Source organism: Brachionichthys hirsutus, chromosome 3, assembly GCF_040956055.1.
Source record: "Brachionichthys hirsutus isolate HB-005 chromosome 3, CSIRO-AGI_Bhir_v1, whole genome shotgun sequence".
Classification (NCBI taxonomy): Eukaryota; Metazoa; Chordata; class Actinopteri; order Lophiiformes; family Brachionichthyidae; genus Brachionichthys; species Brachionichthys hirsutus.
The window spans coordinates 4,031,752-4,172,321 of NC_090899.1; the positions used below are offsets into that span (position 1 = coordinate 4,031,752).

Below are 140,570 nucleotides of genomic sequence, written 5' to 3' on the forward strand. Positions count from 1 at the left end.
ATTTGATTACCACTAGAAGTGACAGAGTCGGAAGATGGGAAGATGACATCCTCTCTACAGTGCAATATCACAGTCGCTGTAAATGCCCAGGACGCCTCTCATATAGAGAGTGCTGCGTTTGCTGCTCTATCTGGACACCTCTCTCTTCAATGCACACACACGGACTCACCTGAACACCTGTTGTGGATCAGCTTTAACAGCCCTTAATGGTGAATTGTGGTGTGAGGACAGGCACGCCTAGAGTGAACTGTGCCACAACCAGTTTCCTTTCAGCGGTGATATATCTCTAGAACGTTACTGCAATCGACTTGATGTTCTGTTCTGCAACACTTCACTCCCCCCTGTACTCCACCACAGACAGCAAAAGAGAAGGGGCGGTGATATTTCACAACAAGCTCTTTGGCAGACAGACAACCTTTCCTCTCGAAATTTGTGAACCTCGCTTCCTGCGCGCCCCGGTGCAGCGCCGGAAACAGATGGTTCCCGGAATGTCCTGAAGCAGAGCTCTGAAGAGCTGCTGGTAGCCCGAGAGGCGCGTGAAGGAGGGAGGGGCTCCGCTCTGTTTTCCTGCTCAATTAAGACACTTAATAATAGCTAAATATAATTACGCTGTCATTCTGCAGAGCTCTGCTGCAGCACTTAAAGTAAGTTTCACTGTTATTTTACCCAGTCAAGTATACCAGGGGCGTCGCTAGACATAAAGGCTCTACTGGGGCCCCTTTAACTCAAATCACAACATGCTGCACGTATGAAACTTGATATAGGAATCCACTTTGCTTGGCATGCTATTACTGCTACTGCCATGCTGCTGAGACCAAAACAACTAGCAGGGATGGCAAGAAAAATAGAGCTGAGAATCAAGTTAATTCACTGGATTGTCCATACTGAATGATAATAATCAATGAAAAAATAAATCCGGGGTCGAGATGAAACGTTCGACAAGTCAAGCATTTCAACTAAAGTATAAATATATCATCTAAAATTAGTCCCAGGAGATATAGACAGCCGTTTATAGGTATTCGCGTTAAACTGGTTGCAGCGTCGGTCAGAGAGGGATTCAGCACCAAGGACAGCGAACACGCGTCATCAGCCGAGGGCGGCGGGTTCAGCACCTTGGACAGGGAAGAGTGCTGCAGCGGCCGCGCTGCGACCGCGGGGACGATGTTAAAAACCACGTCAATATGATGCCATAAATATTAAGTATTTCCCGAGGTATTCTCCTAAACTATATACTCCTAAACTATATACTACTGTCAGAGACGACGTTTTTTTTAAATCCTTTATAACTCTGGAGTATTTATTATTTGTCTGCGGTTTCTTGTACTTCAATGCTCAGTCCTGGCTCCACCACTGCATATACAAATGAACCAGAAATATTTAAGGGTCAACTCTAAAATTAACCCGATTAGTAAAAATCAACACAACAGCTCAACCCAAACCCTGCTTTTAAATGGACTGCGAGCATCGTTTCCAATTAAACTGCTGTAATCCGCAGCTCATCCTTGTTTTACGCCCCACTTGTCCAACACCTGATACTTTGATCCAGACATGGCGGCATCTGACGATCCGGTCCTTTGTTATAGAGCAAGCCGGGGCTAATCTCAGTGACCCGGCGCAACCTTGACCCCCCCCCCCCCCCCCCCCCCCCGGCCTTGTGGGCTTGGTTCAACGCCGCCCCGGACACACAACACTTCCCGGGGAGTGAGCGAGAGAACCCCTTGATCGTTTCATCAAACGCGTCCCTGCTGAGCGAGCATGTGCGCGCCGCCGACCGCCTTACTCATCCCAGCAAGCGGGGATAAGAGGGAAGTCGATGCAACAGCGGCAGCGCAGTCAGTGATCCATAAACAAGAGCCCAATAGGCGAGTGGGTAATGAGGGACTTCATTTGAACTTTATGTAAACACCGAGGAGCCACATGGCCGTTTGCTTCAACCTTGATGGATGGACAGCGTGAAATAAACGGATATTAGTCCGCGCGTTCTGTGAAAACGACAAAGATTAATATCAGGTTGTCTCCTCAATGCAAAAACTGCATATAAGCCATTCGATTTAAAGACAGGTACTTTTACTCTGAGTCCAAAGCAATAAAATACACACAAACACTTAAACTCAAACAGAGAGAGAAAGAGAGGGGGGAGCGAGAAGCACACCCCCCCCCCCCCCCCCTTCTCCTCCTTCCCTCTATCTCTCGTTTTCACCCCCTCCCTCAACACCCCCTTCCTCCCTCTCTTTCTCTCGGCAAGGAGGCGCGACTCGCAGGGCCGCACATAGCTGATCAATATTCGATTTAGTTGCTAATTTAGGGCCTTTCTATAGCTGTCATCCCGTGATGTATGAGTCCTAACCCGAGGTCGCCGCGGAAAAGAAGAAGAAGGGGAAAAAAGAAGGGAGGAAAAAAAAAATCAAACACCAGTCAACTTTTCACTTAACAATAGAGCGACTTGAATATTATTTATGGGCGAAAGACCCACTTTATGGGTGAATTGCTCCGATCGCTGGTGCGGGATGATGAAGCGCCTTGTATAAGCAACATGCCACACATGCAGGCTCTGACGCCGGCGCAAGCAGACATCCAAGCAGGGAGGAAACATGGAAACACAACCGGGAAGCATCTACGCGTAAAAGCCGCGCAAAGAGGGGAAGTATTAATATCAACAGACGTCAATATCTCGGTCTCTTGGAGTTCACAATGCAATTTGAACGCACACATTTGATTAATGACGTTTATAGGATAAAGAGCCCCCCCCCCCCCCCCCCCCTCCCACACGCGTGCACACGGGCGACTTTAGGATGGCACGCAAGATATCCTATTTGTCATGCGGACTAATATTATGTATTATGGGCCTAATTGTTTTTGCACGTTGCTTTACGCACACGCACACGCACACACACACACAGGCGCCCATCAAATCTGAACGCACGCGGCTTTATTTTGCCACTTAATGTCTTCCCGATCGATCACTGTTCTAAGGATGTTATCAATAATTTGAAAGCTTGATTAACTTCAACGTTTCCATAACAATTCTACCACGTTTATCCTCCGCTCTCAATTTTTAATTAATGCCTGCTTAATTAGTTCGAGATCGTTTGCGAGTGAGATACTTTATTTTAGGAGGAGGAGGGGGGAGGAAATTAACATAAAATTCTCTGCTGATAAATTGATACATTATGAGGAAAAAAAATGTTGTAGGAATTTCTAGGCGGAACGAGTCATAAACAGACATCCATCAACGAGACAGCTTGAGACATGTATAATTCTTTGGCAGGATTTTTTTTTTTATTATTTAATGACTACACTATTATAATTTCTCCAAGTAATGAGGGTGCTTTCTTTGTGCCTCAATCATCCATTCACAAAGAGGCCGATTTACACATTTGCAGCATGAACAGGAAACCAATTTCCCGAGGTGACAAAGTATTTTAAGGACCAGTCATCCTTGCAGCTACATCTACGCCATTGCAGGTCTCTTTGAAACAGGATAATAATAAAAAAAAACATCTGTAATGTAGATCTTATCCAGTAAGTAATCCATTGAAATCGTGGACTGAAATTTCTGCATATGGAAAATGATCCTTAAATGCAAGTATAGGCTGCCATGTAAACCATTGACAGAATAAAAGGCATTTTAATTACAGTGATTAGTTAAGGAATCAATGAGCTGGCACCATGAGCAGCAACGCTCACAGGGAGCCCTGAGATCAGCTAATGGAGCCATAGCACACGGAAGTATGTTTTTTACGCTCCTGCTTTAACTGCAGCTATATCTGTTATACGAGAAGTGTGTGTGTGTGGGGGGGGGGTCACAAAACAACTAATAGATTCTTCATCAAGAAAAGATGAATATCATATTCATTTTAGCTGCCTGTCATTATTTATTTGACTAAAAGTTTAAGCAGCAGTTTATTCTACAGAAGCTAGATTCTCTTGGAATCTTTATGCAGGCCCTACATCACTGATCTCGTGTGTTTAGGAGTGTCTTTGCATATAAACTAAGATAAAGGGAGTGGGGAGTGTGTGTGTGTGTGTGTGTATTGGCTGCTGCCAGCTGCCATGCAGCCTCCAGGTTGTTTGGTGAAAGTGAGAGTGTGATTTCCCCAGACCCTGGTCTCTGGGGGCCGCTGGCTCCCCCCCTTGCCATCTCCCCAGAAACCCAACGGTTAAACGGACAGGTCACTGACACACACACACACACACACACACACACATACAACTGCTGCTTGGTCCCTACATGGGCCCCCACTGCCATATAAAGGCCACGTTTCCCTGACAAGTCACAGGGAATCTCTCACCTCAGTGTATGCTCAATAATCAGATCAAACCTGGAATTTCCATCATTAGAAATATCGCAGGCGGCGAATGCAAAGGAAACAATCTCATGAATAATAGCATGCTTCACCAATGAGAGCTGTAATTGTAAATCTGATTCTACCTCTCAACCACGAGCTGTAATGAACACCCAGCATTGTTGAAATGACTCAAATGAAATTGATGCTGATTCACCAAGCATGAATGACAGCTCATATGAAGATGTTAGCGGGGAATGAGATATGATGGGAGTGTGTGTGTGTGTGTGTGTCTGCGTGTGTGGATGGTGGCGGGGCTTGAATGGGGTGTTTAACAATGGTATTAATAATCTCCATGATCTATGAGCTAGTCTGGTGTCATTCAGCCATTAGAGAGACGGTCTCTCATGTGTTCTCCACACCTCGTTTCCTCCCCCTCGCCCATGTCGGCCCCCAAAATAATTGTGCGTTAATGGGTGAGGAGGAGGGGTGTGAGGGTTGGGCATGAAGCGGAGGATTAGAGCCCGGGGAAGGGGGGGTAGAAGGATTAAAAGGGGGAAATGGGTCACTGTTAACAGAGGAGATGATTAGGTGTGATGACTGACCCTTCCAAGTGTTGTAGGCAATATGTGGTCACAATCAGGGCATCCATAGCATGCGAGAATGGAATGAAATGATGCAAAACAAACAAAAAATAAAAGGAAAGAGACCTCCAAGACAAGAAAGATGTGAATGTGTGATAACGAGAGAGTAAGAGGTAATAGTTTAGTCGGTATTCCTGTGAGAAGGGGTGACCTTAAGATAGGTGAGATACCCCAAAACCATTTACAGGTCCTAATCTGGGTGGAATGAGCCGTGAGAGGAAGGAACTAAAGTACACTGACTAACAGGTCTCCCCTGACCCCTCTCCAACTCCCACTCTCCCTCCTCTACTTTTCCTCTCTCTCTCGTTTCCTGTCTCCTTCCAACCCCGCTTTCCACCAATTCCATCTGCAAAACAAAGTTGTCTGTCTGGCATTGACGGGGGGGGGCTGGAGGCTGTCAGTGGGGAAAGGTGGGAGTCACGGAGTCACCCTCGGCCACCCGAAAGAGGTGAGAAAACGAATGAGGGCACGAGAGAGGGAGAGAGAGAGAGAGAGAGAGCGCAAGGAAAGAGGGGGAGTGAGGAGATTGAAGCGTTTCTAATTTAAATAAACCCTTTGGCAGACTGAAACTGGCAGTGAGCTTCCCCTTTGCTCACAAGGAACAGCGAGAGAAGAAAGGAAAAGGGGGAAAATGAGGAAGGGCAAAAGGAAAGGAGAATATAGATACAGAGACGTCTCCATGCCGGCTTGTTTATCCGCATGGGAGAGTTAGGGGATGGGGAGAGGATGGGGGATGGGGAGAGGATGGGGGGGGGGGGGGGGTATAGAGAGTGAAGTGGAATAAGAGGGTGGAGAAAGAGATGGGACACAAATACAGCAATGAGAGTAAACACTGACAAAGTCGCAGGGGTTAAGAAAGGGTAGAATAGGAAAGAGCTGTGAAAGTTGGGTAATAGAATATTCTGTGTGAATAGATATAGGTGTAATCCATCTATTGGGAAGAGTTCCTCCATCCTCCCCCTGTGGAATAAACACACACACACACAAAGAGAGAGCGAGAGAGAGAGAGAAAGTAGAACAAGGTCTCACAGCAGTGGATCCGATCAGTCTCATCTCATCAAAACTTGCCCGAAGTTTTTTGGATGGATCCCAGATCCAATCTGCTTGAGCAGCCACCGTCTTCTCCGTCACACTGTCTCCCCCTGTCTGTCCCTTTGGCTCGTCACAGCGGCAGCCTGCTCTCCAGGCTACACGGTGCTAATGGGCAACCATGGAGAGAGGAGCTGCAGCAATACAGGCTGTAATCTAAAAGACTCACTGCCCCACGCCGGAGGATGACCGGTTTCTCTGCTGGTTGTTCTAAGAGGTGACAACAGAGATTCAGAGAGAAGTTCAAGCCACAAATCAAAACACAGTCAGGGCTGATTTATATTTTAAATAAATGGGGCGCCAAAGTAATAGAAAAGTAGTTAAAGGGATAAAAGACACTTTGTCTGTTGTCTGAAGGTCAACGGTATTTTAAGAGGCCTACCGTGTCTGATGAGGGAAGCTCACGTGCATATAGACGGGTTATTACAGGTGTATAACCGAGTCAACGACATAATCAGTGCTTTCCATGTCTGTCAACTATAAAAAAAACAAAAAAAACAAATGCGACTACAGCGTCTCTGGAAGTCTGGATTAAAGGTGCGTAAAGGCGCAACTCGCGTGTTGTGCAAGCCCACAGGTAGCCTATGGGATGGATGGAGAGCGTGGGGACAGAAGGAGAGAGGGAGGCGTTGGGGGGGGGGTGTGGGGGTCCTCACGACCCCCTCTTTCAAACATACACACCGCGAACTGGCTCCGGCTTCGCTGGAGTGGAGAACCATAAATCTTCATATAGCGGCTGTTTTGATTAATGCAGCCGAGTCGAGCTAGGGGGCTGGACCTATCCCATTACGGCCTAATGGAAGATGGAGCGGCGCTGTCTCCACCACTAGGCCCCTGTCATTTGTTCCACTTTGCAGTCCATTTGGCCGAGAGACTACAAGCCACTCCATCAAAAATATTTTCAGAGTTAATTTCCGCCCGCTTAATTCGCCTTGATTCGGATTGCGTATCGAATGGCAGGATCGATTTTCGCCTGGCGTCTAAATTAAATAAAAGAGAGGGGGTATACTTTAAGTCTGCGTTTTCTTTCTTTTCTCTTTTCCATCCATTCTCCCACCTCTTTTCTAGACATCCTTTACCGTGGGCCAGCTCATTCGTATTTTTACGATGCATCTCATTTCCTCCTTTTTCTCAGATTTTGATAGAGAGGAGGAGGAGGTGGAGGAGGAGCGTAGACAGATATGATTGTAGTCACCGATGAAGGAAAACCTACTGAAACAGAAGCATTATGGACATGTCATATGTTTCAAAAAGACAGATTAAAAGAATCGGAGGTGAGGGGAACATTTATTATGACGTATAAGAAATAAAGAAAAAATAAATCTACAGCTTCACTAGACATCCTAAAACATACGTTTGGATAGGATGGAGTGCAAAGGAATAGACAGGAAAATGGGGTAAATTAGGGGCATCGGGGTATTGGGGTGGGGGGCTGAAAAATAATAGAAGGGGGGGAAAGTACCAAAAAAGAAATGAAAAGAGGCAAAAAGCACGGTGACAAATTGGTTGAGTGTGTCGCAAATTCCCTTTTAGATTTAAAGCCGTGTGTAGCCTATCGTCATATCTTTCCAGAGTAATTTATTTTCTCATTTCTCTCTCTCCCCCCATCACTACCCCCCCCCCCCCCCCCGTGTGTGTGTGTGTGTGTGAATGTCTCTGGTAGTCACATGGACAGAGTGGGAGGGGAAAAGTCAATAAAAGTCTCTGGCGACAACTGTTTCCCCTTTGCTCTCTTGTCTCCTTCTTACGTTATCTTTCCTGATTTCCTTTCCATTTGTTTATGCACTGAAGCTGCTTTGCTGCTCCTGATTTCCTCTTCCATCTGCTGTTTCCTGTTTCAGATCCCCTCTCATATTATAGGACTACGAGCTATATACCCACGCCTCTCCAGAGAGGCGTATTGATTTTATTCTCCCTCTAACAGCAAGCCCCAATGCTTTGAAATTACAAAATCAGGAAGCTGTAGGATCCATCTCTTGTATCCTGCTCAAAAATGTTTCGATAGACGTCGGAAAGTTCTCAGCGGCTTACAAGGTGGAGATGAAGGCCAGCGAGCTTTGCCACGCAGACATGAAGCCACTTGTCCATTGATCAAATCAACAAAGGAATTAAAATGTAATCTATTTGATTTTACTACCTTCTGCCAAATCTATGAGTTTTTCTACAGCCGTAATAGAAGCATTAAAACAGCGAAGGCGGGTGAATGTGGGGAATCATATGGGAACTGGTTGAGAAATAATCCTGAAATCCAGGATTTCTGCTTTAATAAACCATGGAGATCGCTTGATTGATTGATTCTCCTTGATTTATGGTAAACTCTCAGTACATAGAATAGCTTTAAAGATCAAATCATTACAATTTAAGTGCATTGCAATATTAATAAGACAAAAATGTTCAAACAGTGATGGATCTCAGATCCGTTCCGAAAATATAATAACTATATAACAATTCCAATACGGTGACTGATGACACTCCTGTGACTGTGATAGTATGAGACTATTAAAAGCCGACATTTTCATATCAATTATTTCATTTTCCAACAAAACTGTCCTAAAATTGTACTTTAATAAATGCGCTTACAACATCGTAATAACACATCTGAGTAAAAGCTATTTCCTCATAGATACATGCAGCAGTTCACGGTTCAAGCGACCGTCGAGCCGGGGGGCGGTTGATAAAATTGAAGGGTCTCTATGCTGTGGGTATCCTTTGGGGGGGGGGTTACGCTTCCACAGCAAACAGGACTGATTGCCGACCCACCCAGCAATATGACTTGTTCACTCAGCCCCTCCAATATCAGTGTTTCTATTTGAGTCACCACATCTGTTATTGTCTGATTCTTGAGAAAAAAGTGGCTGAGCAGTGGATAATGAAATCAAAGCCCAACACACACGGTCAAGAAGCCCCTGGTAAGAAACACGGTGTCAATATTAATCTCTTTGACAGAAAGTCGAAATATGGCATCTGTCACACATCATCTTCCCTCTCTCCCGTCTTTGTGTGGAGTGGAAAGAGATGGAGAGGAGGTGGTTTTGGTGGAAGTGAAGAAGGGGGAAGTTGTTGGAAATTGAAGACATAGACTGGAAAGAGCAAAGGACTCTGGGATTTTCTTGATATATTTTTGTTGTTTTTGTCTCCTTGAATATTTGGGACTCTCAAACTTTTACTGAAAAGAAATGTCATGAATCCCTTGTAAAAGAGAACCAGACGTAAGCAGTGTTTCAACATGTATCAGATATGTGACTCGCCAATAAATAAGGTATGCAGCAGTGTAAAAAATACAGTTAGAGATGTGGCTGAGCTCTTCAACTGAGACCAGAGAAGGCTAAAATGATTTGGCTGCCACAGGGGTGAGCCTATAATCAATACGCAGTAACTACTGTTCGTTTCCCTGTAATCAAATGTATCTTCTGCGTCGCTGTCGGCTGCAGTGGGCGACCACAAAGTCGAAACAAGACGAGTACAGTCGGAAGAAACTAGTAGCGTGGTGATACTCGATTATTCTATTATCAAATATGAATTCATGCATTTAAATATATTTCCAGTATATATCATATTTTCCCTCTGCACCATGGAGCACTACTTTTGTAGAAATATATTAAATTAATCCCCTGCCTTTCTTGGACTGTGCTGTACGCAATGAAATGGATGGAAAACTCAACATCGAGGTGTACAGAAAACCCACTCACACCGACCAATATCTATTCCCACCACTCACTGCAGCACAAGTTAGGGGTCAGAAGAACCCTGAACCACCGGGCCCACAAATATCCCCACCAGAGGGGAAGGAAAGGCCAAAGAGCAGAAACACATCCAGAATGCTCTGAAGACATGTGGCTGTACAAACTGGGCGACAACAAAAAACGACCAGGAACAAACAGAAACCCGTTGTCGTCCCCTACATTGCCGGTGTTTCTGAGAAATTCAAGAGAATTTTCAGTAAACACAAGATTCCCATACACTTCAAACCTGGCAACACAATGAGACAGATCCTGGTCCACCCGAAAGACAAAACACCCGGAAACAAACAGAGCGGAGGGGGATTTAGACGCCATCTATCAGCAACATACAATGCAGTATTGATCTCCATCCCCAAAATCCACAGTTGCCAAACAAGAGGTGCCAAATGTTTGGCAATGTTGTAGGTGACCGAGTTGATGCTGCTGACGATGGGTCTGAGTGGGGTACCTTCCTTGAAGATTTTGACATTAGCATTCATAAAGGAGATGCTAACAAGACGTATAGACATCTACAATATCTGTTTCACCTCGTGCCTAAATACCAGTAAACTGTAACATTTATAAAAAGTAAAAACTAAAAAACCTGAAATGGAGCATGACCATGATCCAAGCGCTTGCTCTCCAGAGGATGGATTCAAGGTCAAAGTGTGAAAAGCAACAAGTCTGAGTGAGACATGAGACTGCAGGGCAGCAGAGCTAATGTTGCTCCACTAATACCTTGCTTAAAGGCAGCGATCACAACACAACGTCTCTTGACGGTGAGATATAAAGTGTCCTCCGATATTCCATCAGTTTTCCTATACTTGAGGTTTCTCCTCCCAATACACATCCGCTATCCTTTATCTATCCTTCAATCATCCACAACTCTCCCCCTTTTCATCCTGCTATCTCTTTCTCCCACTCACTTCACCCAGAACATTTTCCTCTCTTTCATCCTCCTTCCGTCTCGCTTCCTTTTCCTCCCGCCAGGTCCTCTCTGTCTTTTGGACATTTTTCTTAGTCCTTTTTTTTTTTTGCTTCCCTCCTCCCTGCCTCTCCCGCCTCCCTCTTTCCCTCCTGTGATGAATGAGTCTGTCTACCGGGTGCAGTTCATATTTACTGAGCAGGGGAGCGCACACTGTCAGTCTCTCTCGCCCTCCACAGCTCTATCCCTCCACTAAAGAGACAGAGAGAGCAAGAGGTTACAGCCGGATGAAAGGAGGAGGGAGGCCGTGGTCAAAAGATCCACTCAAGAAGTCACCACGATAGCAGCCGGCTTGGTGGAGAACACATTCGTTTCTCCGTGTTAGCACTAGAGGTGGTTACTTCTTGACCAACCTGTCAATGTGGTGATACTAATAGGGAATAAGCAGCGTCTTAGCAGCCCTTTGTGTGTTTTTCAGCAGCCCACTCTCAGCGTTCACTAGAACACACTCGAATGGCGTTTTTTTTCTCTCTCGCCTTCCTTTGTGTGAGCCATGCTTTTAGGCACATTTTGACTTGAGAGGGAGCGAATGCAAGCTACCGATACCAGCCGAAGCTTACCAAAGGCCCACGAAATACCCAGTTTCATCTACGCCCACACACACCAGTGCGTTTGCGGGGAGTCAAACGGTGTGTTTTGACCTGCGCGTTGACCCGTTCATGAATAAGAGGAGTGGATGTAGGCCTGCAAGAGCCCAAAGGGACAGGCCGAGAGCGGCTGCAAAGCCCCTCCAGAGCCACCGTCTCTTCCCACACAGTGACCTCTGAGGCCAGCCAACGCCAAACCCACCGTAGCGCGACGACACCAGTGACACCCAGCGCCAACGCACGCAATGTGTTCCTCTGCCAAATTGACAAAATAGAGACAGTAAATACAAGGAAAATTGGACGGCTCAAATTACATCACAAAAAGAAGATCCCCTCAACTGGACTTTTATAAGATTCAATATGGGGTAATTTGATTTCGATACTGCGGCCCAAAGTGCAACCAGCTGCCTGTCAAAGAGGGGGAGATTGAAAATGTTATTTATTTTTTGCAATTTGGTTTTGGGACAAGGGAGGGAAAATAAATGTGCTTTTTTTGATTTTATTTACTAGATGATTTGCAGCGGATTCAAAGTCATAATATTACACCAGATAAACATTCGCATCATGTATCTGAATGTTCAGAATCAAAGGAGGAGACTGAAAGAGAACCAGGGGAGATGTAGGAGCCGGAGAGGAAGAGATTGTAATGCTGACAGGAGTAAAGTAAAGCATCATGCTATAATGATCTGAATATGAGAGAAAATTGGATGTGGGAAAGGAGAAAATTGGATACAGGAAAGACTTCTGAGTAAAGAAAAGCCTGAATGCATCAAATGTGGAAACAATGACCGGTATCGAAACGGATGGAACATACATCGGGCCCCTCACTGCTGTAAAATATCCTTTAGGAGCTCCTAAAAGCCATCGTGGCCAGACAAATGACAGGGTCAGAGGTCTTAGACAGGGAAAACTATCAGCGGGAACAACGCCGTTTGCAACAAAGGATGAGGTATGATGTTGCTGTACAATGAGACATAAAACATATTTTCTGTACGCACTGACCACAGGCCTTTTCCTCAGACAGTTCTAGCAAATTTACCCGAACTTCTGAGCAAGAGACATTTCCTGAGCTCGCTTATTCCCTGAAGTATCCTTTCCACAGCTATCCATTTCCCCCTGGTGCCTCCAGAGAGGAACTACTGCTGTTTAACTCCGGCCTTCCAGGGCCGACTCTCGGGCTGATGTAGGCCACAAACTGCGATGTATCCAGCTACCCCCCCCCCCCCCCAAGCCAGACGATGAGGTACATGCAAACAGCACTGTGAAGGTGGACAGCAGCCCCTTTATTTATAAGGATGCATTCTCTACTTGCCTTGTGTTTGTATGCTGCAGCACTCAACCCCCCCCCCCCCCCCCAACCCTGAATCATATTTGTCCATCTGCCTGCCATGGCATTGGAACGTTCCAAAAATGGCGGCTCTTAAGCAATCTATCTCAATTTTCCAAATCTATTAACTTTCTTTGTGCGGCCCGCCTCTCCTCAAGCTCGATCTTTAAAAACCGTGGCTGTTGAACAATTATGATAACTGCAACAGGGGGGGGATTAGAGAATCCACCCATTCATCTCTCTGCACGGACATGACGCCGCTAAATGAAAAATGGACACGCTTTAAGAAGTATTGATTCCAGCTTTAAACAAAGGTACAGTCAATATTATTTACTCCTAAATATATCTTTGTTATCTGCGCCGGAGCCGTAGCTACTGGTCTGTCCTCGTTATTGCGGACATAAAAATAATAGACCAATTCCCGCTGAATTGGCCCAGACAGGTTTAGTTGCGTCTCTTGTCCTAGTGATGCATATCCTGGGTGTAAACGAAAGCGTGCGGAAGGTTTTACCCTCGATGGCCACCTCACCAGCAGGCAGATATACTGGATAGTCTTATCTAAACAGGGAATAAAATACTGGAGACAAACAATCTCAATACAGTTAGATAATGTGAAACATGAAAAAGGCTGTTCTTCTTTCCATCATTGTTTCTCATGCATGTGTTTTCCTCTAGTTTTGTCTTTGCATCGTTTTAAATTTCTTAGGGTGTTTTTTTTGCAATGTTAATAATAATAATATGAATAGCCTTCCTCTCTTCTCAGAATACATCCAATTACAGTTGTACACGTGCAAACGCAAATTATTTGCAATAGCAGCAAATGCCATAATTAAGCAGATATTGCTTAATTTCTTGTCAATGAATTTGCATAAAGGACATCCAGGAATTTATTATAGCATATATTTGTATACTCATTAGAATATAATGTTTTGCCGGTCCAGACAAAATGTTCTTAGAAGTTAAAAGCAAATACTTTGATGGTTGGACTTGTGAGGCAGACTATTGTTAGCTGTTTAATTTGCTGGTCGACTAATATATTGGATAAATTCTTAAACTAAATGTTGCATCGACAGCGGCAGCATAAATTAGTTTATTGTTTACTGACTTGAGTTCTACGGAACGCCTAAAGGGACATGATCCACTCGCCATTTTAAATGTTTCTGGTGTGAACCAGTGCCAAAGTCACACGACAATATTTTCACGAGAAAGTATTTCTTAATTACTATGTTTCTGCTTGCAACACGCAATGCAATAATGGCGGCATAATTATTATCGTTCCTTATTTGTCCCTTCCGGGTCACCGTAGGGGGTTGCATGATTTTCATTAGCATCGTCAAACATGATTGTGTGTCCAGCTCATGAATGTTGAAACCAATGTGAACCAAAAAATAAAAAGTTATCGGATAGTAGTATGAATAAAATAAGAGAATAATTAAAAAAAAAAAAAAATTCTACATAATTGCAAACGATCCTGTAAACTTCTATCCAGCATGTGGAATCTTTTAATTATTTTTTGAGTCTTCCTGTGGCATCACACAGGAACATCAAACACACGTCCACGCATTTGCCAAATAATTTATTACATTAGAACAAATAATACAGGATTGATCTGTGGACGTTCGCGTTTTTATCAAGTATTAATTAAGCTTCTTATTGATAGTGTTTAGTGAGATCAACTAAGAGCTGATCACACGCGTCAAATCTGACACTGATAGAGCTTTAGAAACTCCCCATGCAGTGAGTCATTTATACTTTCAAGTTAAAACCGACATCCGAGTCAAGAAAGTTCATATAAACAACAATTTTAGTCAAACACATTCAATAAAAACAATTGATAATCAATTTAAATAACAGTAACTTATTTACAACCTAATTTACAGAAACAGGGATTCTGTGTAATAAAAACAGAATTGCAAATCAATAAAACCCCATATGTATAAAATACATTTCAAATGTGAAAACAAACACTTCACTGTATCATACAATATTCATATACCATTTCAAGCAGATAATTACAATTAAAATTATTTTTTTGCAATTTTATGCTGAGAAACATTTTTCTTAACTTACAGCACAGCCTCAGAAAGAATGAGATGCTCATGTCACATTACTCACCTGCTTTTAGCTAGTCTATTGTTTTTTTTTTTGAACTGCAAAATATCTGAGAACCAGAACCATCCGAATAAATGGCAGGAGGGGAGAGCTTGTGTTTATGAGTGTAAATATGTCTGCAAATGAAGAAGTGTGTATGAAGTGCGGGAGAGAGTGCATGTACAATTGGACATGTTAACACTTTTCAATGCCCTGTTGAAAATCAAATTAAATATGTCTCAGTTGTCCAAGGTAGATAACTGAGATGTGTTATTTTGCCATTTCACAACCTTTCCAGTCTTTTGCTTCCACTGCCCCCAAGTTTTTGATCAAATTCAAAATGTGCCTTCATTTTTTCAGAAAAAACGGGCAATTTCTCTATTCCACCTTTTCATACGTTTGTCTTGGTATGCTATTTTCATTTACATGTTGCATTTAACTATTATAAAAATTTTTTTTACAAATGATCACATTCTGTTCCTATTTAAATTTGAGACAGCATCTTACGCTTTTTGAAACAGGGTTGTACTTTTTTTGTTTTTTTAGACAACTCAGCGACATCTAGCCACGTGCCCTGAAAGATGGTGGGAGCGGGCAAACCGGCGGAAGCAGTTGGGGCAGGAATACGGCTTTTCCCCCGTGTGGGTTAACATATGAGTTTTCAGATGACCCGACAAGCGAAAGGTTTTTCCACATTCTTGACACGAGTAGGGACGCAGGTTAGTGTGACTCCTCCTGTGCTTGCCCAGATCACCAGAGGTGGTGTAGCAGCGGTGGCAGTCGGGACATTCAAAGGGCTTTTCTCCAGAGTGTATCCTCTTGTGTTTCACCAGATCACCGGACTGAGTGAAAGTCTTGTCGCATTCAGCACATTTGTACGGTCTCTCACCAGTGTGGGTACGTTGGTGGTTTCGCAGATGTGAAAGCCGAATGAACCGACTCCCGCAGACCGTGCAGTGGTACGGCCTTTCTCCCGTGTGCGTCCGAAGATGGATTTTCAAAGACGCAAAGTCTCCTATTTTCAGGCCACAGTCTCCACACTGGTGAGCTTTCTCGGCGATGTGGGTTTTGGCGTGAACCCTTAGGTTTCTCGGGGTGTTAAATTCCTTACCACACACGTCGCAGTGGAAGGGTCTCTCGCTGGAATGCGTCCTCATGTGGAGAACCAGACTCGACTTGAATCCAAACTCCTTCCCACATTCAGAGCAGGAATATTCTTTCTTGCCAGAGTGCGTGGTTAAATGGCTCTTGAGATGGTGCGCGCGACTAAAGGCCTTCCCGCAGACCTCACATTTGTGCGGTTTCTCCCCCGTGTGTATTTTCATGTGTTGTCGCCAACCGCTACGCTCCACGAACCTCCTGCCGCAATCCTTGCAGACGAACGGACGGTCGCCTGTGTGAGTGCGCATGTGATCTGCCAGGCTTTGAGGTGTGCACAGCTTCTTGCCGCAATCTTTGCACTGCACACCCGTATCCAGACAGACTGGCTTGTCCTCAGGCTCCGTGGTATTTGGTTCATGACACGAATGAGGCCCTTGACCCCAGGTAGCTTTAAAACTCTTCCCGCAGTCTGCGCAGCTGAGATGCCCTCCTCTGGTGACCACAGACATGCTGTGCCACCGCTGACAGTGATTCTTCAGATTCTTCAGGTACTGGAAGCTGCGTGCACAGGTTGGACAGGGGTGGAGCCTGCGGGGAGGGGCGGAAGGGTGGACGTCACGTGCGTGGATCCTCAGGTGCACTTTGGATTGAAACGTGCTGCTGCAGACGGTGCAGGGGTGTTTGGTTATAAGGTTTAGTGTGGGGCTTGAGAGGCATTTTTTCAGCTTGGCAAGATACTGTTTCTGATGGACCCACTTCACGTGCTTCTCCAAGAATTCGATGTCCGTAAAGGAGACATCGCAGTGGGGGCACGGATAGAAATCGGACGGCGACTCTAAGAAGGAGAGGAAGACCCATAGAAACAAAGCACATTTAATTTTCCTTTAAGCATCCCATTATATGGACAATTGCAGATGTACTGATTTTAAGTTAACTGAAAAAAGAAATATGGTAAGTTTAACTGCAACAAATGCTCTTGTGTAGAATTTATATGATATCCAGAGCATTCCCCACAATATCTTCTGACAAGCAGATGCACCAGAGGATAATTATAGTCAGTGATTCAAACACTAAACAATAAATGTTAGGCCCAACTTTGAAAAAATTAAATCTCTACATCAAAATTAGCCGAGTATTCTTTAGCCTGAAGCACCATAATGAGCTCTAGTTTCTAGTTAAATAATCCCACCTCTATAAATAGCAGAGAAAAAGACAAATGGATGAAAACTTCAATTCGATTCCCCTTACATAACCTCAATACGTGTAATAACAACATCATGTAGCATCCTAAATAGTCTAATCTCCAGGCATTGTGATCTTTTAACAAACTGCTGCCCCCTACCTGTGGAGACCTCCTCGCTCTCCTCTTCATCCTCCTCTTTAATCCAAGACTCTGGTTCTTTCTTGGCAGCAGCTTCGGTTGACTCGTATTCTGGCTGATGGTCCGAGTCGCTCTCCCCCTTTACGTTAACCTGTTGGTTCTGCGTGTCCGCCGTGGATGTCTCCGTGTCCGCCGTGGATGTCCCCGTGTCCGCCGTGGATGTCCCGGTCTCAGGTTTAGTGTCTGAGCAGTCCGACAGGTCGCCGCCGTGCTCATCGCCGATCAATTCTAAATGCGGCTCCTCCTTGATTTGGATGTTCAATCCATATTCGTGAATGTAAGCTTCATTAGAGTCTTCTTCGATTTCACATTCGGTCTTAACGATGGCCGCGTCTTGTTCTTCCTCTCCATTTCCGACTGATTTCATCTTCACGTTTTCATCAGCGAGGCTTCGTCTATTTAGAGTCCTGTGCGCCAGAGGGAACATGGAAATGAAAGCGTAGCTAAAACGGGAAATACAAAACAAACACAAATCTCCATTTTGGTCTCCTTTCCTCCTAGCATCAAAGCTAAATTACACCCATGGCGGCATTAGCCTAATAGCAATGCTAACATGGTCAAGCCCACGTTCAGTGCTCTCAGAAATACGAGCATGTCACTGTCGTGAAGAAAACACTCACCGCAGTGCGCGATTCATCCGAAGCTGCTTTCAGAACGTTTGCGTTTCTGAACTGGTCACAATGGAGGGCTGTGGTCACAACACAGGAAGAGCTGCTCACTTCCGGTAGTTCTGACCAATCAGGCCAGCCCACTCGCGGTCATTGGAATACCGTTAAAGGGACAGTAGCTAAAATCAACATTTAATCCAGACATTGTTTTAGAGAAGCAAAAACAAAAACAAAGATTTAACCGTGAATTATTTCTTTAGAAATGTGCTATTTTATCCAGATTGACATTACTATTATTAATTATATTGAAGTTGATGAGATTCTGTCAGAAGCGCAACCTCCCACATAAAGTATATTTACTGACATTGTTGGGTAAAATTCCACAAACTTAAAATCAGGCTATTTAATGGTGCCAAATTATACATAAGTGTATGAGGAAGCAGCATCCAACAGCACTGAAGGTCTGTTACCTGCACCAGACAATTAATGAGAAAGCATTTCTCTTTTCCCAAACAAGCAAATTAGGGGTTTCAGTAAAATACTGGAAAAACTGGAAATATATAGCTCCAAGGGACGATTTGAAAACACAGTGTTTACTTTGCTCCACTATTATTTGCATAATAATGCCAGTACTTGCGGGTGTTTTCTCTGTATCACGTCCTGACTCGTTTAAAATCAACATGCGGCAAGATCAAACACAAGACCAAACATTTATCAAAAAATGTAGTACTTTATTGCAAATAATATAGAATTCATCTGTGGGAAATAAAATCTATTCATGATCCGAAGTCAAGTCTTCTCCAAAACCACTTTAGAGTTGCCATAGCAATCAAAGCCTGGGGTAGTGCTGTACTGACAGTTTCTAATTGTCACACAATCATTACCAACTATACTGTCGCTGAAGACAGCGATCATCACGTTTAATCACACAAGTTTATTTTTATTCCTCTGAAGAAAACTCAACGACATCTAGCCACGTGCCCTGAAAGATGGTGGGAGCGGGAAAACCGGCGGAAGCAGTTGGGACAGGAATACGGCTTTTCCCCCGTGTGGGTTAACATATGAGATTTCAGATGGCCCGACAATCGAAAGGTTTTTCCACATTCTTGACACGAGTAGGGACGCAGGTTAGTGTGACTCCTCCTGTGCTTGCCCAGATCACCGGAGGAGATGTAGCAGCGGTGGCAGTCGGGACATTCAAAGGGCTTTTCTCCAGAGTGTATCCTCTTGTGTTTCACCAGATCACCGGACTGAGTGAAAGTCTTGTCGCATTCAGTACATTTGTACGGTCTCTCACCAGTGTGGGTACGTTGGTGGTTTCGCAGATGTGAAAGCCGAATGAACCGACTCCCGCAGACCGTGCAGGGGAAAGGCCTCTCTCCGGTGTGTGTGGTTAAATGGCTCTTGAGGTGCTGCGGCCCCTTAAAGGCCTTCCCACATACTTGACATTTGTGTGGTTTCTCCCCTGTGTGTATTTTCATGTGTTGCCGCCAGTGGCTACGCTCCTCGAACCTCCTGCAGCAATTCTTGCACACGAGTGGACGGTCACCTGCGTGGGCGTTCATGTGATCCTGCAGGCCGTCGGGTGTGCGTAGCTTCTCGCCACATTCTGGACACTGCACAGCAGGGGGGGCAGAAGGGTGGACTTCACGCACGTGAATCCTGAGTTGTCCTTTGGATCTAAATGTGCTGCTGCAGACGGTGCAGGTGTGTTTCGTAATGAGGCTCAGTGTGCGATTTGAAAAGCATTGTTTCAGCTTTGCAAGATACTGTTTGTGATGGACCCACTTCACGTGCTTCTCCAGGAAGTCGACTTCCGTAAAAGAGGCATTGCAGTGCGGACATGGGAAGAAATCTGACAGTGGCTCTGTGAGGGAGAGGGAGACACACAGAAAGCAAAGTGAATTCGAGCAAATGAAGAAATCGGGATTTAGGTTCTCACTCGTCCCGGTTGAGATAAATCACGAAGAGCAAAAACGAAAAATCAACTGGACTTGTTTAGGTTTGGTTGAGGAAGTTTTCACCGCTAATCCAAGAAGCTTCATCAGTTCTGAATTTAACTTAAAATTCCATGACATGAGAAAAACATCACAATGATGATGGTTCACCTGAAACTAATCTTACACTAAGAGCATAAATTAATTTATAGAAATAATTTGTCTCCTACTGTACTGTGGAGCTTCTACGGTTCATATCTTGCACCTGGGTAGGTTTGTCTTTCATTTATTTTTGCCTCCATCCCCGGTACATTAGTTAGTTGGTTTAAAAAAAGATCCTATATGGCACTGTTGAATAAAGTGATTAAAAAAAAAAATACTGGTAACAATTCCCAAGTATTTTGGGTTTTCCATAATGATTGTCCCTACCTGTGGAGGTGGAGACCTCCTCTGCCTCCTCTTCATCCTCATCTTTAATCCAAGACTCTGATTCTTCCTTAACAGCAGTTGACTCATATTCCGGTTGATGGTCAGAGTAACACTCCTCCTTTACGTTAACCTGTTGGTCCTGAATGTCTGGCGTGGATGTCCCCGTCTGAGGCTTCGTGTCTGAGCAGCTGGACGAATCTCCATTATTCTCCTCACTGATCAGCTGTAAATGTGGTTCCTCCTTGATTGGGATGTCCAAACAATCTTCGTGAATATGAACCTCATGGTACTCATCTCTGAAATCACATTCGGTTTTAATTATAGCCCCATGTTGCGGTCCGCCTCCATGTTCGGCTGGTTTAATCTTCATGTTGTCTCTGTTAGTATGCTGTGGATCAGACAGACATGGGTTAATATTCATAAAGCATGCCAAGAAAAGATTAGCATCGTCAATACCTGGCTTCAATTAACTTACAAGTCTTTTGAGACAAGTGTCAATTCAAGGTCATTCACTGAAGACATATTTGAGATGCATATATATTACTGTGTTCTATAGTTGTTTTAAATAATTATTTGAAATAAATGTATTAACTAAGTTAAATAATATGGCAGCGTACAAGACAATGAGTGGTAAATCATCTACTCGCTGTTATCTGTGTTACATGAAGTCTGGTTTGTAAAGGTTTCGTCAGAGAGAATGTCACGACGCAAGTTGCCATAGTAACTGAGCTTTATGGCACATAAGATGATGAGTTCGCTTTACTGAACAGGATTTTTTTGGCAGCTTTCAAGCTAACCTACGACCACAGCAGCGAGCCTAGCAGCAATGCTAGCACCGTCGCTCCCTTACAGCGGCTCTTGCGCAGCTTTATCATTATTGTTCATATTTCATTTGTCGAAAAATAAATAAATACCTACCGTCAAATACGCCTTTTAATCAAAGCTGCTAACGTTTCTGAAGTGGTTACATGGGGGTGTTTGGCAATAATAACAAGGAAGTGCTTCACTTCCTGTAGTTCTGACCAATCAGCTCAGCCCTCTGCTCATCAGGCGACAGCCCATAATACATTTAAAAGGACAACCGATATTTTTTTGCTAATCAAAAATATATTTTAGTAGTATTTCTACTTAGTTTTACTTACTTAATACTACATCGTTTTATATTTAATACAAAAAACAACGTGAACCATGTTTCAGACTTTATTTCAGCCAATTCAGGACAGATTTCGATGCAGTCTTCTGTTTAACACTGTTCCCTTTTGAAAGCGAGACAAGTATGTACAAAAATAAAGTGTGCTAAAAACATACACAAAGATACAAGACAAAACAGAAAACAGTATTAATGCTTACTCATGGAGGGCTGTTATAAATAGTGACAGTATTCATCTGCAGTTTAGTTTGCTTAAATACACTGGAGTATTCAATCCATGACAAAAATCTCTCACGATTTTTCTCATTTGATAAGAAGCCAGTAGCACCATTCTGAATGTATCCCCAGCAGTCTGCCATCTGAGGCTGGACGTCCACTTTTATAGTGTTTCTTATGAACAACGGGGCTCACTGGCTCCAAGCAGTGCAAAAACGAAAACAAAAAAACATAATCAAAAATCCCACCATTGAATAAGGGATTCAGTCTCATTGCAAATAAAAATGCTTTCAAAAAATCTTTCAAAATACCACTTTCAAATGCAACTTTTTCCATTTCAATAGCGCAATGCTTGTCATACTGTATCCACATTTTTTTTATGATTGGTTAATACAATCATCTAAGCCAGCGAGGCAACTCAAAAACCAACAACACAAACCAAACACAAACATACATTTCATGTCAACAAAATGTAACACAGAATTTCTTCATTTTATGGACGAGTTCTGCTGTATTTTATATTATTTTAGCATCAGGAAATAAACACTTCTGTTGAAAAAAGCTGTCCATCATTATTTACAAAACAATTCATGACAATATCACACGTTAAAGGTAACTGAACTATTAAACACAAGTGTCTTTAAGTGTACTGCAAGCCAGTAGACTCACAGACAAGGCAAGAAGTAAAGGCAGAAAAACAACATACTGTAACAGAGCAGGTCAATGAATATGTAAAAAAAACATACTCAGGCATCTGTGTCACCTGGACATGTTGCCATGGAGCCTGCCACACATCGTGATAATCAGAAGCCACTCATATCGATCATAGAAACCAAGTCACAAGCAATTCGACTTTTTTTTCCTGGACCGAGCTTGACAATCAAAATTTTGCACATTATGCTGAACCAATTTAAGTCTTTTGTTTCAACTGCAGTTTTGATTGTCACTTATTAAAGCACATTGGTTCTGATGCTTTTATTTTGGAATACTTCTGCACTATATAGATGTCACCGAATGTGCTCAAGCCTCTTTAGTGATCACAGACAGGATAACATTGATTGGATGATATGTAGAGCAGTCGTAGTGCATTCTAGAGACAGCTGGCTTGGTCATGTGACGCACTGAAATACAGCATAGCAATACATCATACAATAAAAGACATTTAATAATCCAATATACAGTGTATATACATCTCTGTTCAAAATGCTCACGTTAACACTTTCTTTTGGACTTTATCTTTGCCGTGCAGCTTTATCTTTACATTTTTATTTATTTATTATAGATTTATTTCAGCTCTTTTATCCCTGTCCCAATTCATTTATATACCTTTGCTTCCCTACATAGCCATAGTGGTCAGGTGCTGATGACCTAGCAGCCCCTTGCGCCCTGATCCTGTCCCCGGGTGCCCACCTCCATTGCCATGACCACAGTATTCTTGCAGGTTCTGACGCAAAGTAACCAGTGCAGAACCAAGACAGGCACGATTTGGAGCCAAGACACCCCCGGGCAGTTGGAAGAGGACTGTGGCCACCCCAGCCATGCCGTCATCCGTGGGCTCCAAGGTGATGGGCCCTACCTTAAAGGTCGAATAGGAAAAACCCATGAGCTGAGACAGGAAGGGGTCAGAGCGACAAAAGTGCTGGTAGCCGCTGTACGTGGAAGGGTGGTGGTGGTGCGAGGCTGGCGTGCCAGTGGTGGAACTGGCGTAGTGATGGGTGTTCAAGTAGTGCAGCGGCAGGTGCTGGCCACTGTTGCCCCCTCCCCCCAGGGTGAGGTGATGGTGGTGGTGGGCTATGGGTCCGCTTGCTGGGTCATTTTTGTGGGACACAGCCCCCGCTCTGCCCCTCTGGCCCACCACCACTCCTCCTAACTTGCTTGTGCGAGCATGAGCGAGAGAAACGGCGCTGCCTCCGACCCCTCCGCCCACTGAAGGGAGGTAGATGAGCTGAGGCTCCTCCGGCTCAAGGTATATGGTGAGTTTAGCAAAGGGCCTGGATGCCATTTTGGTCATTTCCTGGATATGGCGCCGCTGCTCCCGACGGAAGTCCAAGAACTGCTTAACCTTCCACAGTAGTACGCAGACAGAGAGGAAGAGGAAAAAGCAGGAGAAAAAAACAGAGAAAAAAACAAAAAGGTCGATGTGGGCTTGGTCCTGACGCAGAAACAGCAGGCCCTGCGACTCTCCCCTCTCGTCAGTTCCCACACCCCTCAGAGCGATGTAGAATCGGCTGGATTTCAGGGAGTGCACCTCGTGGGGGAAAGTTATAACCACACGATCGCGAACACCTCGGACAATCAACACCGTCTGTGGTTTCCACACAGCGATGTAGGAGATGAGTCCTCCAGCCCGCTCCTCTATGATTTCTCTCTCTGCACCCGGGGGCTTTGCTTGCAGTTGCAGTGGGTTGTGGGGGAGAACAGGGCCCGTGAGACTAGAGGATGCATTTGCAATCACCTTTACGGGAGATGGTGGCGAATCCTTGTCCGCACCGGCCGTTGTCCCCCGCGTTGCCGATTCGTCCTCAATCTTGATGGTGTGAATCCCAGTGTACCGGTCCACATCCACGATGAAGGTGTCGTGAGAGTTGGACACGTACACTTCCACCTCACCGAAGGTGACATCAATAGTCACCCGAATGTCAACATTGGTGAACTTTGGCTGTGCGGCGAAAAACACAGTGCGACCTTTCGGTAGGTTGCGAATGGCTGGAACGTGGAAGCAGTTGGTCTGGGACGTGGGGTCGAAGCAGCACTCGGTGTCGACGTTGAACTGGCGGTAGCACTGACGCCCATTTACCGGCGTACCGTTGAAGGAGTCTTTGCACTTCGCACACTAAAGAAAAAAACCCAAAAAACCCACAATCTGAGCAAAATCCGGTAATGAATAGAACAAAATATTACTTTTATCAATTCAAAGAAATTCAATATATTTCTCACCTGTTGCCTGTAGCAGTCTTTCCTGTCACTCTGGGGGCTGCTGAGACAAGAGGAGGTCTCGGTGTTGTTCTGGCAGGGGCAACCTGTGCCATCATGTTCATTACACGTGTCTGCATGGCCGTTACACTGGCACCTGCAAGTAGGTGGAGAAAACCAGACGCTAAAGACAATAATATTTCAGATCGGACTTTTACAGAGTTTGTTACATCGGTAAGCATCTTTACAGATTATTCTTTTTTTCAGTTCAATAAAAATTCAGTTAATTCATAAACACAGGATAATTCACATTTCACTACTTTCTTTGACAAAACAAAATTGCTTTTGTTGGCATGTTGAGTAAAACAATCCAAATTTAGTAGTCAAGCATGATGTTATAATACTGTATATCTCACAGGCCTCTTATTGCATGACCCAAAATGTGACAACATGCAGCTGAATATGTTTTACAAGAACATGAACATTTTATATAAAACATACACTGTAAGTGGTTCAAAACAGGGAATCCATTGGCCACTTACTTCTCACACTTCCCTTGGAGAAGGAAGTAGCCACTGAGGCAGCTCTCACACTTATCCCCAACACTGTTGTTCTGGCAATTGACACAGACAGCATTCTCTTCTGTAGGACCCTCAGACCCTTGGATCTTGTAGAGGGGACAAAAAAAAAACTTCAAGAAATTGCCCGAGATATAAGAGTTACAGCACACTGTTGATGTATTTCCTTTTAAATCAGGATAATGTCACAAAGACAACAGGCACTTACGCTGCTGGGGTCCAGAGGGAAGGGCCGTGGATTTTCCAGGGCCTTTCTGTGTTCCTCTCGTGATAAACACACACCACTGTTTCCCCTGCAAAATTCCCGACATGGACGACAAGTGCCACCCCCCTTGGCGGAGCCCACAAACAGGGGCATACACTTCTCACAGTGCTCGCCCTGGAAAAGATGAAAGTATAGAAATCAATTACCTGTGGATACGGGAACTCTGTGTTAAAACATTTGCATGTATTTTGCTAAAAGCACTTACCATGGTGTTATTGTGGCACTCAAGACAAACATCCGGCTTGCTAACACCGGCACAGTTGCTGTGCTTGTTGCAACTGCACTGAGATGAACAGTTATCGCCCACAAATCCAAAGTGACACTGGCACACTCCCGGGGACACACACGTCCCGTTCACACAGCCTTGTGCACACACTGGTTCACACTGACCAGAGACACTGGACGGTAGAAACACAAGATGAGATTTGACTAAACGTATCCAGTTACTTTGAAAACAAATGCAGATTGTTTGTTTTTTGCTACCCACATGTTGAAGATATAAATGCCGAATCATGATCTTACCTGCTGAGTATGTAACCATGCTTACAGGTGCAGTGGTAGCCCTGGGGCAGGTCATGGCAGTCCTGAGTGCTGTTGCAGTGGTGATGGCCGTTAGCACACTCATCTTCCTCTGGACAGTGGAGGAAGGACCAGCTGCCGTTTCTAGGGGGGCAAACACCTTCACTAACACCTGGAAAACAGAGTTATAAGTATATAAGTTAGAAACACTGAACTGACTCTGTCCTAAAATGCATCAAATGAAAATCATCCTCACCATCGAGCCCTCCTTGCAGGCAGCGTCCAGCTCCATTGCCACCCTGAGCTGCGCACCAACCACACTGAGGCCTGGCAATGCACTGGGAACACTGACTGAGCTGGGAACACTGGGGCGAGCAAGAGTCCCCGCCAGAGAGCAGGCGACCACATTGACCCGCCTCACATCGCAAGGGTACGAAAGAGGGACTCATGCACTAGGAGAGGAAGGAGAGAGAGGTTAGCTGCAAACAGAAAAGCAATCTGTAACGCTCCACCTGGCGAGTCATACCTGTTGGAGAACCATGCTCCACACACAGTGCTGCCAACCCCCGTCAGAACCTCTGGAGCCCAGACAGAGGCTGCAGTTATGGAGACTGTGGCAAGGAGGAGGGCATGGCATTGGCGGGGAAGACTCCACTTGCATGGGGGAGACGTTGAGCAGAGCATAGCTAAAACATGTCCAATCATAGGTGGGGTTCACGCTCAGGATGCGCCTCGTCTCACCTGAAGATTTCACAACACACATTTATTTTAGAGGGAGGAAAAAATGCTCCAAATCTAAAGAATCAAAACTCAAATGAACTCAAAAGTGAGCTGCACAACTGTCTTCTAAGTATTAATTAGTTCATGAGCGACCAGGTGTGGTGAAAACAAGAACATTGCCCGTACCCGTGCGCTTGAATTGGCGCGTCCACATACACTTTCCAGAAGCCGTACACTTGGGGCAGTCAGAAGCCTCACAGCTGGTCTCAGTGCAGTTGCTGGAGAGGAAGATCTCTCTCTGGTTAATACGGCAGTCATGTTCAGATGTGCAGCTAACAGAGCTGCTGATACAGGCACCTTCTGGACAGTTTGTGCACCACTTGCAATGCAGAGAAGGCTGAAACATTTCAAAGAACAGATTTTAGTTGACAGACAGTGACTGTCTCTAGCCGGCCACCATGAGTGAAGAGTTGCAGTATGTCACCTGCAATGGACTGGAGAATGTCTTTGGGTGTCGGGCGAGGCATTCGCTGCACGTCTTCAGTCTGCGACACTGGTCTAGCTGACGAGGGGTTGGGGAGCAGGGAGACTGACCAGTAAGGCAGCCCATTCTGGAAGAGAGGGACAGATGCATTTTATTCAGTAGCTGCACACGAATCATTTATTTAGAGATGTTTGCAACCAATGCGTTACCTCTCAGCACTATCAGAGGAAGCACAGGCTCCCCTACACCACACACAGCTGCCCGTGGTGGTGTTGCAGGCCTCTGGAGAGGGCAGGAGGGCACAGGGGTCGGAGGGCACAGACAATGTTAGGAGCCTGCCGAGAGTGACGCCGTTGAAGCCTCCTGACAGGAAGAGTCGGCCACCCCAGCTTGCCATGGCGAGAGACACTGAGCGATTTACTGGATCTCCTACAGCTGAGGCTGAGGGAAAGAGATTAAAAGAGACAAGGATATGGTATGGTAAATTAGGATATGAACGGGATTTATTCTATAGAATGATGTAACAAAGATCACCTGGTTGTATCCAGGTGTTGCAGCTGGTCTGGTATAAAGACACCGAGTTACTGTAGTCCTCTGCTTCCGTCCTCCCCCCAACAATGACCATGGTGTCTTTGATCAGGGCTGCGGCGTGGAAGAAACGGGAAAGGGGCTGCAGACCGAAGAGATAAAGAATCCACTTTTTTAAGCGCTGTATAAAGATGATATTTGTAGAGTATAAGTTCTTGGTTTGTCGAAATACTAGATGAAGTAAGCCTCTTACCTTATTTCCCTGCGAGGGAACCAATAGAGACCAGGTGAGGTTGGGGTAGTAAAGACTGTAGAGCTCGCCCGAGGGCTCTACCGTCTCGACATGAAAGCGGTAGCCTCCAAAGACATAGATGGCATCCGTCTGCTCGTGGTAGACGGATGTGTGGCCATATAAACCTGATGCAAAAAGGAAAGAAGGCTTAAAAGCATGAAATATGATCCATTTGTTGACATGCTCTCAAAATGTTATTCCGTATTACATTTACGGAGGCTAGCTCTTTATACAAGGGGTCCCATCAACAACTGTATTACACGCATCAAGCAAAAGGTTTCAAAAAACCTGTAGGCGGTGTGCCAGTGTGGGGGGCGATGGTCCAGTTTCCGGAATGAGGGTTGAACTCTAGCAGATGGTGGTTGAAGCCGTTTTCTGCAGAGTAACCACCAATCAAAAGCACCGAGGAGTGCCGGCGTACAGTTAATGTGTGGCCTGCCACCGGGGGCAGCATTGAGCCCTGTCAAAGGCAGAGGGAATATTTAATTTACTAGAAGTAAAAAAGAAAAAAAAAGAAATTTGTATCATCATGACAAATAAATCCCAACCGTGTGTTCTCTCCAGATTAAGCTGCTGAGATTAAGACTCCACGTGTCCATGGCTACACCGTTTTGAGTCACGCCGCCCACAACCAGCATGAAGTTGTGACTGGTTCCAGATCCAGGTTCATGGAGCAGTGAAGAGGCATGGTGATAACGAGGACTAGGAGTCGAGCCCTCTTCCACAGAGCTCGTCAACATCTGAGTCCAACGGCGATCCGATACAGAATACCTAAACCAACAAGAGATCCGATTTGTCTCGATGCACATTAAAAGACGTGCTTCACACATGTACTGTATATAAATATTCACACCAATCACGAGAGTCTCAATTTACACTCACTTACCTGTAGACATTTCCCAGAATGCCTTCTGACAGAGACAGGCCTCCGTACATCCAGAGGTTGCCCTGTGGTCCAGACACCAGAGTGTGTCCCATCCTGTGGAGGAACCGATGAGCCTGGTTCTGTGGAGTAAGAGTGCGTGTGTTTGTGTGAATGTCATGATGTGCGCAGACTGAAACATTTCTTTTGAAGTGTTTGTGGGTTCTGTCCTTACCACTGTCAGCTGAGTGTCCAGCAGGGTTTCCCAGATGAGGCTGTTGGGGTCCCGAGGAACGGAGCAGTCTGAGCCAGCCCAGCTGTCTGAGCATGCACACACTCCCAGAGACTGAGACATCCAAAATAAGTTGGTTCACAAAAGAGGAGCATTTGTTCAGATTGGTAGAATGTGATACTTCATGTTTTTATTCATTTTCATACACGTATAATTCAACAAATACATGAGCCCTGTGCTTAAAGGAAAGTTGTGCAAATGGAAAATCACTTATACACATTTTTAGCTCTTACCACATTACAAGCTCCCCTTCCCTCCGTTACTCCACAATCCTGTGGGCAAATAGGCCGGTCGCAGCGGGGTCCCCCATATCCCCGGGGACACTGGCAGAGCCCCCCTTGGCACCGGGCTCCACCCGGACATACAGAGGACCCTTCTTCTCCCTCGTCGGCGCTCTGCTGACACTGCCGCACCCAGAAAGATGCATTGAACCCTTGGGGTTTGTTCGAGGAGACGTTGGCCTCAAAGTAGACAGAGATCACACCTGGCCATAAGAAAGAATGTATGATGTCATAACACCGAGACGATGTTCAACTGTGGATTTGAACATTCAGTACGTCAAGTCACTGCAGGGAGATATGGGTGATACCTGAAGTGGCCTCCACGGTGATAGGATGAGTCCTTGTGGTGCCACAAAATGCCCCGATGAGGTTGTGATCTGAATGTACAACTCCGTTGCCCAGGAAACGAGGGAGGCCATCAAAGACGTAGACAAAGGAGCTCTGCAAAAGACATATAGAGACAGTAATATACAAACTAATACTGAAAGTGTTTTGATGCTCAAATACAGCCAACAGCTGTTTTGTCTGTATAATCGGGTCTAGTTGTTACTCACTTTACAATATGTATGGGAGTCTGGGTTTAGAGTGAGGGCAACAGGGGGACACAGCTGTCTGGGCAGACAGGGTCCCAGGTTTTCAGTCACTGACAGGACCCAGAGGCAATGAGAAAGTCCTCCTTTCCCCTCTGTGCCACTTCGCCACCCCAAGGAGGAGGACAGAGGCATGGCGGAGGAGGCGGTGGAGGAGAGCAGCACTGAGCGACCCTGGCACTGACGGTAGCACGTGCCATTGTTACTACAACAACAAAAAGGAAATGTGAGGAAAAGATGATGATGAAAACACCTGGAAGCATAAAAATCATTCATAAGACTGTTAAAAAAATATTTTTAGCACTTCATACTCTTATTAATATCTCACTACAGGCAGTCGTTGACTTACGACCTACGTGACATGCAACAGTTTGACTTTACGACAGCGCTGGCCTGTTGCCCGTTTACGACGGGTGGTTATGACATACCGGAAAGTGAGCAAGCGAATTGAGCGTATGACAGTTTCTGCTGTCTCACCCACGATGTCCACCAAGAGAAAATGATCTCTTTCTACTCATCACTTACAGCAGCATGACACAGCATAATATACTTACAATCAAATCGGCTTACGACCAAACCCTCTAACCAATTGTGGTCGTAAGTCGATGACTACCTGTATACCGGTAATCTGCACAGGACAGAGCATAAATAAATGGGACAGCATGCATTACACCCAATATTTCCTTACCTAGGGTCTCCATAGTAACCAGGCAGACAGGACTCGCAATGTGGTCCATGAGTGTTGTGGGTGCAGTAGCACTGGCCCGTCTGGTTGTGACAGAATCCTCGAAGTGGGTCGCCATGGCCATTGCACTCACATGGCACACAGCCGCCGCCACCAGCCAGAGCTGAACCGAAGCCACCTGGACGGCAATGCTCACAGTGGGGCCCTATAGTCCAATCTGAAAGGCACAGGATGAATATGATTGGAAAAAACGTCAATAAAGGACGTTTTGATTCAGGAATTGTTGGGTTTTGCCTCATCGACTGGATTACTTCAGCGTTGCATAAATATAAAAGACGACAGAGAACAAGCCAGTGAAGTAAGCTACATATTAAATGCCTTACCCTGGCATTCGTCACAGATGCCTGGTGCAGTAATGCAGGTGGAATGGAAGTTGCAGCCACAGTCCACATCACATTCTACACCACTGAGAACCAGAGTGGCGGGGTCAGATGTCCAGCCAAGGGAGCATTCACACTCGAACCGTGGGCTGCCACTGCACTGGCCCTCCCGACACTCGTTGTAACACCTGAAAGAGGGAGTTCAGACTTAGAGAAGCAAACCTGGCGACTCAGTGGGAAAAACTGACAGTTGAATTCGTAGAAGGAACACATTTTTAAGGTCGACTCGTACGTCTGGTTGCAGTGCAGAGTGCCATCTCCTGTGTAGCCCCTCTCACAGTGGCACTCGTAGGAGGTGGGAGTGTTGATGCAGGTAGCAAAAGGGTGACAGTTGTGGAGACCCAGCCTGCATTCCTCAACGTCTGGGCAGGTGGGATAGGACCAGACGGCATCTTGCTCTTCGTCATCCAAGTTCTCCAACTCCATCTCCATTTCCATGGGTCGAGGTGGAGCCGAGGTTTGAGGCTCAGGACTGGAGGAGAACAGGACCAGGTCACGCGAGGTTAGAAAGGCATATATAAAAGGTATCTATCCATGCAGGTAAATTTGTAATACTTTCTTATTTGAACAACTGTAGTGTGAAACACAGGTCGGGTAACAAACAGCCCATTTTCAAAGTAACACAATATTCCAAAGTATATATAGCGATAAGAGAAACCAGTTTTCGTGCGAGAAGAAGCCAACAGCTTTCTTCATCAGATCATGAATCTCTTACTTTGCTGCTCGCACTTCAGCCACAGCCACACTGCAGTTATACACCGAGTGGTCATCCATTCCTGCCCAGTCTCCCCTCAGACACCTGAACAAGTGGAGCGGAAAACACAAATTACATTCAAGAAATATCAATAAAAACATAAATATTACCACAGCAGCTATTCTAAAAAAGCATTCACTATTCATTCTTTCTCTGCAGAGTGTACTTGTCAAATCATGGCTATGTTTCCTATACTTACTTTCCGATTGTGGGATTGTTGTAGTCGCCACACCAGCCGCACTGGAACGTCCGTAGACAGTCAGTGCACGCGTTTAAAGCTGAACACTGCTTACACTGGGGAACCGAATGAACACTGGCAAATATGACAAAAAGAAAAAACAAATGTTAGATTACTGACTCAAGTATCATTTAGCTCACAACACATAACAGGATGCAAAGGATCTTCATATTGAGATCACTGAAATAGGAAAGCAGGTGTCTGTGTGTGCAACTGCAGATGGTTATCCCATATACCAACTCTGAGCTACAATTAAGACAATGAAAAATGAACTCATTTTACCTGTCATACCAGTCCCTGCACTCTCCATAGGGGTATTTTGTCAGGTAGGCAGCAAAATAGAAGCAGGCCTGGGCTGATTCGCACCATGCACACTGGCTGGAGTTAGAGAGGCACTCACCACACGTCTTCCTCCTGAACAAAATGAGGAGGGCAATAAGAAACAGTGAGTTCCAGGTTCTTGTTGAAATGCATGATTCGATGATTGCCCATAATAAAATGTATAGTTTTTCATCTCACTGGTTGCAGACTTTAGGACAGCCCCTCGGCTCGCGTATGGATCCATCTAACCTTCCCCGTCGACTGCACTGATAGTCCCCTTTCTTGCTGGAATTTATCTGCCACTCGCAATAAGGATCCTGTGGATCAAAGTTGGCTTTGCATGAGTCAGAAACACAATGTCTCTACATACGGTTATATAATGACAGTCTAATCATCCTTTCTCTTTGTACCTGAGTACAAGCAGAGCAGTCCCTGTACTCTTCACACAAGGTGCAGTGCTGGGCTGCCAACAGCAGATGGCGTTGCCCTTCTCCCTTGCCCTCCCCTGTGTTGACCTCAGGACAAAACTCCAGGTCTGGGGTGTCCCGCAGCAGGCAGCGAGACACCGATGAGCACCAGCCGCATGACTGGTCTGATAGACAGGCCAGGCAGGACATGTATCCTGAGCAGGTACCTGAGCGATATGGCTCCAAGAACAGGAACGAGATCTCCTAGAAGGACATTAGGGGGGGGGGGGGTGATTAGCAAAGGTATCAGACATTAGAATATATTCTGAGTGGAACAATGGTATAGAAATACAGAAGCCAGCTGTTTGAGGGCACATGTGGCATTCAGAAGAGAATGAACCTGAATGAAAGTTATCCAGGAATGTAGGTACCTATATTCAGGACTTCATAATGATTTTCATACACATTCTTGTATGCTTGTGCCCCTGCAACTAGATTGATAAAGCACTGCTGCTTTCATGATAAAACTTGCCGCTTCTTATATTTAGATTTAAATACCGCAATTGTAAAATCTAAAGCACAGGCATCCTTAGTTTTCAGGATGCCGTTTAAAAATCACATCACTAAAATCTGATATCTGAATGTCTCGTGGTTGAGATATTCAAATGAAGGAAATTTATTGTGCAGGAAAATGGCAGGGACAAAAACCTGAAAGGACCATTGTTTACGTCATGTGGAGAAGCACAAGTTTAATCATGCCGTTACTCACACTTCCTCCAGGCAATGTTCTGTTCCAGATCAAGGCCATCTCACTGGTCTGTCCAGAACCCGAATTGTTGAGGTAGCCCTCAGCCTGAACGAGGTAATGGTTGCCCCTGGTCAGATTAGAAAACAGTCTACCCCCATCTGTGCGTGCCAACAGCTTCAACTCCTTCTCCTGCTGGGCTGCCCAACGGCCCACCACTTCCTGCTCCGATGGTTGGAACGTACACAGAAAAGTGCAAAGACAATAAGGAAAAACGTTATATTTAATTTCACTCGATATTGTGTTGCAGTTCTGCGACTGATTTCAATAAAAATCCTTCTCACTGGGCCTTTGAAATCATTTACAGAATTGAAATCACGCACTCGCTCTTACCATTTGGCTGGAGTTCGGCCCTGATGCCATTCGAGCCACAAAGTGGAGCCTCTGAATGCGAGCCCACATTGAGACAGTCTCCGTGTGAACAGGTGCAGGCGGGGGAGCCCCCCACAATGGGTGGATGAAGCCCCTGAACTGTAATTCTACATCCATTTCTGTAGTGGGGCTAAGGATGATGGTGGTGCTGCGGAGGATGGACACCTGACGAAGGAGTAATATAAAGGAAGTTTAACTAGTTAAAGAGGAAATATTCTCTATGAGCTATTTGCAAAACAGACAGAAAAGAGAACAAAAACAGTAAGAAATGAGGTCAAGAGGTATAAAAAGTCAGAAATGAGCAGCAAAACATATAATATTAAAGTGGGATAGCTACTTAGCGTAATAGCAATACTGGAGGAAGGAAGAAGGGATAAGTAGGGAAGTTACATCCACAACTAGTACAGTTAGTACTTGAGATTTGGACTCCGTACCTTGTCAGGCTGGGAGTCGTTGCGGGGGTGCTGGAAGGTGAGCAGGTGCAGTCCCGGGACATAGTTCTCGGTGCGACAGGAGTGGAGGGAGGTTAGGAAAACGGTACGCTCCCCCCACCAGCCGTACGCCCCTGAGATCTGGTCCACATGGCACACACTTCGCTCTGTGAGACCGAGAGGGAGAGGTCAGCAGTTAAAATCTACAGCGGTTTCCTAGAGTGCACTACTGTACTCAAATGAGTCTGATCTGAGACTTCAGTGTGACGCGTGTTCAAAAAAGAGTAAAGGGACATGACCAACACTGAATCATAGGAAGTCTGCAACTGGACAGGCAAGTCAACTCGAGGTCTGATCAACCTGTCCAATCTCAACCGAGTGTAGTCAGGTCACTGTGCTCCATCTCTGAAACACGCCCAGCACGAGTCAAGCCCCTCCCATGTCAACTCCCAGCATCTCTTTTTCAGTCGGAAGCTTATCCCTTCACTTGTGCCATCCTTCCTCCCTCCCTGGGTCTCACCTGACACTGGTAGGCAGGATTCGTTCTGAACACACCAGCCAAATACCCCAGGGGCACGGGCCAGAGAGGCTGGCGTGCCGCTGAACACCAGGCAGGACTGGCAGTCAGACAGGAAGCGAGCCAGGCCCAGGCAGCCAGTGCTTCCACACTGTGAAGACAAACCAGGGGTTTCACATTCTAATTAACAAAATTAAATTAAATGTTTGGGGTGTCTCACAACGTGGAGATGAATATAATAAGCACGAGTCTGGGTAAAGGGAAGTGTTACCGGATTCGTGGGTTGGTACTCTCGACAGCGCCCTTCACACCAGCTGCACTCTGGATTCTTAAGACACATACTTTCGTCAATCGCCTCAGCACAAACAGAATCCTGGTAGGGCAAAGTACACAAACAGATTTTACAACAGTGATTTATTCCTACTTGCTCTTCTTTGATACACTTTTCTTATAGTTTCTCTTATTTGGCCTTTAAATTACCGAACTATGTGACACTCACCCGGTCACCTTGATCACTGCTGACAAACATTGGAACTTTATAAGCCACCAGGTCTCCGCGGGCGACGCCACTGTAACCCCCAGCCACCAGCAGAACTCGCCCGTCCATCACAGCAGCAACATGCGAGTAGCGCCCCCTCACAGCATCCCCACCTTCGAGAACAAGGTTTCGTAAGCGCTGTGGGTGCAGACACACCGAGTAACAACCAGAAATAAGTCCACAGGAACTCACTGAGCGACCACCTCTCCCCAGCAGACACCCATTGGTGACAACCCAGATGATAAAAGAAGATCTCCTCGTCGTAGCACTTCTCCTCTTGGTAGTGGATGTGTACATTACCCCCTGGGACAGATGGGCAGGAACAGAAAATGGCACTTTTGAAGCGCAGCAATTATAAATGGATGGTCTATGCATAAGTTATGTAGATATAATTGTCTGAACGCTCACCGTAGACCACCATGTAGTTTCCAATGACTGTGGCTGAGTGGAAAGCTCTCTCTCGGGGACCTGTTGCTGGAAAACGTGAACGAAAGGATGTCCAAAAGCGCCTGTCCACATGGAACATATCTGTGTTGTTCACCCTCACGCTGAACCTTAAAAAAACAACAACACATGAACTTTATATATATGAAAATGCTGTCAATTTTGCTAAGGAGAATATGCAAATATACCCCAACATCATATACATCCACAAATATAGAGGTTAGTCAAAAAAATATTCAAGGTCATTTTGTCAACTGCTTTTTTTGCTGACTCCACTCCACTGAACTCATCCATGCATACCTGGCAGTGGTAGGCCTGTGTCCTCCGTAGACCAGCAGTGTCCTGGATGGGCTGTGGAACACCATTGAGTGGCCAGCGGTGGCCGGGGGCTTCCCACCAGTTGGATAAACAGTCTCCCACCGTCCAGAGCTATGCAGGCCAAACCGGTACAAAGATGACGAAAACATGTCCTCCTCAGTGCGACCTGAAAATACAAGGAGAAAGAAAAAGGAAGGAGAGATAATATGAGCATGATTTATTTCTCAAAAAGACAAATGTGAGCCAGTATAAAAACAGAAATACTATAGGAAACCCACCCCCAAACACATAAAGTTGTGTGTCTGCAACAGCTGCAGCGTGATTGGCCAGTTTTGGGGCACCATGTGAATTTGAAAATCCAAGCTGTTGCCAGTCATCGTGGAGCGGTCGGTACTTCCACACATCACCGGCCAGGGAGCCATTAGCTAGCTCGCCTCCAAAGATAACCATGTTACCCATCCACTCTACTGCCGTGTGGGAATGACGAGCCGCCTGAGAGAACGGGAGAGGCAAACGGCATAAGAAGAAACTGACAAATAAGAACATGTAAAATAAAATGATGTGCATCTTACACACAGAACGAATGATTCCTGAGAATCACGTTTAAACTTTAGTATGTTACACACTTATGTTATATTTCAAATATATTTATATATATATAAAAACAGGAGGAAGTAAAATATTAGAGGGTGTTTGTGTGTATCCACACGTCACTTACAGGAGAGTAACCATAAGACCTGCTTTCCCATTGATTGGATGTGAAATTATATTTGATCAAGTCACCAAGAGCTCTGTTCAGATCAAACCCTAAGAGTAAAGAAATTATGATTAAACAAGCATCATTCACAAAATGAACCCCAATCATGTAGAAGGGACTTAATTAAAGGAGTGCAACTGAACAAAGACAACAAAACATTTTTTGTAGTCTCACCCACAAAACAAGACTTATTTGATCATTAATTCATATCGCATATGCTTAAAAACAGGAAGTGGAATTGTTGTCACTCTCACCACCAAACAAGTAAACGGCTCCAGTAGAGGACAGGTAAACTCCAGCAGAAGCTGTCCTGGGAGACATGCGGGGGTGTCCTTCACTCACATGCACCCACTGCCCTGCCCCGCTGTCACCATCCAAGCCAAGCTGGCAGCTGCGACCCATGAAGCCTGGGTTACACAGACAGCGCTCTCCTTCCTGAGATGAAACACGGGGAAGAAGAATCCCTTAAGACCAAATAGCTGCCATAATTAGAGCTCATTTGGAAAAAGGACGAGAGATTGTGAATTCTCTAATCCCTCCCCCTCCTCCGCAATACCTTGTCACACTGGCCATTCACAGAACAGGTGTGGGAGCACAGAGGGATTGTACAAGATGTTCCGCCCCAGCCCTGATGGCAGTGGCACTTAAATGTTGAGGAATCACAGCGACCATGACCGCCACACGCTCCGGGACACAAAGAGAAGGTGTAGGTTGCATTGAATCCCAGCAGGTTGTAATTAGCATCACTGAAGAGATGAAGCAGCATCTGGGGGGCGGGGGGGGTGATCAATAACACAACATTTACATTTACTATAGTTATATTGCTTCGCTGTTTCTTTCAATATGAATAATCGGTTACCTTTCCAGATTTTGCTTCAATAGTTTGAGGCAAGGTGTTGCCACTTAGACTGGCTAGAAGAGGGCTCTGGTACGAGTCTCCGTCATATACAAACAAGTAATCATAGGTGCACTCTGTGTCCATGAAGGTGAAATTTAAGACGATGCGGTGATTGTTGCTGGGAGCTGGAAGAAATGAGCACGATGGGGAAATATCAGCGTGACTAACATTGATCTAATTATCGATTTCTGCTGCACAAGACAGCGCACATGTGCTTTGTACCTTTGATAAGCCATTCACAGTTCCCATTCACGGAATAGTTCCCTGGCCCATCTGTGACGTAGCCTGGTGGTCCCCTCAGCACCTGCCTGTGGCCCTTGCAGTCCCCTGCCTGGCATGCAGGTGACTCAGCCAAAAGTAGCAGCGCCAGGATGAAGGAGACAGGGAGGGGGGAGCCCATCGCTGGCACTGCCTGAGTGATGGGGAGCAAAAGACCAAAGAGGATCATTTAATGTGATAATATCAATACAACTTTGCAGCAGAACAGTACAACACGTGTGGCCTGACATTTGTTATACGACAAAACACAACTGAAATGTGCCTTAAACATAAAGAGGCTAGTTTATATCAAATCAGTTACTGTTTGATTGGTGTGGTGATTCCCCTGCCTATTCAATTTAATAAATCACGTCATCTGTCTCATCACACTGCAAGATTGCAGTACAAGTGTGCTTCCCTCCTGCTGTGCATCTTCATGCAATACAAGCTACAAGGTTACATATAATTATAGGTGGCTAAATGACAGCGCTTATCGAGACTTACGCCAGGGTCTGTGAAAAAGTGTTTCTGGTATAGCTAACAACTGTTAGCCCAATGTGCAGAAACATCAACAACAATCTCATGAACATAAAAGCGAAGTTATCTTAATATTTTTGCATCAGTATCGTAGCATTGAAACAGGTGGCAAAACAGGTTTTAATCGCATTACGTACACCGAACCAGCAAAAACGAATAAACCATAAAGTATTATAAACAAGGGTCTATCCGCAGGCTATCACAACAAAGCTAGTTTAAGCTAAGCTAACTACCCGAATGCCGTGGACAAGCAAACACCAATTTGCTAGGTTTTTTTTTACGTTTTGCAAAATGCTACTTACCAGTTCCCGTCTCTTCGGCTTCATGGTTAATTACATTTTCGATTTTCAATTAACACCGGCTATCACACGAGCTAATTTATCATTAGCAAGCGCTCCGGACTGACAGCTAGCTCAACTAGCCAGTGGCAATGGTCTCGAAGCCACCGCAGTGGACGGACAACCAACCCCTAGTCTGCTAGCTTCTTGGCTACCTAGCGGTAAAGGCTTAGCCACATCCAGATGCGCAATCGTCAGCGGCTACACAATCTATCGGGATAAATCACTTATTTTGAGTAATTCATATGTTTTTTTTGTTGATGATAAAACGCAACCACCACGCTAGCAAAAATAAACAAATACTACCAGTTAATGCATAAATGTTTCTAAAAGCTTCGATCCGATTCGTGCGGTTCTACATTCTGGATAGACGCTCCTTGTTTTGTTGTTTATGGCTGGCTAGCGGTGTACGGTGGATGTAAATACAAGAGCACTGTTCCAACACCGCCAACTAGTGGTGGGAAACAGCATCGCAACATCTGGAAATCTGTCTCAAGGTGTTTTACTTTATTGTGATAACTACATAGACAATTATTATTATTAATCATTGATGCAGAAGGATAAACGTTAATATTGGAATAAAAACGATCTACTGGATTGCATTCGTGTGACGCTCCGCGAACAAAATGTGAGATGAATAGACAGATGGGAGGAATGCATCAAACAATTTCTTTATCCCCTTCCCCAGTTTGGTCATGGTAAACAAATGTGTACTCTTCCTGAATTTAATTGATTAAACAAAACAATTCGATTTTTTTGACACTTTAATGAGAAGATGTTCTTATGGCGATGGCATCATTCAGAATGTACACATGCAGATAAAGGATTGGTAGCAGTATATTTTACATAAAGCAAAGCGAAAGCTCATTACATCGTGAAAAATAGACAGTTGTCGAATAAAAATCCCTCCAAAACCAGAAACAGTACAATAAATATTGTTTATCCACATTATTTATGGATCAACAAATTATTCTTAAAATGGTTGATTAATGCACTTTTGTTTTCAAAATATAAACAATATGTTATGAATTAAAATAGCTTTTATAAAAAGGAAGCAAAGAACAACACATATGCCCCAAAAACCGATGAAAAGAAGAACCTTTAATTATTTTATGGATATTTAAATATTTTGTGATTTGTCAATCTCTTGTTCCTTCCAGTGCAGTCATAAATCAAGACAGACCAATTTAATTGACCTCTTTATCAGCACTGGCCACCAGCATCAGCCATGTTGAAAATAAGCATGATGTCATCTTATACTTTCATCAGTGAAGTGGCAAGCGAAGACTGGTCAACCAAGTTTCCTCAAGCTAAGGCACATCTTTAAAAAAAAAAGAAAAGAAAACCCCACTCGTCCTCATTTTCCTGTGCTGGCTGCACAGAGACCTTTTATCATACACCCCGAACATGTCGCCAGTTGGGCCAGTACCTAATGAGACAAACACACTCACATTCTACTGCACCTGTGATGCATATTCACCAACTGTATCACGTTTCATTTCATCTCACTGGCCCGTTCTTCTATTTGATGATCTAAGAATGTATAATTGGGGGGGAGGGGGGGGGGGGGGGTCTTATTCTTACTCTTATGAATGTCCATCCCTATATTGTCAAATCATGAGGTGTGTATAGCAATTTTTTCTGGAGCAAGGATCATTGGGTTAGTGTGGAGCCCCGGGCCAAAAATGGGAAATAACTTCTCCTTAAACGAGTGGCTTAGAGTGACCAGGTGCCGTTTTGTTCCCCCATCATAAAACGAAACCTTTCCTTCATCAACATTTAGCTTGATGCGGATCCTCTCAGGACGCTGCTGCACCTGCAGCTCCGTGCGCTCCGGTGTTAAAGCAGTGTACGCTCCTTTGCTCAGCCCAATGCACCATACGCCACGGTTCGTTGACAGCGTGAACTTCTTTTTACGGGCTACCGACTCTTTGCACACCCCCACGACCCACTTGGGGTTATCACCAACAACGACATCCCATCTGTGTTTCCCAGAGGTGTAACCTTCAGCGCCCAAGACAAAGACGCAGGGATCAAAGCGTTCTGGGTTGTCCGGGGTGGCCAGCCGCTCGGAGTTTTCCTTCACACTGGTCAGGTCACCATTCAACCACAGCCAAGGAGAGGCTGTGTTTGGGTTCAACACCACAGGATCTGCACAAAGCAAGAGAGAAGATGGGAGCAATGTTATATCACAGACATTTGTTGAATATACCGGAAGAGAATTTGAGGTTTAGAGGCTCAAGAATGATGCCTTTTGTAGAAATATTATTGTCTTCCAGACCACGTTTTGTGTCAAAATAGACATCAAACAAATAAAAATACTGCCCTTTCTTTGAACCCCACACCGTCCCCAACCCCCAGATACAGGTACTAGGGGTGCTTAGTAAAAGCGGTATGTACAACCAAAAGCGCTGCACCAAGTCAAGGGTTATACAGACTCGGATACTTTGACACAAATATAAATCAAAATGAACATTTCCCACAAGTTATGAGCAGGCATTCACAACCTATTACAATACATCGCAAAATGCATCTCGGCACTCTATGAAGTATTGCAGTACTGAAAAAAAAAAATCACTGTGATACCCAACTCTAAGAGTTACTCACAATATTCAACATGTGTTTGCAAGTTCTTCCAGATCTGGAAGCTCAAGGCGCCAACATGTTTTCCCATATCCAAAAGAGAGTCGTCAGAGAGGCGAGGTTCTTCATCAGTCCACTGGGCTCTACGGGAAAGATGGCGACATGTTCAGTAAATAATGTAGAAAAGAATAAACAGCAGCAATCAGGATAGTATGTATTTGTGCTCCCCAAATCATGCACATAAAATGAAATGTAATTACTATCACTCTAAGATACAGCGGGTGTTGTAATTACTCACTTTCTTTTTAAACTTTGGAAATTCTAAAAAAAAAAAAAGAGATTCATTGAGATTAATTTCATACCGACTGAAGTCAGAGACAAAAAAAAAAGGTGCAGTTTCGGGGGGGGGCTGCATTCTCTCACCCGTAAGAAGGGCAAATCCTCATCGCCCATCTCTTTCTTCAGCATGTCAATGAGCTTGTTGAGAGCGGCGATGTCCCTGTTTGTGTTTTTAATCAGTTTCTGTACGTCGGCGAGCTTCTCCTCTTCCTCGTCAGACAGGGCTTTTAGCCGCAGAGCTTCCTCTGTGACGAGCACCTTGTGCAGCCTATCGAACTCTGCCTTGATCTGCTTCTCAGCTTCCCCGGCTTGATACTGCACCAAAGCCAAGCCGAGAGTTGACATATTATTATTATTCATGCAGTATAACACCTGTGGATCCGTGCAGCCTATAAAGTATTCTCTGTGTGCACGGAGGGTTCCCGTTAAACCTCACCTTGATGTATTCCGTCGCGTTGCTGAGTTTTTGTGTCATTTTCTTGTAGGACTCCACCTTCTTTTCGAAAATCTCCACTTTAAACGAAAGTTCTTTCTTTACGGTGAAAAATAAGACATGATGCATGATCAATAAAACATGCTTTGTACTAATGACTGATACACAAATATGTAATTAACATATATTAACATGGGGGGGGTACGGGTCATTTGTTTCACCTTACACATCGGTGCCCCCTCTCTCAATGACCACAGCCTGTGAGTGTTGTGTTGCGTGACGCAATCCACGCACACGGCCGCCTCGTCCTTCTCGCAGTAGAGCTCCAGCGGCTTAACGTGCAGCTCGCAGGTGTCCTCGGGCCTCTTGCTCCTCGGGAACCGGGCCGAGTGCTTGAGGAAGGTCTCGCAGGCGCTGCTGAGGGCGCGATTGGTGATGTCATGGCCTTCCTCGAACTCCTCCCGGCACAAGGGACACCTCCGGCTGAACCGCAGGCTGCTTTGTAAACACTCCCGACAGAAAGTGTGGGTGCACGGGAGCAGCACGGGGTCACGGAAGATGGCCCGACACACGGGGCAGGTCAGGTCCTGCTGGAGCGGCATAGGAGCTTCCGGCATCTCCTCGCTCACACTGTCAGCCATGACTTTCCCGGAAACTCTTCTTCACTTTGCTTCGGTGTTGACAAAAGGGACGCGAGGGAACGCTTGCTGCGTGTGATATAATGTTTCACCTATTTACTCACGTACACGATAAAATAAAATAAATTCAAACCCGGATAGACTTGAGAATAGAAACTCCTCAAACTATAAACTTTGATAAAAAACAAACAAACCCAAAGACACCTTCGTGACGCGAATTTACAAATACTATGGTGACGCTATTACCGACCTTACTATGCCTCTAATTGGCCTGGCACGATGATGACGTTCACACGTAGAAAAAGTTCTTTAAATAATAGGTTACGTTGTGACGTCATTGTCCCTTTAAACCAATCAGATATTATGTGGTTTCTTGGCATCACCATAGTAGGTTTATTACATTCTATTCTGTGGCAGACAGACATCATCAGGCTTTATACAACACTGCCCTCTCGTGGATGGGAATGTTATAGCGCTCTGTAGAGACTTATTGCATATAAACAGATATACAGCATAATTACTGTTCAGTAATTAGCTTGATGTGGATCCTACAGCATTGTTCAGTACTGTAAAAACATTGCATGAAGGGAGCCTATTTTTCAATTTTGTCTATTTCACTAAATGTTTTATTTTTAATCAGGAGAGCTATTGTCACCTTCTCTTCTGCTCCGAGCAACAATGAGACAAATTCCCCATGGAATTCAATAAAGCAATGGCTCTTCTTCCTCAGGAAGCTGAAGCGGGCTGGACTCTCCTCTGTGCTGCTTGCAAACATTTACCGGGCCATGATAGAGAGCATCCTGTGTCTCAGTGCGACCGTGTGGTACGGCAGCTGCACGGCGCAGGACAGGAAGGACCTATCCCGGGTGGTGAGGACAGCTCAGGGGATTGTGGGTCACCGTCTGCCTGATTTGGACGAGACTACGTGGGAGACGAGACTACATGTGTGACGAGACCAGTTTTATTTTATGTTATTTGTGCAACATATTCAAACAATACTGTTCATGTATTAAGTTACCCTGGGTATTTTGAAAATGCAATTCATGTATTTTATTTTATAAGTTACAATTGTAGTATTGATTTAAAAAAAAGCTGTCTTAATTGTATATGCACTATATAAGCTGCTGGAGTCTGTACTAAACAATCTGAGAGGAGCAGGCGACCGATGAGCGCCGTGTGCATCGGAGACGAGACTACATGTGTGACAAGAACATTTTTATTTTCTATTATTTGTGCAGAATTGCCAGTGAAAGTGCTTCTAGTGGTCAACGCAGTTTCCAGGCCCTTCCTTCATGCAGTGCAGTACTCAAAGAACACAACGCAGATATCACTAAGGATAACAGATGTGCCCCAAGTCAACATTACACTTCTAACGATGAACAGAACCACACCCGTTACATATGGCTGCATGAAGAATATTTGTAAAGTTTTCATTTTAGCAGGCATTGGCAGACGGCTGGTATAAGACGATGTTCACTTCTGAAGTATAAATGATAATGATGTGGTTCATGACAACCACTGCAGCAAATGCTACACAGGAAATCCACAAGAGTGAAAAGCGTTCTTTCTCTTTGAAAGTTAAGTCCTTCGCATTTATGTACGAAGGACTTTCAATGGAAACAAGACCGCAAGGGCTTTTTTGAAATGCTCCTCTTAGACAGGATGTTTGACTTTATTTGTACTGTAATACATGCTACTGTGTGACTGTACTTGTACTCTAACATTCTATCTAATAAATATATTCATCATCATCAAGTTTCATAAATCAGATGTTGTCGTGTAAGACTGGCCCTCTCTGGGCACGGAGGGGGGGGGGGGGGGGGGGGGGTCATCCTAACATGGAAGTTTGCAAAGAGCAAAGGCTGATGCATCGTGGAGTGTAATGCAAAGGCCTAGAAAACCTTGACCCCAGTAGCCTTTGTCAGAAAGTTGTTACCTCTTAATCCCAATCCCAATTTCACTACTGAAGGATTAAGCATTTTTGTCCCATCATTTAAGTTTTTTTTGGAAGGTGATGCTGTGACGGAATTCCTCGCTCTCATGGAGCTTTAATGAATCTAAATTCTACATCACAAAATAAATAAATCAGTGCGTTACCACCACCACCATCATCATCATCATCATCATCATGAATGAGGCCTCCTATGCATTTAGATCCTAATGGAAGTGGACCACTAAAGATCAACATTACAGGAATGACAGAATGTTTTTTTTTTTTGTATTTGTGTTTATTTTAGTTCCTCAATTTTCAATGGTTTCTCTGTAAAACAATGTCTAAACATAGGAACACACTTGCAACATGTCATATGAAAGCAAGTCTAATTTTATGTAATTTCACTTCCATCAAAATTTTGAAAATAAATCTTTTAAAGATAAAGTGCAAAAAACCAAAATATTAAAAACTCAAACACTTCAACAGCAGGTGATCAAAATGCAGACTTTTTCCTGTTTGTGCTTATTAAGCAAAAAGAAGGCCAGGGGCTCAAAAACCGAACATTCAGCAGTCACACAGATGATGCGTTATTCTTTAATGTTCAAATAAATGGCTTGGATAGAATTTGTGTGGATATGAAAATGAAGTAAATCACTTCAGTCACCACTAAGGCTACTAGCCTAACTGAATCCCACATAAAAATAAAGAAAAAATAAATTGGTGTCTTAATTTATTCGTTTAAAGTCTGCACAATTTCATAGCTCAACCATTCACACAAAAAAACATCTCCTTTATGTTAAAATTAGTTGTTTAAATCATAATTAAATAATCTAGCAAGACATTCTATTAAAGGTCGTGATTATTGTGGCCAGGTGTTTGCTCCTTCATCAGCACCGTTCACTGAAAAAAATAAATAAAAGCCTGCAAAACAGAAGTGGAGAGAAAAGGTGTGAAGAAAACAGGAACATGCTTTCAGTGTTTTGCACTTGAGACCGGGGAAACAGACAGACGCTGCAAAGCCAATGCGACTGCAGGTGTTGCATTTGCATGACGGTGGGCGAGTCTTGAAGCAATACTGAGAAAAATCTAATTTCTTCCGAAAAGATAAATACTAATCTGTTAATCTGCCATGGCTGTCTGATAAATAAATCTGAATTTGAGTTTGCTTCACTATCTTTTCCCAAATGATGAAATCATTCTGTTCGTTGCCTTCTGCAGCTCCCGTTGCAGTTTATCTTGCATGCCCGAGGCCATCAGCATTGTTCAAATGGCGTTGAACACAGTGTTGTCACGCTTTCTTGTCACATAATACACGTCACAATATCAGCAATCAGGAAGAAAATGTTTGCTTTCAGTTACATATTCAGACGGCACTCACTGTGTTCAGTTTTCAGTTTTAATTCAGAGAAATAGTATTCATCTGTATGTTTGGAAAATATAGTGTCATACTGAGGCAAAGTTTGGGTGCTTTTAGCTTAATCCTCGCATCACATTAATGTAAAGTCCCTTTTTTCAAATAAGAGGAGGATTTCAGAAAAAGTCAGGCAAAATCATACCAAGGAATATTTTTGCCATTTTGCCAAAAAAAATTCTGATCTGTACTGTCAGGTGATTTCACCAAATAATATCCTTGCTTTCACCATCAACCTTCATCATCAAAGTTTTAAAATGTTTCTCTGAGAAACAAAAAAAATGAAAACAGAAGTGTGAATGTGGGAATTTTGATCACAATAAAGTAAAAATGACTTTCACAAACGTCCCCCTTGCAGCGCTGCAAGGTTGCGTGCTCCTCATTATCATACTTTTGGTCGTGTCTCTGCTTCCTCTGTGTGGTTGTATAGATGCAGCTGTTTGAAGAATCCAGCTCACTACAGCGCTCACTGCTGTGGCCTTATGAACCTGCTCAGTGAGAAGAATACAATAAGGGGATTTCAATTTGGTAGGTTATTATAGAAATTATTATTTCCTTGCTTTTTTCATCATTTATTATATTTGCCGGTAAGTACGCATTTAAATTCAAATACACATATTGTTATTTTCTAAGTATTTATATTACACCCAAAAAAATACCAAAACACTCACATAATGTATTTATATTGTACACCTGTCTAATTTTTTACTTTATAAACCATTAGTGTGAATGTCATTTTAATTTTTTACATACATTGAATTTTTTTTCATTCTGAAACCTTCAGTTCAAAGTAAGAGACCACGTGTGATAGAATGCAATGTGTGTATGTGTGTGTGTTTTTGTAGCTTGTCAGTGTGCTGCCACATTTCAATGTCATTCTTTAAAAAGGGGCAGAGTTTTCTGAAGAATGAAGAAAAATAAAACATGAAAAATCAGGCGGGTGTCAAATTTATGTGGAAGAACAACAAGCTTTTGTATCATTCACCATCATTATTCATGCAACAGGTGACAGAAGCGCAACAGCGTTTTGATTCATACTTAAAATTAGCTTCTTAATTTGTGTTTCCTCCTGGATATGTGCAACAATTTCCATTCTTCTCACAACAACAAAGCAAGTTAGTACGTATCTACAGAAGTTATGACTAAATAAGAGGGAAGTTATCCCTCAACTAAACAAGGAACTGAGACCACGGTGGCAGGCAGAGATCACTCATCTGTCCCTGTCATATGCATTTCATACCCACTAACCTGTGCAGAGAGAATGGAATGATTGATTGGGACTTTTGTAACCCTGAACAGGATAAGCTGTTAATAAAATAAATGAATGAATTTATTATTTAGATAGATAGATATCTTTTTCTTCTTCTTCTGCAGACTTTCCTGATGGCTGGCAGCGACATCATTACACTGACCAATGAAGACTTATATGGCATCTTTGACAACTACTCCTATGATAACTTCACAAATGACTGTTGTGACAATGGTAACACATGTGACCCAAATACGAATAGGAATTTTGAGGCAGTTTTCATCCCAGTTCTGTACTCAGTGATGTTTATCCTGGGTGTCCTGGGAAACGGACTGCTGCTGGGGGTTCTGCTTCAGAGCTGGAAGAACTGGAGCGTGACTGACCAATTCATCCTCCACCTGGGCGTGGCAGATGTGTTGCTGCTGTTGACGCTGCCCTTTTGGGCAGCACAGGCCGGCCAACAGCAAGGATGGACCTTTGGCACTCCTCTCTGCAAGATCGCAGGAGCTGTTTTTACGGTAAGAGACGTGCCGGGAGGGGGGGGCGAGACGCAGCAGGAGTTTGCATCAAAGTGAATTGTACTGTAATATTTATCTAGTGCTCGCAACGTTTTTCAACTTTTCTTTGTCCGATGTCTTCATACCTTCAGATCAACTTCTACTGCGGGATCTTTCTCCTGGCCTGCATCAGTCTGGAGCGCTACATGTCCATTGTGCACGCGACGCAGATGTACTCACGCAGGAAGCCCCTGTTCGTTCAGCTGAGCTGCTTGGCAGTATGGCTGTTTTCCTTGCTCCTTTCCCTACCCGACTGGATCTTTCTGGAAGCTGTGAAGGACAACAGAAGAGGCACAACAGAGTGCATTCGAAACTACCTAAAGTTCGTCTCTCGGGAGAAGCCCTCGATTACCTCTTACTTAGAAGAAGACAACAAGCTTGCCTTTCAGCCTGTAGATTCCTGGCGTCTGGCATCGCGACTGCTCTACCACATCGTGGGCTTCCTGCTGCCTTCAGCTGTCCTGATCTTCTGCTACTCCTGCATCCTGCAGAGGCTGCGCTGCAGCTCCCAGGGCGTTCAAAAGCAAAAAGCCTTCAGGGTCATCGTGGCTGTGGTGCTGGTCTTTTTTGCCTGCTGGACGCCATACAACATCACACTCATGGTGGACACGCTTCATTCCAACGAAGACGGTGAAAGCTGCGGCGTGAGGTCATCTCTGGAGAAAGCCAAGGCGATCACATCCACCGTGGGTTATCTCCACTGCAGCCTCAATCCCATCCTCTACGCCTTTGTGGGCGTGAAGTTCCGGCGTCAGCTCTTAGACATCCTGAGGGTGATGGGTTGCAAAGTGAAGACCGGCGTCCACTCAACTGTCAGCAGCAGGAGAAGCTCCGTGTGGAGTGAGTCTGCTGAAACCTCCAACTCCATTGCTATCTGAGAGAGATGCCGACGGACAAACCTCACGAACCGACTGCGACGGGATGATGACAAACACGTGTGACTGTACAGCATGTGTCTATATATATCCTGTGTTATATAACAGGCATGTGCACGGGACACACTGCGGTCTCCGCCTCATGCCCATTGGACAAAATAACTGTCCCACTGGGATTTAAGGTCAAAGAGCTTTACTTGTTGGGAGCAGCTTTATTATTATTTTACAGCATAACCATGTAATTTCCATTTTCCACAACCTTTTAAGATGAATCAGGACGACATGCATTTCTGCATTGAGTGTTTTTACTGCAATTCACATAAATTTATATGATATACAATTCCACTGTATATTAGTTTATTAATACATTACGTACTTTGACTTTTGCTCCAAAAAAATACTGACAAACATTTACAATTTGCTCTTTAGATACCCTGTCTATATAAAGCCGTTTTTATTTAAGTGAAACTGTCTAAGTTGAAGTGTATTAAATGCTATGAGGCCCTTCCTGTTTATAAAGGCATTAAGTTTACCCACAAAATCCACATTATTGATGGCCTTGTAATTACGCTGCATGTAACAAGACTCCTTCAGAACACTGTTATCTTTTTTCAGTTCTAACAAGCTAGTGCTAGTGCTTTAGGTCGCCGAACCCTGGGAGAAAAGCACGATCGCGTGAATTAATGTACAGTACGATGGGAAATACACCAAGCACAAGGGTGGAAAAGGTTATCACAAACCAATATAGGTCATTTAGTAAAACAATGACCAAACTCTGGCAGTGAGGAAGGCCATCGAATCACTGATTCTGCAGAAAAAGCTGCCAGGTGGCTTCGGCTGATCAAGTTAATCCTGTGTTCTCCTGCCGATGGGATGAATGCTAATGGATAGGTCACCTTGGTGAAGATGATTGATGATGGCATAACAGAAGCATCCCGTTATGACCACAGGATGTAACCACTAAAGCAGCGTGTAATTAAGTTGTCATGGCTGATTCAATTTCTTTCTGGTACACTGATGAAAGAAGAACATATGCACAGAAATAGCTGTTGCCTTTCAGACGGCACACCGAGAAGAGATCCATCAATCACAATTTAAAAGTATACAAGAGGTCAAGTTGTGCAACATCCCCTTCTTTCATACAAGCAAAAAAAAAACTATTTTGGACATCTTTCATCTGCAGCATTCTCGAAAATGTTTAATGATTATAGATAAATCTGCAAACCACAAGTAGCGGTTTCAGTGGAGATGTCTTACAGCTCTTTGACAGGAAAACGAAACAGTGACAGAAAGCAGCCACACATCTTCACATGCGCGGTTTGAGCAGCCGAGTGTCAACATATGTGCAAAAGAACATTCAGAAATGCCGAAGCTCATCATGGCAGACTTTTGGAAATTGCTCAAAACACACATGATTAACTACAACATCCTGGAACTAACGCGTCTTCCTCTACACTTTACATGACAGGCTGACATCTGGCCGTATGAGGAGGTCAGTGCTGTAAACAATGGCGTTAGTTAGATTCCACTGACAACCCGCGTGCCAACGGTATAAACAGGTTCCTCCAGATTAGGCATCAGCTGGACAGGTCTGGTTACTGTTGCTGAGAGCAAAGCACACAAACGCCCCACAGTCCCATTCAAACACTTCAAGCATTGTGTTTTGGTTTTACTTTAGATCCTAGAGTCAAACTTTTAAACATTTGGATTTTAAATAAAGCTGCAGACCTCGTTTTTGAGGCAAACAGTCCCTCCATGTTTTCCTGCACGTAACAAAGTTGGTGATTACGCCGACAACAGGTTTAGAAGAGTCCATGAACAGTTTGTCTCCATTTCAAACAGGAAACAGGTTTTCAGTGTGATTTATATACACTAATACAACACAATAAAGTTGACGTTTTCCTGCTGCCGCCGCAGTCAAACAGCATTTCTGACCTGGGAATCTTTAGATCAGTTTACAGTAAATAACCGTGCATTTAAAGCAGAAAGAGGAAAGCAAAATTGATTCACACGAGTTTTCAGATTATTTGAAAGCAGGCTTTATTTCAGGCTGCATTAACATGTTTCAGTTTTCATTCAATCAGGCATTCCAGGCAGGTCATAACCTGCACAGAGGGCGAAACCACAGATTTAACGCTCAACACATGCTCTTCAAAATAAGACTGCATGCACTTTCCCTTTGCCCTCTTCTATTTTCCCCACCAACACTCGTTTCCTCCTGCTTTTGTGCTCAAACAGCATTGATCTCATCTCATGAGTAAACATGAGCCATGAAAAGGTCACAGCAGCAAACAGTTTACTTCACTCTTCCTCCTCCGTCTTACTCCGTCACCTGACTGATGACATCACCTCCTATTTATCGTTAAGCAGCCTGGACTCCCACTGCGCAAAACAACGGAGTCAGAAAAAAGCCAATGTCATGTGCCAAGTGGGAAATTCCTTTACTCCCAGGACAATCCTGGAATTCACAGACTCTTTACAGCTTGAGGATAAAATAGAAAGTGAAAGACTTTGCTACTTGTTGTCAGCGATTAAGCCATAAACTATTTTGTACTGTTTAATGGAATACCATTTTAAACACTGATAAGGATAGCAGCTTTACCTGAAAAATATTTAATGGCACAATGTTCCATCCACTACATGTAAAAAGAGGAAAATATTTTGAGTTACATAGTAAAAGTACTAATAGTACGTAATAAGAATAATATATACAGTTGAATAAAAAAACCACTTGGTTTAGAGTGACAAGCTAAAGTGTTTAAAATAAGTACGAGACCTTCCCATTAATGAGGGAGTCATCTTTTATAAATACCTACTTGTCATCTTTACACAGAGTATTGTTCTCTTCCTTTTTGACCCGTGATGTGATTTCACACCAAATTTCCCTCAGAGGTGGAGCCACGTCTGAGTCACAGGGGGGGCTTTTCTGCCATTCATCAGCACTGAGCTGACGGAATCTGATGATCGACGCCTGTCATCTGCTTCAGCTCTTCCCCCTCGCGGCGCCGGTCATGCAGGACGTCCTCGCCTACACCCAGCTCCCACAGCGATCGCTCCGAATCAGCCGCGGCACGTCTCAGAAGACCCAGAATCTGTTTTTTGAAGTTTGCACACAGGCCAAGATAGAGCAGAGGCCTGAGGCAGGCGTGAACGCAGCCCAGAGCAGACGTGACCACGAGAGCTGTTTTAATAGACCCTTCGGAATCTACGGATAAATCATTCGATTCCCCGGGGCGACTCCTGACAGTGTCCGCAAGGAGTGTGATGTTATATGGTACCCAGCAGAGGAAGAAGAGTGCTACCAGGGACAGGTTCACCTTGATGGAGATCACTTTTTGGAGGCTTTTCAGGCCGTGCTGCAGCCGTAGTAGAACGCAGGACCAGCAGATGATGAGGGCGGCTGCAGGCAGCAGGAAGCCCAGCATGTGGTGGAGCAGGCGTGATTTCAGCCGCCAGTCAGTTTGTGACTGGGCGTATTTATGAACACACAGTAGCTTCTCATGTGATGGGTCTTTCCTTGCCCCCATGAAAATCCAGTCGGGGATGGAGAGGATCAGAGAGCAGAGCCAGACCAACAGGCAGCTGATGTGAGCTAAAGCGGGTCTCTTCTGGGAGAACAGCCTTCTGGCATGGGCCATAGACAGGCACCGATCCAGACCGATGCAAAGCAGCAGGAAGATCCCACAGTAGAAGTTGATCTGAAAAAGAAAAGGAAAGCTGGGTAAAGCTCAGTGTAGCTCCAGTCTCAGCTTTATGAATTCACTTTCGCTTCCTCTTTGCGCTTTCCTTTTCCCAGAAGCCTCGTGTTATGAGGGCCTCCGGGTAGTGGAATGAACCTGGACTGCCAAGAGTCACGCTTAAACAGGTTTGAAAATGTGTCCAGAAACAATTTTCCTCACATTTTCATTCCTTTCAATTTCAGGTGTGTCTGTTCTAGATATCGGTTTGAACTCACGTTAAAAGCAGCTCCGGTGATCTTGCAGACGAAACCCTTGAAGCACCACCCGCAAGTCTGAGATGACTGCGCAGCCAAGAAGGGCAGCATCACCAGGAGCAAGACGTCCGCGACGCTCAGGTGGAGGACGAAGATGTCGGATATTGTCCAGAACCGCCTCTTCCAAACCAAAGCAGCCAGGACAAGTCCATTCCCCAGCAGGCCAACAATCAGCACCACCGAGTACAACAACGGGATCAACACCTCACTGTTCTTTGGCTCAAGGTCGTCTTTATATTCGTAGTCACTGTCATAGTCATAGGTGACATTTTGCCGGAAGATTCCATCAAGCACCACATCCATCTTCTTCTGTGGAGACAAAATTGTTAAAATGCTGTGAGAAAGGAGAAATGCTGCAGCCCTTCAGAGAATAGATGGCACAAACGTCAAGCTTTCCTCTCTTCAGGCAGACATGTGAGAGTCTTGAAAAATCTCCTCCTGGGAAACCCAGCTGAAGCTTTATAATCATAATGAAACCCCCCCCCCACACACACAAATCGCATGGTGCAATTTCACTGGATGAGGCAACAGTGACTCAGAAGTGTAGTTCCTCTTGCACAAACACACACACACACACACACACACACACAAACACACACACGCACACGCACAAACACACACACGCACACGCACAAACACACACACGCACAATTTGTGCTGTAAATTCAGATTTTACCCTTGCAATGATCTCTATGATGAGTTTGACTGACCCCATTATTACTGCTGCTGCTGAAACTGAAACATTCTGGATTAAAACTGAGGTGACACGAAACATCACAAATCTTATTTCATGGTGTAAAAGTTCAATCCTGCACACATGAATAATATCAAAGGCAGATCACGGTTATTATCTCCCCTCAGCCGGTTTTGTTTTCACCAGAGTCCATTATTTTATTGGTCGGTCTGAAAACAGGATTATTAAAAAAAGAAATTCTGAATTTTACAATAATATTTAATAAAAATAAATTCCAAAGATCGGGACATTTCAAGCAAACAATCATTTCATGGATTGATTTAAAATGTACAAAATATAATGTTTTTGCATTAAATAAAGTAATTCCAGTGTTCAGGGTCTCCTCTCACTTACTCAAGTCCAAACCGAGTTATTTCATTTTATGGACATTAAACTGCTTTGATTTCCATTAAGACAAAAACACCAAACATTTTTATTATTAATCTAAATAAATCCATCCATAACCCCCAAGTGTAGGAGCTGCTTCATGAGAACGAAAGTGGAAAGTGGAGCACATATAACCGGGTTTTAAACATTCAGTTTAGGCTATCATTTACAAACATTATGTCACGTTGAGAAGATGCAAATTCATTATCTGACTTACCAGAAAGGGTTGCATAAGACAGTTCAGAGCTCTCTGTGGGATATCAACCTGATGGTGACTCGTCCACGCCGGGATCTACAGCTTATTGGAGGATCTCCCGCAGCTGTTGAGCGCCCATGAAGTAAAAAAACAACAAGAACACACACACACACACACACAAAAAAAAAAAACTTTCAGACTCCAAGTTTCGGTCTCACCAAACCTATCATTTAAGCGTCAACGCATCTTTGAAGGCTGAAGACGGACGAAGAAACAATTAATGCGCTTCACCAGCTGGACGCTTCAACGCGGTCACGGTCGTGACGTCATCCACCCAACGTCGAAAGAATGAACGTAATTTCCCTACCGACTTGAATGGTTACGGTCGTCGAATCAACGCTATTCTCAGACATTATCGATACTGCCATATCAGACAAAACATGCAGACAACTCCGTCAAAAAAGCAACAACAACAACACGCGATCGCAATCAATTCTCTTTCAAAGTAAGAGAAGCTGGTGAAATTCAACGCAGCGTCTACGAGTGTGAGCAAACGCAAAGAGGTAAAACAATGCAAAAACAGAAAACCAGATACAAACTAAACCGTCGCTATCATTATGTGCTGCCAAAATCACTTGTTTTTACAAAGTTATACAAAATAGGTGATTTATTGTGAAGGTTGAATTGCCGGACTTCCGTTTAGCCGCTTTTTACGCCTGACTTGACGCTGACAGTCCACAAGGGGTGCAAGCTGGACACAAAGAAGTCAAACAAAGCCCTGCAACGTGGAGCGCGTTCCACGAGGTGGCGCTGTTGTGATAGTTTAACATAACAACGTGTTCCTTTAATTAATATAATGGAAACAACTCTACTTGTAGTTTACACATTATAGACTTTTCGTTAACACGAAAGTAATCATTTTGGCTGTTTATCATTGGATGAAATATTTTTCAGGCCGCATATTATTATCCAACGATAATCACTGAGGTTATGGTGGTGATAGGTTTTCATCAATATCCAGAAGTTTATCTTGAATTAATATCATTGTTTGGGCTCGATACTGAGAAAATCCAACATTAGCGAAGGATCAAGCGCTCACGTGCCTCGTTGGCGCAGTAGGCAGCGCGTCAGTCTCATAATCTGAAGGTCGTGAGTTCGAGCCTCACACGGGGCATGCTTTCACTTTGTTGCGTCGACCGTTGTTGCCGATATAATTTCCCGATGGGATTATTAAAGCATTCTGATTCTGATTATTAAACTGTCATGGAATATTTAGCTTTTAGATGCAAAAATGTGGAAACTGAGCACAATGCTTTTTACATTCCCTGCTGAATTAAATCAAATGACAACCTGAGATTAATATTCAAATAAAACATTGTGCTTTTAATAATTTATTTTAAACATTTATTATAAAAATCGGTGTACATTAAAAGAGTTTTATATATAAAAAACGAATTACAATGCAGTACAGAGTTCAAATTTGAAGCACAGCTGCCAATGAGAAGGAAAGGAAAATGAAACCTACATTTACTTTTTTTTCCTAAGACTTGACCTATGAATCAAAAACATCAAAAACCTTTCTATAAAGGAACAGCATGTGGCTAATTGTATGCTGTAACCTGACTTTAATAATAACATTACCAGATTTTGTTTTAATACACAGAAACAATGAGCAAGAAGATCCATGCTAACAAGATGGAACCAGCACCGGAGGAAGAAATACAAATTTACCTGAAAGCTTTGTGATGAGAACTTTTTTTAAACAGAATTATATTTATTTATTGAATGTCTTTAGTCACACAACCATGCATATAAGATATCTCCCTCCATTCCTGTCTCCCTAAACAGATTCACACTGTGTAGTAGGAGGTGTGTTCACTTTCTGTTGTACTGAGAAATCCATTTTTTCTTTTTGTCGTCCTGTGGCTCCATCCCTGCATCCCCAGCAAGCTTCTCTTTCCCAGCAGCCCATCACACATTTTGGACAGCTCCCTCCGGAACTTCACCCCAATAAATCCGTACAGAAGGGGATTTATGGCACAGTGCATCAGCCCCACGCTTTCAGTGATCAAAGTCCCAATGTCCACCACCCGGCCAAACTGGCAACCTCCGGTCACCACGTCCAGCCTGTAGAGACTGTCGGCCAGCTGGAAGCAGCTGTACGGTGCCCAGCAAATGACAAACACAGACACTAAGGAGACGATGAGGTGGAGAGACCTGCGCTTTTGCCGGCGAGTGGCATTGCAGAGAGACCTGAATATGCGGATGTAGCAGTAGAGCATAATGAGCAAAGGGAACCCGAAACCCAGAACCACACTGACCAGCTGCAGCCCCACCTGCCACTGTGTAGTGTTCTCTGTGAACCACACCTGACACAGAAGGGCTTTATGCTGGCCTATAGTGTTCCCCTCCTCTACCTGTTTAAAGGCAATGTCCACTCCACTCAGGCCCAGACAGCCCACCCAGATGAGGGCACACACAATATGTGCATGGCACGTGGTACGCTTCCATCCAGAGCTGATGGCGTGAACTATGGAGAGGTATCGATCAAAGCTGATGCACGCAAGGAAAAGGATTCCACTGTAGCGGTTCAAGGAGAAGAGAGCACCGGATATCTTACAAGCAGCCAATCCGAACACCCACTGGTGAGCCCACTGCACTGCGAACAGAGGCAGAGTGAAGGCTAGAAGTAGGTCAGAAATGGCCAGGTGAAGGAGGAAGGTATCCATCAGAGAAAAGCCACAGGCTCCTCCTCTCTGAGAGCTCCGGTAGCGTTTGATCACACACAGCACCAGCACGTTTCCCACAAGGGCCAGGAGGAACACCAGACTGTACACAACAGGGGAGTACGTCTGTGCAAAACTGTAGATGTCCTCCTGCATGCATGGGGCTGCATGGCTGCTGCCCAGTTCAGTGGAGTAATTATCATAGTAGTCCTATTGGCAAAAGAGAAAAGGAGAAAAGAGCACACACGTTATAATAAACTTGCTTATGTTCCAGAAGATAATGCCCAGAAAAAGCCTCATAGAAAATAGAAACATCCACTCACATAGTAGTCATCTGTGGTCGGCATCTCTTGGTCCATATTTGTTGCAAACAACAAGGCAGCAGAGCATCTGAAGTGCAGAACACAGACGAACACATTAAATGTCCTTTTTTTTTCTTAGAGGCTGTCTTTTCCCTGATGTCGTATGAAATAGCACCAGAAAGAAGAAGTTCAAATTTAGGAACTGATCCCTTGCAGATATCAGACAGATGCAAACAGACTTTGGAATGGATGAGTGTCATTTTAGGGAAATTGTGACATATATTTTCAAAACATTGCTGCCCTCGTAAAGCTCAGTCAGACGGACTATGATTGACTAGAATTAGTGTTCTGTATGGAAAATATGCTATTTTTGATTGTCTGGACTGTGCACCCGCATCTTCTGCAAAGGTTTTTATCCGAGCGTATGAAATTATTCACAAGGCATATTTTCAAAAATGGAAAAAAAAAAAAATTAGGGAGTTAAATGGTCAAGAAACAGAAAAAGGTTTTATAAAACTATCCCTTACAAACAAAGGAGAAGTGAAAGTGCTTAGCTCAATGCAATTTTATTTAACTCCAGCACTCAACAGTGGATTACCTCTTTGCAACCAAAGAGTTAATCCATGCGTAGTGGATGTTGAATGACATTCAGCAGCTCATGCACACCGATGCTGGTTCAGAGAAGAATGTTCACACACGAGCCATAATGCTCCTTTTTTTTTTGCCAGTTCCACAAAAACAACTAGAGTAAGACAACATGGACAGAATATGATGATCAAAATGTAGATTCAGTGTTATGGTTTTGTTCTCAGCAACACTTATTAATGGATGAGGAACTGAACACTCTTGTGGTTACGTCTATCTTAACCGAGGGTCTTCTGGAACAGTCTGTTGTGCAACATCCCAGAAGTTTTCCTTCCTTCAACCACCATCTACCAAATATATTTACTACATAACATAGAAGCTTGATTTAAACTAACTAAGACAAGACAAGACAATCTTTATCTTTATTGATCTCCTGTGGAAGAATTTGACGCAGCAGGCCAAGTGAATAGGCGGTAGCGAAACATACTGAGAGAAACGTGATAATTAAAAGTGGATACTGATATGGATGGTACGGTGGCGTAGTGATTAGTGCTGTTGGTGAAGCAAGAAGGTACCGCGTTCAAATCCTATCTGTGTGGAGTTTGCATGTTCTCCCCGTGTCTCCGCTCTCCGGTTTCCTCCCGCCTCCAAAAACATGCAATTTAGTTGAATTGATTAAACCAAATTGTCCACAGTGTATGAATGTGTGCGTGCGTGGTTGCTGTCTTTGTCTGGCCTCGCAATCCTTAACATTTCTTTTTTTTTTTTTTATTAAAGATTGCGACAAAGCTGCACACTATGATGGAAAGTGTCAGAATCAAAATAATTTAATCAGTGCTCTCTGGTGGACAAACAAGGGAAGACCTCAAATCTCTGTTCTTCCATTCCTTGCTGCTCTTGCGCCACATACAGTATATACCTTTATCAGTATCTGCTTTATGCGAAGATGGGCCAAAATAAACTTCCCCGATTTATCAGTCCAGATCCAAAAGAAGCTTTTCTATATCAACTATATTATATTTGTTGGCCATTTATCTTCTGATCATTTGCCACATAATGACTAAACTGAAAGCATTTACACAGAATTATGTTTAGTTACCAGAGAGCGTAATATACCTCTTCCTTCTATTCAGTTGTGGCAGAGAATGATGGTACCTCGTAATGTTTCATTCTATTAGTAGTTTACGTTGTACCTATTGTGTTTACCAGTATTCCTTTCTCTGAATACTTTTAGTTTCTCGCCTTACGTGCATATATTCCCCGGTACCAACATCGTTTTTAAAAGGGCATCAACTCATATTTCACTCCCATTTTCCCAATCAGGCTGTTGGACCCACAGTATGTACACATGCCCCACCTGATTCCAAGTAGGCTGATACACAAATATGCTCTGTATGACTGCATTGTTCAGTGCTGATAAAGGCGTCGTTAGGTAACAGCCGCGATACGCCTCAAAACCAAACATCTGGCTTTTTGTCTTTATGAGGTTTTTGCACCAGCCCACATGGGCAAATGAAACTGGGATTCATTGTCTGAATGATGTCACGCTGGATATAAGAACTGCACCCATGCCTTTGCCACCCTGTTTGTGGATTTTACTTGAGTGAGAGTCGACAATCGCAGAGCACCTTTGTAGAGGCGATACACGAACAACAGGAGTGGAAAGCAAGGTGAGATATAAAAATGTCCTGAATAGTTGTATATATATTTAACAATATAATTTGATCCTCTATCATCAATATTTAGATTTATATTTTATTCTACTTGCAGAAATGGAATTCCAGTCAACTGTGGTCAACTCCCAGCCTCAGGTCTCGGTCAGACAGTACACTGTCACAACTGGAAGCTCCGACTGGAGTTCAAATGTGTGTGACTGCTGTGAAGACTGTGGCATCTGTTAGTGGAGTCTTTTTTTTTTAATGCAGATGAGTCGAATGTCTGAAGCTCTGTGAAATGAAGATGACAACATGTCTGTTACCTGCAGGTCTTTGTGCATTCTTTATACCTTGCATCCTGGCCTGTAAAGTGTCTCAGGACAATGGAGAATCCTGCTGTCTGCCCTGCCTTCCCGGTGCCATGATTGCCCTAAGGACCAGCATGCGCAGCAGATATAATATTGGAGTAAGTATGATAAAAATCAAACATTAGATCAAAACCAAATAGATGATTTTGTTCTTAAAACCTGCAATGTTGTAAGTAAACATTTAAAAATTAAATACTGATGTTTGCAACGTCGATGCTTCTTCCCATGCAGGGCTCGGTGTGTAATGACTGGGCGGTCATGGCCTGCCTGCCTCTGTGTGGACTATGCCAGATGGCACGGGAGCAGAGGATTAGAGGATAAGAAGGGGGGGGGGGGGTCATCGAATCAAAAGTTGAAATCACAGAAAAGAGTATGGAACTTTGTCTGTGCACAATCTCTGTAAAGTATTTCACATTCAAATAAAATCATGTGTCTTTTCCAAAGCACCAACAATGAGGAACGACATTTACATGGCCGTTGCCATTATGCAACCAATGCTGCTTTTCATGTTTAAACATTCTTCACTAATGCATAGTATGTATTCAATTAATTTACTGTAATTTATTTTTGCTTGTTTTATTGATGTCCATTCATCATCAGAATTTTAATCAAAACAAAACAGAAACAAGAAAAACAAAAACAAAACAAGATATAACTCTGTCACGTGACGGTCAGACATGTCTGTTTCAGTAACGGAATATAAAAGGGAAAGGATGCGTAGCGACGATCTTCCCCTTCCTCATTAGTGTGTGTTCGAGATATCCATTGTGCGAGACGTACTCTGAAGAGACGAGCTGAGGCAAATGAATGTCAGTGAACAGGTAGGGCTGCGATGCTGAAATAATTACCTGCTATTGTAACAAACTATTAAAATATACCATCAGGTTTTGTAGTTACTGCTATTTATTTCTGATTAGATGAAAGTGTGTAATGGTTACATGAGAGTAAGTCCTCACACGTCAGTTATTTTTAGTCACTTGCATCCTGTAGCTTCCATTACTTATACACGGTTTGCGACATAATATTGTAATGTAGTAATTTAGTCATCTATAGAATATTCCTGTGGTAAACGCAGTGCAGGAAACAAACTGCTCTATTTTTTTCAGACTATATGTCATTTTAACAGCATGGGGTTTGGAAACTAAAGCGTAACATCTGATTAGGGAAGAAAAGGGATATGAAAAAGGAAACCAGTCAAACATGACTGAAGATCACATTTCACTGGAAACACATAAAATACTCAAATGAGGAATATATAATTTAGCATGAAATACTTCCTTTTTTTTCTCCACACCATGTTTTACAACTAGAGTATTTTAGTACTTGGCAACTAATACTAATTAATTAACATGTGATCTATGTGTTGTATCTCTAAAAGGATTTGAAATTGTGACTTCAGCTATACGATGGACGTTAAGCCCTTCTTTTCATCCACAGATTCCTGTGCACAAATGGCAGGTCTGACTTATCGCTTGCTCTCAGTTACAGCTGTTCTCAGTGCTGTTCATCTCATCAGTGGTTACAGCTTTAACAACTGCATCGAAGACTCACTGTCAAAGGGAGAAAGCTTCAAGTGCATCAGGCGAAAAGAGAAGAACCTGTCGGCTATTGTAAGCGATTTGCCGCAATCGACCATTAATCTCACCATCACCATTAATCCTGTGCGGCACATTCCCAATGGAAGCTTTGTTCATCTACCAAACCTTCAAGACATCAGAATTGATCACAATTACTTGAATACCATTGATCACCTTGCTTTCCGAAGCTTGCACCATCTGAAGTCTCTGAATCTGTCATACAACTACATATCGGATCTCAGCCCTTCTCTGTTCAACGACCTGCACAGCCTCGAGTTTCTCTCGCTGACCAACAACAAACTGAAGCAGCTCCCAGAAGGCATTTTCTCCAACGTTCTCAATCTACAAAGTTTAATCATAAGGAAGAATTTTCTGACAAGCTTCTCAGGGATTGTGGCGACTGTGTCACATCTAAAAAACCTGACCACACTGGATCTTTGCTTCAACAATTTGACCTCTCTTAACCATTCAAATGAGTCCCTACCCAATTCCCTCACTAAGTTATTTCTATGTAGAAATGCTCTGTCTACGCTAGGCTGTGAATATTCGTCTCTCAAGTTCATCCAGATTCTTGACCTTTCATACAATTTTAAGCTCCCCACGGCGGCTTTTCATGGAGTTGATCTAAGGCATGTCAACTATCTGCGTTTGCGATCAACAAGTGTCAAGATAGTGGAGTTTTTAAACATCAGCAATGTCAATCCTGGCCATGTTGATTTTTCCGGCACAGGCTTAAAAAATGACACTCTGCTCATAGAACTATGCCGATTGTTAAAGAGAGACTTGAAAAAGTTGAGAGATTTAGATTTGAACAGTAATGGTATCCAGAGCCTCACAAACCAAACACTGTTTTACTGTCCTGAAATCTCTGGGTTCTTGGATCTATCCCAAAACCAGCTGAAGCAAACAAGTTGTCTTGACTTTCTGGAGAACCAGAGAAAAGTAACAGCTGTTACTATAGAGCACAACCACTTCGCCTCCCTTCCATCCTGTAGAGAAAAAGGAGTTACATTCAGCAACCTGAAATTACTGAGCATTCGTTACAACAGGATCTTCTCAGTCAACGCTCATGCTTTTCATCACACACCACAACTTAAAACGCTGAAACTCAACATCAACAGCATTGCTTTTCTTCATCAAGAAGCTCTGAACGGGCTACACGATCTAGAGACGCTCCGTTTGGACAATAACCTCTTAACCGATTTGTTCAAAAGCACCTTTAAAGATCTTTTCAATCTGCAAATCCTTAACCTCCGCAACAATCGTATTTCTGTCATTTTCAATGGGACCTTTCTTAGTCTCGAGAATTTGACTACCCTGGACCTCGGAAACAATAAAATTACTCAGTTTCAGCCATCTGGCTTTGCCGGACTAAAGCTTTTGTCCAAGCTCTATCTGGATGGTAACAATCTGAAAGTGATTGACAGCTCCCTCTGGAGTGTGTTTCAACATACACTAACAGTGCTTGATTTAGCAGGAAATCAGATTCACTTCATCAAAGATATTGCGCTAACACCATTTAAAAATCTTAAAAAGCTCTACGATCTGAAAATGGATGATCAGCGGCCTTATGGCCTCACCGTTTTACCTCGCACTCTATTCCGTGGCCTCTACTCACTTAAATCTCTGTGTCTCACCAACAATAAGATCATTTATCTGGACCCAGGCGTATTCGATGATCTGAGAAGCTTAAATTTCCTCTCAATGGATAACTGCTGTGTTGGGGTGACTCAACTGCAACCAGGAGTCTTTAAAAATCTAAGGAATTTGACCAAACTGGCTCTAGAAAATATGGGAATTCAGAACTTCTCGAAGGCCGTTTTTGGGAATCTTACTAAGTTACACTCCATTCAGCTCAACAACAATGTGATGCAGACCATTCCTGTTGATGCCCTGGAAAGTCTACCTGAACTCCACTATATTGATATACGCAACACTCCTTTAAGCTGCACCTGCATGAACAGATTGCTGAGAAACTGGACGCTGAATAACTTAAATGTTCAGGTTGTCTATCTCTATCAATTTACGTGCCCGCATGACGCAAAAGTCAAGTTTTACAAGTTTGATACAAAAGTATGTTACATCGATCTGGGGGAGTACCTGTTCCTAAGCACATCGCTTGCAGTCTTTCTGTTGACGATTATCCCCTTACTTCATGTCAAACTCTACTGGAAAATCAAGTACGGCTACTATGTGCTCTCCTCCTGGTTTAATGAACAGTGGCGAAGACTCCGGGAAGAGGAGGAAAATTGCAAATATGATGCATTCATTTCTTATAATTCCTCTGATGAACAATGGGTCATGAACCAGTTGATGCCAAACCTAGAGGGAGACGGATCGTCTTTTAAACTTTGTCTCCATCATAGAGACTTTGAGCCGGGCCGCTATATTATCGACAACATCGTCTCTGCTGTGTACAGCAGCCGTAAAACTATTTGTGTGGTCAGCAGGAATTTTCTAAGAAGTGAATGGTGCTCCCTGGAGATCCAAATGGCCAGCTACAGACTGTTCCATGAGCAACGTGATGTTCTCCTGCTTGTGTTTCTGGAGCCAATATCCGAGAGGCAGCTGTCTTCCTACCACCGCATGAGGAAAGTGATGTTAAAGAGGACTTATCTGCAGTGGCCCATCTCAGACTGCACTAATCCGTCAGATGCCCAAAACCTGTTCTGGAAGCAGCTGCGTAGGGCCTTAAGAACAGGAAGCAGACCCGAAAAAGAGGAAGATCAATCAGATGAAGAAGAAACTAAAGAAACTGAACATTCTGAGACTCTTACAGATGAAAACTATTACTTGCTCCCTTAATTTCTTTATTTTATTTTATTCTACTCAGAAATATCAAGAAAAAACCTTGGGTGAGAGTCGTGAAATAAAGCTGCACACAAAGCCGAGATCATTCACACAAGCATGAATCAGAAAAGTTATATTCGCAGTTAACTGTGTATTTAGAAATGTCTGATGGTGCATGTTTCTATTGCACATTTGTACAGATTTTGTTTGAAATATAGCCCACATACAAAGTATAAAACAAGTTTTTACAACAGCACATCCAGGTTACAAAGTATCTGTCTTAAAGTATCTATAATATACAATTCTTCATATTAAAAATAAGCTCCAAGGAAACAGAAAAATGAATGATTTCTTTAGCCCAGCGAAAATGAGACAAAAAATAACTCCTGATATGAGGACTGTTGTACGTGTATTACGTTTAATCAAATGTGGCCACAAAACACACATATTAACTGTAGACAAAGCCTGATGGCATGAACTAAGAGTTAATTTTTTCAGTTAACAAAAAGAAATGTGCACATGCATGTCTCTCGTGCAGAGCTTTAAGGCACATTAGTACAATCTCATAGGAGGGAAAGACCAGTGGTCAGGGCTTGGGAAAGAAGAAACGGGATGTGCTGGGTCTCTATCAAGCATGTGAGATGGGGGGAAATGCATCATGCTAATCTGGGTGGAACTTAGGGGAGGCCCATTTGAAGAATGACTGAATTGGCTCAAAGGCTCAAAGTGGTTGAGTTGCTGAGGATAGTGAAGCTGGGAAGATAATGAAGAATCAAAAGCATATCTGTCAGATCCAAATGAGTTTCGGTGGGAGTAGAGCAATTCACCTGCTGGCCTTCCATCTGGCAGCTGTGCTTCATAGGGGAAGAACGTCTGGATGCTACCCTCATTGTAGGGAGACCCACTCTCCCCCCCTGTAACTGCACTGGTGTGGTTAATAAAGCTGTTGCCAAAGGAAGCAAACATAACGTCCTTTTTGCTCTTTGGCGCGTTCCATCGGTCTTCCCAGTGATGAGATCCCGGGCCACTTTCTTCCAACCATGAGCCAGTGGAAGGAAAGAACAAATGATCGCTGCCCGTAATTCCCAAGTCCATGGGGAACGGAGGAGAATGAGGAGGTTGGACGATTTCATCCAATTGGCTGACAGAAGTATTCACAGGCCCCGTCCTCCATTCAGGTGTCTTTACATGAAAACCAGAAGAATATTTACTGTCATGGGATTATTAAAATGAGGACAACAGCTACGCCATAGGTTGGAGCAAACTTTACTTCTTACCTGTTTCCAGCTATGACGCTGGTGTGGACTGGACAGCCAGTTAAAAAGCCCGCCTCCTGTCATTTTTGCAGACTTGTAGCCCGAATCTAAAAAAGGGATACACAAATAAAGATGTGCACAAAAACTACAATGTAAAATATAATTCCTCAGGACCAATATGCAAGCTTACAGGTTTTTCTTCCTGTTTATTCAAACCATTAAGTTATCCATTCCTATTGTGTTTTTACAGCACTGCGAGTCATGAGGGACAAAATCCAGTCCTTGTTTTGAGCAAACGTGTGCTCCGAGGTCTATCGGCAGACATCAATGATGCTCTTGCAACCCAGGCAAAAAGTTCCATTATTTTTTCCATTACATTCTACTTGAAGCATGAAGGGGCCTCAATGACCAGTTTAAACAAGAGAATTACAGCAAGGAAAACCTGTTCCATAATTCATATGAATACGTGACCATTGGTTCCAGAAGATTATGGTTTGAAAAATTGTGAATCCATGCATAAAATCTCCATAACGTCGCTGAAAACGTCACAATTTAATATTTATTGCACAAATAAATAATAGATATATAATATTAAAGGACATAAGGTTCATCTTTACCCGTCATGGTTGGCTCCTGATCCTGGACTTCCTTCGTCGGTTCAATACCAAAGCTGAGGTGTTGCTGCACCTTCTGGAGATTCTCCTGAAGCCGGGGTCCGTGCCTCTCCTGCAGAGCTTTCAGCAGCACCTCCCTGCTCTCAGCCACCAAACTCTCCCGTCTCATAAGTGGGAACTGCAAACAGTCACATAAACGTGCTGCTAATGCACCGACAGTCTGAGATGTGTGGTCGGGCTCTTCTGCTCTGTGCTGTAGGTCGATGCTGCCAGCAGCGTAGGAGCTGGACAGCTGAGGGCTTCGGCTGAAACCATGAGCTTCCGTTTGGGGTAAAGGCGACTCCTGGTCCTTTGGGATGCTTCCCTTCACATTTCCTTTGTCATCAACGGGACTCTGCTGCGACTCTTTGCCCTTTTCAGACATGGGGTCAGGTCTGGATGATGCAATGCTTTTGGAATTTCCAAACGAACGGTCAGGTTGTGGCAGTGGTCTCTGCCCTGGCGTGAGATCTGATTCCTGACTCGTCTCTTCCCTGTCATCCTGGGCCTCGCTGGGGGACAAGGGGTCTACTTTTTGTTCCATTAGCACGACCTCATCAGCACCAAACATATTGATGGAGGAAGACAAAGGGACGTTAGATGTTGAAGATGGGTGTGAAGCAGAATTAGTCTTTTCTGGTATTTGCAGACAACTTTTCTCCAGTTTCTTCTGCTCACTTAACAAGCGTTCGATATCAATAGATTTCACCTCGTGGTTGAACAGCCCTTGGTGTCCTATCAGGCGATGATCTGTGATGATACTCGGCTCTTGTGCAGCAGGAACATTTGCAAATGGCACATCTGTACCTGAATTAAAGTTCATTTTACTGCGACAGCAATTATGGACATGCGCTATGTCTTTACTGGTTTGGTGATGGCAGTGCCACGAATGCGATTTGGACTTCGGAGCCTTTTCCCATTTGCCCCTCATGTGGGTTCTCTCCTTTCTGCTCTTCAGTCGCTTCATCTTGCGATGCCCATCAATCTCACTGCAGCGTTTCAAACAACCGCAGGCTGCAGTGAGTTTGTTGTTGGAGAAACATTTCTTTTCTGATGATTTTAACTGATTAATAACGATCTTTTCTTTGCCAGACAAAGTCCTTCCACACATGCAATTCATGATGGTTTGTTCTTGGCCGTTCCAGCAGGTTTCAAAAATCCTCCAGCAGCTTCCTGATGACAAACCAATAAACACATTTTATTTAACTTCATTTTCCGCGTAACAAATATCCATTTGCGTAATAATATACGTTTCTAGAGAACCAACATTTGGATTCCTTGATGAGATGAGATCCTAACGCGTTCGCCAATCACCTAACGGTTAGGTGATTGGCGAACGCGTAAACAACCAGGTGCTCATGCAGCACACCTGTGAGAAGTTAAGTATTTAGCGTTAATTCCTATCAAACACAGGCTTAACTTTAGGCACGTTCAGGTCAAACAACGAACCTCCCTGGAAACATTATTATATTGATTAAAATGTAATTAAGAGTGAAACTCATTAGCTTACCGAAATCGTGTAAAATCGTTTCTTTTCTTCACGTGACATTGTCGTTGCATGGCAACACGCAGCAGATGCGTTTCTGCGCGCAGCACTAACTCCCGTGAACGTCGACGAGCAGGACGAGTCCACTAACTCGAAGGAGGAGGTAAAACAACGTTTTGAAAAATATATTCTTCATCACCTAAACAATAATTATTTTGTCATATTCTCTTTTAATATGCTCTAAAATATATACCTAAGCATAATAAGGAAAACCGGATCGATTTAAACGACAAAGAGAAAAATATAATTAGTCCCTCATGAAGAGCAATGGTACTTGCGACTGCGATGAAAATGTACTTCCTGAAACTGATTGAGAGGTGACGATATTTTGGTTTTTATGTTGTCGTGTGTTTGGTAATGTCTGTAGGTTTAGCAGCTGCGTAAAGTTCAGCATTCATTATTTTATATGCTGCAGGCTTGCGTAATCGAAGATTAAGAATTGTGGCTGTTTGAACCGGAGAACCGAACTGTATCTTGTTTCAGCAAGTAGGCTAGCTAATGCTGCTAATTTAGCAAGCTTCTTGGATTTAGCTACCAGTCGTAGCTACAGACTGCCAATTAGCGGTTTGTTTATGCTACATAAAAGGTTCCGAAAAGCCTGCGTAACTGCTTTTTCAACACAATCAAGTAATGAGTGCAGAAGACCCAAACCCAGCCGCCACACCCACTCCCTGTGTGGACGTCCAAGGAGATGGACGATGGATGTCTCTGGTATGTCGAATAACTTCATCATGATGGCGTTTCTTTGACTTATTTCCTGAGAGCAGCATGGCTACAGATGAGCAGCAATCAGTTTTTGTCTGTGTGTTTGCCTGCATTCAGGCTAATGTGTAGTTTTTCAGTTTAAATATAATTATATAATGAAATATGTTAATTAATTCTGATCTATCAGATCTGCATGGTAATATTTTGTCCACTACTCTTTTATCTAGGATTCAAATGATTACAAAGAACAAAGTCTATAAAACATATCATTTTTTGAATGAATGTCTCCATTTGTTTTTTTATGTATAATTTGGCAGATTTTTTTTTATTAATAGAGAAGCCTATCGTGTTTTATCTGTGATGCTGTATCTAGAAATAACATTTTTTGCCCTTCACATTTTCTCTTAATAGCACAACCGCTTTGTGTCTGATAGCAAAGACAAAGAGCCTGATGTCCTGTTTGTTGGAGACTCGCTCATTCAGCTCATGCATCAGTTTGGGGTAAAACATGAAATGCACACTGTTCAGATTCTGTGTGATGGCAAGTCTTGTTCTCATCAATGTCTTTACAGACCTTTAAGTTGATATTTGGTTGCCATTTCTCTGCAGATATGGCGACAGCTGTTTTCTCCCCTCCATGCCCTCAATTTTGGGGTTGGTAGTGATGCAACACAACATGTGCTGTGGAGACTAAGCAACGGTGAACTGGATAACATCAGCCCAAAGGTCCGAATCAATCCTAAAAATAGAGCGCATAATTATGCTTGTGCATTCACAATGTAGTCTGATTATCCTTAACTTTGTGATACATCAATGACATAGGCTCAGTTATTTATTCCGTTCTTATTGTTGTTGTTGTTTTAGGTTGTAGTGCTGTGGGTAGGCACTAACAATCATGGTCACACTGCTGAACAGATCTGTGGAGGCATCATGGCTATTATCCAGGTCATCAAAAACAAGCTCCCCAATGCCCGGACACTTGTAATAGTAAGTTTATTTCTGATGCATTTCTTAAAGGAAAATCTGCTCCTTTAGCTCCATTTCAGCTTCGTGAAATGTTGCAATAGTATGTGGGGAAATAGTTTTAGATGGTATGTGAACCCTTTAAGCGACATTTTAAAGGGTTGGTTTGTCTGTGAAATGGCTTAGATATATCTACATGTGATGCTGGCCTATGTAGGCTACAAAATAGCAAAGGGAGGAATCCTTTAGTTATTGACCATTTGTTTCTTCTTGTGATGCATATATTTTAAAGAATGCCAAGTCTTCCATTTTTTCAAAAGTAACTTCCAACATGTATTTTTACAGAATTTACTGCCCAGAGGTAAAATGCCAAACCCACTGCGAGAGCGAAATGCCAAGGTGAACAACTTGGTTTGTGATGCTGTATCTTCCCTTCCCCATGCATCTGTCCTTGATGTGGATCCAGGATTTGTCCACTGCAATGGTAGCATCTCCCATCAGGACATGTATGATTACCTTCACCTGACTCCTCAAGGCTATCAGCGTGTGTGTGAACCCCTGCATGCCCATCTTAAATCCATGCTAGATAAATCCTGCTGAGGACTGAGCAACCAGGGCATAAACACACAGTACGGCAGTGGTCCTCACTCTGAGCTTATTAACTCTTGAATGACGGCAAGAATCAAGGGCTAAGAACTGCACACACTATTTGTCCAACATTGGTGACCACTGTTATAGTTAATGGGACCTTAAGTCTTTTATGTATGATACAGTTGAAAACTCAACGCACTGACCAAGTCATCCTTTCATTCCCAGTAAGCACTTGATTGATTAGGTTGTGGTCCTTAAAGTATTTCATTTATCTACCACATAAGACCAATGATGAATTTGAAAAAGAGAGTTCCTTGTTCACCAAGAATTTAAAGGTTAGGACAATGCAAAGATATCTAGAACGGTGAAATTGGAAGCCACACTTGTATAATATATCCAGGGGTTATGAAGACGGCTTTCAAAATACAGCAGCTTTTTACTCTATTAAAGATATGCTGCTGGTAAAAACAGTGGTTGCCATTCTCTCATTTTTGACTGCACCGGATGACATCCTTTCACCTGCAGCTGTCGTGAAACTATCAAGCCTAATTTTCCTTAGAATATGAACATTTCCTCCTTTGTCAGAATAGTGTCTCTCTGAGGTTACTGCAATAGCAACTACCCAGAAAAACCTGTTTGGGTGCCAGGATGCATCTGATTGAAAATGCAAGAACTGCTTTCACCAGGCATTGTTGAGATTTGTCATTTGAGCTTATCAGTTCGTTAAGTTCTTTAGTTATGTGTGTTTGGAAATGGATTTCTCTCTGTAATGTCTAATGTCCTTACATGTTAATTTGAGTGACCAAAAGTTCTCATTATATTTGCTTTTTTTATCGTGTCACATCGTTTGCATCACCTATTGTAACAGCAAAAGATTTTGTATGTGAGAGGTAGTGTTTCGTTGCAAATCTAAATGTACTTGAGTCGGTGATTGTTCAAAGGCTGTATTCACACGTTGCGTTGCTTGTGCTTCAGATGTTATCCCATCTTCAAAACATGTATCCATTTGACCATCTTAAAGGCTTTACACTAAATTGCATCCGAGCCTCTTGGATAAGGATTGTGCTCCAGAACTTGAATTATGCTTCAGGATTGCTGATTGTATAAGAAACAAAATAATGCATTAAATATGTAACAAAATGGTACTGGTCGTCCTTTGAATTATTAATCACATTTATTGTGATAATTATAAGCATTGCTAGTTGTGATGAGTTTGTAGTGTGAGATTCTTCTGCAAGGAAAGATTCACTTGGGAGGCTTGGTGAGCGTAAATATGCCTTTAATGTTTCAGTTTCCCCCATTGCGTAGTAAAGGCTAAGTTATTCTCAATTGAAAAAAAGCACAGAATCTAGAATGTGTCACCTTTTAAAATAAAATAAAATTAGATTCGCACAAACTGATTTACAGAAATTGCAATATCTCAAAAGTTAAAATTTTCATTTGTGTATAATGTTAATGAGCCAGAACTGTAGAAAAATCTACAGCAGAGGAAAAAGCATTATGGAAAAGGATAAGTAATGAGAATGTGAAAAGTCATGATTATCATTCTGACTGCACACAATCTGCATTGGAACCTGCTCTTTGAGACCCAGCAAATTATGCTGATTCTTTTGATTTATACATAAATACAATACATTACAATGTTCTAAGAAATACAATGATTTTTTTACTTCAATGATTTACGCATAAACTAAACAGACCTGTGGGTGCTCAGATTGGAGAACTGCATCAAAAGAGTAGAGACTTATTGCAGAAGAATAAGCTTTTGTTTCCCCATTTTAAAATACACAGTAATATTGTATTTGGTGGCCACAAACAACCTCCACATCTGCAGACAGTGCTAATAATGAAAGCATCAAACACACTTGTGCACACGGGCGCATACACAGGCAATAGAAGTGCATTATATCTAAAATTTCATATTTCTCTACTCAGACAAACCCTCAAAACGTGATGGCAATAAGCCAACGACAGCGAGGTTGTCGACTGTAGAGGGAGCAATAGGCCTTTCTCAGTTGAACAGAACAGTGAAAGATAAAGCAAACACACCCATCAACATCAGACTGCCGTGAAATGGGGTGTAGAGAGCTGAGGCGTGACCTAAGAGGGCGAAGAAAGTACAGTTAGAACAAGATATTTGTAGCTCTGCAGTAGTGAATCACATACTGCTTCAATTACAACATGCACATGCAACCTTAGTGCTATTTTATAGACAAACAAACAGGAAAACTGGAGTACAGTATACAAACTCCTGCATCTTCTGTTGGCAGAGGAAAAGGCTTACTCACCGACGGCTTTGGTTTGGTACATCGTGATACCAGTCACAGGGTTTGTCGCCTTACATGTGTAGTTCCCCTCATTATTTCCTATTAAAGGGAAAGAAATAGTAGAGCCAGTCTCTCGAGGTGACGTGTGATTGTTGAGGAACCAGTAGAAGTCGCATTCTGGATGAGAATCAGCCAAGCACACCAGGGAAGTGACGAGGCCAAATAATGCGTCTGATCTAGTGATAGTCACGTTCAGAGGCCCATCTGCAAACACACAGAATTATGATCAGTAGGTTATTTTGTAAGGCGCTAATTACATTTTAGTCAGACAAATCTGAACCAACATTCAGATAACTGCCCAAAGTATTTCACAATCTCACGATTATGGTGACCTTTCGTTAAACTCACCGTGTGTTCATACAAATTCTCTCACTCTATGATTACAAACAATTAACGGCAAAGCCTGCAGTTACACCTGATTATACCGTACATTAAAATATTGGTACAAAATAGCAAATCAGGTTTAAATGTTACACTTTTTTTTTTTATACATCACTTTGAATATATTGATTTCACCAGAACTGGATAAAACACTTTGAATTAATAAGGAAACAACACTCACAGTTGACCAGCAGCATGTACGGGGCGCTGGCGTGATGACCTGCCCGGTTGGTGGCGACACACTGATATTTCCCATTATTGTACTTCGTCACTGGAGTGAACTTCAGCGTGTGGTAAGACATATCTGTATAAGTTGTGTTGTCATTGTAGTTGTAGTTGTAGTACGTGTAGTTGTAGTTGTAGTTGTGGTGTGTGTAGTTGTAGTTGTGGTACGTGTAGTTGTAGTTGTAGTTGTGGTGCGTGTAGTTGTGGTACATGTAGTTGTAGTTGTAGTTGTGGTACGTGTAGGTGTAGTTGTAGCTGTGGTACGTGTAGTTGTAGTTGTGGTACGTGTAGTTGTAGTTGTGGTCCGTGTAGTTGTAGTTGTAGTTGTGGTCAGTGTAGTTGTAGTTGTGGTACATGTAGTTGTAGTATGAGTGGTTGAGGGGCATATCATCCATCATCCAGTAGATCTTGTCGTAGGGCCCGATGACCTCACAGATGAGAGTGAAGTCTTTAAACTCTATTGGAACTGTGTCGGTTTTGACCATCACTGACTCTATAGCCTCTGTGAACATAGTAGATGTCAGTATGGAATCTTTCTGACGTTCACGTGCGTGAATCAAACCTAACTCAAGTTTCCTTACCGATGACCGTGAGCATCTTGGAGTATGTGCTGTTCTTTCCGGTTACATTATTGTAAGCCACGCAGGTGTACTCTCCACTCATATTGTAAGACAAAGGACCGATTACCAGCAATGAAGTACTGGCCACTTCAGAGCCATTGTACCACCAGCTGTAGTAACTGAGAGGCAGCGACTCTGCCAAACAGTAGAAATGAGCAAATTTTCCTTTCTCTGCATAACCCAGCCCATGAATGAAGGGTTTTTTCGGTCCAACTGCAACAGCAAAGAAGAGAGAGAGCAGGTACTTATGGCTCTGTATTTAGTTAAATGTCATAAGATGTACTACAGTATATGAAATTGTCAGTTTGAAGTACTTAGTGATATAAATCCTTAAAATGTACTCACAGTACACAAGGAGTTTATAAGCAGGGCTGGTTTTGTTCCAGGCGACATTGGTAGCAACACACTGATAATATCCGGTATCATTGTATTCAACGGGATAGAATTTGAGTGTGTTGTTATCCATGTGCATAGTTTTTCTGTCGTCCCCATACAGGCGTTCACCATTTTTCATCCAGTAAACATACTCAGCAGGCCCAGTCACATTGCATGTCAGATAATAGGAATAACCTTCAACGGGATGCTTCATTGGCGCCTCTATCTTTACAGCCGTTATTGGATCTGAGAAAAATGCACAAATCCATAACCTTTCATTAATTCCCTCCTGGTCCAGCGTATCTGTGGGTGAAGCAGTTATTGAAACACGGAAACGCTCACCGACAACAGAAAGAAACTTGTACACAGTGCTGTTTTCCCCCGTGATGTTGTTGAAGGCCATGCAGGTGTATTTCCCACTCATGTTGCGGGTAAAAGGAGGTGTGACATATTTAGACATATCGGCCAACATCGAACCGTTGAAGTACCACTTGTAGGTGCTGGGCGGGTTCGATGAGGCATTGCAGCTCAGTGTGACGTTGTCTCCCACTTTGACATATTTTGGGCCCATGATGGTTGGTTTCATGGGTCCATCTAAACACATGGATACATTAGCTTAAATCACCATCAGTGACAGAAATCCAACATGGCTGTCAATACATTAATGCAAGAAAGAACTGTGCAAAAAGGGGACCACAGAGTTTAGGGTAAAGTGTCTGCAGAGTACTCACAAAAAATATAGAGCTTGAAGATTTTACTGGTGAAGTTGCTGAGCGGATTGGAGGCGACACACTGGTAGTCGCCGTTGTCATGGGAGACAGGATCAAAAGTGAGCGTGGCGTTGTCCATGGAGAGCATTCGCTTCTCATCGGCATAGAGAGGAGACGAATCACGCATCCACTTTATTGACTTAACATCTCCAGTCGTTTCACAAAACAGCATGAAATGATGGTTCAGGATTGGCTCAGGGCCGACAATTTTTATTGAGGCCTTGGTTACCGGAGCTGTGGAAAGACGAGGGTATCACAGTAAGAAGGCTAACGCAACATGTGAGCTACACTGCTGGTTTGCATATTTGTTTTAGATTTGTGATAACAGTAACTCTAAGAATAGTTTGTCATTTTGCTTTCTTAGATGTAGATAATAAAGCTACACATAAAAAAGATGAGGACGTCTCGGCTTTGAAACATTGACTGTTGAATCTTGAGGCTGAATGTTTCTGTGCAAGTGAACTTTCGGTTGCACAGCTTAACAAATATAACAAAGATCTAATCGTTTTTAGAGGTGATAATTGGGAAATGTGGAAATATTTCACTTTGGTCAGAAAGCAAATAGGCATTTTGTGCAGTCAGTTACCCAAAACAGTGAGCATCATGTATGCAGAGCTGTTTTCTCCAGTGATGTTGTTGAAGGCCTTGCACATGTACTTTCCACTCATGTTTAAGGTCAGAGGTCCAATCATTAGTTTTGAGGTGTTGGCCACCAGAGACTCATTGAAGTACCACTTGATGTGACTGGGAGGATGGGAGTCACTTGAGCAGTTGAGTTTCACTTTGGTTCCTGTCAGACCCATGGCCGGACCCGTGATCACAGGTTTCATTGGGCCATCTTTTAATGTCAGACAATTGAGAATGAAAGTGAGATATTTTTTTTATATTCCTGCAAGAGGTTTTTCTAAGTATATAATTTATCAATAAAGAGAGAAAAGACATAAAGAGAAAGATTCAGATACTTACAGTATACTTCCAATGTATAGGGGTCGCTGGTCATTGAGCTCACATTATTATAAGCCTGACATTGATAATTTCCTTTATCTGAAACTTGGACTGGGTTCAAGGTTAGTGTCTTTTTGTTCATGTCAAATACCGTCGTATTGTCAGATGAAATATTATGACCATTTTTCCACCAGTGGACTTTGCCAACGGATCCAGTCGCATCGCAGTACATGGTGAACGACTTGTCGACTATCGCTGGCTTACCTTTGTCCTTCACCACAACTGCTGTTATCGGGTCTAAAAGACGACAAGGGAAGTGTCTTATTTAAATTCACTTTAATAATTCTTTGTTGAGCGAAAGAAAATGAAAGGTTCTCTAACAATACCAAATATCCAGCCTTACCCTCAATCTTGATCATTGCATTTGCACTGTCGAACCTGAGCGTGACTGCATTGTGAAATATGCATTCGTATTTTCCCATGTCGTTCTCTGTAACACTCTTAAGGTGAAGTGTTGAGTCGGAGTGATCCAGAGCCATTCCGTCAACCATCCATTTAATCGTTGCTTGAGGCTTGGAGTCAGTGGAGCAGCTGAGTGTGATGTTCGACCCAGCTTTATGTGTGTACTTCATGGGCATGATCATCAATGTTGTGTTGCTTGGACCATCTGTTAGAGCAAAAAGAAGCAAATGTCATGTGGTTAGAGTTTAACGTATACAGCAGGCCACTAATCTTCTGTGTTGCGAAAACTCACAGCTGATGTTCAGATTTACTGGCGGACTGATTCCACCGCTGACAGCATTGGACACGTTGCACCGGAATGGCCCCCCATCGTAGCGGGTCACCTTGTCAATAGTTAGACTGGCGCCCTTATCGCTGAACTGTATTCTCTCGCTGGCTGTGATCGCAAGACTGTTGTTCATCCAAACATAAGACAATGACGTCCCGTTGGACACGGAACACATCAGGACTGCTGTGTCATTGTACTCCACCAGATTGGTTGCTTTTGCCTTCAGAGTCACATCTGAAACTGGTTCTAAAAAAAAAAAGGTCAAATGACAGGTTTTGTTGGGAATGCAGTGAACAGGTATTGTAGTATCTCCTATTTAATTAAATTGAATTAGTAGGCAGAGATTCAACAGTTTGTGTGTTCTTAAATAAAGTCTGATCTTAAATCTGAAGCCAGAAGCCAGACAGAAAAATTAATGAAATGAAATGTGTTGATTTGTTCATCAGAATTGTTTTGGTGAGCATCTGAATCACAGCTTTTCTGCAGTGAACTGGCGACATATCCAGGGTGTTCGCCCATAGCCAACTGGGATTGGCTACAGCATAAACCCGCGACCCTGACCCGGATAAGCGGCTGGAGACGAGACGGGTTAATGAATGAAGTCGCAGCTTTAATAGTTCGCAAAATGTTCACAATAGACCCCATGAGGCAGCTTTACAGGCAGCGTCAAAGAAGTGCATAAAAGTAAATGATGATTCATTACTGAGGTGAATTCAGAAATTATTTTCACGGTTATTTTGATGACAAATAAAATAGTATTAATATCTGCCTCAGACTGAAATTAGGTATAAACTCTCTCATTTAATCTCGACAGACTCCTGTCAGCTTACAAAGAGATAAGAAATATAAATATTATGAAATCATTGCGACAATCATATCACTGGCTTCATTGTGTGCAATCATCTGCTGTGGTTGGTGATGTAAATATAAAGGAAAAAGACAACCTAGTAGATGCCAGATTGTGTGAACACTATCAGAAGTTTCAGGAATCTTCATTTATCTACTTCTATGTATAATTTGAGCTTTAATTGATAGACATTGAAATACATAAAAAGTCCTTACCTTGGACTGACAGCATTGCATTGGCTGAAAACGAATTCAGTCCCTGTAAGGTGTACATCCCGGAGTCCTCCACTGTCAGCGACTTTATGGTCAGCGATGTGAAATTAGCAGTCGTATTTAATGTAACCCTGTTGCTGTAAGAGTTGGTTATGATTTCCTGTCCTGGGACTATAAGCACAATAAATTGATTTTCGAATATCCATGCGCCTGTAGAGACAGTGGCTTTGTCGTAAAGTGTGACTTGGCTGCCCACTGGCAAGGGGTTCTCAGAAACGAGCAAAGTCTGGGTGTGTGCAGGGGCTAGAGAAGCAGACAAAAAAAGAAGCAGGCAGTAGTCAACAGTCAGCCGGTATGAATTTGAGCACGATATCTGCTTCTAAACATTTCACAGGAGCTGTAAGAATAAAATATAACCATGTAGCGTATTAAAAATATCAAATCCACTCAAATAATAAAAGCTATTAATCCTTACCGGCTTCAAAAGAGATTGTGGCCAGGATTAGGACAAACACTGCTGGAGACTCCATTCTCCTCTTCCGTTCCATTTTGGTTGGTCCTTGTCAGCTAAATGGGCTTGAAAATTCAAAACCTGGTGATATAATATGGTCCCAGACACTTTCCGTTCTGCAAATATTTGCTCTGAATCAGTCCAGCGTTCTGATATCATTATGTAAATGCTTGCCCGTACTCTACCATCACCATCCTGCCCCCCCTCCCTTGTCCTGACCACACCTTGTTTTGCCAGGGGTTATTAGCCTCCATTTACTGTAAACTTCAGTCAGTATCGGTTGGTACCGGGGAGGGTTTTGGGATGCTTTGTTAGTATGACTATGGAAAGTTTAACAAGAACAATGACGCATAAAAATCAAGCACTCAAGATAAATGCTGCTAAGTAGATTTCTAGATAACACTTTTTCTCACATTGCAGGAAGATTAAACATTCAAGAGTAAGGAAATGTCCTCTAAAGCAAAAGAAAAGGTTACAGAACATGAAACTCAAATTATGTTCCGGAAGGAAAAAAAATATTTTTTAAACGCTTGATCATGGTCACATTTATTCCAATCTTTTCATCAGATGCTTTTGCTTTTAGGATTCTTTGGAAATGAGCGGCTTTTGTGCTTCAGATCACTCAGTTCCTCAGTTTGGTTTAGAATGCTTAATCTTACTTAAACAGTGACAGCAATTCAACCAGAGATCACAAGACCTAGACAAAAGTCCAACAAAGCGTTCCTGTACAACACGTCAGAGGCGGTTTAGTTTTTGACAGGTTAGCTGTCTTTATGTTTTGTGTTTGTAGTATGCGGGCGTGGCTGGGCAGTTTCTGCCCACATTAAAGTGCTGCATGCTTATCAGCAGAATTAAAAGTTTTCTTAGTGAACAAACTACAACACATAAAGGCAAAGGGACAACATATTTGACAATCAGTAATGTTAATCAAATTAGCTCATAATATTGTAATTATTAATTTAAGTGGCAAATGAAATAAACAGTTATGTACATGTGAAAATAGTTTTAAATGTTGTTTTGGACATTAGTGAAAGGTTCACTCTTCGCTGCATCACTCATCCACATTCTAAACGAGTCACCAGTATCTGTAAAAAGAAGCAGCTACTATATATTTTTTAATGATTGTAAATTAAATGTGCTTGGTTTCTGACGAAATTTGCACTTTATGAATTAATAATAATAATATTTTTTAGGTCAAACTCTAAATGATCTTCAGTCAATAATAATGAACTAGCAGTTGCAACCTGTTGCTTTGTCTATCTCAATAATGTCTCACCAGGAAGCAGATCTTACCTATACTCTATAATTGACCTCGTTGTGTTCATGATTGAACTGAAACCGATCCTTGAGAAAAAATAGCAAACATTTGCTATTGCTTCAAGTAACAGTGACACGCATTGGCTGGTTGTCAGTCAAAATACCTTAATTGCCTCTCATTGTTTAGGACTTCTTCTCTGCAACAGGAACCAGTTCCAGTAAAAAGGTAGCATAAACAGATCATCAGCACATTTTTCCTCCATGGCATGGAGTTACCAAGGACTCACACAGGCAGTGTTTATGTAGTTTCTGTATTTGTTGATCTTGTTTGCTTGGCTCTCTCCACAAGCCTTTATTGGCTTAGTCATACATATTTCATTTTAGTCCTATCTACAACATGTACTTCATTATCCTATTTCTTTGCACTGTTAAAAGTGATTTACTTGTTGACTGTAACCTGGTAATAATAGTAAAAAAATGCACTCATTTTCTATTGACCTTCCTTCAAAAACATAACTAAAAGTCTGTAATTATGCCTTATATAATGCATGTGTTGGTAATGTGTAGATCTTTTCATATTTGGCATCTGACACATGGAATCCATTGATCAGAAAAATATTTGTGTCTGCAAACTATGCTTCTTTACATTCTCTATTTACACTTGATTCACAGCTCGCATTTATATTTTGTGCTACGGCAACACTGTCTTCAAGCCGTGGGTTGGTGCAGTCACATTTGAAAGAAGGGAGCGAGGTGAACTCATGTCGCTACGGTTTCTAATTCAGTGTTCAGGAGAGTCTACAGAGTTTGTAATTGATGAGCTATCAAAATTAGTTCATCCTAATTATTTGTTCAGGTTTACCCAGAACGCTGACGGAAGCATTGGCGATAATCTGAGGGTAGCTGCTCTGCACTATGTAGACGACTTGGTGTAATATGATAGTCCTTTATAATTTCAGTAAGTCATTAAATGCATTTGTAGCATCAGAGCCTGTATTACAGAGAGCAGTAAAATAGCTGTGGCTCCTTCACTTGTCTCCTTCATTGTGTGTCAGTAGTCTGAGGAGGTCCTCTTTATATCTCCTCTATATTTGCGCATATGTCCAACCCACTACCCTTTATACTCCAAACAAATACACCTGCACCTGCAGCAGCTTCGTGTTGCGAATGATTATCTGTTCTGTTCTGTGTACTCAGTCTACAGAACCTCTTATTTTGGACATAAGAAAATATGCAGCATTATAACACTGACCAGAATATTATTTCTGATGATTATTGCGCCTCAGGGAAGCTGTCATTTCTCAATGTTCTTCACATCTCGACAATAGTGTTCAGTAAACATGTGGCATTATTGATTTAGGCTGCGAGGGTCCAAATTTCAGTATCTGATCGCTCCTTTGTTTTGTACCTGAGTCTCAGAAGATGAAATTGATGGCAAGGCTGCATTATTACCTGTCTGTCTGTCTGTTAGCAAGATAACTCAAAAAGTTACAGACAGATCTTGATAGAATTTTCAGCAAATTTGAAATTTTCATTGACATTGCAGTAAATGGATCTTCAAATGCTTTCCCTCAATATCCTGGTTGATTATTGAACAATGTTTATTAAACTTGACACAATCATGTGTCAAATCGTAACACCAAATTTCATCCGGATCGGATTGCCATTACTGAAAGTGTGCTTTTTTTCTTTTCATGGTTAAGGAATTTTAAAATAGAGATAAAATAAATGTACGACCATTATTTGTGAGGTAAATCACAATATAGGGAGATGGAGGTGCATAGAAGAGCATCCAGATGACAACGTGAGGCAGATTCAGAAGGTGGGAGAGAAGGGGGAGATTAATAGTGAGCATGTCTCACCTAGAAACCTCACTTAGAATCACTCTAATCTAGAAAGGGACTATAGCTGAAAAACAATCCAGGGCTAAATTAGGGAGTCTATTTTTCCCAGAGATTAAAGTCTGCACAGAAAAACAGGTAGTAAATACTTTGTGATATTATGCGTAAATATATACTCTGGAAGGCAATATTAGTTCAATTGCTGAACACGATGAAGAAAGTCTTGCCAACGTCCCCTTCTATGGCATACAGTAATAAAATCCTTTCATACTGTCTGAGCCATATTCTGTTTTGAATACCGTACATGTCATTTGCAATAACAAATGTGCAAATTTTTATGTAAATATATTATGCAAGACATATAAATCACTGGCACACCAGAGATGAGAGCAAAAAATAAAAACAAAATAAAGCACAGAAAGCTGCCTGGTCGATAAAAGGCACAAATACGCGTTCCCTGGATCAACATTTGTCCTGGTCGTTTTAACCGGGATCTAAAGGAACCACATACCTCCGTAAAAAAGCAGAATCAACCTTTTGTGCTTGGCAAGGATGTACAAACCTGTTCATCAGGGCCCCAAGTCTTTACTGGCAAAGCCTTGTTATTGTTTAAATGTGTAACTAAATTCCCAGATGCAGGCATGGCTGCTTGGGGCGCATCACCAGAGGACCAGCAGTTGTTTGTCGTTGCATTAATACATTCAGGTGCGTCACCACTATTTACATGTGGAAACACATACATGGAAAATCTTTACATCAGCATTTCATTGAAGGTACAACAGACCTCTGAGGAAGATTCCACATTAAAACACAGAGCACACTTTAAAAGAAAGATACATAATGGTTCCCATAGAAAAGCAAACTACTCATTAGAAGCACAACTGAACAAGGCAAGTAAAAGTAGTTTTTTTTTCCATCTTTGACTCTTTGAAAGAGCCTTTAAAAATGCATTTGAAACTTTTAAATGTCACCATTTACAGAGAACAACACCCTGACCTGTCACAGGCCCACAGATTAAATAACGCATAATGTAGCTGACAAAATAAATTATGAAGGGGTGATATAAATGAAAAGATGGCAAATATTAAAAGAACAACACACCCTTGGGACTCTGTCTCCCCCGTCTGTTTGATCTGTGTGACTCTCTTACATTTGCTCAGTTACTGAAGAGTAAGAAACAACAGTGCATGACTATTATGAGTAAGTGATTTTCTAAATGCAGGTTGGCTTCACAAAAGCCCCTTTTCAGGGTGCAAGTGAATCAGTAACGCAAGTAGGTCAGAGGTCAAGTCAAAAAAGGACTCGTGATGCCAACGATTTTTGTGAAGGTGGAGGAAACACCAAGAATAGGCATTATTATTATTAGAAGTCATGTGACACCTGGACTGGAATACTGGAGTTTTATCTTACTTTTTCTTTGTATTGCCACTTGCAGGATGTTTTTAATTTTAAGGAGAAATGAAGTGAGTCATGTTTTGTAACCTCCGCAATATTTTTTAAGACATGGAGTACTGTCTGATGATTTACATTTTCATTGTCTCTCTATTACTGAGTTGTTTTCTTACAATATTTCTCTTACATATTTGCCCTGTTTTGATGTTCTGTTAAAGCTGACCATGCTTTCACTGTCTGACCCCCTAGCTGCCAAAAGCCTTTCAGGCTAGCAAGATTTAAAAAAAAAAAATGAAATTCCCTTTTCTTGTATGTATTCTTCTTATTATTTAATGTTATTAGACTCTTTCTCTAGTTTCTAAAATGGTTTCATATGATCAAATGTGCCTTTATAAAAGTCGGAAGCAGCTCATGTTCATATCTCCTAAACATATGGCAGGGCATGTTCGGTTCAAAAAGCCACATTCAATGTTGCTGCATTCAAAGTTGTGGCCTTTGGAAGGGAAGCGTCAAGCAGCCAGCTGTGTACCAGGTCAGTGGTTTGATCCCCGCCCCAGCATTCTACATGTAAAAGAGTCAAATCAAAACACTGAGCTACTCCCATTGCTCCTCTGATTTTAGTGAAGCAATGTATTCAAACTTGGAAAAAGTTCCTTTTTTGTATGATGGAGCTAAAAGTGAGAGAGAAGTGAACTCTGATTCAAACCGGGCGCGTACATTCTGTCTAAATATATTAAATCCCTCCGTGAAGCACAAGCATAGATGAATTGACTAATTAGACATGACTTCAACATAATTAGTGTTGAAGCAATGAACATAAATTAATATATCAGGATTTCAGGACAAGTTTGTTGAAACTACTCTGTTGCTCTGGGACATTTTGATCAGTCTTTGAACACTAGATGGCGCTTTCAGCCAGACGTTCCCTACTTAAAAAAATAACATATCACCCTTTGATCCTCAAGCCTGATAATAAAAATAATAAATCAACCTATCACTGTGACAGCTGTTCCCTAAATCATTCAACAATTTGATAATAATGTCAGAATTCCCTTCAATAACAATGAGCTTTTATTACATTAAAGGTTTTCCTGTAACACTGAAGATTTTCAAAGAGAACCATTAAAAAATACCCCACCTTACGCTTTCCATTCACCCTCCCTTCAGTTTAGTGCCCTGCTATGAGTAGATTATATTGCAATGAGGGCACTAGGTTGACAGGCATGTATTAGTCACACCGAACTTTGAACATATTAGTATGTCGCAAATGTAATATACCTGGAAATGGATTTAAGTTTGGATATTTATTTTGCTGATTTTTGTTTTTACATTAAATAAAACATTTGTCATTATCTCTCCCATTATTTATCTACTAACATCAAACTGATGTAAAAGTGACCTTGCACTTATCTCGTGAGTAAGTCACATTCATATCTATGCTGGACTGAAATTACAGTTTCCTGTTAGTTATAAATAAATAAATAACCTCCAACCACGTCAAATTGAAATCTCATTTTACTTCACCACATGAAATGTACCAAGTGTATTGTAAATGTGAAAACAAAGACACAGACACTAGTGTACCGTACATGAACAAGAAAATCAATTACATTTTGGGTAGATTTGAAGATGCGATGCCAGAACATGACTTATTCTCAAGTGTCAATGAAAAAAATAGTTTATTCATCTGAATGCATTTCTGTACATTCACCCCATTCTTTCTTTGGTTAAACATTTCAAACCGCTATCATACATTCACTTTTGAGCCGTGATGGTTAAAGAAAAACAAAATTAATGTGATATTAATGTGAAAACAAGACATAGCACATTTAATACAGTGTTAACAGTGTTCATAAAAAAAGATGGAATATCTATGGAATATTAAAGATTACTCCATTTTATCCTGAAAAAAACAGAATGTACTGTAAATATAATACTTTTTTAATTGAAAGATCAAAGTATTTAAATATATAAAACAATATTCAATCATCCATTTAGTCAACCAATTGATCAATTTTCACCTTCAACTAACATGCAGTATGTCTTAAATTCATCACTCGCCATTTATAAATTTGAAAGAACAACAAAAAGCATTTCGTTTTGTGTGTGGGGAAAGTCAGGAAAGTCAGCTTGTGTAATGGTTCTCTTTCAGTGCAAATGCAATCGACTGTGTGACTAACTCACAGGACGTTTGATCTTTAGCAATGAGTAACCAGGAGAGGGAAACTGGCCAGACACCCATTAGCTTGTGTTGGGACACTTCATTCTTGTAGCGTAGCTTGTCCTGAACCAATCATTGCTTTAAAAAGAACTCATCTGATTCATCAGTGTGCTTCATGATTCCTGCAGTTAGACTATTAATATATGATCAACTCTAAGTACCATCTTCTATATAAATACTAAAAGAAACAGACATTTACAAGTTCAGCTGTTTAATTAAACTCTGGACATCTTCAAGTAATATTTCAAACACGATTTAATCTATTAGGCACAGGTTTATTAACATTTACAGGAAGCCTGTCCTGAATTGCTGTGATTATCACTTATCACCAGGATAAGCACGAGAGGTTTTGTTAGCGGCAACATTTCTGCTTGTCTGTTGGGCAGACCTGAAAGATTTTTTACCTGTAGATGTTAAATATCCAGTGAAAACTACCTTTGTTAAATTAATGATCCCTTGGCGCTTGCAGCATGCTTCGTTACGTTTCATGAATATTGGGCCTTATTGTGTTTCCGTAACCCTGCAATAGCAAAAAAAAACCCACCAGAAAAACATATCCTCCTTGACAGAGTAATAATTTGCACAAACTTTTCATACATGCACAAAAAAAGGTTTAGGATAACTATTATGTATGCAAACCTATCGGGCAGTATTAGACACGCCTGATCTGAGTCCTGGCAATGAGTCTCACAGACTGGTTGAATATTAACCGCTGCTAATGTGCTTTGACTAAGTAAACTCCTGTCCGACTTAGTCCTTCAAAATGACACTCAGATGGAATCGCACGTTTAACCACGTACCAAATTCCAGCTGCTTTGCCTTCCAGGCTACGGTGGCCTCATGATCCATCGTATCTAATGTCTGTTCTTGTGAACCTGAGCGTACAATTCAGCGACACTGGCATCAGGCTGAGGGGCTGCACCCCGTTTTCGCTGCAAGTAAACATCATAAGTAGGAGGCGAGGATGCTGGAGGAGGATTGTTGTTCACTCTGAGCTCAGCATATTCTGATGAGTTGTTCTGTAGATCCAGCTGGTTCGTCCGACTATTTTTGTTCCGGATGAATTGGACGTCTGTGTAGTTTGGCTCCTTTATTAGACAAAGAGAGCGTACATATTAGTTAGGTGTCTTTATTTAACATTTTGGTGAATAAATCATCCCTGTTGGACAAAGTACAAGCAGCCCTACTTCCAAAATAAGACACAGACATGACACGAGAAGCTGCAAAATACAGTTCTGTGGACGTAGAGACACACACAGTGCACAATTCCAAACCTTTATGTACACAGAGCCTCTTCCTGGTTCAAAGTCTGGCACTGACTGTTAAATTCAGACTGGCAGATGAGGGAGGAAGCCTCTCAGTGTCAGTGTCTAATGAAGCTGATCACCAACAGGAAACTTATTATTCTGAATTATTGGCATGTTGAATTGCTCTATTAGCATGCTAGATTCCAATCCAGAATCCAGAAAGCGTGATTACAGTATTTCATGCAGATCATTAATTTAATACTTTGCACATTACTCTTTTATGTAAGCCTCGTGCAAACACAATGGTGATATTTACCTGACTTGAATACGCCATGTTGTCCTTGCCTTCAGCTCCATTAACACATGAGAAATAACAATGATTAGGAAGACTCAATAGCAGGTGAATTATGCTGTATCAATAAGAAAACAACACACACACACACATACACACACATTTGAAAATACACTCACCTGCTGTGCTGGAAAGAATCATGTTTGATCCCTTTTGCCTATTTCTGCTTTTGGAGGAAACGAGTCATTAATATACGATTTAAACTTTTGTTATCAGCTGACATTCTGGAACACAATAGATGTAATAGAGGAACACTATGACCTTAATAACTGTGTAGCTTTTCATAAGCTTCTTCTGATTGGATCCTTTTTAGTGATGATATTTGCAGTTTCATAAAGCATATCCAATATTTCATCCAATATCAGTGTATTAGTAAAACTAAAGACATTTCAACCATCAGTCCAAATGTGTTAATTTAGAAATAGTATGAAAGATGAAAATACAGGAAAAAGTAAAAACATAGGCCTAAAATTTGGATTACACAGAATCTGCAAAAATATTATAATAATAATAAAAAAAAACCATTGCTAAGGTAAATGTTACTGTTAAAAATAAGCTTTTGGTGTAAGTCTGTAAATGCTGAGCTGTTAAATTGGCTTTAATTTTGATGACAGAAATTATTTATAATATCGTCATAAAGCCACTTACTTCCATAGAAAAATGAGTAAACATGCAATCACAAAGACGGCAATGCATGCGATACATATTCCAATGATATGCCCATCACTCAAAGAACGTGATGTCCTGCCTGAGACGGGAAGAATAAAAATGACAAAGATAGAGTTTTTACAAAGAACAGTCCCATCATAAAACACATCATCTGCATCTATGTCAGACCTGTAGCTATTTATCTTATATGAGTGTGATGTCAGACTTTGGACGGTTCATTGGCCTTGTGAGTAATCTGCACCATCCTGTTACCTGTTACAGTCAATTTATGCTCCGCTGATAATGTTCTCCCAGTTACATTATTCATGGCTTGGCAGGTGTAGACGCCATCGTCAGACATATCAGTGATATTTTTGGTGAACACAGCAGAATTGTGTATCACTGTCCCATCCTGTTTCCAGGTGAAACTTGCAGGTGGTCTGGACTCAGCGGAGCAGCTTAATGCTAAGGTCTTGCCCAGCTGTATCTCACTTGGACCTGTGATGTGAACATTATGTGGCCCATCTGAAAAACAGACAAACAGAAATGAAATGATGCATATATGCAGATTTCATGAACAGTAATTAAATGCATTTTATATTTTGTCACCTACGGTTAACGAGCATGCTGTAAATTGTTCCTTCGCTGCTGACAGGGCTGCTGACGTTACAGAAATATTCTCCACTGTCTCCTCTATTGATTCTGCTGAATGACAGCACTCTGTTCCCATCGTGAAACATTATGCTGTCGGTCAGAACCAGTTCTGAGCCGTCCTTCATCCACGTTCTGGTAAATACAGAGCCAATGGCCTCGCAGGTTAAGTTGACGGTGTTGCCCTCAATGGTCAGGTTGGTTGATGATGTGATGAAGACACCTGATATAATCTCTGTTTGAAAAGGGGAACAAAAGTAACCGAGGTGCTAAGAGTTGATTGAGTAACCACAGAATTAAACGCTCATCTACACTTTCACTGTGACTGTGTGGTATTTAATGATTGCCCCCAGTTTGTGACGTCTGTGCAAACTCTGCAGAAGCATTTTAAATAAAAAAACATATATATATATTTTTTTCACAGGTGAATACCCAATCCCAACTTTATCTATACTACTTTGTAGAGACCCTTTCATTCAAACTTACCCAACACAGTCAATGGTGAAGGCTGAGAGTCTCCATATATGCCAGTTTTCTGGTTAAAGGCCTGACAGCTGTAGTTTCCACTCTGATTTACTTGCACATTCACCAGCTTGAGTTCTGGTCCAGTATCAGGCAGTTTATCTCCATTCAGAAACCAGTAAAACTGGGACGGAGGTTCGGAGACAGCCGAGCAGGACAGGATAACATTTGACCCATTCTTAGTGTATTCTTGGACAGAAGATGTCAAAGTAATATTTTCTGGGCCGTCTGAATGCATTGAAGAAAGAGAACAGTGAACACATCACAAACTGTGATGTTATTTGCATGAAGAAGGTCATTTGGCATGTTTAACTCACAGCTGATGGAGAGGTTTACTGGACCACTGGTACCGTCACTGACAGGATTGGACACCAGACACCTGAATGGTCCCTGGTCGTAGCGGCTCACGCTGACTATAGTGAGAGTAGAACCTCCATCGGTGATCTGAACTCTGTCACCGGATGTAACCTCAGAGCTGCCGTTCATCCACAAGAAGGAGAGGGACGACCCAGAGGACGAGCAGGACAGACGGACGGTACTGTTGAACTCCACCAAGTCTGTGCTGCTGACAGTGAGCACCACATTAGAGACTGGTTCTGAAAGTTGAAATAAACAGGAAAAGGATCAGGACTCAAACATAGATTGAAAAAAAAATATTTTATATTTTTTTACAGAGAAAACAAATTTTTGTTGCTTAATTTCTTAACATGATCTAAATTCAGTCTAGAGAAGAATCAATCAATCAACCAAGACTTTATTGTCACGAGCACAAGCAAATAAATGCTTGTATAACAAGCTCCCTAATACAATGCTTAAAAAAGTAGTAAAATATAGATAGAATACAACAAGTAGATAAACAGGAGATTGATAAATACAGAACAATACAGCATGTGAAGTGTTTTTCTCACCATAAACAGTCAGTCTGGTGCTTCCACGGATTATTGACGCTCCAACTGGTATAATAGTAAGACTATATTCTCCACTGTCATTAAAAGACAGATTCCTGAGCTCCAGAGATCCAGTAGACATAAAAACTCTGATCCTGCCTTCATATTCTGGTCCGGTTGTGTTCTTAGCATTGAAATAGAATATAACTTTATCACCAAATTTCCATTCCACTGCGAAAAACTGTGTTTCTGTTGGAGTCACTGTTGTCGTGAACATCACGGTCCCTCCCACAGATTCATTCAGGGGAGTTTCTGGAAGCACCCCGGCTCCTTGGGCTAAACCTGGAAGACACAGTCGCAGGTCCAACAATAACTCTGAGTCAACTGCAAATGTTTGGGATAGTTGACCACTGGGATGATATCCTTAGTCACAAATACAACCTTCATTAATGATGAAAATAAATTGTTAACCAACGGAGATGCCATGGTTTTATTTTATACAGTAGTTTGTTAGAAATATCCCTGTAGCACCGAAATAAATCGACTCAACAAGTCATATGAGTGAAATTACTGGGAGTGATTGTTGGTTCAATTCCTCTAACTTTAGCCATGAGAGAATATCCATGGATATTTTTATTTTTTAATATAAATGGACAACATTTATAGTGGCTTAACCATTCTATGTATTTTGGAACTGCCCGGTAATCCAGTTTTATTGAATACTAACATGTATATTAAAATGTATTTATGAAGAGGGAATTAGTCTTCATTTAGATACATATATATATGTTACACATACTTTATAAGACTTGTGCTTCTTGTGATAATATGTGTTTGTAGTCATGGTAACAGTGATGCGGAAAAGTCTGAGAGGAGTTGTGCATTCCCCTGTGAATGTCTGTTTTGCAGTTCTGTATTTTTTTTGTTACATTTTACAACCTAACTGGCACAACGGAAAAAGGAGGATCTTTATACTCGGATGCTTCTGCTTTACATCTCTGTAGTAACTGATTACACAGGAAAGGGTGTAATCTTTGCATTTCGGGTAAATTTGGGGGTTTCAAAAAGAGGAACTCGTAGGTTGAGAACTTTGTAAAATATGCATCTAGGATCATGTAGATATAATTCTTGAAAGCCACTCAATAATAATAATGCTAATAATATTGATAATAATTTTAGTAATAACGCATGCGAAGCAGATGGTATTTTCAGCAAACTATTTTCAAACGTGAATCCATTCCAATAAATATGTAACGCAACAGAAAACGGAATTTGATCTATCAAGAGAGTTATTCCTAAAGTCACATTATTACCGGCTGACGAAATTCGACTGAATAAAACAACAATCTGCCTTTTGATTATTTAATTTATTCCATTAATTGACCAGGTCTCCCTGTTGGGCAAACATTTCTGCGCGCGTCATCGAAGAGCTTCGTCTTACCTGTAAAAGACGCGAGGACGAGCCAAAGTAAAGTTAGGAGCGCCATGGCGGCCGATTTAATCCTCTATTAAACCTCGAGCTGTCCTGCAGGACTCTGAGAGGTACTAACTATGCGCCTCTGTGGACGCAGTTACGTGCGCGTTGATTTCCGCACCGGCTGTAGAAACCCAGCAAGCGCGCAAGCCCTGAAGCTGCAAGACGTCGCCCTCCTGTGGTAAAAGCGCACTAACTGGGTTCCTGTACCAGGAGTAGATTACTTATTATTAATTATTAGTTCCAAGTAATATCAAGTTGGTTTAGTAAGAGCTGCATTCAGAATACAGGGCGATGGGAAATTCATCCTGTTATAGAATAGAATAGAATAGAATAGAATAGAATAGCACTTCATTGTCACTATTAAGTACAATAAATAGTGAAGGTGAATTTAAAAAAAAAAAGAACAATACACACTATTGGACGCCTCGCAATGGAAGAGCACCATTGATCAATTCTTTTTGCGTACGGTAATCTTGGTCTCATGATGGCAAAATGTGAGCAGCGTGATGAGGAGGACTGTTTAAAAGCCGATTCTGATTGATCCGGGAGACTTATCGGTCGATTCATGGATCAAACATCTGCTGATCGTTTAGCAGCAAGTTGTGTAAAAAGGACTGAAACATTGAACAGTTGTGCATGTGCATTCAACAGCTTAGAGAAAGTCGCATTATCCCTATAGCCCTAACGTTTTTGTGAGTAGTGTATATTTAGTCGTTGTAAAAAGTTGAGTTACTATTTCTGAAACTCCCTAAATATGATCGACAATGGTCTTTTTCTGTTGGCTTGGCTGCATCATTAATGATCAACACAGCGATGCTTGATACCAGCATGGGGACCTTGTTCCTCATTCGTCAGGAATGAGGATGAGAAAATCCCCATGGCGCTTCCTGATCTTGTCTTCATGTACAAAAGAATCCACTTCTGAATTGCTGCACTGAAACATGCAGAAGGGGAGTGAATAGAGACGATCACCTTTATCTCCCTTTTTACTTGATGATACTGCAGATGAAATGGGAATAACTGTCAGACACTTCGTTGTCATCCTTGGAGCCATCTCAGGTGAGCTCTTGTAATTTGATGCTGCAGATTTTTTTTTAAAGTGATGGAATAAGATTCTCATTTGGTACCAATATTGAAGCAATGATACAGTCCAGTCCACATATTCAGTGGTTGCGATGCTCCTTATGCCCGCTTCCTTGTTGGACAGTGATCATTTGCAAATGGGGTCATTTAACAATAATTTGTAAGACATGATGCAACACCTAAAGTCAAGTCAATTAAATAAATAGCAAAAAATAAATGCGGTAATTTTTTGTAGCATTTCAGTTACCGGTAGGTTTAGGGGAAAAAAAAGATTAAAAGATAAAAATAATCACTGTTTGGACAAAGAATATGGTGTGCGTTGCCATTTTAGTTGGCCGGCTTGTGTTTGTGACTAAGGATATAATCCCGGTGGCCAACCTTTCCAAACATTTGCAGTTGACTCAGAGTTATTGTTGGACCTGCAACTGTGTCTTCCAGGTTTAGCCCAAGGAGCCGGGGTGCTTCCAGAAACTCCCCTGAATGGATGTGTGGGAGGGACCGTGATGTTCACGACAACAGTGACTCCAACAGAAACACAGTTTTTCACAGTGGAATGGAAATTTGGTGATAAAGCTATATTCTATTTCAATGCTAAGAACACAACCGGACCAGAATATGAAGGCAGGATCAGAGTTTTTATGTCTACTGGATCTCTGGAGCTCAGGAATCTGTCTTTTAATGACATTGGAGAATACAGTCTTATTATTACACCAGTTGGAGCGCCATTAATCCAAAGAAGCACCAGACTGACTGTTTATGGTGAGAAAAACACTTCACATGCTGTATTGTTCTCCTGACTGGCTGGAAAGAGTGTGCTCAGAAAATGAATAAATAATAATCATTGTGTTTTTGAATATTTTATGTTTAGAATGTATTTATATTATATATATTATTACATAAGAGTCTGATTTTGTTCCCCTTTTCAAACAGAGATAATATCAGGTGTCTTCATCACATCATCAACCAGCCTGACCATTGAGGGCAACGCCGTCAACTTAACCTGCGAGGCCATTGGGTCTGTATTTACCAGAACGTGGATGAAGGACGGCTCAGAACTGGTTCTGACCGACAGCATAATGTTTCACGATGGGAACAGAGTGCTGTCATTCAGCAGAATCAATAGAGGAGACAGTGGAGAATATTTCTGTAACGTCAGCAGCCCTGTCAGCAGCGAAGGAACAATTTACAGCATGCTCGTTAACCGTAGGTGACAAAATATATAATGCATTTAATTACTGTTCATGAAATCTGCATATATGCATCATTTCATTTCTGTTTGTCTGTTTTTCAGATGGGCCACATAATGTTAACATCACAGGTCCAAGTGAGATACAGCTGGGCAAGACCTTAGCATTAAGCTGCTCCGCCGAGTCCAGACCACCTGCAAGTTTCACCTGGAAACAGAATGGGACAGTGATACACAATTCTGCTGTGTTCACCAAAAATATCACAGATATGTCTGACGATGGCGTCTACACCTGCCAAGCCATGAATAATGTAACTGGGAGAACATTATCAGCGGAGCATAAATTGACTGTAACAGGTAACAGGATGGTGCAGATTACAAATTTAGGATTAGTGTTAACCTTATATTACTCACGAGGCCAATGAACCGTCCAAAGTCTGGCATCACACTTATTATAAAATAAATAGCTACAGGTCTGACATAGATGCAGACAAAAATATATATTTTTGTTTGTTTTGGGGGGAAGGCCATATCCTGCAAGGCCATTGGCTATGAATTTATTTTTACTTCAGGTAATTCATTATTACTATGTCGCTCTTCTGGACCCACAAATAATTTTACAAATCTTAATTTGAGCTCCCAAAGGCCCACTAGCAAAGATTGACGTGTAAAATACATGTATTTCCCCGGTAAGCATAAACTTTAGGATGGCATGTTTGCTAATGCTACGTGCATTCTCAGCATTGACCTCCCATACAGGAATGTTGTTGTATGAACAGGTATGATGAGAAAGCCAGACTGTCTGGCTGGCTGCGTCGTGGGAATCGTGATCTTATGTTTGATCATCCTTGGAGCAGGTGTTGGTGGAGGGCTCTACATTTACAAAAGGAGGTAAGTTGGCAGGTCAATGTTTTTTTTTTTTGTCAGGTTTGGACCCAAACGTGCAGGATCTTTGGGTGAATGTATCCAGCCGGGAATTGAGGAATCAGGTTGGAATTCCGAAGGCCAGCAAGTTGAAAGCAGGAAACAGTAACTCTTTTCTTTTTAACGAAACGCTCCGGTTCAACTAAGGGTGACTCACCTATGCTGCCCTACCTTGTCTCCCATGTAGGTTCTGTTTACAATCCTAACACTGACATCATAAGAATGATCTGGTATTGTCATTTCACAGTAGTATTGGATTATGTGATCACATTTTAACAATTTGTTTTTCTTTTAGAATCAAAAAGAAATCCCCACCACAAGCTGGTAATAAATACTATTGGTCTGCTTTTACTTCATATAAACATCAAATGTTTCACTTGTCTGAAGTACTTTTTTGTTTTTTGCAGAAGAACATGTTTATGAGGAGACTTCTGTAGTATATGAGAACATTTAAGCATTTAGGTACAGTTTGAATGCATTCTTGGATTTTGCAAAAATAAATCTGTATATGTTTTGTAGAATGAATCATGTGTGGAAATAAATACTCTTTCCAATGAGGTTAAATGATCATTTTCTCTGTCTGCTGATAGGAGTGAACAAAAGCCACATGGGATTTTTGGCATGCTGCAGAAGAGGACTTAAATTTGGGATTGCTATGGATAACAAGGAGTTTCCAACTCTCAAGGATTAGTAAAGTATATTTGTGTTATCATCAGGCACTGAACAACATAAACGTGTTGCAGTCACAGACCACTTGGAGGCAGAATACTCAACATTATCGCAGAATTCTTCTTCACGACGAAGAGCAGACAGACTCGTATTTAACCATACAGTAGAGCAAAACAATTGCATTCCAGGCCACCTGTTAAAATAAAGTCAAATACTCTCTTTTACCTCCTTTTTTATCTGTTTTCTGCTTCATTTCTTTTTTAAATTGATGTGTTTTATTTAAATAAAACAAGATAAATGCATTTAAACCTAAAGCAAAGAGTTTAAACAAGATAATGTGCGGCTGAGTTGAGTGACTTTAATAATCGAATAATTGTTTATGTATGACAAATGAAACATTTAATGTTTTCAGACCTTTGTATATTAAATTATCAGCTGGCGTCTCATGCGGGGTGCACCCCGCCTCTCGCCTGTAGCCAGCTGAGATAAGCTCCAGCAACACCCTCAACACCCTGTTCTGTGAAGCAGCAGAAGAAGAGACGATTACGCTCAAGAAGATGAATAATGATCATTATCATAACCATCATTAACTCATTCAGTGCCAGGTTTCGATCATTTTGACTTGTCTTTCAAGACCCACAGAATCTCGTATTCTGTGACTATGGAAACACCTAACCGACCAAATGTCATCCATGTTTTAACTTCTAAGACACATGACCCTAAGTTATGGAACTGGGAAAGGTCATGTAGCTTAACAGGCACATATAGTTGTAAACATGACTGCCAACTCATAGTCTAGCTCCTAAAACGTCTAAAAGAATGCGGCAACTGTGAGTGAAGTGAAGTGTAAGTGAATCATTGATCAGTTGTGTTTCGTTTGCGTGCCATTTAAGTTTGGCGAGCCACAATCGGAGAAGGTTAATTGAGGTAATGATCAATGATCAGATTTCTTCATACGATCCGTGTCATTTATTGCACATAATTACAGGGACTCTTAATCAGTTTCTGCACAAACACAGAGTGTAGAAGGTCAGGCAACATTAGCGGAGCACCAGACTGAGTAATACACCATGAAATATACATTTCTCAGGTCGACCATACTTGTGTTCCTCTCCTCAGGTAAGACATCTATAATGGGTTTACCTTCATACGTATCATCCGTGTTATCTTCAATGTGAACAACTCTCGTTGTTTGTCAGCAGGTCTTTGCCGGGGGGCCGGTATACTCCCTGACTCACTCCGAGGGGCAGTGGGAGACAGCGTCACCTTCAAAACCTCTGTAACACCGGCCGCTGAACCGTTCCTGGCATTGATTTGGAGCTTCAATGGCACCATCGATGTGATAACCTTAACCAGTGTGGAGCAGGTGGGAAAAGGCTACGAAAACCGGGTCAGTCTGGATGGCACGACCGGCTCGCTGGTGCTGAGCAACTTGACTGAAAACGACAGTGGAACGTATGATTTAATGATCATCCCACATGGAGCTGCTCCTATTCAAGGATCCGCTAAACTGGACGTTTATGGTGAGTGAGATTTATTGATCCGACACTGAAGTTTGGATTAATATTTACTACTACTACACTTGTACTGCTACAGTACTGTACACTATTTGCCCGCATCGCAGGTGTGGAGCAAGTTTCTTAATATCCCTTTATTCATATTTGTTTTCAACAGCAAACGTGCCAAAGCCCACCCTGACCTGCCCCACAGAAAACCTAATAGAAGGCAAAACCTCCGTGAAGCTAACCTGCGATTCCGACGGCGCCGTGTCCGCCAGAGTCTGGATGAAAGACGGCCAGCCTCTGGTTTCCGGAGGGAGATTTACGTTCTACGAAGGCAACAGAGTGCTGTCTGTCAGCCCTGTGCACAGGAATGACACCGGAGAGATTACTTGCAATGTCAGCAATAGATTGAGTTCTGACATAGCCAGATGCCAGCTTGAAGTCTACTGTAAGTACTGTGCTGTATTTTACTTTACGATGTCATGTTTTTAAACATCAATACGTTTTAGTATGTATGAGTTTGACGTCTGTCAGACATTTCGATTGATGTCGGATCAATGTCTTCCTTTCTCATTTGTTAAGATGGACCCGACAATCCAATAATCAATCAGACCCCAATAGGAGCAGAGCTTGAAGACAGCGTCGTCCTCAGCTGCTTTGCAAACTCCCTGCCCAAAGCAAATTTCTCCTGGAGGTTCAAACACATACAGATGCACGGATTCATGCATTACATCCACGAGATGAGGATGTGGGATTTGGGGGGATACACCTGTACCGCCAAAAACGCGATCACTGGGCTGGAAGCCTCTGCGTTTCACTTTCTGAGTGGTATTTGAGCTCTCCTTTATATCACTCTGGTTTCGTTATACTGCTGTGTGATTGTGGATGATTGAAAAGACAGAGTAATGTTGTTGTTTTTTCTTCTGGTCTAGACTCCTCCACTCCCATCAGTGGTTCTATGTCCATATTGGTTTGCACTGTCCTGACCTCTGTGCGACTCTTGTTGGTCTAAAGACTTCATCGTGGAAATACATGTTATGCATGCTTGGTCATATCAATCTATCTGGGTCTAACATTGTAATTGTCTCTCTGTAGAGAGACAATTAAAAATAAGTGTGTGAACGATGACAAATTATAATCAATGTTCCTTATTTAGTTTTTGTCAACACAATTAATTTATAATATTTGTCATCACTATTTAAATATGATTAATGACAAATGTAAGACTTTTTTCTTTTTTAAATATGTCATTGTGTAATTATCATTGACTGTGGGACTGTCACATTGTATTAAGAGAAAAAAGTAGAATTTGTCTTTGCTTTCTTGACAAATTTACCTTTGTAATATTTAGGGCATTCTGACTGTTCAGGTGTTACGTGACTGACCTGGCAAAGTGACTGACGCCTGATAACATCTTATCAAACCACCATAATAAACTCCTATTGAAATTCTTTATCAAGTTCTGTTGTGCATTAATGAATGTTGTTCCACAAGGGCATGGTCATGCACTGCCATCAATCATTTTGATTATCCTGCCTTCAATGTATATTCAAATATCTTGATATAATCCCAATGGATTTTAAAGAACAGTAACTTTTATTTTTCAGTAGGCAGTAAATGGGCAGAATAAAGTTTCCTCTGGGGTTTCTGAGGCAGTGCATTTATCACCACAAACAACACATAAACCACTTAAACATACAAACATAACAATAAAATGGATATCAGTGTTATTGGTATATAATCATCACGCTGTTGTAAAGTCATCACATCAGTGTAATATACTTTCCAGGTCGGAACACACGTTGACAAGTGCATGAGAAAATGTGCAGGAACTTGATTTATGCTGTCAGTATAAATATTTAGTCATATTAACCATGATAGATTTTTAAGGAAAATGAACTTTACATACATAAATGACACAATTAATATTAATATATCAATTAATATGTTCCCGTCATTTAAAGACACAGGCACCATGTTCTATTCATATATTTTTTAATGCAGCTTATAAAACATAAAGTAGGCTTTCAATTGTATTCAATAATAATTTTGTTTCATACATTTAATTGTGTTGTGTATGTGCAGTGTGGGTTACTTGACATTGCCTCTGGTCGGCATATGTTTGTCAGAATATAACTGCCTGTCTAATAAATATTGAGTCACATACAGTTCATGTTAAACACTTGATTCAGATAAGATTCACTCTTTTCAGAAAAATAAACAACCGCTATTTATTTGATCTTGACTACGACAGTTCCCTTTCTGTGCCATATTTAATGAGGACCGATGAGGTCCATCGTCCCTCCCCTTCTGCCCCACACACTGTAGTAATCAGCACCTCCAGTCTGAAAGCACTTTCTACACGCTTACAGACAGCAGGAGATATGGAGACGTCTGTGAAGCTTCTGATCGTTCTCGGAGCCATCTCAGGTGAGCTCGTACCATTCTAGCTTCAAGTGCAGCTCTTCCACGAGGGCACAATTATCCAGGTTGTGCAGCTAGATTTTAAAAACCAGAACTTGGGATGTTGTTCTTAATGCAGCGACTCTCCAGCGTAGGTCACACAAACTCCAAAGAGCAAAGTCTTTAAATGCAACCTTATTAGAACATACAGAAATGATGCAGCATAGTTACCTTATTTATTTTAATGATAATGATTTTGATTTTGATAGCAATGTCATGCATGCAATCTCATATGTAATTATTAAATGGCTCTTGTCTCGATCAAGCTAGTAGGGTAGTACTGTTATATAATGCTTTCATGTTAAATCAATAATCAGTTTGAGTTACCTTAGATTACACATAACCTTAAATCATCATGACAACAATTGTTGTTTCTCTGTTGCTGTCATATCTGACCCTAGAATTAAATGTTCTTTTAAGTCTTCAGTCGTGGAACCAATTGTGCTCTTCCATTGCGAGGCGTCCTACAGTGTGTATTGTTCTTTTTTTTTTTTATTTACCTTCACTATTTATTGTACTTAATAAATAGTGACAATAAAGTGCTATTCTATTCTATTCTATTCTATTCTATAACAGGATGAATTTCCCATCGCCCTGTATTCTGAATGCAGCTCTTACTAAACCAACTTGATATTACTTGGAACTAATAATTAATAATAAGTAATCTACTCCTGGTACAGGAACCCAGTTAGTGCGCTTTTACCACAGGAGGGCGACGTCTTGCAGCTTCAGGGCTTGCGCGCTTGCTGGGTTTCTACAGCCGGTGCGGAAATCAACGCGCACGTAACTGCGTCCACAGAGGCGCATAGTTAGTACCTCTCAGAGTCCTGCAGGACAGCTCGAGGTTTAATAGAGGATTAAATCGGCCGCCATGGCGCTCCTAACTTTACTTTGGCTCGTCCTCGCGTCTTTTACAGGTAAATCGAAGCTCTTCGATGACGCGCGCAGAAATGTTTGCCCAACAGGGAGACCTGATCAATTAATGGAATAAATTAAATAATCAAAAGGCAGATTGTTGTTTTATTCAGTCGAGTTTCGTCAGCCGGTAATAATGTGACTTTAGGAATAACTCTCTTGATAGATCAAATTCCGTTTTCTGTTGCGTTACATATTTATTGGAATGGATTCACGTTTGAAAATAGTTTGCTGAAAATACCATCTGCTTCGCATGCGTTATTACTAAAATTATTATTAATATTATTAGCATTATTATTATTGAGTGGCTTTCAAGAATTATATCTACATTGTCCCAGATGCATATTTTACAAAGTTCTCAACCGACAGGTTCCTCTTTTTGAAACCCCCAAATTTACCCGAAATGCAAAGATTACACCCTTTCCCATGTAATCAGTTACTACAGAGATGTAAAGCAGAAGCATCGGAGTATAAAGATCCTCCTTTTTCCGTTGTGCCAGTTAGGTTGTAAAATGTAACAAAAACAAAAAAAATACAGAACTGCAAAACAGACATTCACAGGGGAATGCACAACTCCTCTCAGACTTTTCCGCATCACTGTTACCATGACTACAAACACATATCACAAGAAGCACAAGTCTTATAAAGTATGTGTAACATATATATATGTATCTAAATGAAGACTAATTCCCTCTTCATAAATACATTTTAATATACATGTTAGTATTCAATAAAGCTGGATTACCGGGCAGTTCCAAAATACATAGAATGGTTAAGCCACTATAAATGTTGTCCATTTATATTAAAAAATAAAAATATCCATGGATATTCTCTCAGGGCTAAAGTTAGAGGAATTGAACCAACAATCACTCCCAGTAATTTCACTCATATGACTTGTTGAGTCGATTTATTTCGGTGCTACAGGGATATTTCTAACAAACTACTGTATAAAATAAAACCATGGCATCTCCGTTGGTTAACAATTTATTTTCATCATTAATGAAGGTTGTATTTGTGACTAAGGATATCATCCCAGTGGTCAACTATCCCAAACATTTGCAGTTGACTCAGAGTTATTGTTGGACCTGCGACTGTGTCTTCCAGGTTTAGCCCAAGGAGCCGGGGTGCTTCCAGAAACTCCCCTGAATGAATCTGTTGGAGGGTCCGTGATGTTCACGACAACAGTGACTCCAACAGAAACACCGTTTTTCGCAGTGGGATGGAGATTTGGTGATAAAGCTATATTCTTTTTCAATGTTAAGAACACAACCGGACCAGAATATGAAGGCAGGATCAGAGTTTTTATGTCTACTGGATCTCTGGAGCTCAGGAATCTGTCTTTTAATGACAGTGGAGAATACAGTCTTGTTATTACACCAGTTGGAGCGCCAATAATCCAAGGAAGCACCAGACTGACTGTTTATGGTGAGAAAAACACTTCACATGCTGTATTGTTCTGTATTTATCAATCTCCTGTTTATCTACTTGTTGTATTCTATCTATATTTTACTACTTTTTTAAGCATTGTATTAGGGAGCTTGTTATACAAGCATTTATTTGCTTGTGCTCGTGACAATAAAGTCTTGGTTGATTGATTGATTCTTCTCTAGACTGAATTTAGATTATGTTAAGAAATTAAGCAACAAAAATTTGTTTTCTCTGTAAAAAAAATAAAATATTTTTTTTTCAATCTATGTTTGAGTCCTGATCCTTTTCCTGTTTATTTCAACTTTCAGAACCAGTCTCTAATGTGGTGCTCACTGCCAGCAGCACAGACTTGGTGGAGTTCAACAGTACCGTCCGTCTGTCCTGCTCCTCCTATGGGTCGTCCCTCTCCTTCCTGTGGATGAACGGCAGCTCTGAGGTTACATCCGGTGACAGAGTTCAGATCACCGATGGGGGTTCTACTCTCACTATAGTCAGCGTGAGCCGCTACGACCAGGGACCATTCAGGTGTCTGGTGTCCAATCCTGTCAGTGACGGTACCAGTGGTCCAGTAAACCTCTCCATCAGCTGTGAGTTAAACATGCCAAATGACCTTCTTCATGCAAATAACATCACAGTTTGTGATGTGTTCACTGTTCTCTTTCTTCAATGCATTCAGACGGCCCAGAAAATATTACTTTGACATCTTCTGTCCAAGAATACACTAAGAATGGGTCAAATGTTATCCTGTCCTGCTTGGCTGTCTCCAAACCTCCGTCCCAGTTTTACTGGTTTCTGAATGGAGATAAACTGCCTGATACTGGACCAGAGCTCAAGCTGGTGAATGTGCAAGTAAATCAGAATGGAAACTACAGCTGTCAGGCCTTTAACCAGAAAACTGGCATATATGGAGACTCTCAGCCTTCACCATTGACTGTGTTGGGTAAGTTTGAATGAAAGGGTCTCTACAAGGTAGTATAGATAAAGTTGGGATTGGGTATTCACCTGTGAAAAAAAATATATGTATATGTTTTTTATTTAAAATGCTTCTGCAGAGTTTGCACAGACGTCACAAACTGGGGGCAATCATTAAATACCACACAGTCACAGTGAAAGTGTAGATGAGCGTTTAATTCTGTGGTTACTCTATCAACTCTTAGCACCTCGGTTACTTTTGTTCCCCTTTTCAAACAGAGATAATATCAGGTGTCTTCATCACATCATCAACCAACCTGACCATTGAGGGCAACGCCGTCAACTTAACCTGCGAGGCCATTGGCTCTGTATTTACCAGAACGTGGATGAAGGACGGCTCAGAACTGGTTCTGACCGACAGCATAATGTTTCACGATGGGAACAGAGTGCTGTCATTCAGCAGAATCAATAGAGGAGACAGTGGAGAATATTTCTGTAACGTCAGCAGCCCTGTCAGCAGCGAAGGAACAATTTACAGCATGCTTGTTAACCGTAGGTGACAAAATATAAAATGCATTTAATTACTGTTCATGAAATCTGCATATATGCATCATTTCATTTCTGTTTGTCTGTTTTTCAGATGGGCCACATAATGTTCACATCACAGGTCCAAGTGAGATACAGCTGGGCAAGACCTTAGCATTAAGCTGCTCCGCTGAGTCCAGACCACCTGCAAGTTTCACCTGGAAACAGAATGGGACAGTGATACACAATTCTGCTGTGTTCACCAAAAATATCACTGATATGTCTGACGATGGCGTCTACACCTGCCAAGCCATGAATAATGTAACTGGGAGAACATTATCAGCGGAGCATAAATTGACTGTAACAGGTAACAGGATGGTGCAGATTACAAATTTAGGATTAGTGTTAACCTTATATTACTCACGAGGCCAATGAACCGTCCAAAGTCTGACATCACACTCATATAAGATAAATAGCTACAGGTCTGACATAGATGCAGATGATGTGTTTTATGATGGGACTGTTCTTTGTAAAAACTCTATCTTTGTCATTTTTATTCTTCCCATCTCAGGCAGGACATCACGTTCTTTGAGTGATGGGCATATCATTGGAATATGTATCGCATGCATTGCCGTCTTTGTGATTGCATGTTTACTCATTTTTCTATGGAAGTAAGTGGCTTTATGACGATATTATAAATAATTTCTGTCATCAAAATTAAAGCCAATTTAACAGCTCAGCATTTACAGACTTATACCAAAAGCTTATTTTTAACAGTAACATTTACCTTAGCAATGTTTTTTTTTTATTATTATTATAATATTTTTGCAGATTCTGTGTAATCCAAATTTTAGGCCTATGTTTTTACTTTTTCCTGTATTTTCATATTTCATACTTTTTTTAAATTAACACATTTGGACTGATGGTCGAAATGTCTTTAGTTTTACTAATACACTGATATTGGATGAAATATTGGATATGCTTTATGAAACTGCAATTATCATCACTAAAAAGGAGTAGTATTGGATTATGTGATCACATTTTAACAATTTGTTTTTCTTTTAGAATCAAAAAGAAATCCCCACCACAAGCTGGTAATAAATACTATTGGTCTGCTTTTACTTCATATAAACATCAAATGTTTCACTTGTCTGAAGTACTTTTTTGTTTTTTGCAGAAGAACATGTTTATGAGGAGACTTCTGTAGTATATGAGAACATTCAAGCATTTAGGTACAGTTTGAATGCACTATTTGGATTTTGCAAAAATAAATCTGTATATGTTTTGTAGAATGAATCATGTGTGGAAATAAATACTCTTTCCAATGAGGTTAAATGATCATTTTCTCTATCTGCTGATAGGAGTGAACAAAAGCCACATGGGTTTTTTGGCATGCTGCAGAAGAGGACTTAAATTTGGGATTGCTATGGATAACAAGGAGTTTCCAACTCTCAAGGATTAGTAAAGTATATTTGTGTTATCATCAGGCACTGAACAACATAAGCGTGTTGCAGTCACAGACCACTTGGAGGCAGAATACTCAACATTATCGCAGAATTCTTCTTCACGACGAAGAGCAGACAGACTCGTATTTAACCATACAGTAGAGCAAAACAATTGCATTCCAGGCCACCTGTTAAAATAAAGTCAAATACTCTCTTTTACCTCCTTTTTTATCTGTTTTCTGCTTCATTTCTTTTTTAAATTGATGTGTTTTATTTAAATAAAACAAGATAAATGCATTTAAACCTAAAACAAAGAGTTTAAACAAGATAATGTGCGGCTGAGTTGAGTGACTTTAATAATTGAATAATTGTTTATGTATGACAAATGAAACATTTAATATTTTCAGACCTTTGTATATTAAATTATCAGCTGGCGTCTCATGCGGGGTGCACCCCGCCTCTCGCCTGTAGCCAGCTGAGATAAGCTCCAGCAACACCCTCGAGCCGTACTTCTGTGAAGCAGCAGAAGAAGAGACGATTACGCTCAAGAAGATGAATGATGATCATTATCATAATCATCATTAACTCATTCAGTGCCAGGTTTTGATCATTTTGACTTGTCTTTCAAGACCCACAGAATCTCATATTCTGTGACTATGGAAACACCTAACCGACCAAATGTCATCCATGTTTTAACTTCTAAGACACATGACCCTAAGTTATGGAACTGGGAAAGGTCATGTAGCTTAACAGGCACATATAGTTGTAAACATGACTGCCAACTCATAGTCTAGCTCCTAAAACGTCTAAAAGAATGCGGCAACTGTGAGTGAAGTGAAGTGTAAGTGAATCATTGATCAGTTGTGTTTCGTTTGCGTGCCATTTAAGTTTGGCGAGCCACAATCGGAGAAGGTTAATTGAGGTAATGATCAATGATCAGATTTCTTCATACGATCCGTGTCATTTATTGCATATAATTACAGGGATTCTTAATCAGTTTCTGCACAAACACAGAGTGTAGAAGGTCAGGCAACATTAGAGGAGCACCAGACTGAGTAATACACCATGAAATATACATTTCTCAGGTCGACCATACTTTTGTTCCTCTCCTCAGGTAAGACATCTATAATGGGTTTACCTTCATACGTATCATCCGTGTTATCTTCAATGTGAACAACTCTCGTTGTTTGTCAGCAGGTCTTTGCCGGGGGGCCGGTATACTCCCTGACTCACTCCGAGGGGCAGTGGGAGACAGCGTCACCTTCAAAACCTCTGTAACACCGGCCGGTGAACCGTTCCTGGCATTGATTTGGAGCTTCAATGGCACCATCGATGTGATAACCTTAGCCAGTGTGGAGCAGGTGGGAAAAGGCTACGAAAACCGGGTCAGTCTGGATGGCACGACCGGATCGCTGGTGCTGAGCAACTTGACTGAAAACGACAGTGGAACGTATGATTTAATGGTCATCCCACATGGAGCTGCTCCTATTCAAGGATCCGCTAAACTGGACGTTTATGGTGAGTGAGATTTATTGATCCGACACTGAAGTTTGGATTAATATTTACTACTACTATACTTGTACTGCTACAGTACTGTACACTATTTTCCCGCATCGCAGGTGTGGAGCAAGTTTCTTAATATCCCTTTATTCCTATTTGTTTTCAACAGCAAACGTGCCAAAGCCCACCCTGACCTGCCCCACAGAAAACCTAATAGAAGGCAAAACCTCCGTGAAGCTAACCTGCGATTCCGACGGCGCCGTGTCCGCCAGAGTCTGGATGAAAGACGGCCAGCCTCTGGTTTCCGGAGGGAGATTCACGTTCTACGAAGGCAACAGAATGCTGTCTATCAGCCCTGTGCACAGGAATGACACCGGAGAGATTACTTGCAATGTCAGCAATAGTTTGAGTTCTGACATAGCCAGATGCCAGCTTGAAGTCTACTGTAAGTACTGTGCTGTATTTTACTTAACGATGTCATGTTTTTAAACATCAATACGTTTTAGTATGTATGAGTTTGACGTCTGTTAGACATTTCGATTGATGTCGGATCAATGTCTTCCTTTCTCATTTGTTAAGATGGACCCGACAATCCAATAATCAATCAGACCCCAATAGGAGCAGAGCTTGAAGACAGCGTCGTCCTCAGCTGCTTTGCAAACTCCCTGCCTAAAGCAAATTTCTCCTGGAGGTTCAAACACATACAGATGCACGGATTCATGCATTACATCCACGAGATGAGGATGTGGGATTTGGGGGGATACACCTGTACTGCCAAAAACGCGATCACTGGGCTGGAAGCCTCTGCGTTTCACTTTCTGAGTGGTATTTGAGCTCTCCTTTATATCACTCTGGTTTCGTTATACTGCTGTGTGATTGTGGATGATTGAAAAGACAGAGTAATGTTGTTGTTTTTTCTTCTGGTCTAGACTCCTCCACTCCCATCAGTGGTTCTATGTCCATATTGGTTTGCACTGTCCTGACCTCGGTGCGACTCTTGTTGGTCTAAAGACTTCATCGTGGAAATACATGTTATGCATGCTTGGTCATATCAATCTATCTGGGTCTAACATTGTAATTGTCTCTCTGTAGAGAGACAATTAAAAATAAGTGTGTGAACGATGACAAATTATAATCAATGTTCCTTATTTAGTTTTTGTCAACACAATTAATTTATAATATTTGTCATCACTATTTAAATATGATTAATGACAAATGTAAGACTTTTTTCTTTTTTAAATATGTCATTGTGTAATTATCATTGACTGTGGGACTGTCACATTGTATTAAGAGAAAAAAGTAGAATTTGTCTTTGCTTTCTTGACAAATTTACCTTTGTAATATTTAGGGCATTCTGACTGTTCAGGTGTTACGTGACTGACCTGGCAAAGTGACTGACGCCTGATAACATCTTATCAAACCACCATAATAAACTCCTATTGAAATTCTTTATCAAGTTCTGTTGTGCATTAATGAATGTTGTTCCACAAGGGCATGGTCATGCACTGCCATCAATCATTTTGATTATCCTGCCTTCAATGTATATTCAAATATCTTGATATAATCCCAATGGATTTTAAAGAACAGTAACTTTGATTTTTCAGTAGGCAGTAAATGGGCAGAATAAAGTTTCCTCTGGGGTTTCTGAGGCAGTGCATTTATCACCACAAACAACACATAAACCACTTAAACATACAAACATAACAATAAAATGGATATCAGTGTTATTGCTATATAATCATCACGCTGTTGTAAAGTCATCACATCAGTGTAATATACTTTCCAGGTCGGAACACACGTTGACAAGTGCATGAGAAACTGTGCAGGAACTTGATTTATGCTGTCAGTATAAATATTTAGTCATATTAACCATGATAGATTTTTAAGGAAAATGAACTTTACATACATAAATGACACAATTAATATTAATATATCAATTAATATGTTCCCGTCATTTAAAGACACAGGCACCATGTTCTATTCATATTTTTTTTAATGCAGCTTATAAAACATAAAGTAGGCTTTCAATTGTATTCAATAATAATTTTGTGTCATACATTTAATTGTGTTGTGTATGTGCAGTGTGGGTTACTTGACATTGCCTCTGGTCGGCATATGTTTGTCAGAATATAACTGCCTGTCTAATAAATATTGAGTCACATACAGTTCATGTTAAACACTTGATTCAGAAAAGATTCACTCTTTTCAGCTATTTATTTGATCTTGACTACGACAGTTCCCTTTCTGTGCCATATTTAATGAGGACCGATGAGGTCCATCGTCCCTCCCCTTCTGCCCCACACACTGTAGTAATCAGCACCTCCAGTCTGAAAGCACTTTCTACACGCTTACAGACAGCAGGAGATATGGAGACGTCTGTGAAGCTTCTGATCGTTCTCGGAGCCATCTCAGGTGAGCTCGTACCATTCTAGCTTCAAGTGCAACTCTTCCACGAGGGCACAATTATCCAGGTTGTGCAGCTAGATTTTAAAAACCAGAACTTGGGATGTTGTTCTTAATGCAGCGACTCTCCAGCGTAGGTCACAAAAACTCCAAAGAGCAAAGTCTTTAAATGCAACCTTATTAGAACATACAGAAATGATGCAGCATAGTTACCTTATTTATTTTAATGATAATGATTTTGATTTTGATAGCAATGTCATGCATGCAATCTCATATGTAATTATTAAATGGCTCTTGTCTCGATCAAGCTAGTAGGGTAGTACTGTTATATAATGCTTTCATGTTAAATCAATAATCAGTTTGAGTTACCTTAGATTACACATAACCTTAAATCATCATGACAACAATTGTTGTTTCTCTGTTGCTGTCATATCTGACCCTAGAATTAAATGTTCTTTTAAGGCTTCAGTCGTGGAACCAACGTGCTACCAGACACTCTTACTGGAGCTGTTGGAGGGACAGTGATGTTCAAGACGACACTGCTTCCATCAGAAATACCATTTGTGGTAATAACTTGGAGTTTTTTCGATTTGAGTATAATAACCTCAAGCGAGTTTACGAATGTAACGCGGCCAGGATACAAGGACAGGATCACCCTTTTCAGTTCAACTGCCTCCCTCGAACTCAGGAATCTGACTCTTGGTGATAACGGTGAATACTCTGTCGTCACTGTAAGCAATTCTGCAGGAACAGAAAGAGGAAAATGCAACCTTGTCATACATGGTAAGATCTTCCATGAGTGTTTATTCACAGAAAACCTGCTCTAAATGTTCTTCATTTTAAACCACTGAATTAAATGCTAACATGTGAAATACATGAAAAATCGTGGTCAGATTTACTGTAAATTTCAATTCAACTCGAAGTTCAGCAAAATTTGACGCCACGTGACACAAAGATTCATGCATCATCAAAAATCAATGAATCCTCAAAATCAATCAATGTCAGAACCCCCAGCCAATCAGATTACTTCACATCATTCCTGCAAGTAGAGGCATGAAATTCATATTCAATTCAATTCAAATATGATTATTTGTCTAACTATTCTGATTGTGCACGGAGGCACAATCAGGGTGCAGAGAAGTAGCAGACAATCCAGAACAAGTCCAATCATTGCACCTCCATATCTGAGTCCTGATCCTTTTGCTGCTTACTTCAACTTTCAGAACCAGTCTCTAATGTGGTGCTCACTGCCAGCAGCACAGACTTGGTGGAGTTCAACAGTACCGTCCGTCTGTTCTGCTCCTCCTCTGGACCGTCCCTCTCCTTCCTGTGGATGAACGGCAGCTCTGAGGTTACATCCAGTGACAGAGTTCAGATCACCGATGGAGGTTCTACTCTCACTATAGTCAGCGTGAGCCGCTACGACCAGGGACCATTCAGGTGTCTGGTGTCCAATCCTGTCAGTAACGTTACCAGTGGTCCAGTAAACCTCTCCATCAGCTGTGAGTTACTAATTTATATGTTCACTTGTTGCAAATTCCTCCAAATCCCAGAGATTAACATTTTAAAACTGGCTAAACTGTTTATTGTTGCCTCTTCTGCCTTTTTAATTTTCAGTTGGTCCAGACAAGCTTAATCTGACGTCTCCATCACCAGATTACCTTAGGAAAGGTTCAAATGTTACCCTGTCCTGCTCGGCTGCTTCCAAACCTTCTGCCCAGTTTTACTGGTTTCTGAATGGAGATAAACTGCCTGATACTGGACCAGAGCTCAAGATGGTGAATTTAAAATTAAATCAGAGTGGAAACTACAGCTGTCAGGCCTTTAACCAGAAAACGATGAGATATGAACGATCGCAGCCTTTGGTTATAAATGTACTGGGTAAGTTAAACATATGTTTTAAAGGGAAACGTAAGACTCTGACAACAAAAATACAACTGTTTATAAAATCTTTATAAAACGTTTGCAGCACCAGTCCAATAATGGAAATGGTTCTCAATAAAAATTTACAGTCATGTAATCCAAGAAATACTGGCAGCTGCAGAAAACCCAGTGCTATATTAAATCTGTGTACAGACAATAGATATTTGTTATAATGATGGTATAATTGTACTTGGGCGTTTACACCACCTACTTTCATAGACATGTTTTTTTCTCTCCCACAGAGGAGGTATCAAATGTGACGGTGAATGCAAGCGCCACAGACATGTTGGAGTCCAGCGGATCCGTCCGTCTGTCCTGCTCCTCCTCTGGACCGTCCCTCTCCTTCCTGTGGATGAACGGCAGCTCTGAGGTTACAGCCAGTGACAGAGTTCAGATCACCGATGGAGGTTCTACTCTCACTATAGTCAGCGTGAGCCGCTACGACCAGGGACCATTCAGGTGTCTGGTGTCCAATCCTGTCAGTAACGGTACCAGTGGTCCAGTAAACCTCTCCATTAGCTGTGAGTTACTGTCGTGTCCATCCATGACGTTCTTTGAGTTGTTCTCTCCTATCCATATTTTATTGGTGACTGTATATATATATTTTTGTTTCTCGCTGTAGATGGCCCAGAAAAGATTTATTTGCAACGATCTCCGGAACAAGAATACTATGACGAAGGTGCAGACGTCAGCCTGATCTGCTCAGCTGACTCCAGACCTCCTGCTTTAATCAACTGGCTTCTGAACGGAGACAAGCTGTCTGGTACCGGAGCAGAGCTCAGACTGACAAACATTCAGATGGATCAGAGTGGAAACTACAGCTGTGAGGCCTTTAACAGCAGAACTTTAAGAAACCAAACATCTCAGTCAGTGGCTGTCTCCGTACAAAAATGTAAGTTTCTTCGGGAGCGCAAACTTCGACAAAGCCCTCTTAAAAAAAAACTCAGAGGTAGATCCTGATACCAATCAGCACCAATTTTCATGATGTGCTGGGCTCCATCTTTAGTGAAAGATATACAAAATTAGCACAGAACTCCGTGACTTAAAGCTGAATGCAAATGATTGACTTGACTTGACTTGAATATAGTTATATAGTTTTGTTTCCTCCCACAGCTCAAATCGCCAACGTTGTAATAACTACCAATACCACCGATCTATCAGAGTTCAAAAGCTCCGTCCATCTGCTGTGCTCTGCTTCCGGATCCTTCCCTTCTTTCCTCTGGCTGAATGGAAGCTCCAACAATACAGCAAGTGAAAGGGTTCAGATCACTAATGGAGGCTCCATTCTCTCAATAATTAACGTGACACGCTATGACCAGGGACCGTTCCTGTGCCACGTGTTCAATCATTTCAGTAAAGACACCAGCGAGCCACTGGAACTCTACATAAGCTGTGCGTTACAGTATTGTTCTCGCCTGCTCTGCATGCTAATGCTGCACCATATTCATTGCAGCTGAACACAGTTTAATTGGTGTTTAATTGTTTAATTGGTGACCTGGCTGTTTTGTGTTTTCTCACCCAGTTGGGCCAGAAAATGTGAACTTGAAGCTGTCTCCATCACAAGAACATTACGAAGAAGGATCAAATATCAGCCTGATGTGCTCAGCTGACTCTCGACCCTCTGCCCAGTTTTACTGGTTTCTGAGTGGCGATGAGCTGCCTGATACCGGACCAGAACTCAGGCTGGTGAACGTTCAGATCAGTCACAGTGGAAACTACAGCTGTCAGGCCTTCAACAACAAAACGAGCAGGAATGAAAGCGCTCCGCCTGTCGCTGTCTCCATACAAGGCATGTTTGAGTATGTTTAGATACACGGCTACAAATCCCCTTTTGATTGGGCGCTAATCGCTTTTTGCTTGCTCGCCCACAGCGGCAGTGTCCACTGTGGATGTGACGATAAACAACACGCAGATGTTCGAGTTCAGCTCCGTCAGTCTGACCTGCTCCTCTTCAGCACCATCCCTCTCCTTCCTCTGGCTGAACGGCAGCTCTGAGGTTACCGCCGGCGACAGAGTTCACCTCATCGATGGAGGTTCAAAGGTCGTCATAACTAACGTGACTCGCTACGACCAGGGACCGTTCATGTGCAACGTGTCAAATGGTGTCAGCAGTGTAATCAGCCGACCGGTGAACCTCTTCATCCAATGTGAGTTCATGGATGTTACAAAATCTTAAAAGGCATTTATTCACAGGACTGGCACATCCTCACTAGCATGCAATGCTCATGCTCCATCCCAAATCCTGCTCGCAGATTTTAGACGGGCTTCTACCAGAGTAACACAAGAGCTCACTATGCTTTATGAGCAACAACATGCCACACTATCAGAGATCGAGGCTCATATTTTATAAGTGATATGAAATGTTTGCTCATCCTACATGAATATAGACCAATGTTTATGGAATCTGACACAGTCATGTAGGTTGGAGACCACTGAATTTCATCCGGACTGGATCTGGATTGCGGATACTGTCGAGATCTGGATTTGCCCGTTTACTTATAATGGCGGCTTATTCAAAAAATCATATCTTGTAAAATATGCACTACCATGCAAAATGTCTTCTGGATCTGATCAAGAATGAGGGCAGAAAAAAAACATGACATTTTAACATTAAATGCCCATTTGTGAGGGTTGCTATGGTGACTCTTGCTGCAGGTTGATTTCTGCTCCTGCACAGCTGCGGAGGCATCGTTGAACTGAACGAGACGCACCTGTTACACATCTCACTTAATCAGCTCCTGCCTCTTTGGACCTGACTCTCTGGACAGTTCTCTGCCAGAACGTCCTCTCTGTTTCCTCAGTATTTTCAGGCTCTCCAGTTCCATGCTCTCATGGCAAATTCCCTAGTTCTATCTTTAATGCCTGAGGAGACATATCCAGTTGAGATTGGGGTAAATCTTCATAAGAAAACAATTCTGTTTTGGGACACTTTTAATAATATCTCTTTTATTTGTTAAATCTTCAAAAGCTACGGATCTGGATCCAGAAGAATCTGCCATTACTGAACGTGTGATTTTTGTGAATAACTTCTAAAATGCTAAATCCAATTGCTAAAGGTTTGTTTTCATGGTTAAGGAATCTAAAAGTATAAAGTAATTGTACGTCCATTATTTTTGGTGTAAATCACAGTGTAAGGAGACTGAGCTGCTCGGCGGGGGTCTGCGCTCTCTGGGTGCTTTTCTGGTTTACATTGTTATCAACTCTAACTGCTCATCCTTCTAGTCCAATTCTAAATGGGAAGCCTCTAGTAATGGTATACTGTACATATTAACTTGGTTGTGTTGCAGATGGGCCAGACAACGTGACCATCTCGGGACCTACATTCATACACGCTGGAGATTTCACAATGCTTTACTGCTCCGCTCCGTCTGTGCCACCGGCAGCAGTAACTTGGTTTTTTAATGACGCACAAATGCGTCTCCATGAGGCTGCGTACGTCGTGCCGTCCATCGAGCTCTCTCACGGAGGAACGTACAGCTGCTCTGCTGTGAACGCAGCAACAGGCCGGAATCAGACGGCGAGCCACCAGATAACTGTTACAGGTAGGCGGCAGCAGGAAAACCACCGCAGGAGTATAAATGTCAGTGGCACGTGATTTCAACGACAAACTGCATTTGGGTGTCTTTTCAGAATTGTCCGACTGTTCAATGGCTGCTGCGAGAGCTACATTTATAGCTGCTGGGTGTTGTCTGGGTATTGCAGTAGTCAGTGTAATACTTGTTTACTGTCTGATACGGAGGAAAAGGTGAGGATGAAACGTTTGACCTCTGTTTAAGTTGCATTAATTATTTTGTACATACAGGTATGCAAATATGAGATAAATGGCTATGAATGATGGAATTGTTGGGAATGTTACAAGCAACAGATTATTACATTTTGGTGATCCAGAAAAGCATTGTAGCTTCAACATTTATTCCTCAGTATCTCTGTTGATTATTGATCGATGTTTGCAGAATTTGACACAATCATGTAGGGTGGGGATCTCTATCTTACTGCCAAATTTCATCTGGATTCGATCCGGATTGTGGATATTATTGAGATTTCTCAAATAATGGTGGGTACACTTGTGTCTCGGCCTACTGTGCATTTAAAATTAGAAATAGAGATTTCTAACAAGCGTCATCTCATAGCTGAGTCAATTCCACATCGGAGCGTGTCAACGGATTTGTTCAAACCTTAATACCTGAGGAAACATATCCAGTTGAAATCGGGGTCAATTTTAACAACAAAACAATGTAGTTTTGGACCCTTTCAATAATGTGCTTTTTGTGAATAACTTCTAAACGAGTGATGTCAGTGTGAATCGAATTGCTAAAGGTTTGTTTTCATGGTTAATGAGTCTAAAAATATAGATAAAATAAATATAGGGCCATTATTTTTGGTGTAAATTAAAATAGAGGGGGACTGAGGTGCTTGGCGGAGGTCTGTGCTCTCAGTGCTTTTCTAGAATTAAAAATGAGACATGACTTTTTTTAATTAAAACCTTTTCTGTTAGTTGTGTGTCAACTGGAAAATGAGGGTCTGAGGTTTTACGGTTTATTAGTTTGTAGATTACTTTTTAGATTAGACTACACATTGCACAAAGGTGTATACTTTACTGACTGCTCCGCACAGGCATGACAGTCCAAATGATATTAACTGACGATACCAGTTTAGAGTTTTATGGTCTGTCTGCCTCAGCGATTGAACTTTTAAGCTTAGAATTTCCATGATGGCTCATTGTTGATCTGTTCACATAAATGCAACACACTTACTGCGGACACTTTAGAAAGCCCAAATAAAATTAACAATGCCTTGCTTTTATCATTATAGGTTCAATAGCGTTTATCCAGCTCATCGGAAAGGTCAGTATCCATCTGACCCCAGCTCTTATGGTCAAACATGAATGTGACCCAGTGGATCATGAGATTTAACAAACCCTCTGTTTTATACCATAGAAAAATTAAGTATGAAGGAGAGACGCTCAGATGTGTATAAGATATCACAAAGGGCGCACAGCGACTCGACTTCCTTCGATGGTGAGTTTGAATTAATTTGTTTCATGTCTACGCTTGTATTACTAGTTTTCAGAGTGATTATAAGATCAGCAAAGAACTAAGTGTTTAATGTCTGACAGGCTTGTAAAATATACATGCATAATTAAAAGATTAACATTTCAAAAAAAAAATCCTGTTCATTTGTATCCTATAAAAATGGCATAATTTATAAATATGCAATTTTTAATTCGCAAGTTAAACCGCTGAAAAGATGTATCGTGCTTTTCAGACTCTTACACAGGAGGTCTGCGTGTACTGTACATAAAGCAGAAATAGCATTCAAACCATGTGACAATGTGATGTCACAAATAAAACTGATAGGCCCGCCTCCAAGAAGCTGACCTCGGAATATAAATGTTGTTTTGAATGTATTATAGCATCGAATTCTCAAAATTAATTGTACAGATTGAGACACAAGCATTTATCTGCAAGAACAAAAAGAAAACCACATTTTTTATTTCTTTAATATTTAGATTAATTTACAGAAGTGTTTCAAATACTTCCATTTTGCATTAATACTGTTGCTGAAAACACCAAATCCTCCTTTAATCGCTCGTCGATGTTTCCTCTTACAGCATAAATAAAGAGAAGAAGCGATAGAAGATTTATGAAAGAATAAGACATGGTTTGTTTTTGTTTTATTTATTCACGTCAACCACATTCTGGCTCAGTCAGATGACGGATCCCGAGGACTTTTATGTCAGATACACGGATGCATTGGAACCGTTATGTAACCTGGTTTTACGATAAGTGATTGTTGTGCAAGAATGGGTCTGATATCTGTAATATAGCACGAAATCTGTAAATATTAATTCAGAGATAGCTATTTATTTAGATTGTTTGCCACAAATCAAGTGAATGAACACGTCATGTATGCTGTCCCTGGGTTTATTCAATAAACATTTTATGTAGACTTCTTCTATCACCATTTCTGTCACTAAATTGGGTTAAAAAGGGGAAATAAAAAAGTTTTTAGTTTTCATTATTTTACGGTTATCAATTTCATCAACATTTATCTTCTATTGTTTATGGGAATTCTTTGAGCTGCATTAATTGTATGAAAACTGCAATACAAAATATTTTTTGTTAATATTTAGTTCTAGTTTCATGAATTCACCCTAAACTCTGTTGAATGTTAAAAACAAAATATCTCAGTACTTTGAAATGATACAGAAGTCGTCAGACTTGTTAATAATTCTTGCCTGACTCCATAAAGTGATGTTCCAACACTCATAATTCATGTGATTAATGCTTAATGACCCTCATGCACAGAAAATAAATGGACTTTGTCTGTTGCTTATTTGTCCCTTAGAAGTGATTGAGGCGTCTTTAGAAGGCAGTCTAATCCGATGAGAGGTGAGATCTTATCTTTACTGTTATCAAAACAAGACTTCTGCAGAAGTAATCATTCATCCATACTGGTCACCAACATGTCAGGCCAAGGACGGGTTTACTGTTGGTCAAACTGAAAATGTTATTCAAGTTATTATTGAGAAAAATGTGGATATAGGAAGTACCTTCAGTGAAAATACATTTGAGCAAAAATTCTCAAATATTTGAATGCATTCAGTAAACTAGTAAAAACACAGTACAGAAATAATAATGGTATATGTAAAAAAAGAACTCCAGGTTAAATTAGCTTTTGTTTAAATATTTGATTATTCAAATCATGCCCAGGTCTCATTTCCAGGTTTTCTCAGTCTGTTTTGAAAAATTACTCAGTGTGCAGATCATTTTCAGCCATGAATTAATTCTAGTATTTGCTCCATTTCATTTCCTCAGAGCTCTCAATATTCAGAGGTAGTCAAATCAAAGAGGATGAAGTGATGCGGTTGAATACTAAATTTACCAGATTATTGGATTAGATCATGGTGGAATCTGTACACTGTACACATTCAACCCAAATTTGTATGTAAAATGTCAACGACTTAAATGACGGAGGAACTCTATATTCTGTTGTACACACCAAATAATAAGACACACAGACGCACAAATGTCATCCAAAATGACTTTTGTAATCAGATCTGAGGACTATCAGCACTTTGCCATCTTAATGTTTTCAGATTTGGTGATTCAGGTGAGTAAATTGACTAAAGCTCGAGGATTTTACGAGATGCAAAACAGTGTCTTTACTCAGCTGTAAAATATTAGCCCAGTAAACACTGACTGATAAGACTATGTGGAAGCTACACTCTGTTGAGGTCACATGCTACATAGAGAATCTCTTCTGGTGAAGAAGTAAAGCAAAGTGGAATGTAAACGTCCGTTGGGCCTTAAACGTTAAAGTGCTTGAAGAAAACCGTTGATGTGGTAGAAAGTGTAACTTCTGTGGGAAGGGAATGGAGCTCGGTGGTAGAGCGCATGCTTTGCAGGTACGATGCCCCTGGTTCGATCCCCGGCGTCTCCACGTTAGGTTTTAGAGCCTATAGGTAACTCAGTAGAGCATCAGAGTGTTGAAGACCATGTTTGTGTCGGAAGTCTTTTGATGCTCAGCGGTTTGGGAACTGGAGGGTCACCTTTTAAATCCCAGCCCAAATTATAAATATGTGTACCGACTGGGGTACTGGTGGGGTACCCTTGAGCAAGGCACCGACCCCCTCAACCTCAACTCCTCCGGGGGCGCCGGCCATGACGGCACCCTTCTCCGTGGGCTATAGGGCCCCTGCATATACAGTATATAGATGCATGTGTCAATTGTTAGAGGGGTCTACATTTTCTGTAGAAATATAATATAATTAGAAATATAATGTAGAAAAAGATAACATTGTATTTTGGAGTTTTCTAAAGAATAGAAGAACTCCTGGATTGTTTTTCTCTCTTTCTTTGAATGCTCTTTGTTTCCTTGCAATTGATCATCATAAAATATAGTACTATATATCATCAGAAACAGAACTATAATCTAAAAAAGGCATTTTGTATGTGAACAATTTGTCAAAATGTTAGAAGTGCATGGCTTTATTTTTCCAGAACTACTCCGATTTCCGTTAAGCAACGCCGGCGCTATTGACAAAGTTACGGTATTGAAAAGGGGGGTTTTGTCTAAATGTAAACTCGTCTGTCTGCTGAACAGAACTCTGACTACATACCATTTAACAACTTGGAGAGTAGCCCAAGAATCCATTCAGAGCTCATAAAACTTGCAGGGATGTAGCATGACACCATATGTTAAGAATGCATTTTTTGGTTTCTGTATTAAACCATAGTTGTGAAATAAGGCTCTGTGTATGGGACAAACTTGATTTAGCCTCACTGGGTAAGGTTTTAATAAATGAGCAGCATTAGTTTGATTTTGAAAGAGGTTAAAAGAACAAAAATAACCTAAACATTAACTTCTTGGGTGTCACAAGTTGAAATGATTTAAAGGATCAGAAAAAATACTTTTTATTGCATTGTTTTTTGAAATGAAAATAAAATCACTTAGCAGTATACAAAACAAATAAATTCACTGAAAAGTTTATTAAAATAGGAAGAATTAAAAGAGAAAACAAAATGAGAGACAATTTAATATCAACTTCAAAATGACTTTATGCTGGAGTCACCTGAAGGTGGATTTGTGTCTCCTGGAAGTCTTTGATCCTCCTCTTTAAGGAATGCTACGGCTCACTGCTATTTCCTGATAACAAACCCAAAACCACTCACTGAAACGCTCGTAAAACCCCGTGCCTCTCACCGTGACTCAGCCGCCGTCAGCATAGTTCAACTGAGTTACTTTACTAATGGGTGAGTGTTGATGATCAGCCGGTTAAAGGATCATTACTTTTGGACGCTGGCTCTTATCAGGAAGGGCAACTGTTTCCTTGTGCATTTCTTAATTAATGCACGACTAATCACAGTTCTACTTTTATATACCAGTTTTTAGATATTATTGATCAGCTTCAGCTCAGTAAGGAAATCTGGCTGCATTATTTAACGTCAGATAAACCCATTACCTGGCTATTCCATTTAATTGCCGTTAGCCAAAATTAGACACTGTCTGGAGGTAAATTTAATAATGATTGTACCGGTAACTGGCAAAATGTAAAAACAACAATGTTGTGAAATTGAATCCTTTGCCAGTGACTCAGAAAAAATATTCCATTGCTCCCAAAGTTTCCAGTTTACACTTTGTGTTGTAGAGTTGTTGTCCTTTAAATACTGCCTGACAAGAATAGAATGACTCACACCTGAGTTGAGGTAATCCCTAACTGACCCGCGGGCGTTCTGGTGTATGGACACAGTGGCTCGTAAAGCGTGCTTTACCTTTTTATTACTGAGTGAGGGGCCGGAGCTGTGCAGACGGTAAAATTCCAGGAGCACCCGTGACCCTCCTTATTTTTCACTTTGGAGAGGAGGCGATGTCACAGACGTCCTTATTCACAGAGGACAACATGCTGAGGTCTGCTGCTTGTGTGCTTCTCGTCTTATCAGGTAACACACAGAAATAAACTGCATGAATTTTGTTTCGTTGTATCAATTATCAGGATTAAGGCCACGTCACTCCTGGAATTATATTTATATTTGTTCTGTTTATTGAGGTATCTGTGCTGGTGAGGGCATCTTACCGCTGGGGCCCCTGAGTGGAGCTGTGGGAGGTGCGGTGGAGTTCACCACCACCCTGAGACCTTCAGAAAACCCATTGCTGTCAATAATATGGAACTTCAAAGGGGTGAGCATCGTAATCTCCAATGTCAATGCCACTGGGCCCGGATATGAAAACAGGATCTTCTTGCATCGAGCCACTGGGTCCCTGGAGCTCAGAAGCCTGGTGGAGGAGGACACCGGGGAGTATTCCGTCACCATTATAACGCATGATAATGTGCAGAAACAGGGAAGAATCACGCTGAATGTCTACGGTGAGTTTACAGAATAAAAAATGCATTTACATCGATTATTTTTGCATCCTTTGTGTCAGTTTCTTTTGTCAACCGTTCCGTTAAATTCATGCTTTTACGGTCCTAACAGAGCAAGTAACTGGAGCCGCCATCCGCAGCCCAGAAGCCATCTTGATAGAGGACGAGAGCTCCACCAGCCTCAGCTGCGAGGCCTCTGGCACCGTCACCAACAGGCTGTGGATGAAGGATGGCCGGCTTCTCCGTCCGAGCGACAGAGTCAGTCTCTCTATTGACAACAGGACTGTGTTCATACAACCCGTTCACAGCTCCAGCCATGGAACCTATCAGTGTAGGGTCGGCAACCCGGTCAGCACCGTGACTGTGTCCTACAACCTCACTGTGAACTGTGAGTATCTTCACCGCAGGCCTCAAGACTGGGGACATTCATTAAAAAAAATTTTTTTTAAACATTTGTTGAAATCATTAGAGAACTGTCTACAGCCGGTTTCCATTTACTGGAGAAAGTATGAAGAGTAGTTTTAACCTTTAACCAGCCTTAACATTGGCTATTTTCTCTACGCAGTTGGACCACACAACGTATCGATTAGGGGACCGTCACCAGCAACTCCAGGCAGAAGAGTGACGCTGCAGTGTATAGCAGACTCTGTCCCACCAGCAAACTTCAGCTGGACTTTCAACGCAAATGAGACGCACGTTAACAGCTCCATGTATATAATCGAGAGGTTCGGGGACAAAAACGCTGGGAACTACACCTGCACCGCCAGAAATATGGTGACCATGATGGAAAGCTCTACATTTCTGAATCTAAGAGGTAAGATTTAATTCACGTGATCTATTTGCCTATAACATAAATTTATGGTAATTCAATTGTTTTTGTTATTCCATGAAGCGTCCTGCACTGCCCCCTGCTGGTCCTTCCTAGTGCTGCTGATAAGTGAGCTGACTCGGAGCTTCTTTGTGTAAAGGGCAGTAACAGGTAAGAGGCATAAAAATAAAGAAATAATCTTCATTATTGTGCAAATCTAACTGAATATTTATTGCATATCACCATACTAATATACGGAAGCTTATTGCATTCACTGAAGAAGAAAAAAAATTCGGTTTTCCTGAATTTATGAATTAATGAGATAAATCCTTTCTTTCCTGTTTTTAGAGGTATTTTTTTCCATTTTTCTGAAATAATGAGATAAATTAATGCTAAATATATTTTTTTATGTTATTAGAGGTAATTTTTTCTGTTTTTAGAGGTAATATTTTTCTGTTTTTAGAGGTAATTTTTTTTTCCAGTTTTTAGTGGTAATTATTTTTCGGTTTTTAGAGCAAATATTTTCTTTTCTGTTTTTAGTGGTAATATTTTTCTGTTTTTAGAGGTAATCATTTTTCGGTTTTTATAGCAAATTTTTTCTTTTCTGTTTTTAGTGGTAATATTTTTCGGTTTTTAGAGGTAATCATTTTTCGGTTTTTAGAGCAAATTTTTTCTTTTCTGTTTTTAGTGGTAATATTTTTCGGTTTTTAGAGGTAATCATTTTTCGGTTTTTAGAGCAAATTTTTTCTTTTCTGTTTTTAGTGGTAATATTTTTCGGTTTTTAGAGGTAATCATTTTTCGGTTTTTAGAGCAAATTTTTTCTTTTCTGTTTTTAGTGGTAATATTTTTCAGTTTTTAGAGGTAATCATTTTTCGGTTTTTAGAGCAAATTTTTTCTTTTCTGTTTTTAGTGGTAATATTTTTCAGTTTTTAGAGGTAATCATTTTTCGGTTTTTAGAGCAAATTTTTTCTTTTCTGTTTTTAGTGGTAATTTTTTCCGGTTTTTAGAGGTAATCTTTTTCGGTTTTTAGAGGTAATTTTTTCAGTTTTTCTGAAATGTTGAAATAATTCTGTAGGCCTATTTATTTTAGGTCTAGTAATGGCTGCCGTAGATCTTGCTTGTTCTATTCGCTTTTATTTTCATCTTGGTTTAAGACACTGGGAAATACTCTGCTGTCTGAGTATCCTTGAAGGGATTGTTCTCAGTTTATCGACTTTGCGTAGGCACCTCAAGTCTATGCGGTTGTTCAGAAGAAAGTGCCATTCTGATTTGCTGGATACTGCGCTGTTTCTTCAGGAACAGATGGATCAACATGGCATGCTCCATGGATATAAGATGATGCACCAGAAATGCCTTCAACATGGCTTTGTTGTTACTCAGGAAACAATTAGGCATTTGTGTTCACCTGCTACACTGCTCAAAATATCCAATCTGTGGGCAAACGAGGGTGAAGGCTGCAAGCAGCATCGACATGCTTCTTCGGAAAATAGGGCTTGAAGTTATCTCATAAATTCAGGAAAACCAAAACTTTTTTTTTTTCTTTAAGTTATCTCATAAATTCAGGAAAACCGAAACTTTTTTTTTTTCTTTAAGTTATCTCATAAATTCAGGAAAACCGAAACTTTTTTTTCTTTCTTGAAGTTATCTCATAAATTCAGGAAAACCGATTTTTTTTTTTCTTCAGTGAATGCAATAAGCTTCCGTACCTAATATGCAATGCGTTATGATTTATTCTTAGATTCACCAGATGGGGTTTGCTTATAACTGGAGATCCCTGATTCAACTCCAATCTGGGATGAATTAAAAAGCACTTTTGGCTGAAATGGACTGAATTCTTATTTTCTACTGAATTGTAAATTTGTCTTTGCATTCACAGACATGCTTAAACTGAACTGCTAATGATAAGAATAAAAGTGAAACAACTGAATATGTAATGACAACTGTTTCAAGTATTTTATTGTTTTTCTATATAGCAAAGTTTGTAAATGCATATTGGCATCTTCTATTGCTCAAACAAATTAATTATAATTAAGTTAATTCTTCAAAATTATGTGCTAATCTCACTGAAGGAATGTAAACATTGAGTATTAATTTGACCAAAAGTGAATTAAAACGTGTTTTTAATACTGTAATGTAAAAAATACTCCACTACACTCCAAGAATGTCATTGGGTTAAGAATATTGTTGTTTTGACAATAAAATGTACTTTTGGCATATAAGAATGTGTTATTGAATTATTAATTATTACTGGTGAATAAGTATGAAACATAAATGGTGATCCTCGGCTTAGAATATAAAAATGTAATCACTACCATCCTTCGCCACCTGAGGTCGCTGCTCCACTGCTGGAGTTACAGAAAATACAAAGCAGAAGTTGGACCTGGTCTTGTCCGCTTCTGTCATTGGTCGGAAGGATCGCCTGAATCTGTCTTTGACGTTGTTTTCAACCCGGTTAGGAGAGATGAGGACATACTTTACGCACCAGCGACTCTCATAACTTATTCGGTAAGTTTTCTGATGAGTAAAATGGCACAACCATAAGATGCTAAAGCATTTAGATCCTATTTCATTTAACGCTTTAACAATATGGATAATATGCTGTGTGGAGTTCATGTGAGGAGAGCTGAAACTGTTTTTCGATCTACATGCTGCATATTATTTAAAGGCGCAAACTGTTTTTTAGTTTTTTTTCTTATCAACTTCTCTGTAGGGTCGTTCTTCTGCAGTCACTCTTTTTTATTCTCTCTTCCTCTTTGGAAATAATAGTTTTAGCTCACATCGTCACGTTTAGATTTTTCTCCAGTTTCCTGCTGCGTGTTTCGACAAAAATCGATTCTGCGTCCGTGAGACTTTTCCTCTAACAATTTGTTCAAAGCTGATTACATTTACAAGGTATTGAACTTTGAAATGATGATTAACTTTGCATGACTCATCCTTATTTAGTAATTAATGATTAGTTATATCTCTGATCTCTGAGTGGCATTTTAATGTATTTCTGCAGCCCTTGATTTTTAGTTTTTTTTTTGTTTTCTGCAGTCACAATGAGAGTTTTCTCCAAATCATACGTCATGCTACTGAAGATGACGTACATCGCATTACTCCCAGGTAAGAAAGATTATTTTATTGCCTGCATGGCTTCAAATATATAATCTTGCAGTTTTTCACAGTCGCTTTGGTGCTATTCTCAGATCAGAATGAAAATTCTCATAACTATTAGTTCAACCTCCACAACATTTTGTCATTTGTGCACACCATATGAGCAAATAGCAAATGCTTTTGGACACGTATCCGTTGCTTTCAAGCAATTCTCTGCTGTTTTATAACATTATCATTTCCTTATGTCATGTCATCCTAAATTAACTTTACTTGTGGATGCTGAATGGTTGTTCCCAATAGTCTTCATTTCATTGCTTGAGTCATTACATACAAAATTGTTTAAATAGTTATCAAATTATGTTACGCAAATTGCATATCTTTCTTTATGGGCAAATGGCCCTGCTAGCAGCCATGGATGCAGCATCTGATGACATCACAGCAGTCATGCCACTTGAGAAAAACTGTAATTTGATCCAAAATATTGTCCAGCAGCACATCATACGATTATATGAGAATGTTTAACATTTAAAAAATGTAAAAAAATTCTAAATAAATCCACATTCCCATTTGAAGAATGTAACAGAGTAATTGCTCAAAATGGAATCAACTTCCACACTGAAACAAAGCTGATGACATGAGCTTCTCCGTTGTGAAACATCCCCTTTAACACAATTCAGAGCCTGTAGCATGACTTCTCTATTATATATCATGTCATCATAAGATTTTAAAGCCACATTCTTACTCAACACTTACATTTTTTGGCAGTTCTTGAGCCTCAAGAAATCAGAATGCAGCCTGAAGTGGTTGGATACCTCGGCCGTGACGTTACCCTGCCGTGCCAGTTCATCCCAGGCCCACAAAAAGACAATATAACTCAGCTACAGTGGGAGTTTAAGCCGCTGGACGGAGAGAAGATCCTCATTATTGTTTTCAGTTATATCAATGGAGTAAACACTCCTGAAACATATCTGAAACAGAGATTGAAGCTTGAGAAACAATCTTTGACGATTGCAGATGTTGAAATGAAAGACGCGGGGTCGTTCACCTGCAGCATCGCAGCCTTTCCCAGTGGTTCACTCGAAGGAACCACCGCCCTCGTTGTTCACGGCGAGTAAATGCAACTTTTCACGTGTCTCATGTTAAAAACAACGTAATCTCAGACACACAATCATCGCTGTTGCGTTTCTTTCCCCAGAAGAGATGCCGTTATCGGCAGGGATCGTTTCTGCTGTAGTGATTTCTGTCTTACTGCTGTTAGGGATCCTGGCAGCCATAACTTACCTCATCTTCATCAGAAGGTGAGTGTGTCACTGATGTTCATGTGTAGAAGTACATACGCCGCTTCATAACACAATCTGATCGATGATAAAGGAAGGAATTTCTTTTTTGAGATCAAACTATAAAAAAAAACTTTTCGTGTCATTTTAAACATTTGATTTATTTATTTTATTTGTCCCAAGTTTTGATCATCAAACAAATATTTAAGATAGCATTTATACTCTAAGTCTTTGTAAATACATTGATTTGTTTATTGATATTAAATTCAGTTGATACAGTATAAAGAAAATCTTATGACGGTCTGCAGATTATCCTCAGAGAAGGTAAACCGCTCTACAGCCGTTCTCAAGAAGATAAGAACAAAAATACAATATGTGTACAGTCCCATAAACATTTTGTGCACTTTGCGTTTACTTATGAACATTAACAATTGGCTATGTTTTAGCATTTTTGACCGGACTTTTGGACAGGCATGTAATAACGTTGCACTTTTCTTTACTCAGAGTTTCGGTCAGGCATCGTGTCTGCATAGGTATGAAAGGAATCAGATCCCTTACTCTACTTGTTTCAGTTCCTTTGACTAAAGTTAATTCCTGCATTTTAGATACCAGAAGTCCAGATATGGATGTGAACGAGCCATCTGCTATTGCAAGAGAGGTGAGCTCAGAGCCGGTTTGAAACCGTGTCACTGAATTGTACTTAAATACATTAAACATGGTGTTAATCTGATAAGAGGTCATCAAATCAACACAATGACACGACGAGGTCTCCACTTTAACATATTCTCACACTAACACAGGATGTGGTCTACTCTGAAGTCAAGCACCAACCATCCAGAGATGCTGCATCATCATCCAAAGACAAGCGCACGGGCACTGCACGTCCTGATGATGTCACGTACTCTGAAGTGGTAGTTTTACCTCGACAAATGTGAAATGTGTGATTAAGCAATGTTTTGGTGCTTTCTGTAAGGCGATGATGGTTGGACAATGTCATAGAAAGAGGGCATATTTAAACTTTGACGTGATTGGCTATCAGGAGAACATGGCAGGTTGCATTAAAATGGATAACAAGGCTCTTCATCAGGATGGCGGGAAAGTGTTTGTGATATAGAGAGCATGCGCAGAGGTATCATGCTAATCATGATTGTCTCTAACATGATTTGTTCCTACTTGTCAATGTGTTTTAATTAACAAACACTTTGGATGTAATCAACAAAACGGAGGAGAAATCAAGCTATCGAGGTAAAAATGTCTCACCCAGCACATGAGCCCAACTATTAAACAGAAAAGAAAGAACATAAATGACACTCTGCATCGTGTTGCTGTAGTTTTCGTCAGAAGATATTGCCTTCCACGCCGTGCAGCTGTTAGCCGGCGAGAGTCTTCATTGAGCCACGTTCAGGGTTGGAGCTGCTGAGCATGAAAGAGGAAGCCGGACGACGTTGTGGTCGCACTGCTTCCATTTTTTACCATGTTCTTCCCTAAATCTGTTTATTTGCATGTCATGATTAGTTTTTATATATATATATATATATACACAGTATATATCGGGGTGGGAAGATACACAATGTCTATGGTCAAATATTCTACACAAAAACAAATAAACAAACGAAACACGTCACCGAAGGACAGATTGCACATTTTTATTCCAAAAGACATTGGTGTGTCTATAGGTTTGAACAACAGGGCAATCTTTCCAAACGTCACCTTGACACCTCCCATCCCACACCCCTTCACCACCAATCGCGTCGTAGCATCTCTTGCTCTTCAGTAGGAAGGATAACGCTCTAATCATGATATTCACCGTCCGTTTTCAAAATCCATCGAGTACTAGTATAGAAATATGAAAACAAAACAAAACAGAAACAACAGAAGCGTAAAAAGAAGAGCTTTGTTTTGTGGAGTGACCGTTTTGACACACCACTTGATTTGTTTTGTGACCCTCCCTTCCCTCCCTCTTGTTATACTGACAGCATTCTAGGCTTTTTTTTTAGGGTAAGTGCCCTCCTCTTGCCTCCCAGCAGAGATGTTTTACAGCTAATACGAGCTTTCAGAGGTGCTTTAAAGCTGTCCATGGCCACGGTGCCGTCAAAACTGATGCTTCAGGTACACAGTCAAAGAAGACATCAAAGAATAGACAGCATTTAGACAACGAGGACATCAGAAATCAAAACACTGTGACCGTCTGTACTTTATAGTTTGTGTGTGAGTGCCTTGACTGCGTTTGAAGGGTTGTCTCTTGTTGCTTTATAACAAATCCAGGTCTGCTTCTGCTAACGGTAATTATTCCCAGTAAGCGCCTCGTGTGAACACACAAAGTTTTCATTTACTATCTGGAGCACAACATTGTCGACACAGAGAGATGCTTAACTCTTCACAATGCTGCAATAACAGAAGCATTTTGTCCCCAGCAGAAGTGCAATGGCCTGAACTGATGGTTTTCCATATTGTCCATGTTGAAGTACTGCTGAATGTGGATCCAGTGAGCAGCCACGGCTTTGTGCCTCTTTTCCTCCTGCTGCCGCTTCATTAGAAATAAAACGTTCATGTGTATTGGAGGAGATGGGGGCGGGGGGGGCTGTCAAGAGACCAGGGCTGTGGATCAAATTGGGGAATCAACAAATAAAGCCAGGGTGAAATGGGAAAAGTAATACTAAAACTTTGAAGAGGCAGGAAACACCATCATGAATTATTAATCAGTTGCTGAAAAGCATTACATTCATGAAACATGTTGAGAAAGTCAAACTACTGAAAGACAAACCAGCAAACACTGAGCCATAACGTGGGATTTTCCTACACTCAGATTAGCAAGGGGATTGCATCTGAAATCCGAACCCGAATCTAATCTGAGCTGTCTCTCTTGTGCACGTGGACATCACTGGAAGCAACTTCAGTTGGGACTGATAAGATGATACATCTGCCCACAAACAAGCAATGATTGAGGTAATGGTGCATAAAACGAAGGAGGCTTAACGAGGTTGCTCATATTGCTTCTTTGTTTTTTTTAATCTTGTTAGCAGATCCAAACGCCCATTGTTACCTTCTCTCCCCCCCCCCCCCCCCCACCTGTTAGCAGCACTTCGGTTTATGCTTTTATTTTGAAACTTTTTGTCACAAATAGCTGTGGCTTTTGGCAAAAAATGTAATTTATGATAGCGCTCCACGACGCTTTGATGAATGATTGTGGCTTTAGTGCTTTCATTTAATTTATTGACAGTATGAAAAATATAGAATTGCACCAGCTTATATATTTTATATCACAATCATTCACTAATTGGTTCAGCTCTCACAAAGGCTAGCAAATAACAAGCCAACGATCAGGAGCGATTATTGATTATCTTCAGGCAAGAAATGCAGCCAGAGACGAGTGTCGAGAGACTGACCATAGACGATCAGCTCTACTTCCTGAGCCACTGCCCGGTGATGTGATCAATAAAGCCCGCTTCAATTTTAGTTCCGCATTGCTTGATGGAAATCTCTATGGCATGCTCTGAATAATCACCAGTATTAATAGGAAGTTAGAAGGCTAAAGAATGCTAAAGACAAGTCAATTATTATGATCAAAGGCTGTGCATATGAAAACGGTTGCATTTGTCTCAGTAGCCGCACATTAACATCACAATTAAGAGAAACCGGATGATCTTCCCAGCAGAGTGACAAGCGTGTGTTTCTTCTAAATATGCTTATTAGCGCGGCTGCCTGTTTTCAAACCCCTCGTGATCGAGTCCCCGAATGCATGGGGAGTAATTAGAGCGCGAGACAGTATTGACAGGGATGTGTTGAGGCTTTCACTCTGGCAGGAGCCTCTGATGCTAACAGCCAAGTCTGTCTGCGAGACAGAAAGAGGGCAAGAAGTCACAGCTAAAGTTGGCACAAGTCACAAACCCCTTAATAGATGCCCAAAATGAACAGAAGAGTACAGCTTTGGTTGTCTATCTGGACGCTCTTTTAGTCTCTCTATTTCATGCCATGTGAAAAGAGATTGGGGGGGGGGGGGGGATAAAGGCTTGGAGAATGTTATCCAGGATAACGACTGACATCAATTTCACATTTCAAAGAGTCTTCCTCTCTCTCTCTCGTTCTTTCAAGGCTTGTCTGATTATCCCACATTCGGAAAAGGCTGCTGTTGCTGGTTACGTGTTTCTCCTCGCTTTGAGTAGTCACACACAGACTTGAAGGAATTACAATTTGTTTCACACACACACACCGGCACAGTGTAAGGAAAGGCAGGCCAAATGCTACTGTTCACATTACATTGTCTGGAAGTTGTGTCATCCACCTTCCCAATAGTATCCAAGTTAATAAATGCTTTCAGTTGCTGGGAGGGACACAAAACACGATTAGCTGTAATTTTACAATCCACCATATTGTCGTATATAGTCTGCGTTTAATTCCCACTTTTAACAATTGTAACAAAACAAGACAAAAACAAAAAAAACAACAGGAAATAATTTGCTGAAGTCTTTTAGTTGCTTAGTTTTAAATCACATACGGATATAGCTTGACCTCCACAAGGCTTCGCTGTACTAGAGGGGTTGGCTTCCAGGAAAGTGTCTGTGGAAGAAAACCACTGCCCACAGACGTATGGGTGAGACGAGAGGAAAGTAACGAGAGACGAATGTGTCCAGTGGACATCATCATCACGTCATGTGAAATTCAGGTTCCATCCATCATCTCACAGCGTGCTTGTAGCCCCTTCTTAAGATGTAGGCCTGAAGCTCAGCTGGAGGAAAGTGCTTTTTATATTTAATCACCTTTTAAAGGTCATCTCATCCTCAATCAGCTGACTTTGTGGACGTTTTTCCTCCACCTCTCCCGTCTTTCGTACGGAAACGAGCAGTGTTCTCTCTCAGCAGCACAAATCCCCCCCCCCCCCCCCCCCCCCACCCCAAAAGTCCTCTCACCTGCTTCTGGTCTCAGTCCTGCTCATCCAGTAGGTCTGTGCTGTTGCTGTTCTGTGGAGGTGGAATAGGTCGCGAGGCATGAGGTGGAGGGCTGTGCTGTAGACGTCCTGGGCTGGGCCCCCCGCCACCCTCACTGTCTGTGTTGGATGAGGAGGCGGCCGGGGGCAGGGGTAGCCTGGGTAGGGGCGCTGATGAAGGTGGTCTTCTCATTGTGGTTGATGCTATGCTGCTGTTCGATCTCAGGCTCTGGATCCTCCGGCACTCCTGGCAGATTCGCACGTGAGAACAGCTGCGACTGGGGAGTATGATCGGGGTAGGTGCAGGTGGAGGTGGAGGTGGGGTGATGTTGGCCCCTAGTGGATCATCTAGGAGTCGCTGTGGCCCAGGTCCCAGATCAGCAGACCCCACCCCTCCGGCGCCACCTCCTCCGCCTCCAGCGCCTCCTGTCAGTGGACCAGCTCCACTGTAGAGCTTGCCGTTGCTTAGGCGCATCTCCCTGACCAGGCGCAGCGGGCGAGGGGCCCCCAAAGCTACACGCGTGGGGTGGCGCAAGGCCGCTGCGCTGCTGAGGGGCCGACGGCGTCGCATACGGGAGCTCTTCTTACAAGAGACGGCGTTTCGGAACTCCGTAATCATCTCCTGACAGACAGACACCTGAAGGAGAAAGGGGGAGGAAAAGACGGAAGGGAAGGAGGGGAAAAAAAGATAGGGTGGGGGGGGGCACAGACACGAAGTAGGCAGGCAGCAGAACAAGTGGTAAGGCATTACATAAATAGGAGAGCAGAGGGAAAACAAGGAAATCAAAAGGAACAGCAAAACAGGAAGGAGTGATGAGGGGATGGGGGGGGGGGGGGGGGGTGAAGATGGACAGAGATGGGAGAATATCCAAGGAGCAGAGAGAGTTATTACAACCCATACACACAAAACACACAAATGTTGTTTAGAACAACGGCACTATGCAAAGACAGGCAGCCCCGCAAAACTCAAGTGCACGTGTACACACGGTGCGACAGCTGTGCACGCCTCCACACAATCACAGTGACACTCTCATTCCGGTATAATGACCATTTTGTCATTTGTACACATGACAAACAAAGTGCATCAGCAGAACAAACATATACATTCTCGGTGAAATCATAATAAAAAGTCATGTGCTCACATAAACAGAAACAGTAGTCGCTGTCAGAGGGCAGACACTGATGAGAGGACGTGTGTGTTTGAGAGAGAGACAGGCATGACGTGAGTAATCCAAGAAATGCAAACGAAGAATACCAGCAGACATGTGAGGCATGTAAAAGAAGACACAACATGACATTTAATGCCGGGGGAAAAAAGATCACACTATCTCTTTATGCAAGCAAATATTGCCATTTCTCAATATTGCTTATCCATACCATCGAATTTAGCTCACAAACAAAGGGCCATTCTGGTAAACAGCAAACATTTAAAGTGGCCAGTGAGTTCAAAGCACCAGGACATGCAAAGTGAAAGCAAAGTCTCTATTTGTTGTATACATTTGGGACATTACAGCAGTTCAGGATCACATACGTAACATTCCTCTCATGTCACATGCACGTGTTCAACCTCAAAAGTTAGAGCACACAAATAGAAGCGAAAGATGAGAATCGACTCGTTCTCTCGCGCACGCGCACACACACAAAACAACAAAATCAGAAGGGCTGGCGGGATGAAACGGGAACCTACTGGGGTGTGTCCGTGGGGTCGGCGAGGGCAGGTATGGGGGCATACCTCATCGGTCTCTGCGGCGCGGCGCGTCGACCATACGAACTCCATGATGGCCACAAACACGGCAATAATGAGGCCACAGATCAGCACCACAAAGATGCCCCCAATGTTCTCCATGCCCAGACCTGAAAGAGGTCAGACGCGGGTAAACGGCAGGAACCAAAGCCGGACGACGTCTGACAAAATTCTGTCTCGTGAAAGAAACTTGGAACAGGTCAATGAAGCTGAAAATACAAGCAGGAAATCTTTTTTTTATAATTATTATTATTAAACCAAAACATTTTCAAAATAGGTTTTCATCGAGGGAATAAATGCTGAGGCCTTTTGCGTCGACTTGGAAGCAGAAATGCATTTAACACATACATGAACAGTTGTACTCACTGTAATAACAATCCTATTACTCATCAACTGAGACAAACATTAGGAATGGTAGGTTGTGCTAAGGACCCTTCAGAAGGGCATTAAGCAGTAGCTGGATTACAGGAAGAGCAGTGGACAATTATTGGGCAAATTGCAGAGAAGGCGGGCCAAGGAGACAAACTGCTGTGGTCGACTGACCCTTGGCACGGTGGTCCTCCTCCTTAGGACACTGGCCTCCCTCCCACCACCTCCTCTTCAGTATCTCCAGCCTGTTATTCTCCTGCAGCTGGAGGATGGCCAGCGTGATCTCATCTCTGAACGGAGACCCTGGTAAATGAGAGTAAATCAGGATGAGAGCAAGTGGACTAGGTTGGCAGCGAAAGAGCTCAAACAAGAGAGGTTACTGTTTCAAAGCACAAGGAGGGGAAACGTGAAATAAGGAAAGCATCAGTAAAGGAATAACAGGAGAAAACTCTCAATGGCTACAAGTGAGAAATAGTCTGAAAGAATAACGATAGGATTAGTGAGAGATAAAGAGTGAGATTACATCCAGAGCCAGCGGCGCAGCAGCTGGTCAGATAGGATTGAAGTGTGCCATGCAGGAAATGGAATAGAACGGAAAGATTTTAGCCAGAAATTGGAAATAAGTTTCTATTTTGAGTTCCTGACTCCTGAAACGTATCACTATCAGTGAATAAGAATTAAAATAGGTTAAGATTACAGTAGTTATTAAATATCAGTTCATTCAAGCTATTTCTAACACGTTCTTTGCTTAAAGCATCAGTAGTAGTACTATTACCCAGTGGCATGCCGATGCCATAGCCCTTGGTGTCCAGCAGGCCCCCTATCTGTGTGAGATTACAGTTGAGGCCGCGGTGGTACTCGTTCATGGTGCTCTCCATCAGGAAGGCGTACTTGGAGCCGACCACGCGGGCGATGCCCTCCTCGGTGCTTTTCACAAATACACTGGGCTGCTTGGAGTTCATGTAGTTCCACATCCGCTGGTAGGTCTGGTAACGAGAATTCTGCAGGAGAAAGGGATCAACAATGGGAATTAATCACGGGTTCCAGGCGTGTCCGGCCTCCAACGCGACCTCCCATCATCAGTCAAAATCACATAGAAATCAAAATGAAAGAGGAAAGATGTAAAAGGAAAGCACCCTTGATAGAAGTAGAAGAAGAAACGTCCAATGTATACAACGTTTATCGGTAAACTAGACTCGTCAGCGGTTTGCAGTAAAGCACATAAGAGCAGATTACACAGATCACTGCAACAGAGTAAGTTTGTTAATGCTTTTTTTCCACATTCAAAAGAAAATCATACTTTTACTCATTACTGCAGCGTTAAAATTGTTCAGTCCCTTTGTCACCGACATTTATAGTACATTTAGTACAAAAAAAGGTCAGAGACGCGACCTCTACTTGCCTTGAGCTGCTTAAGATGCTCTTGTGGGATTTAGTTTGGGGAAATAGTTTGCACAAAAGAAATGTTTTTGCTTTTAACTACACACATATAAAAAGAAAAGGTGAAAAATTACAAGCCTTAGATCAATGGCATAGCCAGGGAAAATGAGAGGAAAGACTATAGAGAGATGAAAAGAAATGCGAATCAAGGATAGAGATTTTTCACTCAGAATGCTGCATCGGATGCATCATCTCACACAGATGGAGGTGAACCGGCACACGGGAGGTGGTTCTGCACCAATCAAAACAGGATTACGTGTTGAAGGTGTACAATTACACTGCGTATTGTCTGTGAGAAGAAAGTCTGTGTACCGTGTGTGGATTAATATACTCTAGCATTCAAACTGGCTCAAAATAAACAGCTCTGCCTTTTATCCTCAAAATGGACAAACGCCATGACAACGCAAAAACACAAAGTCACTATTTTGGCATGTAGCCAGTGCTCATGCATGCAAACAAGTAAACAAATTAATGGATTTTTACGCACTCACCGACACACACTCTTATATACAAACACACCTACACACAAACATAAACACACACTCTCTCTCTCACTATCTTTCTATGACAAACACAGATGCCGACACAGATGCCAGAAGCGATCTCATGAGTAAACACAGGCAGTCAGCCACTTAACTCAAACACAAACAGCCATAAAGAAAACAGCAGAGCAACTCAGAGACACAGTCGCAAACGTGAGAACGATTGCCCACTCCAGGCGCAGCAGTTACAATTAAAAGGCTGCATTAAATCACACATGCAAACACAGAGGCAGCAAATATTGGTTCAATGAATGCAACACAGGAAGTTTTCTAATTTCACAGCAAATTGAAAATCAATTCAGCATATGCATATTAATACAGGTGACCACAAATACCCATTCAAAAATCCCCCCCACACACACACAAGCGACCGCACCATGAAGAACGTCATGGTGCTCCCGCCGTGGATGGTGCCGTACTCAATGTTGGTCTGGTCGGCCAAGTCGTCCGGAGACTCGATGGGAACCTCCATCCTCTGCACGGTCAGAAAGGCTGCAAGGTTGGCCGTGTAGGAGGAGATGATGATGAGAGTGAACGCCCACCTATCAGAGGAAAGATAGTCCGTCAAGTAATTCAGTTCTGTTCACTGATTTGTCTGTAATGGCCAGGAAATGTTAATGGCTCAGTCTGAATCACTACCTCACAGATGAGGCTCTCTTCTGACCTTTCCTTCGTCAAAAAACGCACTTGAAGAGGAACAGCACTTAATAATAATTCCTTTGCCATAGCTTGCTAAACTCAGTGTAAATTGCTCATTCCCCTGCTCCCCCCCTGCTCTTTATCTCCTTTGCTGTGAGTGATTTTTTTTTCTATGCACGTCTTATTCACAATCACTCTGTTGCCAAAGGAAAATTATCAAGCTGCCATGGCGTTTCTGTGAAGAGAAGGTTTTTGCATTGTTTTCTTGACAGGTTGCCTATAAATGATGATGGCTTTGTGCTTAAAATTCAAAATGTGAATGTCAGTAGCTCGAAAGAGCAGATATGCTCTTTCGAGCTAATGATGAAATTAGTTAGCCACCGCTTTGCAAGTCAAATCTGTGTGCAAAATTCTATCATTGTCGAACTTAATGCACAGACTGCCCTCCTGCTTCACTGGATTTATCATTAATTTAATGTAGATGACTTTTATTGTTGTTGTTGTTATTTTGGCAACATGTAAATTTAATGTAACATTTGCTTTTAAAAATAATCAGAATGCATTAAAAATAATCAGATTAGAATAATGTTTTGTTACTTTTTTTCCCAGTTTAAAAAATCCCAGCTGTAAGAATGGCCAGCACATGGCACAAACTCACCACACCCCGCTAACACATCTGGTGGACAGAGCTCTGGGCATTATCTCTGATCCCTGCTGCATGAAGCCTCCAACAGGGAACCACAGGCTGTTTCCCAGCGTGTACTGGTTCTCCAGCATGTCCCTGCGTTCTCGCAGACACGGGTGTGGGTTGTACCACTCATAGGGGCTCAGCCTGTGTGGGCAAACACAGGTACAGTGCCATGACCTTGATGTCAAACTGCTGTGTTGTACAGCAATGTACTTCTGCCATATCAATCAAGTCATCACTAATCATTCGATCCCTGTCAAGCTGTCTGTGGTAGGTTAAACAAGTAATATGATTCCTTATGTGACAGGAGACTGATGTCACCTGCAGACTGTCAATATGATGGGATGTAAGGTACGGACCTTGCAGCCAGGAAGAGCACACAGCTGACAGCCAGGTATGCAAGCAGCATGAAGAGCCAGACAGCCGGCGAGAAGGGATCGAGGAAGGAGAAGTAACCCGGTTTGCGACCCTGGAAATAAAGAGAGAAAAGGAAGAGGAAGCCAAGTAGCGAAATATAGAAAAACAGAAAGGCCCGTGAGAAAACAAGGCGCCAGTCAAAGGATGTCCTCGCTGCACCACAGGAGGGCAGTGTCCTTCACTGCACTCCTATTGCAAGCCTGCAGCTTTTATACGCTAATGTTACAATCCATAAACGCTCTGTTTCACAATGGCTAACGCTGAAGCACGTCTGGCTTCCGCTCAGAACCTCGTTATCAAAGTAAAGCTGCAACAGTCACTCAGTCACAGAGCAGGAAATTCAAATGACACCTATACATTTCATTGTGGACGGGCGCATATGATGACAACCCTCAGATTCCAGGATTAGATCAGCTTTTGCACAATAGTCACTGAGTCTTTGAGACGTGTCTAATAAGTGTAGCCTGTCTTCTGTGTGAGCCGGCGCTTCAAAAGGAGCGCAAACAAAACAAATTAAATCCAACACAAGATCCTTTGAGCAGCGCCCGGCCCTCGGGTAACAGCCTCACCAGTTGAACTCTGTACAAGATGCTGATCCCCAGGGTCATGAAAGGCTTAGAGAAGTCGATAACCTTCTCTCTCTCTGATGTGATGGTGAAACCTGCCACGGCAAGATCTGCTTTCTGCAAGATTGACAGAGATAGATGGGCAGATAGATCGTCATGGTGGCGAGAGACAGATGAAGGTAGTGGAGGAGAGTGAGCGGGGAAACAATAAGAGGTGACAAAGCTGGGCCAAAAAAAAAAATACCCATCCGAAGCTATCCTGGGTGGATGAGAGCTCTGTTTGTAGAAAATATTTGACTTCCTGTTTGACGATGCTCTTGAAGTGATGAGGGAAACCAAACCCACATGCACCCTGCCCCTTCCACCATCTTAATGAGACTAATTGCATGCAAGCACTGGGTGGCTGGTCGTTCCACCTGCAGAAGCCCCTGCAGGTCTCCGCTCGCTCCGCTTCCCCTTCATCTCTTCCATTAAAAGCTAATTGATGAACATGGGCTGCTAATTAGAGCTGAGTGATCAAGCAGTAGAGAGGGCAAGGAGGGCGAAGATGTGCAGGGGGAGCAAACAGTGTGGCGGGGGCCCACGTGAAGCCCACCGTCTAACTGAAGTGTACTGTGCGGTAATTAAGCAAAGAGGAGGGGGGGGGTCTCATTAACCAGATTCAACCAGTGTCAGCTTGGACAGGAAGAGAACGGGGGGGGGAGCAGAACGGGAAGGAAAACGGTTACTGGGAGTAAAGATGGTACAGACACATTTAGGCGACGCTACCACTCTCTTTCGGGGAATTATAAAGTCGGCTTTTGTCCTAGATAAGCGCATAACTCCCCTCTGAGGGCAATTTGAGACATGGGAAGTTACAGTAGACTTGTGGTTTGGGGCTATTCAGCCTGAATATGTGTGTGTGTGTGCGTGTGTGTGTTGGAGACACTCGCTGAAACATGATGTGTTTCTAGAGAGACAGCACCGGGTGCTCACCCTGTTGATTAGCTCTCCAACCATGCCAGTCCAAGTGCCGTTGGGCTCTGGAGCGCCGTAAAGCCCGTCGTCCACCAGCTTGATCCTAAAGGAGAATTTCAAGAGGTCTGCCAGCTCCCTCAGCATGTCGACGCAGAAACCCTCATATTGGTCGTTGCCCTGGAAGTCCTGATAGCTGTCCTTGCGCATCACATATGGGTTCTCCTGAACACGAGGAAAATACGAAGGGTTTCAATCCAAACCTTTATCTGAATAGGACTTCTTGACTGACGTGTGAGATTAAGTGTTGGAAATAAACCAACATCACTCTCACAGCGAGGACAAGGGAAGTCGAGCTTCCACAAGGCTTAGAAAGAGGCTTAAGAAGCTAGCTTTGTTCTATTTGATGCATGGCGGAGCCGCTTCCCAAATGTTTTTGGTGTCCCCAAATCGTCACTCGTACGTTTAAGACATGCAGTCCTGTCTTAGTGCAAAAATAAGCTAACGGGCTGCTGGCTTCACATTTACTAGCAAGAGTTGAGAGCATCAATCTTTGCATTCAATAGTTTGAAATATTTTATAAATATATCAGCATAAACAAATAATAATAACAATAAACAAAATGTATGGGTGTCCGAGGTCACCTTACAGCAAACATAAAGACAGTAATAAATTATAATAAAACATTAAAATAAAACACAACGTACAGTGAAATGGGTCAGAGGGATGCTATTAGTCTGTCATTGCTAATGCTTTCGACGCAGCCCACTCTAATAAATAGATTATATTCACCGTTTCATCAATGGGATTGTAGAATGAATTGTTTTTTGGAGCTGTACCAAAACTCTGGACTGAAAGAACGTTTTGGCTTCTGTATAAACGCTCTGACAGATTTCATGGCTTACATTATTATTATTATTATTATTCATTGCAGTTTTTGCGTCTCTACCATAATGTTTGAATGTCCTCAGTTAAGATGCAGGAACACTCAATAAAAAAAAAATTGGCTGCAGATTTTAGACAATGAAACCGGTAGACTCAGACAAATACACTAAACCAGGTGTTTTTACACCTCAGATAAATGTGACAGTGATGAAGCATCATGATACCAGGGCTCCATTGATTTCCTGATACAACATTCTGCATAGAAACCCAGAGAAAACAAATTCTAGCCTGATGACAGGGATGTGAGCAAACTGAATTTAGCAACGCCTCTCACTAAGTGCGCCGTCAGTTGCTATGACAGCCGCGGTGACAGCAGAATTAGCAGACAGACCACATCGCAGCATGAGCTGCGACACAGTCTGCACAGCAACACAAAACCAAGCCTGACCTCATCAGCATGGCGGTCCAGAAGGGAACTGTGACCTTACCAGTATGGTGGTGACAATGAGCGTCTTGTTTGCCAGTGTCTCTGAGACGTTAATATCCAGACTGGTGGAGTTCATTGCCAGAGTGTTGTTGGAATACCAAAGACCGATCTAGCAAAGAAGAGAGAGGGGAAGAAAATCAATTACTCTTGTTGGGTGAATAATTTACTGTTGAGCTCTGACTCCGCTGCAACGGTTGTAGCAAGCCTTACAAGTACTAATTCGGCGGGTGCAGCAGCGCTATTGGTGTAATTTGGAGAGTGTCTTTGCATGCTGATCATTTAACACTTTGCTTTGGTATCCATTCTGTTGCATACAGCATAAGCACAGTGATTTAATTGCTCCCATCGGAGTCGTACCTGCGGCAACATGCATTTAAAGAAGTTCCATTTACAGGCAGCTCACTGAGCCGGGATGAGACGGTGAGCATTCACAATCAGGCATTTCATTGCCAGGTCTATTTTTCGTTTTACTAACACCTTTCTTAAATTGCAGAAAGTAACAGGTCACATGTCGTATTTCCATTTTATAGCGACTGTGAAGTCGCTTAAGTGCTTAAGTGTGTGATCATGACCCGACCGACGTGCTGGGGTAGAACCACAGCTCATAGAGCCGCTTCGTTCTGAAGTATTACAGTACATCTTTCAATAGGTGAAGGAAGAGGTAGCAATGCCTCAGAAAGAATTACAGTTTTTTGACACACACATTTTATCCCCCCAGTGACATTTAAGTAATCTTTTCTCCGTGCAACACCGCGGCCTTCAAACAGTGTGGTTGCTGCCACGCTAGAGTCAGTTAGTGTTAAAATGATAATTATCACAAACCCGCGCTCCCCCTGAGTTAACATCTAGATTTAAATAGGTTATCAGGTGGCATTTAGCGGTAGCGCGGAAGGCAATTGGCCTAAGAGAGAGTACAGCAAAGACAGCAAGACACTTTAAGGGTGGATGAGAAGGTGTCAGTGAACCGGGACATCATTCCCTCAGTCTGGATTTGCAAGTGATGCATTTAAACCTGGCTTTGAAAATGCGCTGATTAATTTCCATCGCCTTTTGTTCTAATGTTTATTGAGTCAGCATTGATGAAAGATTCACCAAAAATAGTCCTAATGAATTGAAGCGTTTGATCTTTATTTCCAACTTGACGCAGCTACCCTTAACAGCTTGCGCCAGCAAAAAAAAAAAAAAAAACCAACAGAATTTGAAGAGTAGTAAAGAAGGCAATTTTTGTTCAGACCAAAAACCTTTAAAGCAAAACAGACACAACTCCTCTTAAGAACAAAAACACTCTTTTGCTTTCTTCAGCCTCAGCTCGAAGTGATTCGCTATGACCAGTAGTTTATTTGAGCAAAGATAGCGGAGTGCCGCTGTCAGGGTAACGTAATTGAACATGATCAGAAATATTCAATTTTCTTCATTTATGTCCAAAAAATAAACTTCATTATGGCTTCATGTAAATCCAGACACTGTAAGTCTATAAGATGAGCAGAGCTGTAGAGCCGCCTTGCACACAATGTACACCATGTACTGAGCTCGAGGTCAATTGCTAACACTGACAACATTTTTATGTCATAGCTGTATGTTTGTAGCTGAGGGAAGAAGATAAATCAACTCATGTTTGGAAGCATTTAGGTCAGAAAACAAGATGAGAAGAAAAATAATCGAGGAATATCCATGAAGCCAAAGAATAAAACTACACTGTACCCAAAATGAAAAAAAATCCAGTTTAATGAAATAAAAACAAAATGAATGGAACTGTGATGGAGCCGCTGGTGAAATAACCACCAGATATTGTCAGCCACTGGATGACCTGCATCGGATGGCAGGCTACGCTACAGTGCCGTCAGGTGAAACATATCAGACATCAACTACTGAGGGAGCCTGTGAAATGTGTGAAATCAGAAGAATGGCCTGTAACCAACAGTGTGGGCAATATGACCTGGCTGCTCTGTGATAACAGGTGACCCCTGACCTCTTTGTGGCCTCCTCTGTGTTTCTCCAGGATCCGTAGGGTATAGTTGGTCCTCTGACCTTTGCTGTTGAACTCCACACGCCCCGTCAGGCCATCATACTCCACCTGACAGGCAGAGGCACAAAGTGAGGTAAGGAGAGCTCAAGCTGATATGGAAAGATAAGAAAAGGAGACGATTAGATAGATGCAATGAATGGGAAGTAAATAAATGAAAACAAGTCTATCAATCCATCATGATTAACAGGAACAGTCTAGAGCGATTAGAATGAAAAAGACAGCAGGGGAAATAAACAAAGAGAGAGAGAGGCTGAACCAAACAGGCATCAGCTTTAGTTCGACAGGGATAAACTGACTATCAGACAGAGAGGAGCCACAAAACGAGTCGCCAGCGTCCTAATTAGACTCAGAACTACACCTCTGCCTCACCCAAACCCCGGTGCCTCTCTCCAGTGAGCGAGACACATGATGAATGGCACAGCGCTGAAGATGGGGCGCAGCATGACGCTGACTAACAAAGGCAGATGTCATGCGGTTGAGGAAATGAAGG

The 140,570-nt window shown here is 41.9% G+C and overlaps 14 protein-coding genes and 1 non-coding gene across 15 annotated transcripts in view; 6 read left to right on the top strand and 9 right to left on the bottom strand.

The window, feature by feature from the left end:
• Nucleotides 1-15,279: 15,279 nt before the first annotated feature.
• Nucleotides 15,280-17,847, bottom strand: LOC137915896 (zinc finger protein 436). Its single transcript, XM_068759019.1, has 3 exons — nucleotides 17,831-17,847; nucleotides 17,172-17,617; nucleotides 15,280-16,664 (listed from the first exon to the last, which is right to left on the bottom strand). Exons 1-3 carry the CDS (start codon nucleotides 17,845-17,847, stop codon nucleotides 15,280-15,282), a joined length of 1,848 nt encoding a protein of 615 aa, XP_068615120.1.
• Nucleotides 17,848-18,547: 700 nt separating this feature from the next.
• LOC137915906 (gastrula zinc finger protein XlCGF57.1-like) lies at nucleotides 18,548-21,152 on the bottom strand. Its single transcript, XM_068759030.1, has 3 exons — nucleotides 21,103-21,152; nucleotides 20,185-20,572; nucleotides 18,548-19,685 (listed from the first exon to the last, which is right to left on the bottom strand). The coding sequence occupies exons 2-3, from the start codon at nucleotides 20,552-20,554 to the stop codon at nucleotides 18,778-18,780; spliced, it is 1,278 nt and encodes a 425-aa protein (XP_068615131.1). The 5' UTR covers nucleotides 20,555-20,572; nucleotides 21,103-21,152; the 3' UTR covers nucleotides 18,548-18,777.
• Nucleotides 21,153-22,886: 1,734 nt separating this feature from the next.
• Nucleotides 22,887-38,920, bottom strand: megf8 (multiple EGF-like-domains 8). Its single transcript, XM_068756606.1, has 44 exons — nucleotides 38,897-38,920; nucleotides 38,022-38,211; nucleotides 37,761-37,924; nucleotides 37,458-37,667; nucleotides 37,156-37,336; nucleotides 36,863-36,951; nucleotides 36,423-36,636; nucleotides 36,127-36,310; nucleotides 35,791-35,936; nucleotides 35,575-35,685; nucleotides 35,344-35,495; nucleotides 35,116-35,217; nucleotides 34,848-34,995; nucleotides 34,331-34,494; nucleotides 33,858-34,061; nucleotides 33,489-33,686; nucleotides 32,723-32,983; nucleotides 32,511-32,629; nucleotides 32,274-32,405; nucleotides 31,953-32,066; nucleotides 31,715-31,798; nucleotides 31,232-31,471; nucleotides 30,943-31,127; nucleotides 30,563-30,776; nucleotides 29,839-30,079; nucleotides 29,593-29,725; nucleotides 29,237-29,487; nucleotides 28,947-29,057; nucleotides 28,736-28,854; nucleotides 28,398-28,620; nucleotides 28,138-28,309; nucleotides 27,811-27,974; nucleotides 27,564-27,699; nucleotides 27,239-27,470; nucleotides 27,030-27,156; nucleotides 26,732-26,942; nucleotides 26,352-26,566; nucleotides 26,082-26,277; nucleotides 25,829-25,997; nucleotides 25,512-25,704; nucleotides 25,250-25,420; nucleotides 25,006-25,130; nucleotides 24,488-24,620; nucleotides 22,887-24,383 (listed from the first exon to the last, which is right to left on the bottom strand). The coding sequence occupies exons 1-44, from the start codon at nucleotides 38,918-38,920 to the stop codon at nucleotides 22,887-22,889; spliced, it is 8,649 nt and encodes a 2,882-aa protein (XP_068612707.1).
• Nucleotides 38,921-39,578: 658 nt separating this feature from the next.
• Nucleotides 39,579-42,928, bottom strand: trim35-28 (tripartite motif containing 35-28). Its single transcript, XM_068760346.1, has 6 exons — nucleotides 42,509-42,928; nucleotides 42,291-42,386; nucleotides 41,939-42,169; nucleotides 41,814-41,836; nucleotides 41,540-41,658; nucleotides 39,579-41,083 (listed from the first exon to the last, which is right to left on the bottom strand). The coding sequence occupies exons 1-6, from the start codon at nucleotides 42,926-42,928 to the stop codon at nucleotides 40,548-40,550; spliced, it is 1,425 nt and encodes a 474-aa protein (XP_068616447.1). The 3' UTR covers nucleotides 39,579-40,547.
• Nucleotides 42,929-47,219: 4,291 nt separating this feature from the next.
• Nucleotides 47,220-48,953, top strand: cxcr3.1 (chemokine (C-X-C motif) receptor 3, tandem duplicate 1). The gene is made up of 2 exons (XM_068755674.1): nucleotides 47,220-48,036; nucleotides 48,168-48,953. The coding sequence occupies exons 1-2, from the start codon at nucleotides 47,653-47,655 to the stop codon at nucleotides 48,951-48,953; spliced, it is 1,170 nt and encodes a 389-aa protein (XP_068611775.1). The 5' UTR covers nucleotides 47,220-47,652.
• Nucleotides 48,954-50,991: 2,038 nt separating this feature from the next.
• LOC137911324 (C-X-C chemokine receptor type 3-like) lies at nucleotides 50,992-53,247 on the bottom strand. Its single transcript, XM_068755685.1, has 2 exons — nucleotides 52,906-53,247; nucleotides 50,992-52,648 (listed from the first exon to the last, which is right to left on the bottom strand). The coding sequence occupies exons 1-2, from the start codon at nucleotides 53,245-53,247 to the stop codon at nucleotides 51,887-51,889; spliced, it is 1,104 nt and encodes a 367-aa protein (XP_068611786.1). The 3' UTR covers nucleotides 50,992-51,886.
• A 2,114-nt stretch (nucleotides 53,248-55,361) lies between these two features.
• trnam-cau (transfer RNA methionine (anticodon CAU)) lies at nucleotides 55,362-55,434 on the top strand. Its single transcript has one exon. It is a non-coding gene; the product is annotated as a tRNA-Met (tRNA).
• A 676-nt stretch (nucleotides 55,435-56,110) lies between these two features.
• Nucleotides 56,111-57,345, bottom strand: cxcr3.2 (chemokine (C-X-C motif) receptor 3, tandem duplicate 2). Its single transcript, XM_068760411.1, has 2 exons — nucleotides 57,310-57,345; nucleotides 56,111-57,196 (listed from the first exon to the last, which is right to left on the bottom strand). Exons 1-2 carry the CDS (start codon nucleotides 57,343-57,345, stop codon nucleotides 56,111-56,113), a joined length of 1,122 nt encoding a protein of 373 aa, XP_068616512.1.
• Nucleotides 57,346-59,470: 2,125 nt separating this feature from the next.
• cnfn (cornifelin) lies at nucleotides 59,471-60,217 on the top strand. The gene is made up of 4 exons (XM_068759508.1): nucleotides 59,471-59,543; nucleotides 59,644-59,769; nucleotides 59,858-59,994; nucleotides 60,128-60,217. The coding sequence occupies exons 2-4, from the start codon at nucleotides 59,646-59,648 to the stop codon at nucleotides 60,215-60,217; spliced, it is 351 nt and encodes a 116-aa protein (XP_068615609.1). The 5' UTR covers nucleotides 59,471-59,543; nucleotides 59,644-59,645.
• A 1,130-nt stretch (nucleotides 60,218-61,347) lies between these two features.
• Nucleotides 61,348-64,278, top strand: tlr21 (toll-like receptor 21). Its single transcript, XM_068759500.1, has one exon. The coding sequence runs from the start codon at nucleotides 61,348-61,350 to the stop codon at nucleotides 64,276-64,278; it is 2,931 nt and encodes a 976-aa protein (XP_068615601.1).
• Nucleotides 64,279-68,348: 4,070 nt separating this feature from the next.
• On the top strand, nucleotides 68,349-69,986 carry pafah1b3 (platelet-activating factor acetylhydrolase, isoform Ib, gamma subunit). Its single transcript, XM_068757731.1, has 5 exons — nucleotides 68,349-68,429; nucleotides 68,835-68,924; nucleotides 69,033-69,149; nucleotides 69,288-69,410; nucleotides 69,732-69,986. Exons 1-5 carry the CDS (start codon nucleotides 68,349-68,351, stop codon nucleotides 69,984-69,986), a joined length of 666 nt encoding a protein of 221 aa, XP_068613832.1.
• A 1,263-nt stretch (nucleotides 69,987-71,249) lies between these two features.
• On the bottom strand, nucleotides 71,250-77,999 carry LOC137912991 (carcinoembryonic antigen-related cell adhesion molecule 5-like). The gene is made up of 12 exons (XM_068757127.1): nucleotides 77,945-77,999; nucleotides 77,473-77,772; nucleotides 76,375-76,656; nucleotides 76,024-76,287; nucleotides 75,642-75,917; nucleotides 74,248-74,499; nucleotides 73,876-74,151; nucleotides 73,492-73,743; nucleotides 73,275-73,412; nucleotides 72,867-73,133; nucleotides 72,266-72,508; nucleotides 71,250-72,077 (listed from the first exon to the last, which is right to left on the bottom strand). Exons 1-12 carry the CDS (start codon nucleotides 77,997-77,999, stop codon nucleotides 71,989-71,991), a joined length of 2,694 nt encoding a protein of 897 aa, XP_068613228.1. The 3' UTR covers nucleotides 71,250-71,988.
• Nucleotides 78,000-85,545: 7,546 nt separating this feature from the next.
• LOC137914130 (carcinoembryonic antigen-related cell adhesion molecule 5-like) lies at nucleotides 85,546-90,485 on the bottom strand. The gene is made up of 10 exons (XM_068757744.1): nucleotides 90,440-90,485; nucleotides 89,020-89,340; nucleotides 88,429-88,707; nucleotides 88,076-88,339; nucleotides 87,552-87,824; nucleotides 87,212-87,463; nucleotides 86,939-87,038; nucleotides 86,410-86,456; nucleotides 86,255-86,289; nucleotides 85,546-85,779 (listed from the first exon to the last, which is right to left on the bottom strand). Exons 1-10 carry the CDS (start codon nucleotides 90,483-90,485, stop codon nucleotides 85,546-85,548), a joined length of 1,851 nt encoding a protein of 616 aa, XP_068613845.1.
• Nucleotides 90,486-91,485: 1,000 nt separating this feature from the next.
• On the top strand, nucleotides 91,486-111,632 carry LOC137914155 (hemicentin-1-like). Its single transcript, XM_068757765.1, has 27 exons — nucleotides 91,486-91,534; nucleotides 92,489-92,761; nucleotides 92,850-93,055; nucleotides 93,602-93,635; nucleotides 95,540-95,860; nucleotides 96,012-96,287; nucleotides 96,422-96,667; nucleotides 100,322-100,431; nucleotides 100,480-100,642; nucleotides 100,954-101,232; nucleotides 101,322-101,585; nucleotides 101,837-102,109; nucleotides 102,198-102,449; nucleotides 102,654-102,698; nucleotides 104,725-105,045; nucleotides 105,197-105,472; nucleotides 105,607-105,852; nucleotides 105,957-106,015; nucleotides 107,382-107,439; nucleotides 107,893-108,213; nucleotides 108,654-108,932; nucleotides 109,048-109,311; nucleotides 109,596-109,874; nucleotides 109,976-110,245; nucleotides 110,467-110,745; nucleotides 110,876-111,123; nucleotides 111,567-111,632. The coding sequence occupies exons 1-27, from the start codon at nucleotides 91,486-91,488 to the stop codon at nucleotides 111,630-111,632; spliced, it is 5,757 nt and encodes a 1,918-aa protein (XP_068613866.1).
• Nucleotides 111,633-129,318: 17,686 nt separating this feature from the next.
• Nucleotides 129,319-140,570, bottom strand: part of grik5 (glutamate receptor, ionotropic, kainate 5) — a 21,347-nt gene continuing 10,095 nt past the window's right edge. The window contains exons 9-19 of the mRNA XM_068756522.1: nucleotides 140,024-140,128; nucleotides 138,056-138,163; nucleotides 136,704-136,907; nucleotides 135,732-135,845; nucleotides 135,105-135,214; nucleotides 134,716-134,889; nucleotides 133,795-133,960; nucleotides 132,212-132,437; nucleotides 131,611-131,739; nucleotides 131,011-131,177; nucleotides 129,319-129,960 (exon numbers count right to left, since the gene is read on the bottom strand). Of these exons, the coding sequence (XP_068612623.1) occupies nucleotides 129,319-129,960; nucleotides 131,011-131,177; nucleotides 131,611-131,739; nucleotides 132,212-132,437; nucleotides 133,795-133,960; nucleotides 134,716-134,889; nucleotides 135,105-135,214; nucleotides 135,732-135,845; nucleotides 136,704-136,907; nucleotides 138,056-138,163; nucleotides 140,024-140,128 (2,145 nt within the window). The remainder of the gene's footprint in view (nucleotides 129,961-131,010; nucleotides 131,178-131,610; nucleotides 131,740-132,211; nucleotides 132,438-133,794; nucleotides 133,961-134,715; nucleotides 134,890-135,104; nucleotides 135,215-135,731; nucleotides 135,846-136,703; nucleotides 136,908-138,055; nucleotides 138,164-140,023; nucleotides 140,129-140,570) is intronic.

Bases quoted from the DNA above. Each gene is read 5' to 3' on its own strand.
- megf8 (XM_068756606.1), bottom strand. From the start codon at position 38,920: ATGAAGCCGAAGAGACGGGAACTG. The intron at 36,952-37,155 runs GTGAGAGTGACA...CTTTACTCTTAG, and splicing joins AGCCGTTTACTTGTTTGGTG to GGTTTGATCTGAACAGAGCT. The intron at 36,311-36,422 runs GTGGGTTTCCTA...TTGTATTTTCAG, and splicing joins ACAACTTTATGTGTTTGGGG to GTCGCACTGAGGAGGACATG.
- cnfn (XM_068759508.1), top strand. From the start codon at position 59,646: ATGGAATTCCAGTCAACTGTGGTCAACTCCCAGCCTCAGGTCTCGGTC. The intron at 59,770-59,857 runs GTTAGTGGAGTC...TGTTACCTGCAG, and splicing joins CTGTGAAGACTGTGGCATCT to GTCTTTGTGCATTCTTTATA. The intron at 59,995-60,127 runs GTAAGTATGATA...CTTCCCATGCAG, and splicing joins GCAGCAGATATAATATTGGA to GGCTCGGTGTGTAATGACTG.
- pafah1b3 (XM_068757731.1), top strand. From the start codon at position 68,349: ATGAGTGCAGAAGACCCAAACCCAGCCGCCACACCCACTCCCTGTGTG. The intron at 68,430-68,834 runs GTATGTCGAATA...TTCTCTTAATAG, and splicing joins ATGGACGATGGATGTCTCTG to CACAACCGCTTTGTGTCTGA. The intron at 69,150-69,287 runs GTCCGAATCAAT...TTGTTGTTTTAG, and splicing joins TGGATAACATCAGCCCAAAG to GTTGTAGTGCTGTGGGTAGG.
- LOC137915906 (XM_068759030.1), bottom strand. From the start codon at position 20,554: ATGAAGATTAAACCAGCCGAACATGGAGGCGGACCGCAACATGGGGCT. The intron at 19,686-20,184 runs GTAGGGACAATC...TCTCCCTCACAG, and splicing joins GGAGGTCTCCACCTCCACAG to AGCCACTGTCAGATTTCTTC.
- LOC137914130 (XM_068757744.1), bottom strand. From the start codon at position 90,485: ATGGCGCTCCTAACTTTACTTTGGCTCGTCCTCGCGTCTTTTACAG. The intron at 87,825-88,075 runs GTAAGTTTGAAT...CTTTTCAAACAG, and splicing joins TTCACCATTGACTGTGTTGG to AGATTATATCAGGTGTCTTC. The intron at 85,780-86,254 runs GTAAATATCACC...TGTCTAATAAAG, and splicing joins ACATGGCGTATTCAAGTCAG to GAGCCAAACTACACAGACGT.
- LOC137912991 (XM_068757127.1), bottom strand. From the start codon at position 77,999: ATGGAGTCTCCAGCAGTGTTTGTCCTAATCCTGGCCACAATCTCTTTT. The intron at 74,500-75,641 runs GTAAGTATCTGA...CCATGTGTTTAG, and splicing joins CTATACATTGGAAGTATACT to ATGGACCCATGAAACCAACC. The intron at 73,413-73,491 runs GTAAGGAAACTT...CTATGTTCACAG, and splicing joins CAAGATGCTCACGGTCATCG to AGGCTATAGAGTCAGTGATG.
- LOC137915896 (XM_068759019.1), bottom strand. The intron at 16,665-17,171 runs GTAGGGGGCAGC...TCTCCTTCTTAG, and splicing joins GAGCGAGGAGGTCTCCACAG to AGTCGCCGTCCGATTTCTAT.
- cxcr3.1 (XM_068755674.1), top strand. From the start codon at position 47,653: ATGGCTGGCAGCGACATCATTACACTGACCAATGAAGACTTATATGGC. The intron at 48,037-48,167 runs GTAAGAGACGTG...TCATACCTTCAG, and splicing joins TCGCAGGAGCTGTTTTTACG to ATCAACTTCTACTGCGGGAT.
- LOC137914155 (XM_068757765.1), top strand. From the start codon at position 91,486: ATGGGAATAACTGTCAGACACTTCGTTGTCATCCTTGGAGCCATCTCA. The intron at 106,016-107,381 runs GTGCGACTCTTG...ACACGCTTACAG, and splicing joins TTTGCACTGTCCTGACCTCG to ACAGCAGGAGATATGGAGAC. The intron at 111,124-111,566 runs GTCGCTGTCTCC...CATCCTCACTAG, and splicing joins GGAATGAAAGCGCTCCGCCT to CATGCAATGCTCATGCTCCA.
- cxcr3.2 (XM_068760411.1), bottom strand. From the start codon at position 57,345: ATGGACCAAGAGATGCCGACCACAGATGACTACTAT. The intron at 57,197-57,309 runs GTGAGTGGATGT...TTTTGCCAATAG, and splicing joins CGACCACAGATGACTACTAT to GACTACTATGATAATTACTC.
- trim35-28 (XM_068760346.1), bottom strand. From the start codon at position 42,928: ATGGCTGACAGTGTGAGCGAGGAGATGCCGGAAGCTCCTATGCCGCTC. The intron at 41,837-41,938 runs GTGAGAGAATGC...TTTTTTTTTTAG, and splicing joins AGGATTTGCCCTTCTTACGG to AATTTCCAAAGTTTAAAAAG. The intron at 41,084-41,539 runs GTGAGTAACTCT...TGCTTTGTGCAG, and splicing joins GCAAACACATGTTGAATATT to ATCCTGTGGTGTTGAACCCA.
- LOC137911324 (XM_068755685.1), bottom strand. From the start codon at position 53,247: ATGGATGTGGTGCTTGATGGAATCTTCCGGCAAAATGTCACCTATGAC. The intron at 52,649-52,905 runs GTGAGTTCAAAC...TTTCTTTTTCAG, and splicing joins TCACCGGAGCTGCTTTTAAC to ATCAACTTCTACTGTGGGAT.
- tlr21 (XM_068759500.1), top strand. From the start codon at position 61,348: ATGGCAGGTCTGACTTATCGCTTGCTCTCAGTTACAGCTGTTCTCAGT.